Source organism: Trachinotus anak, unplaced genomic scaffold (assembly GCF_046630095.1).
Source record: "Trachinotus anak isolate AG129_WGS33_773 ecotype Australia unplaced genomic scaffold, CSIRO_AGI_Tana_v1 ptg000005l, whole genome shotgun sequence".
NCBI lineage: Eukaryota > Metazoa > Chordata > Actinopteri > Carangiformes > Carangidae > Trachinotus > Trachinotus anak.
The window spans coordinates 22264573-22408267 of NW_027273856.1; the positions used below are offsets into that span (position 1 = coordinate 22264573).

Here is a 143695-nt window from a genome sequence, read left to right on the forward strand (position 1 = left end):
AACAGGCATACAGATTATCCAGGAAAATCCCGATACACAGTGTTGGAAAAAAGTTTCCAAATGCCATAAAGGTAACTAGAATACCAGTGAAAAATAATTCTTATCAGATTTTAAACAGAAATATGTCACATGTCAATAGTCTGAAGAAAATTTTTGTTGGCGCAAAGGAGGATTTTTCGGCTGTTTCGGCAGCCAAAAGCTCAAGCTCATATCGATAAGATGTCTGGTTTGAGTTTCAGAAGCAAAGCGGTCTGGCAAAAAAAAAAAAGCTTGAATCTGGGAAATTTTGGCCTAATGCACCTTCATTCAGCAACATAATGCAATGGCTTACTGAATATGTGTGAACTCAAATTCCATATAGATTATTTTGTAACAGTGTAATTCTAATGTTTGCCTAGCAATTGTTGAGACTGGGACCAAAATGACTGTTTGCTTGATACGTTTCCAGAGTGGCATGCTTTCAAAAACTGTTGTGCAATTTTGTTTTTGCATCTGATAAGCATTCAGACTGATGAAAGTATTACTCAAACCAAACGTTCAGGCATCTTCTCACCAATACCTGTGACAAACATTCCCACACCAACGCCGGCCTCTGCACTGTTGTAAGAAAAATGGTTAAACTCTCAAAATCATGATCACTTTGCCACATCTGGCCATTTACTCATGCTTCTTTGATTGAAAGCCAACACTTAAATAGCTAACATTTTTTTTCTGTTGAAGCAAACAGAGCTCACATCACATTCAGCGAGGATTCCCCTAATGGAAGTAAACATTGACTTAACAGTCAGAAAGTGAGTCCTGTGAATTTGGGAGCAGCGCAGCTTTCTTGGTTCACCATAACCAGGGGGACTGACCTTGTTGTACACAGATGCAAACCAGAGTCAGAATAGCCTGCAAGTAAAACATGCAAGCACAGTCCAAATCTACTTGGGTACAGTAACAAATTATTCGCCCTTTGGTGGCTACTTCACACTCCTTCCTGCACCTCTTAGTCAGACATCCCCTCTGTTGGAAACATCACGTTCACATGCACGTTTGTTGATACTTTAGAATACACACAGATACATCTGCACATTCCTCTCCCACACAGACTAGACTGCACCTGTTCAGTGTTGTCGTAGAATATCTGAGGGTGATGCTACTGTACAGTAGCCCAGGGATCTAGACTGGTCACCTATGAGCCTTGTTTATTATCAAAATAATAATAAACTTAATGTAATTTTTACATTACATAATCAAACTGTCAGCTGCAGTATCATCTGAATAACTATATTTGGTTACACAAGCTTAGAAAATGTTCATAGCTTAACACTTACTGAGATCGTTTTTTATTATTTGTGCTCCACATTTCTATATGAGGCCTTATAGTTTTTGTTTGAGTGATAACTGGTACACAAAGAGCTAAATGAACACAGTGTAATCAACTGGCCACACTGTATGTTCTGTTTGAGACATTCAGTTTTGGCTCATACTGTATCTCTCAGGCCACACAGGTTACTGTGTGAAGTCTTTTTGTCCCTGACAGAAGTCTCCCTCTGCTTCTCAGTGATGTTTTGGAGTTTTTAATTTTTGTTTTTTTCCCCGGAATTCAACATGGCTTTAATCAGCACTGGTACTTTTATGGAAATCCAACAAATGAACTTCAGATTGATTCCAGTAAGAGAAATCTGATTGGCAGTTTGGCAAAATTTTGTAGCCATATTCACATTTACAAATATATTTTTTTGGTTCTACATGTGTTTACTGTAAAAAGACATCAGGATTTGTTTGTTTAACCTGTTTGACATTAAACTAGGGGGCAAACCACTGACTAAGCCAGAGAAATACCAAGATGTAAAACCTAAAAAATGTACGTTTATGTCTTTATCAAAGATATGAATGAATTATTTTGGTAACTTAGCTTAATGTAACAGTATATGCACATCGAGCATTTCCTTTTCATGACTGAACTACTGCAGAGCTACAATAAAAGGAAATCTGCATTTTAATTTGCCTTTTTAAAGCTGAAGGGAACTGTTTCCCATGCTTCTTGCAATACATGTATGATACTGTTGAATTTTAACCTGCTTCATTTGGTAACAATAACCAGTCTTTCTTGCTCCTTTTCAGAGTTCCCATTTGGGCTTCCCTCTTTCAACAAATGTCCTGCTAGTGCCCAGGTCCAGTCAGCGCTCCAATATCCATTCCTCTTTCTTGCATAAAAGTACCAAAACCTTTTAAACAAAGCCTCAGAGGGAGAGACAAGAAATATTTCACTGGCTTTAAAGACTTTGTGGAAGGAAGGAAGAGACCACTGACGTTGTAGGGGAGACTGAATTAGTTGGTGCTCCAGGACAGAAAGCAAAAAGCAGGGAGATGCAGACATGTGGTGAAACACAAGTTTTCAGACCATTATATACTGGACTGTAAAATCTACACCATCATTCACTTGCCTCGTGTCCCTGAGCGTTTAATAGCTACAACAGGTGGCCAGTCATCAATATTGTTCTCTTGTTTGTCAGAGGTGTTGGAAGCATGCCGACATTGTGCATGGACTGTATGCCACATATGCATAACCACTGCTGGATAGCATTACAGGAAGCACTCAGCTGTCTCCTAGAATAAAACTTAGAGATTTATTTTCTGCTCATTGAGGTTAATTTGCTTTTTTTAAAGGAAAATTGAAGGAAAAGACGGTGGAATTTACACAAGGCCACTTCCCCTTTTGGCCTGTTGTATCAAGAGCTAGAATTGCAAGTCTCTTCCAATTCATTTTACTGTATACTGCTATTACCTTACCATGACATTATACATACATACAGCTATTTTTGGAAATGTTTCACACTTGCAAGTTGGCCTCCTTTCAGCCAACTTCCACTCCCTCCTCTCCTGTTCACCCAGAGTGAGCAGGAGAGGAGGGAGTCCAAGACAACCTCACGGTTTCACGACTGTTCCTACAAACACAGCAAACAGAGCGAGGAGACATATGGGGCCACACCAGCACTCTGTGCTTTTACCAGGCCGTCGCCTCCCCCTCCAACTGTTTTTGTAGCTGATTTTGTCACTGCTGTATTATTTGTTTTTTATTCTTTAAACTTATACAAACAGGGAGCATAATTTTTTTCTTTTTTTCTTTTTTTTTTTTTTTTATGCGGTCAGTATAACCAAACATTGCTAAATATGAAGGGTGATGTGGGTGTTCCTGGAGAGCAAAAATATAACTTTGTCTTTTAAGAATTGCCCACTAAGCAAAGTGTGGACAGTTGGGAGTAATTGGCCTCTGCACCAAAGAGGAAACATATGCCTAATTCATTTTTTTTAAATCATTGGAAATATTAAATTGACAGTGTGGGAGGTCTCATTGTCAGTCTAGCCAACCACATCTGTAATCTGTCATTAGTAATCATTCTTAAGCCAATCTGAGCCTCTGCACTAAGAGCTCCAACCTTCTCCATTTACCTCAGGTATACCTCCTCTACAGCTGTGAAAAGAAAGACAGAATTTTTAAGGACAACATTAAGAAGAGAGGAAGACAAAACGCAGAGGGAGAGAAAAGGTATGTCAGGTATAAACACATGTGAATAAGAGAAACAGAGGCAGAAAGAGAGAGAGAGAGAGAGAGAGAGAGAGAGAGAGCGCTTCATCCACTTTACCCAGCTTTGATCTCCTTAATGGGGTGCTGGCCTCACTCCAGGTGGGATGTGTCGCCAGGGGCAACAGGACAAGAGGAGGCTGATAAGACAGGCCAGCTCCGGGCTTTTGGGGCCGCTCAGACAAAACATACTGCACACACTGGCCTCCTTTACTGTACAGTGCTTTAGAAATGACTAAGTGAAATAGAGAGAAAGGTTGTGAGCCAAGTTCAGAATAATTCCAGGTGTTTCTCTGGCATATTAGCAAGATTAATTTACAACTGCCACTGTGGATACTCCCCTATTCCAGAAACATGCATCATTTGGAAAACAGCAAAGTCTGACAATAAAATGACCTTTAAAACTATGAAAAGCCCAGTGTAAATCTGAATAGGCTTACAGAGCATTAGCTGATTTAAGAGATCCAGCGAGCAATAGCTAACCTGTGGTTGGTCACTGCGCAAGTAGCACATTACAAAGGGTTTTATTCTCTTAATTTTACACATGAACTCTCTTAACTCTCTCCCAGACCCTCCTTTTCTCTTTCCCCATCTCCTCTTTGAACTCCCCTGCCTATTTCCTGACCTCTCTCCCTCTTCTGTCTATCTCTCTTCCGTGGTCACTCCCTCCATCTCTCTCAGGAGTCTGGACTTTCTTTTGATATCCTGCAGGATTAGCTCAGAGCTGTCTGTCTACGTGTTCGGATGTGTCTGGCATAAGGGCTTTTCCATTCAGTCTCACCACTGCCTATCACCAGCGCACACACACACATTCACACGTAGACACACTCATGAACACAGAGTGCATTCTTAGTGGATTCAGCCCACCTGGTAAACCTGTTATTCCCCTCTTTCTTTTTGAATAGTTAACCCCAAAGGTTTCTAGATCTACATGTGGCCAAAAAAAAGCTTATAAATATGAGGCTTTATAAATTTTCATTATAGAAGACAGGTCCAGTATCACAGTTAGGTTTCACCCCTATTTAACCCTTGTTGATAACTGACAGCTTTTCAACAAGTAGCCAGATTAAGCATCTACAGCCATGGTTGCAGCTCTGTGAAGCTGTAATGCTCCTATTAAAGAAAACAAAATTGTAAAATGGATCAAAGTTGTGGTTCAAAGGTTATTTTTTAGCCATGGTTCTACAGGTGGCAATGTTAGTCTGTTGGTTGGTCCACAACTTTGGTTCTGACAGAAAGATCTAAACTACCAGTGTCATGAAATGTGTTGTCATGAAATGTGATACAAATATTCATGTTTCCCAGATGACGAATCCTATTGATCCCCTGACTTTTCCTCTATCACCACCATGAGGTTCACATTTGTGGTTTTGAGTTAAGTACATGAACAACTGTTGGATGGATTGCCGTGAGATTTGGTCCAGACATTCATGTCACCCTCAGGATGAATTGTTGAAACTTTGGTGACCACTAAGAGTAACTTTTCATTTCCATCATCAGGTCAAATTTCTTGTTTTGTCCAAAACTTTGGTTTATGACCAAACACTTCTCTGACATTCTAATCAGCCTTGGCTGAATTTGGTGTTTAGCGCTAATTCGGGAATGCTAACACACTAAACTAAATACTTGATGGCAGATATTCTTGCTACTAAATATTACCACATTGGCATAGACATTATGTGTATGTTAGCATGCTGACTTTAGCATCCAGTTCAAACCATCGCTGCACCGATCTACAATTTAACCTTACAAGTCGTACTGGAGTAAAAAGTCACTGGATGATGTTGTCATGCAAAAATGCTCACAATGACAATGTTAATATTCTTGTGTTTAGCAAGTAACCTGATGTTTTGCCTGCTAGCATGCTAACATTTCTTAACATGTTAATTAGCAGCAAACACAAATTAAGCCTGAGGCTAATGAATATATCATTTTTACAGGTTTTCTGACATATAATTACAATAGACTTTCTTCACAGTAGATAGTAATAACTAACTGAAAATAACTTGCCTAAATGGTATGCCTTGTTATCAATTACACCTGTGTTTTTCCTCCTGTGACAAGGAAAAATGTCTGTTTTCATCCTGTGAGGAACATTAATGTCTTTACCAAATTTAACGGCAATCCATCCAGCGCTTAAGATATTTCCCCGAAGCAGTGGACCTGCCAGCTAACGCTGCAACCCTTAAAAATCGTACTCACTGTCATCATAATGAGGCTGACTTTCATCATTCTCCCCACAGCTGCCATCGCCTCTTCTATCATTTTGTCTCGAGCACCCTTGCAGTTGCTAAAATGTTATTCTGTTCTCTGCAAAATATTATTGTATTTTCTAAAAAGATTCCACAGTACACAGAATAATAACAGCGCAGGATGTTACAGAGAAGGCTAAATGGGCCGCATGTTAAAGCTCATGGGAAACGTATCGCCAGAACGCCAGGAGGCTTTCCTCACGTTGATGGAGAGGGGGGTGAGAAGAAGGGAAGGGGGGGACAGAGCAAGGTTCACTGGTTCCCAAACTCCTGTGGAGCTTCAGTAGCCTTCACTGCCACCCTGAAACCCCTCTCACCCCTCCTGTCGCCCCTCTTTCTTCCCCTTCACTGCCCTCCAGCGCTGCTCTCAAACTTTTCGCCTTTCTTTTGTCCCCCCCCCCCCCCAAATCGCTCTCACCTACTGGACTTTAACACCTCCTTCTCTATGTTGTGTTATCATCCTCTCCTAGCCTCTTCGTTCCTGTCATCTCTCTGGAAACGTCTCTGCCTCCTCCCTTCATATCTTGTCCATGTTGCAGCTTTTTTCCGTAACATAACATAAATAAGATTCAATGTAAACTTTCTATACACCCCCATATAGCCTCCATGTGTGCCTCTGTTTGTTCGTGGGGGTGGGGGGGGCAAGGAGGGGCTCTCTCACTTACATCTCTGGGTTTTACTGAGTGCAGTAAATTACATTAGATCTGAGACCCTGCTTTATGACTTAAGGTCAATATTGACTTTCTACAAAACCGGCAAGGTGGGAGAGCCAAAGAGAGAGAGGGAGAGAGAGGGAGAGAGGGGGAGAGAGAGAGATGTGAGTGTGTTCTCTGAGGCTTTTTGTTTGGGTGCCCCTCACCTTAACATTAGTGAAACTGGCATGCGCTCAAAGTCAACACAGTTAGAGATTTTCCTTCCTTCAGAAGAGGCTTTTTACTGCTATTTGTTTATGTACAGAACAAAGAAAAACTTCCTACGAGTGGATAACTGCCCCAGCTGCGGTATATATCATCCACTACAGAAAATATGAAGCCTAAATAGCATTACGGCTCCATATCAGAGCACAAATTCAAGTTAGCGCGGAGAATATTTGAGGATGGATAAGTAAACTGTACACCCCTCATCAATCAGCTTGCTATCTTGTCAACTTTACTGTGAGACAAAATGTCTTTTTATCTGGAGTGTTTCAGAAAAGTTTTATACTTTATACAACCAGAAAAAATGATTAAATGTTAGAATATAAATAAATAGCACAGATTGGAAACTGACTGATGGAAAATGTAAACTAGAAACTAGACAGTAACAAATGGACTGTACTTCTAAACGTAATCTCCTCCAAACTGCTGGAGGAGGGGAGCTAACGACTGAGAAAGAAAACTAATCAAACGGAGAAATCTGTCTCTCGAGGCCTGCTGCGCCTTGTACATGCACAAGTATTCACACAAACACACACACACACTTGGGCCATACGCTGTCAGGCCTGTCGTCTGTCTACATCACATACGAGTTTTGGCATGCAGCCTTCCTCCGGGTGACAAAAAGTGCAGTCTTTTGTGTGTCGACAACTATTCCTCACATCCCTACCTGGCCCCAGTAGGCCTGTTTAGAGGTGCAGGCAAGCAAAACCACACACACATACACACAAAAAAAAAAACACATGCACACTCACACCCCTGCAAGTTTTCCCAGACTCTTTTTTTTCTTTCTTTCTTCCACTTCCTTTGGCTCGTTCTCGCCTCCTCATGTTAATTTCAGTCTTCTGTTTTGTTTAAAGAGACACTTCTGTGTAAAAATTGTTCAAATCTCAGCATTACCAAAGAGACTAAAGTAACCAAATGTTCAAAAAAAAAAACAAAAAAACAAGCCAATAGGTTCTCTTTGCAAGCAGCTTGTTATATTTCTGTTTTATTGTTAGACGATCTGGAACATCTGTACCAATTCTGATGGGAGCAAACGAGGAAGTCAGGTGATGAAGAATAAAGAGCAACAAAGTCCAGGTTAGGAGGAGGAGACCAGGGTGGATGGATGGGTCAACAAAATACAGCACATCCACACAGGAGGCTGCTGTCAAGCTGATTTTGGGGTTTCTATAACAACAGTTATATGCAGCGGCATCGATGATAATCTTGCCATGGTTGGTGAGAGTAAGAGCTCCCTGTGGTTGTCAAGGTTTACTTAGTATTTTACAGGCGACCGAGGCCTAAAAAACCCAGCCCGGCATTTCACACACACTTGCGTGCTTACACTTAAAGAGGTCAAGAGGAGAGGAACTTCTGTGGCTTACCTCAGACGTTTACCATGATGGTAAAAAATCATGTGTTTTTCTTCAGTGTGAGTGTGTCTGCTGTAGGTGGTAGAGTTAACATCCTCGTGCGCTGAACTACCTCGGGAGAGAAAAACAGGCATCCATCAAGCTGACCAGGCTGCCTGTTGGTTTGGTTGTGTTTGGGTACTTCCTAAACCACTGGTGGTTGGCTGAAATATTTGAGGTTCTGGGGGGAAGGTGACCGCAGTTTCCGCCTGCATTGTTTACCTGCTCAAAATGTGTTTTCTTTTTCCAAACAGGAAGATCTAATCACAGCAATGAGTGGAAGATTTTTTTTTTAACTAAAGCTGGTGGAAATAACTGAGCCTAAGGATGTTTTGGTTGCACACATAAAAAAAAAAAAAAAAAAAAAAAAGAGACAGTGGCATCAGTAAGAACCACCAAATCAAGATCACATGATGTTGTTTGACCCTGGATCTTAATTAGAAAACATTTCAAAACATATGCTGCCCACCTTTGTTCCACACTGCCTTTGTTTGTGGACCACCTTCTCGACTGGTGAGCACTGACTGACATGTTAATGCTCAGTGTTTTGGTTGACGGTGTTCACTGAAGGGATCCCTGCCTTACTTCAGCAGAGGTCATCCACAGGTCACAGTAGTGCAGGGTCAGAAAGTAGTCCTTTCTCCTGCTGTGTCCTCAGCCATGTGTAGAATGTGGGTCATCTTCAAAGAAGCTAAAGTATTAGCCTTCGACACGAAGCATCTGCAACTTCCACGGTAGGGTGAACTCCAACTGCAGTTGAAAAAGTAACGTGGGAAGCTGAGGCTGAAAAGGGTCAGTGGTTTACAACTACAACACTAAACTCCAAACTTACTCTCTTAAAACAGGTCAGAACCAATCAGGTTTGTGTGTTTGTAGTACACTCTTGTGTTTTAACTACACTGAAGCCTGGGATTCAGCTAAAACACACTGATTCTCACCTGTAGGTATTTTACTACATATTTTCCCATCATCCAACTGTATGAATGAATTTAATAGGGCAGTAAATAACAATTTCATTGCCCTGTAGCGCATGATGACTATAAGTGTGGGAAGTTGCAGGTGTTTACACTCATGTTCCAGTCCAAACCTGCATACATGCATTTGAACATATCAGTGGAATATGGTTCTGCAAGCACAGCAATATGTTTAGGTTAGAGTAAGGGTTTATTACTTGTGGGGATTTCCTCCAACAGTTACTTTACCGTCTGCAATAATAAGCTGCTGTAACTTTCAGTATTTATGTCTATTGTGACTGTGTGACACCATTGCTCATTGGAGGGGTCCAGCCAATAAACTGTCAGTGTCGTTGCAGCTCTTGTTGTTCGCTAGTGGGTGTTGATACAGGTCATAGTTGATACAGATAAGCAGTGTAATCATATCAGGCTTTCAGGCAAGTGATTTGAAAATGTAAATAACTACTCATCACTCATCAGTCACTGAAAATTACTTTACTACTTATCAGCACAAGTACTAATTTACATACTTTTACTCAAAGGCGCCTTAAGAACGCAATAGTGTCCACAACCAAATATGAGACAGCAGTTTGTAGGTATTCAATGATCATCTGCAGCTAAATTAAGATTAGCTCACAGCAGTGGCGTGCCGTCAGGGCAAGCAAGACCCTTTTTAGCTAAAGCTAAAAATAGGCATCAACTAGAACTATATCAAAGTGGAAGTGATATCTCTCCTTACAACTGATCTCACAACACTGCTCTGTACCACAAAAGATCTTCTGCCGATGTTTATTCATAATGTAATTTACTGTCCCCTTGTGGTGGCAGCAGGCTACTGTCTCTGAAAGCTAGCTTGACTTCCAGCTGTTGTATTTATAATTTCAGGCATTTTCGTGGGCGTGACCGTGTCCCATTGACAAAGGGTGAAGCTTATCAAGAAGAGAGGACAGCAGCCTTTCTCGGAGGTTTGCACATACACATTGGGGATAATCTTGGGATCTTTGGCAGGTGACTAGCAAAGGCCAAAGTGTGTTTGTCAAGCCGTCCTTGACTCATCTTCTACCATTCTGAGATCAGTTATGATATTGCAGCATTATAGACCTGTGTGCGTAAAAAATAAATTACGAAGCAGCAGTAGCAAGAAATTACCAAATTATACTGATTTGTCATCTCTGTGCGAGACTTGCAGTACGTTTGTGGCAGAATATTGTTACAGGAGTAGCACAGCTCCTTTCAGGAATAGCTCAGTATGTAGGTTGGTGAGAGAGAGAGAGAGAGAGAGAGAGAGAGAGAGAGAGAGAGAGTGCAGTGAGTCTGATGACCGGAGCAGAGAGTTAGCAAAACTGCAAACTGAACCTCAAGTTGTCAAAGTAATGAAGTGTTAGTGGTATTAGTAACTGTAATGTAACTGTAAGTTGTAATCCCTTCATGAAAAACATGATCACACTTTGTAACATGTAACTAAGTAATGTGTTAATGCTCAGCACTGGATATGTGATGCTGCATTAGTCCTGGTAGTTTTTGGCCACTTCCTCTCAACAGATGGTTACTGAAAATGGACAAACAAGTTTCCCACTTTCTTGGTTTCTTCAGCCAGTGATGTCATTCGTAATTATACCCTTTAATAAAAACCACAGTTTGGGTCATACATTTCTCACTGTCTGTGCATGAAAGCATTTGGAGCCCACGCTTCTTACCCTCCGTCTCCAAGAAATGTCTTCAGCCAGTTGCTATTGGCCTTTAATCAGCTGTAGTGAGAAATGGTGTTTACATCAGCCAATGGCCCCAATTCACCAACGTCATCATCATTGCAACATACAATGTTTTGACAGGGACCATACATGTAAGAAAAGGGGGTGGGGTGGGGGTGGGGGGATTTGTTCCAGGGAAATTACTTTTCCCTCTTTCCAGCTTTATAATAAGTCTGTGTTAACTTGCTGATTTATGTGACTCAGACTTATGCGTCACTGTGTTAGCACAAGCCAGTTAGCATCCACTCCTAACTGTCTCCCAGGTGCTGCAGCTCGCTGATCATATGGCCTCTCAAGGTTTATAGAGTGCGGTATTATATCATTAAGTCTGCGAGCAGACCACACAGAGCCAGCAAGGGTGTCTCTGTCCTCATTAAAACTCCGCCTGGGCAAACCAGAGACGGCCAATATACACAGCAGATAAGACAGTTAGGAGCTTGCTCAGATTTACAGCTGCTGCCCCTGGGGGAAAGGACGAAGAGCGAGGGAGAACATGAGTTCATATGTCATTTAATGTCTGGCAGCCAGATGAATAAACTGAGAACAATCAGTGATTTAAAGAGGATATAGAGAGATAGAATGGGTGTGTAGATGGGGTGTTTGACAAACAGACAGCAGTAATATTGGTTGTAAAGATGTGAGTGAGAGTTAAAGGCCAGAGGTGATACAGGGAGGCTGGTAAATGAGATAGATGGAGTGGGAGAGATGAAGAAAATGGGACAGGTAGAAATGTGAAAAGGAGATGTTAAATTTAATGTTTTGAAGGAGATGTTACATCCAAATTATGTCACATTAATGTGTTGCTACTGTTTCATCAATGAAACATACACATTCCACACCATCAATCAGTTGAACACATCACCAAAGCAGCTGAACAAACGCACTCAGGAAACCACAACTTTATGAAATACTACAACTCTCAGTCATTAGCAAACTCCAGTTTTACACCAAATGTCAAAGTTTCTTGTCAACACCAGAAATCAGCCTCCCCATAACCCCAACTTGATCTCTCGCCTTGTTCACATAAATAACCCTCCCTCAAGAGCAGAGGTCAACTTTGTGTGATCCGCTCCACTTTACGTCTCTTTTCTCTGTCTTTGATTTACATCTGCCACATGAAAAACCTGGGCATCCTGCTCTAAAAAAACACAGCGTCTTAATTTCTTTGAGTAAATTTTAAGTGGCATGGGCTGGTTTGGCGTGTTCAGTGTCAGGTTTTGCAGACTCCCCAGTGTGCAGGCCCACCTAGTGTGACACTGCACCTCGTAAAGAAATCAAGCCAGAGTTTTGGGGAAAGGCTTTCCTCCCCAAGTGAGGGTTAGGTTTCACTACTAGTCTGTGGATTCAGTCACAGCGCAACAAGCAGTGCTAACAAAGACAAGGCAATTTAGCCACCTGAAAGAGGATACACACACACACACACAAGTTCCTCTGCTTTCTATCACAGATCATTTTCTTTAGATTAACATCTGCCTCATCAAACATGTTTGAGAGCATGCTCTGATAGTTCAATGTGGCCATTTCTGAGGTTGACTAAGTGTCACTGTGGTCTTGTGCGGAGTTTAAACATAACTTTCTGGGAATTTTGTCTGTTATAATGCAAACATTGTCCGAAAAATTAAAAATAAGTACACAAAGATATCCACACGTTCCTTTACCCTAACACACTTCCCAGCAAGTTGTCCCAGAGAGCTTTTTTTATGCCAAGTTCCTGGCACTGGTGAGAAAACCACAAACATCGCAGACATGAACCCAGACCACATCAGTTCTTTAGAATATTATTGTGTTTGGACTTTGTTAACCTCTTAGTAGAAACATCAAATCCTGGGTTTTCTCTAATGTCAGGTTGAATGGATGCACTTGCAACACACAATCATCTTTTCTCTCTAGTATAGCACTGATCCCAAAAGGACTGAGTAAAATTGTACCTTTACTCTGACCTTGTTATTCTTCTCTGGGAAACCAAAAACATGACAATATTTCACCCTATGTGTCCTGTCCTCAGGGCATCTGAAGAGGTGCTAGTGGTGATCATGTTTCTTTAGCTTCTTCTCTCAGCAGGCATCTGCTCCACTGAAGTGGCCTTGAGCAACCCCATCTAGCTCCAGAGGCACTTTTCTGTAGGCGATGATGACCTCTGACCTGATGAAGGCCAAAACATGTTGGCCTCCTCAACAACTGTTACTCAAATGTTTTAACTTCAAAATTGCATAAGCACTTTCCAAGTAGGTCAGTATATTTCCAGAAAAAATCATAATGTGTTATAGTAGAATTGCTATTAATTAGCAATTATCTTACCAGATATTCATGAGGCAAGACTTAACCTACAATCTGTAGCTGACATAGGACAGATTGCAGATTATACCAAGGGAACAAAAACTGGCACCATGTGGAATACAGAAAATTGAGAATTACCGCCTTGTGGTTGTACGCCTCCATCAGCCAGCCAAGTTTTAGAAAATGTGATCACAATCTCCCCATCCTGGGTTCCAGCATTGAATAATAGCCAGAGGCGTTTTTGCAGAACATTATCACATCACATTGAAGTTCCCCTGTGACCATTTAAATATAAAATGTCACTATTTCATTTCATCATTTTATCCTATTAGATATTTCTGTTAAATTGGCTAATAATTAGCGCACAAACATGAGTTATGGACAAAACTGGGCTTTCTGAGGTCACAGTGAGCTTGAGTTACTGAGATATTGCTTTCACATGTTTTGTGAGGTCACCATGACCTTGACCTTTGACCACCAAAATCTATTCAGTTCATCCTTGAGTCTAAGTGGAAATTTGTGTCAAAGTGGAAAACCAAAGGGAAGGTGTTAGTGAAATATTTTGTTCAGAAGAATGGGACGGATGGACAGACGGACAATCCGAAAAACATAATTCCTCCAGCCCTGGCTGTCACAGGCGCGGAGGCATTTAAAAAAAAAAAAGAAAGAAAGAAAGAAAGAAAGAAAGACAGAAATTACCTACCTGATAAAATTATCTTTGCATGATTAATATTGATACCATAGGAATATTGTGATGTTTATATGTTGTTAAAAAAACTGAGGGCAAATTGGTAAAAGCAAGTTTGTTTAGATACAATGATCACATACAATATAGTGTTCACTGGTGGGAAGCAAGTGAGGGATTATGATGCTCTAGTAACGCCTATCAGGGGTGTGATCAGACAGACGTTAGCTTTTCTCTTACATCTATATTAGCTACAGTTATAGTCCACAGCACTACATTACAGATGGTACATTTTCTTAATAAAAAAAAAAGCTGCTACTGTGAACTTAGTGAAAACAACTTGCAACCTGATGTGGCACAATTTGTATCTGAGGTGATCCTCTCATGACATGATGTATGGTATAGACCTGCAAAGGAGCAGCTGGTAGCAGAAGTGTTTTCCCCCATTCTACATTTCCTTTTCTAATTTTCTTTCAATGATACACTGCAGAAACTCTATTTCTAAGTGAGTAAACATAATCTTCTATTTAGATTCCAGCTAGTTTTGAGTATGGATTGGTTTATTGTGACAATGTTCTTTAATACAAGGAAATGTCCCTTGTCTTGCCCTAATGAGCAGGTTTATCACATTTGGAGTAATGTTTGCTAGATACAGATAAAATATCCGTTACAGGATCTCCAGACACTTATTTTACACACTGAATTTAATTACAACTGACGATAATATCTTTAGTGTTGATGATTCACCTGGCAGCATTTGATGACAAGGCAAGATGTAATTGTGCTCCAACTAGGACTTATGTAACACTGAGTATGGGAAAAATAAATGGGAAATGAGACACCTAAAATAGCTCCTCCCACTTCGTAACTCTGTTTCTCAAGTGACTCAAGTATAAATATGTAATGCAGTAAATGTGGTCCAGTTTTTCTGTTAATCCAAAAGTTACACTGTATTTACCAGTAAAGGGTGACTACATTGTCTTTCAGTTTCAGTTTTAGGTACAAACACATGTTTTAGCCTGAAATATCTTCTGTGTTTTGTTTTTAAAGACACTGTGTCTTTTTCTTGCATGAACTTGGCCTCGTAGCTTACTGTTTCCAGCAAAGAGTCAGGAAATTATCTTTGTTACTGACTGGGCTCTAGGGAAATCAACAGATTTTAGTAAATGAAATCAGTTTTTGATTAAATTACCGAACACAGTGTTGCTAACTTGTCTTCTGGGATTTTTTTTTTTTTCTATTCTCAAGTATTATGATTACACAGTGAAAGGCAGAGATTTCCTGGAATCAACCCAGTTACAGTCTTGAAAAAAAAAAGATTTTTAAATGTTCAAAGTTGTTGTTGCTGCAAAACGAATGTTGAACAAGAAACAGGTCCAGTTTCCCAGCTTCATCATTTTCTCATCACTGACCCACCCACTGGGTGGTTCCATTATTCCTGCCAGGGTCACAGGGTCATAGAAAAGCCGTATTAGAGGGTAGATAAGTGTAGAAATAAAAGCTTCCCCTTTACAGTGAATATTGACTCTTGACCAGAGGAGGTTTATTATGTTCACAGGGCGGAAAAAAACATTGTCTGATGGCACATTTCCAATTTACATGTGGCAGGAAGCAGTTTCATTGTTGTGAAAAAAAAAAAAATCTTTTCTTCCACTGCCTGCTTTATTAGGACATGTAGCAACAGGGAATTCTTTGGTAGTGTTTTGGTTGTTGGAAGATTCCCACTCACATATTTAGACAACCACTCACGCAGCTGATATCACGCAGATATCACCAATAAATCATTTCCTTTGAAAACCTTTCCTTTAGGATCCTTTTACCATCATATGGCTGTAGGCTTGTGAGAACTTTTATATGTTTCATAAAGTTGGGATTAATTCTTTTATAGTTTCTTGAAATAACATCCTGAGGTTCCTATTGAGTGAAACCTATTGGCTCACTATTGTAGGGATGACTGGAAATCCTGCTCTGCTTAAGTAACCTTAACAAATTAATTCCTTCAATGTGTGTGTTTGTGTGTGTGTTTGTCTACATGCAATGTGTGAATCCTCCCATGACCAGAAAGCCATAACACCAGCCAGTGAATGTTAGTACCTTGCCCCATCAATCAGGTTGAATATAACACCAACAAACTCACACAGAATGACTCATTACCTGAACTTCCAGCCTTTAAAATACACACGATAGAGGTAATATGATAACTGGATCTCACTTTCTAAACAAACACAGAGGACACATGGCATTGAACATGTGACCGGCTAACAAATTGTGTGATCATTGTTAATTGCAGGGTACTTTCTGGCCAAACGGCGTACCTTGTCCTATTGGCAGGATGTCTCATACTGTGATTATGGTTTAGGGCTGAACCTCTTGCTGGGAGGGAGAGGTGGTATATGATTATAATGCAACATTGTGTGCAGAGGAAAGTGGTGTGTGAGTAGGGGAAATCTACTGTATGTGTAAAGGTGTTATAGTCTTCCACTCTGTCACTCTGTAGACTATATTGTCTTCAGCTTTGCTCTTTGGACTGTGGGTTTGATTCAGTGCCCATCTGTATGTGTCTGTATTTGTATATGGGCGTGCACGTGAGTGTGTGTGTCCCTACACTGAATTTGTGTGTATTTTAATCTCACACTCTTGTGCTCAGGAATGCGGTGAATAACCTTCTTCAGGGGGAGGAGCAGGGTGGTGGTGCATTCTACCTGCCTCTCTTACCTTGCGGGTTAATTTCCATGCTTTTGATGACCTGAAAATCCACATGACACGGTGAAGCAAAAACACACACCTAGTGAATGTAGTGTAAACATGTTTCAACAAAATACACAGCTATACACCTTCCATTCATGCCACATTAAACCGCAATTGGTTAACAAAGTGTTTTAAAGTGATCTAGGTGGGGCATCATAACACTGTGAAGTTTACAGAGTCAGTTTATGAATCCAGAGGTTTATGATGCAATTGTGAACCGTTTTACATTTTATGGGTAAGGCCCTTTTGATGTCAAGGGAGTAAATACTTGTGCAGTGAGTTCATTCAGGGCATGCCTTACAGTATTCTGCATGTGGTCTCAGCACTATGCAAATGTCATAGTTACAGATTCAGACTGAGGGTATCATTACAAACTGGGAGGAATCTGCACTCGTAATAAAATGAGTATAGTCTGAACATATTTTCAGTCAAAGATTACAGCAAACCATGCTGCTGAACTGCATGCTTGGAAAAAGCCAAAGTCACTTGCACATGTCAGCTTGTCCTGTACATTAACCATTAGATGTGGGACAAAATGAAAGGCAACAATCGTAATTTGTCTCAGTGGAAGGAGTTGTAAGTTTGTTTTTTCTACAAACAAAAAGGGTCGGTAGAAACCAAAATACAAGTGAGTATAATTCAGTTTAAACAAAACTGAGGGTCTACAGCCCTGCTAGCAGCACTGTGAGGCTGTACTCGCTTTGCTATGCTAACATGCTCACAATGACAATGCTAACAAGGTGATGCTTAGCATGTACAATGTTTATAATGTTCACCATCATAGTTTAGTTTGCTAGCATGCTAACATGTTAACACAAAGTAAAAAGTCAGAGGAAAAGTCAGGGTACTTCCAAAGTCATCCAGATTCATCATCTGGGGACGATGGATATCTGTTATCAGATTTCGAGGCGATCCATTTGGGAAATTTAAGTCTGGAATAAAGTGCAGGACTGACAGATCAGACTACCAGACTCCCTAGATCCCTAAATAATCAAAAGCAACAACTCTTACAAGAAACACTGTCCTCTTTACTCTGGATAATCCATAACACACTGTCAAGAGTTTCCATAGCAACTATATCTTTGGTGGAAAGTATCCACTGCCTGTGATCTACTGAATCTAGAGTTTTAAAGTGGTTAGGTTGTTAAATCTGCTGGCATTTATCCCAGCTTTACAATAAACAAATTAACGTGAGGTCAAAACCTGAGGTCAGAGGTCAGCATTTGTGAGGAGTAACACAATCTGATAAGTAAGTGGATGTGTGTTTGTGTTTGTGCTTGTGCTTATGAGGATGCCTGTGTGGCCATCAACAGGCTGGGATGGGAGCGTTGTGACAGGCCCACAATGGAAGGTACACACAGATAAGACAGCATGTGCGTAAGGAAAGTGACTAACTGAGACTTCCCAAACACAACAGAGAGATGTTCTCACAAGAGATAAAAGCTCTAACAAAATCTACAGCAAATACCATTCATTAAATGGCTTGGCACTTAGGATTGGATAAGATTTTACTTTGTATTTTCAATGAGGAATTGTGCTTCCCTGGGTAGTATTTAGACAGTGAGACAAACTCATGAATGCAGTTTGAAGTTATGTTAAACAATGAGATTAGTCTTGCTTAGCTCAACAAATGGAGGGCAAGGTTTTTTCCTGTCTCCTATCAACCGTCAACATTTGTTTTAACATAGTTTTCTAAGGAATCAGTGGAGAGAAAAACAGGGCTAAAAGGTGAGCGAAATACTGGACTTAGATTGATCAGGTGGCCAGAAACACCCCTCCAAATAAATGCTAATGTCGCTAAGTGTCGGCTGGATGAGTAAATAGAAACTATTTGCCACAGCAACTTTCAGAATAGATTATAATAAGTCAGTTTTGCTTTTGGAGCTTATTGTGCTGCTCCCAAGCAGCCATAAAATCAATTAATGCAGTTTTAACCAAATATTTTAAACTGATTTACACATCAAAGCCTGTTTTCAGGTGTCGGGAAGTATGACTGCAAATGTGAAAAAAAAAAGTATAAAGCCCTTCATTGCCCCTGAGGGAGCTGCTCAAAATGAAAATGAAAAAAATGTGGTGGCATGGAGTTAGAAAGAAGTGGGCTTACCAGACCTCTTTAGCCCACTCCTCAGCTCTGCTTGAGGCAAAACGACTCAGAGCTGCAGTAGCTGCTACTTGTGTAACACATCCAAATCTCCAAGTGAACTGTTGCTTTGTGGGTAATGCAGGCACCAAGTTTTAAAAAAGAACCAGGATGGTATCTCTGATTCTGCTGCACTGACTCTGATCTTTTTAAAAAAATATATATATATTTTAACTGTCCACTGTGACTCTCACAATGTTATAGGCGTTCAGCCATACTTTATCAATTATGGTGGCAGCAGATCAGAAACTAAGGGCATGTGGGAGGACAGTGATAATGACATGTTCTTCAGGAATGAAGATTTGTTCAGTTAGGAAAATTCCATTTAATTACACCAAGCATCCAAGTTGGGAGAAATTTAAAAGTGTATATCATTGCCAAGTAACACATCCGACAGACATCTGGTGACTGAGCTAAGCTAGGCTAAAGTTCCCAGACAGCATGAACAACATTTAATGGATCACTCTGTGTATGAAGGAAAAACACAGGAAAAATACTGGTAACACCTTCTTTGGATAGTCCGCCTACAGAGAGGTTACAGAGAAGTTGTGGCATTTCAACTGCTTATTAGTTGAGATTCAGCAGTTCAAGTGTTTTGCTAACCCTCTCTCTAACCATTAAATGGTTTGATAATTGTTTGTTGAATATTTGTATGTACATTGTTAAACATTAGATGAGCATTAGCTCAACAAAGATAAATGTAATGTTATAAAACCTCTCTGTAGATGGACTATCAGAGCACAGTGTAACCAAAATACTTCAATATAGCATTTGAAGTAAGAAGCTGCAGATTATTTTTTATACAAAAGATTGACCTGAACCCCTACTGTGCTGGTCCACAGACTTCTTCTCTTTAGTCCCCCCTAAGCCTACTCATCAAAGTCCAGTTTGGGAATGAGAAAATGCCCTTCAGGAGGTTCCCAGATATTCCTGTGTCTGTTGTGTGACTTCCTGAGCATGCGTTCCTTCAGTGCTATTCCCAACATATTGGAACATGATCAATGTTGACTAGCCTTTGGTCGGGTTAAAGTAGTGTATATCCTCTACTCTCTTGCTCTGTCCTTCCATTTTTCTTCTTCGCTGACCAAACAGGCTTATGAACCCTTTGAACTGCTTGACTGAGAGTACACAAAAACCAACTCACTTACTGGAACTGACCAAATGAGATAAACTGAAGAAAAGAGAGAGAGAAAAGTGAGGAGGGAGTGAAATATACCGCTCTCTTCAGAAAAAGAAGAATATGCAAGCGAGGAAGAAGGGGGAAGCCATTTTTCTTGCTTGTTAAAGCACTTGAACTTTAGCTTTCACTTCATGTAAAAGCTTCTGCTTATCTACTCATCCTAATAAGAGAGCAGGATGGAGGAGGAGGCGGGAAGGGTAATGGAGGTCGGGTGGACGAGCGCCGCCGCTCTCCGGCACGTTCCTCGCAGCTGGGCAGGGTCAATGGTCGCAACACTGATTGGCGGATGATTTATACAGCCACTATCAGGCGTGAGTGAAGTCATCTGTACCAGATCGAGTCCAAATGGCTGTCAGACGTTTTCTGTGAAGAATGGAAGGACATTTGGTGAATGGTAACTAAAATTTAAAGAGTTGCTTTGTCCCTGGGGTTTGATGAAACACAAAAAGATTCCCTTAAGAGTCATCTTCTTCTATGAAGTGAAAGAAGGAAGGTGACTAGGGTTGAATTTTGACACATCATTTCATGTTTGCAAATCTCCTGAGAATCATTTCCTGGTGAATTACGCACATCTCCGTTCCTCAGTGTTGTAACAATACGTGATTCATTTTACAAAACCCTAATCTGAGAGACACGCAAATTTGCACGTACATGATGGGCCCTCTGCTATGGCCCCAAAATAACTTGACACACCTGAGTTCACACACACACGTCTCATTAATGATTCAGACATCGGTCACATGTGTAAATGTGCACACACGTATGCAGCTCGGTCACATGGTGTTTGACAGTCACTGTTATCACAGCACATTATCGGGACAAGCAGTGAAGGTTAATTCTTAGGTAATTTATATAAGATTGGTGAAGAGGTTGGCACTGATAACTCAGTCCGGAGCACCTTGCTGTGCAAATCACTCCCTGTCACAGACTTACCAGCTCGCAAACACACACCGAGAGGCAAAGACTCGGTTCTTACAGAAGGGAATGTACAAGGTGGACAGGAGGAGAGAGAACAGAGAGGAAGAATGTGTAATTTGGTGCCAGGTGATAAAAGAGTGTGGCAGTCAGCCATCAGGCTTTTGGTAATGGAATGCCCCTGTTACATTATACATTTAAACAATGTGACTTTCATTCTCACATGCTTTCACACACATGCACACACACACGCACACACACACACGCACACATTCACACACATATGCACACACACTCACACTGTCCTTTCTGTAGCGGAAAATCATTCATTAATAGTTTGAGCACTTTCAGGCGTGACAATTTAATTTCTGTGCGTGTGTGTGAGTACAAAAATGTAACCGCAAAGACCTGAGAACATTTTCATCATGCAAAAACTGGAGAAGCAAGTTTTCTTCTTTTTTTGCACAAAAGCTAAAACTTCTGGTTATCAAGTAAAAACGCTGCAGAGATGCTAACAAGTCCAAGTCGAGTCTGTAAGGTTTGTAATGAGCATTATATTATCTGCTGCACTGCATTACCATATCTAAGGATTTCAAAGAATGTACTGCATTATCATCCCCACATGCCATAAGGTTATGCATGATAATAATGGCGGGTATTATATTTCCTTACTGTTAATATGCCAAAAAATTATAAAATGCACTCAGTAGAGTGCAGAGCTCTGCCAAACCAAACCCAGTGTCAAACAACATACAACAGGGATGGAGTGGGCGTAAAAATGGGCCCTGAACTTAACTTAACTTGGACTGGCCCACCAAAAACCCCTCTGGAGACACCATCACTTAGGTGACGGCCTGTGTCTAAACTAAACAGAGGATAAATTTCCCATGATGATTCGTAGAGCTATATATGAAATAGAACAACCAGCACATTCAACTATAGTTCTTTTTTTAACCATCCTCTCCACAAGTTCAGATTCCTCTGTACATCTGAGCTCATCACCCAGACTTCTGTCCGTATTCGTACTTTATTTGGTGTATTAGAATTTCAGCTGCTAACCTCTTCAGCAGAGGTAATAAAATAAAGACTGTTCATAAGTCCCAAATCAAGTTTCAAGTCTTTTCAAGACGAGTCTTAAGTCAAGTCTCAAGTCACTGTGTGTGCAACATAAGTGTGACTTATTACTTACCAGAGGCCATATGAGCCACCTGAGCATATTATAAACTTAAGTAAATGAAGTTGTAATACTTAAGATTAATAAAAGTTAGAATACTTAAGGTTTTCATGAAAGCATAACCTATTTTTAATGCTTTCTATGGTCAACATTTTTAACAACTGCAACTCAATGTATTTTCATTCTGCAATTGTAGTTAAGTTTTCAGCAATTCAAAGCAAACAATGCATGCATGTAATCCAGCATTACTGTGTGTAAGTAGCGTCACTGTTTACTGTTCACTCTCCCACAGTCATATCGGAGCAGTACTCGGTTACTGCTAATGCTAACCAAACATTTCTCGCTGCACCAGGTCAGTGCTTCAAATATTCAGAGTTGCTTTTATTGGGGACTAGTGACAGGAAACACATTTTTTTTAATAATCAAGTCTAGCGCTTTGTGTCTTCAAAACAAGACTGAAGTCATTTTTGGCATTTTTTGGATCAGTTTGAACTACAAACTACAGTAAACTGTTCAATGAAGAGCTGCAGGACGCACACTCCAACTCCTCAACAAGGTAAACCGTGTCTTGTTACTGTGTCCTGCCATTGAGTGGAAAACTTCTTGTGCCATCCCAACATGAAATCAGACTGTGGTTGCTCATGGCATTATGGAAGAAGGCCAAATATTCACTCACTGAAAGCAGGACTTTGGCTGTGCTGGTATCTTCTCGTTATGTCAGACAAAGTAGCTACTTGAGGATGTGGTGTAGTGTTAAAGGGTTAAACTCCACTTGCTGTGCCCACAGCAGAAACAGGAATCACCCTGATTTCTTGTTACCACGATGACGTTCACAAATGTGCGTCAATGTGCACGTCGATGCAGGGGAGGCTGTTTATTGTACTTTTAGGAAAGAACCATTTCATTAAAGTGTGTGTGTTTACATATGTCTGTGTGTGTGCTGTCAGCACAAACTGGGATGCACACACACACACACACACACACACACGTACTGTATCCACTGTAACCTTGCCCACTTAGGTGCACACATACACACAAAAAAACGCACACGCTCTAAGTCAGCAGAAACAGGAGCTTGGTGACACCGCTAATGAACCCAAGTGTTATTCTTCAATTAAACTATGGACAGGTACCGAGCCAAGGCACTCCTCTCAGGACATGACAGCTGAACCCCTCTCTGCCTAAAAAGCGCTCTTTCTCCATATGTATCACTCCCCCTGCCTCTCTGCTTTCTTGCTCCATCATGCCTCACTTCTCTCTACTGTAAAGTCTCATTGTCTCACTGTTGTTTTTTTCTCCCTCATTCCAATTATATGCACAGTAAGAGTTATAGCAAGCAAGCCTAGCATGTCAGACACATAGCTGCCAACCTGTGTCATTACATACTTATCAGCTCTTTCCACTTCCTTGCTGTCTATCAATCTGTCAGTGAGCTGGAGTTACATTTGTCCTGCAGTGGCCTGTTGGTCCAGCAGAGGGCATCACTACTTTGTGGTGATACCACTAGCATAAATGATATTATCCAGAAATATTAGACACAGTAACTCAAGGAGCATTTGAATTGACAGGTTGTTAAATAAAGACAGTTAATATTAGATTGTTTAGAGATGTTAAAGGCGACTTATTTGAAACAAGGACCCTGCAGATTTGACACTCCCTTGAAGTGTCTTCTATTTTTGTCTACATATTTAGACATTTCTTTGATTCTTTCTGGGCTCTAATTTAAATCAGATGAAGAATGTACGCCTTTATACTTATTTCACCAAATGTCATTTTTCTTTTGCCTCAAGCAGAGCGCTGAATTTAACAACAAGCCAAGGAAAAAACAATAAAACACTAATTTCCCCTCATTAAACCAAATAAATGAAACACATACCAGCGGTGGAAAGGACTACATTTCTTCAAGCGGTCCACTTACGTCCACGTTTGAGGGACGTGTACTTTACTTGAGTATTTCTACTTTATGTTTAACTCTGGAACTTTTATTTATCTGGTGTTGTTTCTGGTTACTTTTCAGATTGTTTGATCAGGTCATAAAATATGATGCAAAGTTATGCATTCAACAGTAGCCTACATAAGGCAGTTCCATGTCAACCACCTTAAACACTGTTTATATATTAATGCCCCAATAATGATAATCCAGTAACATATCACATGAAATGCTATGTTTAATGCCTTCTTCTGAGGCATTTTTAAAACTCCTCCAAACTTCTTTAATGGAGGACTTTTATTTGTGACTGTATATATGTTTAGCCTTGTATCAGCCTCCTATGAAAGCCTCCTCCACCACTGGCTGTGTGAGTATATGTTTATTGTCCTTCATAACATCCTTGCAGCCACTTCCTGTATCAATCAGCATCTTTGCATCCCTGACAGGCTCTCACTCCCTTTTTCCTCTGTGTTCCCTCCTCTCCTCCCCTTGCCTCGCCGTGATATCTCAGCTGTTGCTCGGAGGGAGAGAGAGAGAGAGAGAGAGGAAAAAAAAAAAGGGGGGAGCCTGTCCGGTGATCGCTCTCCACCGGGCTCCAGTGGAGGGACGGGGAGGAAGTCACGATGCGAGAGTCTCTCCTACTTTTTTTCAGAAAGAAAGAAAGGCAGAAAGAAGTGCGTGCGTTCCGGCGCGCGCTGAGCGGCCAGATGCGGTGACAGCTGTTGGCTCGCGCGGCGCGGCGCGGCGGGTCACGCACTGCGACGTTGGCCGGCGCACGCACACACACACACACACACACACACACACACGCACACACACACGCAGACATATAGGCTACGTGTACGGACGCACACACGGGTTTCCTCTTTCATGGAAACGGGGGGTATCTGGATCACAAGCCCCGTGTCGGCCCAAGACTGGAACATATTTGCCCTGATATCACCGGGGGGGGCGACTGGAAATGAGAATGTATGAGTGAAAAACATATTCGACTCATTTTATATCTTACAGCGACCAACGGATTGCTTTTAAAGCCAGAAACCTCACATGAGGAACACCCAAGGTCATTTGTCTGCTGTATTTGCGCGCTGCAATTCGCCGACAAAAGAATTAGTCCCTAAGTAAGCCTGTTCAAAAAAACTTCATTCAGACGTCTGTATATAACTGTAACCCATCTCTATATTCATATCCTTGATAGGAAAGATGTCATCTGTACCTGACATGTGGGGATGGTGAGCGGATTAAAAGCATGTACACAGTGGATGATGTTTCATCCGATGAAATTTGTGTTCAAATATCACAATATCTGGACGCCCTCGTTATATTTTCTCCCCCCCGCTTCAAATGAAGAAATAAAAATAGAGCAGCACTTCTGAACTCAGCTCTGCGTTTTTAATAGCTCGCCGGTGATGATGTGATCACATGAGTCGACGTCTAATAGGTGAAACTTTTGGAAAAAAAAAAAAAAAAAAAGACTTGAGAGCAGCGCGCAGTCCTATCAGCCCATAGAAGACACACCTACCCACCAATCCACGTCTCCAGACCGCGGGCGCTCGTTAATCGCCACCACAGAGCCACAGTATGGCGAGAGCGAGACAGAGGTGGGCGCATTTTGTCTTAACAGAGCGGGCTGAACTGCTAAGTGCGCAGTGACAGAGGAATAAACCCAGCCAGCGCAGATAGACAAAGTTTCGCGCAGACAGTGAGTGTTTCACCAACGCGGTTTTCTTTTTCACTGAACGTCATCCTGGTCCATGGGTTCAAGTTGCACATAGGAGTAGGCTACAGGTTTCCAATGGACAGACACTTGGAGACGGCTGGCGCAACAAGCATGGGATTATTTTTGTAATGTGGATTGCTACTCCCTTGCAAGAAAATAAAGGTCTGCTGCGGAACAATGTGAGACGTTATGCGTCTTGGATTCTCGTGTTTCTGGATATCTTGAAAATCATTGGCAACAGTTGAGAAGTTATGCGCAAAGGATTGTACCCTCCAACCCCGGGACCAACATGGATTTGCCGTTACAACCCTCTGCCCCTTATTTAGAGAAGTTTTAGCCGGTCCACTTGTGTTGCTGTTGTACTTGTTGTTTTAAACTTCATGTTTGAGAACAAATCGCCACATTGGCCTCTTGGATTTTAAAGCGTCGCCTGCCTTTGGATTGGATTTCCAACACGATGAACTTTATTGACAGTTTGACACTATTATTTTTGACGCTGTCAGCTGTCAAGGTGAGTTGCATGTCCCAGAAAGCAAACAGGACCAAAAAGAAAAAAAAAAAAAAAAAAACACCAATCGATCTCTATTTGCGACATGTAGTGACTGGTCATTAATGTGTAGCTCGTCCTTGCTCCTCTGGCTAGGTCATCGCTCATGTTTGAACAAGCTGAAATGTTTAGTGGCTTTGGGGAGATTTAAACAGCCATTACGCAGAGCCGACACTATATAAACCAAAACCACACACTCGTGGGTGGTGCGTTTTATGTGTTGCAAATGTGACATGAGAGATGATTTTTAAATAAATGTTGTGAAGTTTGACGCTAGGTGATTGCAGGCCTGCTCTAAAACCACCTTGGAGATATTATTACGCTTTAAAGGCGCAGCGGCTCCATTCTGAATTAGGACATGTGAGCAGGTTCACTCCTGGCACCGAGGCTTCCCTCATGGTTAGCCCGCCTCAGTGAAAAGAGGCACTGCTTTTCACGCTGAAATGTAACTCTCGGATCCAGACCGAGACAGGCGTTAGTCCATAGATTCATCAGGTCGACTGGGGAATTTTAATGGCTGCTTGAGAGCGCACTGTAAATCGTTTTCCATATAATCATTAATCAAGCGCAGCGTGTCCAAGGAGGCTTTGAGCAAAGGTTTCAAGGTGAAAAAATAAAGCACCACACCGCGTCAGAAGCAGGCTGCAGTGGCATTTTTTTCCAACATGAATGGATTAAAATAAGTTTGCCACTTCAGATGTTTCAAGTTGCAACATTCCCTGCTCTCCCGAGCATCCTATCCATAATTAATGAGACGTATCCCCCCTACAGTCTAACAAAGTGTTTATTTAACTAACTGGTTGATTTCATGACAGCTAATCCAACCAATCAACGCTGAACAGTATCAGGATGCTGTCTCGACTGCTCAATGCCAGTCAGTCTATCATCACGCAGTTTAAGGGCCGGTGTTCGCAGCTTGACACCCGTCCATTAATAATACAGTCTTTAGTGTTTTGGAGCGCCGGGGTCCCTCAGCCCTCAAGGCTGGACCCTCTCACGCCACCAGAAGGGGGTGGAGACTGCACACAACCAGAACTTTTTTTTTTTTTTTTTCTTTTGCAATTTAGGAATGGAAAAGAGTTTCCTCGCTTTCCTCAAAAAGGCCGACTCAGTGAAAACACGCCGGTGCCACAGGACCGAGTCTCACGCAATATTGGCAAGATGTTGCGCGAATTTGCGCGCGCTTGAACATGAAAAAAAAGGGAGGGAGAGAGAGAGAGAGTGCGGGTGTGTGTCTGTGTGTGTGTGTGTGTGTGTGTGTGTGTGTGTGTGTGTGTGTGAATGCGACAGAAAGTTGTGCGTAACGCGCGCACGGATTGGAAAGTTGCCAAAATCCTTTGTGGTCCGGTTTGGTGACAGCTACCCCCTGTGAGGGAAAGTAGCAGGCTGAAATTCTTACCGGTTTTAATGGCAACACTTATTAATCCGTGTTGCCTGGAGGCAGCTGGGGCGCACATTAAAGGTTTGGTAACTGAAACAAAACCAACACAGTAACTCAAACAGTTTTTGAAGTTTTGCCACGTAGCTGATGTGACTTTAGGTCGGCTTGTGCGGCTCCGTGTACCTCCGGTCAAATATTTGGCCATATAAGGCCTTAAACACAACACATGCAAGGCTATACACTATCATACAGGCAACATAATGAATCCTATTCTGAGATAAGTCATTTCAAAACGCTTGCTTATAGAAGACATAGTATCAACATTTGACTCTCATTGTCCCTCATTTTGAGTACAGGCCAGACTAAGATAAGATACATAATATTTCATATTCTGGCAGTGGTCAACACAAATTTCAAAATGCAAATATATTTTTTGCGCAACTGTGGATAAGTAAAGGGCATGGGCAACATTTTTTCTGAGCTCTTGCACAATTTACTGTAACTAACCGCTTGCCTTTTTTTCCCCCCCTTGCAGAGTGCCCACATACCGAGGGAAACAGAAAGAGGTCCACATGACGGTAGGTGTCCCACAGGGCACCGTGGGAATAGTGCACTGGGCTCCCTGGCTGGCACACAGCCAAACAGAGAAGGGCTGGTTCACCTTGACATTAAAAGTGAAAATTATCGCCTCCTGGTGGAGAAGTTTGTAATTTGACCCCGTCCAGATCTGTCCCCACTCCAACCTCTCACTTTTTGTTAAATGAGAGCAGATTCACCCCTAAACCTCAACACTCGTACGTTTTCATCTTGTACAGAAATCCTCCTTGTTTGAGGTTAAGGAGGGGAAATGTTATGGTGACCAGACTCCGTTATAGAATGGAATTTCACCCTCTTGGCTCACAATTTCATTTTGCACAATCCCAGCGTTGCTCAATCTAATTTGGACAATCAGAAGCTGAACTTCATGATATTGCTCAGGCCCACTATGTTTGGCTTGGCTTCCCAGAGGGCTGTCAGGCCGGGGTTGTGTTGGGTTCACTAATGTTCTGAGTGATATTTTGGAGGTGTTGTCCTTCTGTGTGCTAATATCTTTCTCAAGAACAGAACTCCTGCAAAGACTGAGACAGGGGGGAAGTAGACTGAAGGTGAAAGAGGCTGTTATTGTACAGCTGTAGATGAATCACTGAGCTGAATCACAATGGGGCAGAAGTACAACTATAAAAGTGGGGTGACCCTTAAGTCCAGCAGTGATTTGGTGCAGTGGATGGGGTCAAAGTAGATACTTAGACTGATAGAGTGCTTGTTAATTTCTATAGGAAATTGCATAAGACGGTAAGTCTCTATTTACTTGTATAAACCAGGGTTACCAAGTGCGTCTCAATGGAATAATAGAAATAAAACATGTTTGTGCATGTATGTGTGTGTTTCAACTCCTTCACTTTGACTCCCTTGAGAGCCTGCCAGCATTTTTTAATTCTAGTCTCTTTGTAGTTGTCTGTTATTGTTACAGCACAGTTGTATTCAGGACAGTGGTTTAGTCTAGAGCTGCTCTGCCATTTTATAACCACGCACACTGTGACTCTTGTCTCCCAGTGATCCCTTTAATGGAGGTGTACAACAAGAGTTTGTGCCAGCCTCGGGAGCTGCTGGTGGAGATTCTGCAGGAGTATCCGGAGGAGGTGGAACACATCTTCATCCCGTCCTGCGTGGTGCTGACGCGCTGCGCCGGCTGCTGCAATGATGAGATGCTGCAGTGCACGCCAACATCCAGCTATAACATTACAATGGAGGTCAGCAGCGTTATTTACAACAGCAATACTTGAGGTGTTTTGTGCAGAGGGGTTCACAGGGGTCCGGGTGATGATTGTGGGGGTGCCGTAACCAGGATGTGCCTGTGCCTGAAATGGACATTTTAATACTAGAGGCCCAGAGCCTCTTCGGTTAGCTTAAAGGCTGCTCTGGTGTGACATTTGGGCCCAAAAGAAGGTGGTGCCCCTTTTTAAATTCAAACATCTGCCCCTTCAAGAAACTGTTGACGCCTCTGGTTTAGTCTGGATGAGGAAAGAGTGAAAAGGGAAAACCTGCGTGCCTCTTAACTGTTTGCTCTTGATTCGAGTAAAGACTTATTGTGAGGGGAGGAGATCTGTTTTAACTTTGCAACTATTGTTCCTGGTTACTGTTCAGGCCTGTCAAACATTTCAATTTTAGCATCTGAAGTCTCATAGTCCTGCTTTTTTTTCCAATCTCCCCACTGATGACTAACTAAAGTAGGTGTTTCCAGCTGATCAAGAGTTGGTGCCTTCCAGCTCTTGACTGGCTGAAGGCCCCTGAACCATCCAATCATCTGAGGGGCAGGGCTGGAAACCACAGAGCTTTTCCGAAACAGCACAGTGACCTTACTGTTTGTCCTTTTGTTGATCCCTGAGTCCATTTGTATCTGTGTTTGCCTATGCTGGAAAATGTTAGGGTTACAACTACACTACACACTAAAAACCTGTCAAATCTGTTGCAACACTATGAATTCATATGTATTTTATTCAACTCTGTGACAGTTTTTCCTCTTTTTTTCTTACAGATTAAAAGAATAAAACCCCAAAGGCAACAAAATGATATTTTCATGAGTTTTACAGAACACAGCGCATGTGAGTGTAGGTAAGAAATCTTGAACACACACTCCGACACACACAACACCACTACCGAAACACAAAACCTGTTGTGCAGAGCAGAGGTTGACATGTAAATCATGTAAAGTTATTGTTTTCACTTTGCCTCTGACACATTTGGCAGATACACATCAGGTAGATTCATATCTTATCTCGGCTTCTTTCACTTCTCTGATCTTAAAAAGACCTGAGACTGTTTAAAACACGTCTCAGCAGACGTCCTGCATATTGCTTTAGTTTTATCATCATTCCATCTCCTTGCTCAGGAACAGGAAATACATTTGGGTGAGTGCAGCACTTTTGCTTGTGCTGCATGTAGAGGTCATTCCTGGAACTACATCAGCATGATAGCTTCAGTTATTGATCTCTGAGAATAGTACTGCGTGTCTTCTCTGCACCCTCCAGTCACAGTGAGGAGACTTCCTCTGTTGGACCTGGTGTACAGTGACCACACATTCAAACACTTTATGGCTCACTCTGTTACTCTTTCCTTTATCTTCCAAGGCAGATAAAGTGCCTTTAATCTAATCTATTAAAGACAGATTTGAGCTGTGTGACTTGAATGAGTAAACTGTGACACAGCAGCACAGAGGGAACACACATCATCCTCCCACATTTAAGGGAAATCTAACAAGCAAACACACATTGTAGGGAAGACTGTTGGCTGAGAGTCAAGATCTCTGGTCATTTTATGCATCTTTTCTGAGATACAAAATTGAAAGTATGTTGGTAAATTAGTCTCCCTGTACTCAGGCTGCCTTAGTCTATCTGTTAAGAAATGTCATTGAACTTTATGCTGTACTGCTGACTGCAATTTGTCATGACTCAATATTTTTTATGTAAAACTATTTAGATGTCACCATAAACTTTTAGGGCACCTTTAAAATACAGAGATTGGAACCAGTCTTTGTGGTATTGTTTTGAATTTGCAACTTCACTATGCTTTTAAGAAAATGGTAATCAGATGTAAATTTCTACTAACAGATCAGTCACTGTTGTTACAATGTTACAGTCTTCCAAATAATCAGAAAAACCAGTATTTGACCTGACATATACCAAATGGTATAAACTATATAAGGTATAAAAAAATATAAGTAAATTCAATGATCCGTTTTTAGGTGTTAGTATTATTTCCATTTAATGCTACTACTACTATTATTAGCCATAACTTAATACAGTTCTGCCACAGCTGTAAGAGAATTAACAATGAGATAAAAATTACAGACAGTAACTCTGAATCCCGTGCGCAAAGGTAAGCAATATGGAACCCAGCACGTGAATGGCGGACACTGCCGCTAACAATAAAAACTACTTTATAGTAGCATAAAAAACAAGGTTTGTTTTCATGAAAATCTTTAGGATTATACCTGCATCAGTAACAATAATCCAGTTGAACATTCTTTAAAGGGTTTGTTAATACTTTTATTTTCTAATTTTTTAAATTTTATTCTTGAGTATATTTTGTCGTTAGAACTACACTACTGTTCCTTTAGGTATAATTAATTGCAGTACTTTTGCTTGTACCAGAGTAGTTTTACATTGTGGTATTGCCAGTTTTTTCTTATACCTAAACAGATTCCACTGCAGGAAATCTACAGTAGTGCATACAGGTAGTTAATAGCCAGAAGGTCATCTTCAGATAATTTACATATACACCACACTTACACATCTACCTTCATGCTCGAGTTATTGTACCAGTCTCTCAAATAGAAACTTGGCAAGGTGTCCGTGACCTTCTTGAATGAAACACAGTTTCCCAACACTGTTGGGGAACCGTGGGCTCTGGAGTGTGCCACCAGATTTATTGCTCCACACTCTGTTATCAGCAAGAGTTGTCACATGGTCAAGTAATGAAACAAACCTGACAACCTGCTATTGTAGTTATGTCTGTATGTGTCTGTGTGTGTGTGTCTGTGTGTGTGTGTCTGTGTGAGTGTGTCTGTGTGAGTGTGTGTGTGTGGGTGTGTGCAAGCCCGTCAATGAACACACCCCTTTGTGTGCCTGTGTATGAGTGTGTGCGCTGCATTATTTCCCAACAAATCTGGTTCATTTACCAAGCCAGGCATTTGAAAGTGAAAGCCAATTTTATCACAGTTTCTGGTAAAGGACATTGACGTAACACAATTTGAAAAGATTGATGTGAGCCCACCCATGCTGATAATGAGCCTTCTGGTCCCTGATGATCTTGATATGTATCTGTTTACTGGGAAACAATGGCAGGCTGCGATCTAATGTCATTTTGTTTTGTTCCTGCGTTTCAGGTTAAAGAAAGAAGTGAGAGAACAGAAAGAAAAGTGAGTACAGCACTCTTTCTGCATGAAGATTGGGTTTTTGGGGGGAAACAATGGGGATTTGAGATTTGATCTTTTTTCTGTTTTGCTCTACAAACAAACTCTCAGCCGTCTGCAACACAGCCTTTCTGGCATTATCCCATACACTCTTTCACATTTAATTGATGTGTTATTTTCTCAACCCCTTTTCCTCTGTCTCTCCATTTTCTTTCACACACTCAAACACAGAAAAAAAAAAAAACACTCCACAACGATAATATTTCATTAAAACCCAAGCAGACAAGCCACTGCATGAGATCATGTTATGCTGAGATTAGCATGCAGCTCTCAGGGGATAAACAAAGGGAATACCAGCTAAATCCACTTAGGTGAATGAGTGACACTTGATGAGGTCATTGCCCTCTCTCGTCCTGTCCTTTATACCTTCCTCTCTTTTCTGTCTCATCTTTACATTCCTCTCCTGTCCTCTTTACTGTTTACATCCCACTTAACTTCTGTTACTTCTGTTCCCTGCTGCTGTGATATAGATAACAATGTTTTTGAGGACCTGTTAAACCTTTGTGTTTACGATCCATGCTCAAGTGATCTTCCCTCCTCATGCAACAGAAGTCAGTTTGCTAAGAGTCATAAAACTCTTTAATCCTCTTTCTGTGACCAGTTCCTAATATCTTTCTATTGCAGGATGGTCATTGCTTGTATTTTGGTTTTATGTCAGGTTCTCTGTCATATAGATAAGGGTTACTTCTGAGGCCTCCTCTTTAACCTTGTCATAACTGTTTACGAGTTCAACACTGATGGCGTGCTGCTACAAAGTGATGGTCTTAGGGTCGTTCAACTCCTGTTTCATACTTTCATGTTAGTTTTAATGTTGGCTGCTGAACTCTACCGTGGGGTCTGCAGTTCTGTTAGGGTCACTCATCCCGCTGATGTTGTGAAACCAGTTAACTGTCAACTTCCACAAACTGATTTTTGAACAATCAAAAGAGGAAATACTTACATTTACAACATGTCAGCTTCATCCTCTTCCTTAGTGATCGGGGACATATTAGCCCCCCCCCCCCCCCCCCCCCCCCCATCTGAACCCATTTCATTGTCATGAAATTTCTTTGGTTTATGACCCAATATTTGCATGTGTATTTTGTATTTAGTGCTAATTAGCATGCTAACAAAACCAAGATGGGGAACATGGTAAACATACCTGCAAAACATCATCCTATTAGTATTAATAGTCATTGTGACCATGCTAGCATTTAGCTCAAAACACTGCTGTGCCTACATACAACCTCAAAGATGTGGCTAGCATGGCTTTAGGTCAGTCTTGTTTTTACCTGTCATCCAGTTGTGTCCTCCCTGAGCAAAACCAACATTTAAATTCAATATTTCCATAGACCCAGCTGGCTACTGCCATGGCCCACACAGAAAACTACATGTATCTTAAAGTGATTTAGAAAAGCCTTACCATCTGTGGTATATATTAGTAGTAGTAATAGTTTTAAACACAAATTTTTCCTCACAAAAAAATTCACTTCATTTCAGTCATTTCAGGCAGAAAGAAGGTAACTTTGAGACCAGGGAAACACATTTAAAGATGTAACCGGCTGCTGGATAACAGGTAAAAAGAAAATTGAGAAGCTGTGTGACCAGCTAACGGAGTAACATATGAAGTGCTGAGGTAACAAATGAGGCTAGGTCTGACAATGTGATATACTTCGCACATATTTCTGGACCCTCCCTTTCTGCACCTCGGCTTGGGCCAGAAACTGGCCAGTCATTGTGTGGGCAAATTTTTATTTATCTATTCATTTTTACCATTTTACAGTTTTTTTTTTCTGCTTTTAAAAATCAGCATTGTTGTACTGTAAATACCATAGAAAAATATCACCAACAATGTTTTTTGTGATTTCATTTGAGTATAGTTTAGCACATACAGCAAAAAAATCTGTAACTCAGCTTGTATTCAGACACACAGACAGATATTTTAATCCAGCCTGCACCTGTGAAGATCCAGGTGTATATTATAAACATACACCAGTTTGTTCTCACTGTGCTGCAGTCTGAAACAAGTTGAATCAGCCATAAAGCGCTGACCCAGATAGCATGAAAGATGCAGTTTTGGTTAAGTTTATTGTCCCCAATCCAAGTGGGAAATTTCAGAATAACTGCCCGAGCCAAACCTCAGACTATGAGTCTCTTTCACAAGCTGCTGAGTCATTGTACTGTTTTACAAAAATGGAATTTGATATTCATCACATTCACAAGCTACAGGATGTGAGGATACCATGTACAGTAAGGTGCATTACTATGGGAGTGTCTTTACAAATAAGGACACAATGGTTGCTTCAGCTTTTTAAAAGTTTTTTTTCCAACACTTGGTTGCATTATATATATTTTTTTTATACTTTTTTCTATTTTTTTTTTTTTGGTGCTTCTCTCCTTAAACTCATATCCTCCGTCACTGAAATTATGGAGGCACAAACATTCATGTTTGCACTGCCCAATGCCACATAATGTGAAGTTATCATCCCCAACAAGTCAATCTCTTCTTTTTGCATTTACAGAAATCAAAACACAAAAGCTAACACATCAGTCCATCTCTCTCCTCAGTCTCTCAGCCATCATTCTGCGTTGTTGTCCTCTTTCTCTTGCAGAAAATCCCGGAAAGGCAAGGGTAAAGGCCAAAAGAGAAAACGAAAGAAAAACCGTGACAAAACAATTCACGATGCGTATGTCAGCTCCGCCTTCTCCACCTACTTGCACCTGAGTGTTGCGCTTCTTATAATTAAGCTCATTTGGGAGGAGCTCCTTTGCCCCTTTTAATTTGCCCATTAACTTTTTAATTTACCCGTTAGCCATTATCAATTAGCATGTTGCTTCCGCGCATTGTCCTAACTTTGTCTCATCAGTCATGTTCTACATACTCAGAATACCAGTTTCTAAGCTGCCCTTTTTGCTAACATGTTTTGCTAACGTAGCTTTAGCAAAACTTTACATAACAGCGATACAGCAGACTTGCTAGCCATATCCCACGAGAAATGAACCATAACCCATTTCCCCATCTAATCTCCTCCCAGCCTTACCAGCACACTGTTCAAAAGAAAGTCACTCCTTATGAAACTGGAACGATGGTTGGGATGAGATACAGCAGTGTATCATGAAAAACAGTAGAAACCCGAGGTACAAGTTGCTCCTAACATCTTGTCATGTAGCTAGTATCATGATTGATAATGGATATGTTTAAAGAAGCTGGAATAAACAGATCTTGGGGTCGGCTGTTAGCTGTAACTTGAACCTTCTGCTGAAACAGATCACAGCTCCACCATCATGGCTTTGCAGGCCGGCTCATACTGTTCTGGTATCTGTGCTGGGATCACCAGGATTGTAATCACGGTCCTGTGTTCAGTGTTGAGTCTGTGCTGCTTTGCTGTGTCTCGTACCCGTCTCCTTTCCACTCTTTACTCTTTTCATCTTTACAAACAGGTTTTGCTGTCCTGTGCATAATGCTGGTACTTTTTATGTAATGTGAAGATAAGTGATGGCTATCTATTGCCTTTTTCTGTTTTTTTTTTTTTTTTTTTTTGGTTTTTTTTGTTAGGGGGGATTTGTAAACCAGCAAATTGTAAAGCAAGCACTGTTTTGTGTCTTTCTTTGCCTGCTTTTGTCCCTGAACCCACACAAAAGCATCCATATTTTACTCAAAAATAATATAATGATGATCTCTTGTTTCTTCAATGCTCATACTGTGACAGAATACATGTGTGTTCTTTTGTAATTTGTATATTAAGATGTCAATGGATTATCTGAGCCTTCATTTGTCCATTTCAGCCTCTGTTCTAAATCTAATGTCTCTCTGTGGGAAACGCAATCTTCGGTTTTCACTCAATAAAATGAAATCTTTCTTAACGGTGAACCAAGCAGACCCTTGAGTCTTCTTTATTAAGAGTTGAACATTTTGCAAGAGTGAGAGCAAGAAGTTTCTTGTCACTGACCCGCAGTTCAAAGCCAATGTGTCATTTTGTGTTGCATGATCTGGTCCAGAGCTTTGCTCACTGCATGTCTAACACATACAAGGCATTAGTGAGCGGTCCAATCAAGGAGGGAGGGTTTGAGGGGTGTTGGAGTGGGAAATTTACTGCTTGAATATTTGCCTGCAATGCTACCCAACTGTCACATGCAGAACAACTTTTCAGGCATTGGCTTGGAAGAGCAAAGTGGAGCATATCAAAGGGTTGGCCTGAGGGTGACCCTTCTGATGGCTGGTTATAGTACACTGTGATAATCTGTCTCTCCCCATCTGTCTGTCTGTCTTTCTGTGTCCAGTGTATGTGAGCCATGTTGTGATCACTGCTCAGAGAGGAGAAAGCGTTTGTTCGTGCAGAACCGCGAAACCTGTCGGTGCTCCTGCAAACACACAGATGAATACTGTAAAGAACGCCAACTAGAGCTCAACGAGAGGACCTGCAAGTAAGTGTCACTAGTTAAAAAACTGACGTGAAACAGGAACTCCAGGTTCTGTCCAAGGAGTTCTAAACAAAAAAATATATATTTTGGGAGATGTGGTGATTTGTTTTTTTGTTTGTTTTTTGTTTTTTGTTGTGTTTTTGTTGTTGTTGTTGTTGTTGTTGTTGTTGTTTTACTGAGTTAGATGAGAAGATTGACACCACTCTTCTGTCTGTTCCAAAAATATTTAGCTGGAGCCAACAGCCAATTAGCTTAGCATAAAGTCGCTATAATCACTAACAATATGAACACAATGTGACAATGTGAAAGAAGTCGCTCATGGTCCTGAACCTGAATCTGCATCTCCCCTCAGCTTTACAGAGCTTTCCCAGCAGCCCTCTGTGCCTAAGCGCACCCACAGCCTCTTCTTCTTATTATTAGTGGGGTTGGTGCTCACACTTGCTTTTTAGCAAGGGAAAGATATAGCTTTGTTGCTGGCAAAGATAGACTCTTCTCGCTGAGTGTAGTCCCGCAGAGTGACGAGTCTCGCTCTAAGTTTGCTCTGACATCCACAACTCCTACAAACGTGCACAGGTGCAGCCCAAATTGTTTTCCGTCTGAAAGCCCCATCACTGTTCAAGCATCACTTTCAGCTGCAGCAGGCAGCTGTTTTCAGCATACAAGCTCTGAAAACTACAGATGGACAAAGTTAGCAAACAGCTTGCGAACATAGTGGATCAGTTAGCCACTCAAGAGCCTGATATTTCCCTCAAGAGTAGGTGGAGGCCAAACAATATTGGATTTACATTCATCAGAAAGCCAGACACACAACTTTAAATGAATGATTATGTTGCTCCAGAGCTGCTGGATGATCTTTGCCTGAGGCCCCGCAGAGTCTGGGATCATGGTGTGTGTATGTATTGTGTCTAAAAAAAAAAGGACCCAACAGCTCAAATCTTTTACTTTTTTTTTCATTTCTTCAGATGTGACAAGCCAAGGAGATGAGAGAGGTGGGAGCACCAGATGTACAAGATGAAGGAATATTCTAAAGATATTTCACAGCACAGCACTTTGACCTTTGAACCGTAAGCTCTTCTTTTCTGTGGAAAGCATTCCCCTTGGACTGGCTGAGAGAGAACAAAAAGAAAGACTGAACTGAAGTTTCCTCCCACTGTATATCTGTGTGTATATAGACCATGATAAAAGAAAAAGAGTACAGAATTGTTATGCTGCTACAGAAACAAATAACTAAACCTATCATTTGACAAAACGCAAATATCCTCCAAGTTGTTTTGCATTTCTAACAGGCTTGCAATGCAGGTGTAGTCTTGTTGTCAATTCATTGTATGCAATTACTTCACTGGATATGAGTCTACTGTGGTTGTGTGTCAATCAAACGTTGCAAAACCTCTCAATCTAAGATATATTTAACTGCTAAAACAGCGGGTGAGGCTGAAGAAGACATGGGCGCACCCTCGTTTCAAAAGTGATGGATGGATTTTTGTCGGCCGACGTCTGCTTTTGTTTTTGGACTAAAATAAGAGGACACTGGGACAGCTGATGGAAATCTTGAATCTGTGTCTTCATGATATCGCTTCCTTTCCTCTGAGGACGTTGCAGGACTGACATGGACATACACAATGTTTTCACTATTGTGTTCAGCTTGCAGGAGAAGAGACTCTGGAGTGCCATATACTTTTAAAGGGATACTGGTCATCAATAATAGCATTTAATGTTTTGCTATGTCCTACATGAAAACCACTGAAAACATCCTATACTGTAGTTTGATTCCATTTGAAAAACTGTGCCTCACAAAAATGTACTGAGAAATCTTTCGAGTGCTTTTTAAATTATTTTTGTTTCCTTTGTCAGGAGAGGGGATTGTCAAAGTAGTTTTATTAGTTGATGAACTCAATACAAAATCCATTGATTACATATCTTCTTCTCTGAACTTGTACATACTTAATATCCCTTTATGCCATAGTCCATTCTAGATAATTTATAATGTTATAGAGTATTTTTCAGTATTCAGTCTTCTACCCATATTTAATTTGGTCTATTTATATATGCAGTGTTATGTACCTGTGGCTGTCCTATCTCCCCCCATGTGTAAGGTCACTGATGGCTACTCGCAGCATGGAGACTCTCTGTGCTTTTCTATGAAACGGACAAAAGAAAAAAAAATCAAAAATGATTTGTTAACATTCCCTAAATGGATCACTTGTATTGATGTGCTGATGACATCTCTGGATTCTCAACCCCTCTTATCTAAGGGTGTGGGTGCTGTGTAGAATTTTAACGTACCTGTGTGTTTGTGTCCGTGTGTGTATGAATGTGTGTCAGTGTGCATCGGCCAATGTGCACATATGCGTGTAGGTGTTAGTAAGTTGTATTTAAGTATTTAAGTATGTAGCAGACCTGTGTTTCGTCCGTCCTGCAAGATGCTAATACAAATAAACTACTGCTAGCAGCTCAGCATACACTACCACGACACCACCACCATTTTAAATTTAAAAACAACCTGCCATCAGTCTTAGAGCCCTCGTTATTAGTTCTCTTTGTCTCTTCTTCTCTATTAACATGTTTTCTGTGTCTATGTAAAACAGTAAAGCATATTTATTTTCAAATTATATTGTTTTATATAAAATAAGGAAAAGGTTGCTGTGTTGTGAATGCTGTGTTTTCAAGAGATTGAATTAGGCGACATGAGTTTTCCATGTTTTTGTGCGGCAAGCTGGTACTCAAACATCTAATAAGAATCCCTGCAGAATGTAATCTGAACGGAAGTAGAACAGCGGAAAAAGAAATTCCTGCACTCTTTTCATGACAGACAGACAGATATTCATCCTTATGAATAAAATGGCACTTTGAAGCGGTGTGCAGTAACTCATCTGTTAAATCGTACTCTAGACAGACATGTAGGAGCAGTGGAGGAAACATCACATTTTCTGAGAAATCTGTGTCATCACTAATAAGGAAGAGACAATATTTTTCAATGGCCAAAGGATTATGTAATAGCAAATAGAAAAAGAAAAGGGGGAAGGGGAACAAGCAAAAGAGTTACACAACTGAAGTCATTTGGTTATCATGGTCTTTGTGGTTAAGTTTTGGTAATGCTTAACTAAGAACTAAGTAAAACTTCATGTGATCCAAATGTTTTCCTGCACGGTTATCGGCAGAAACACTCAGATCAAGTTTAAAACCTTAAGATAAAGTTTAAAACTAAATAGACTGCATATTAAAATGGACATAGACTCCAGATCTGAAAAGTGAAGCCAAAGCAGAAGTGTCTTAAACCTTTATTTTATCTAATGACCACCAGGGGGCAACTCTACTGGTTGCAAAAAGATGTCCAACTGTATTGAACTCTATGGGAAAATGGCCATACTTCTCACTTGATTTATTACCTCAGTAAACGTTTTCCTAATGAGTTTATGGTCTCAATCACTAGTTTCAAGTCTTCTTCAATACAACATGATGTTCATTTTTTAAAATTATGGTACCATTTAGAGGAAAATAGACGGCGACCTGCCCACCAATCAGGATAGAGTAGAGAGCGGCTCAGATCTGCCCGTCACTCCTCCTCATTCATGTCCAAATATGGTGTCTTCTGGTTTCAAAAAACCAAGATGGCGAAAGCAAAATTGCTAACTCAAGGCTTCAAAACAGCAGTTCACAAACCAGTGGGCGACATCACGGTGGGCTGCCACTTTGTTGAAAACTGTTATTTTACTGTTAGTAGGTCTCAAGTAATGGCTTGGGGTGGTTAAAGTTAGCGTAAGAATATGGGTAGGTCCATCACTGCCCATAATTGCATAAGAACATATAATTCTATCCACATTGAATGCTCATTAACCTGGCGCTGATGCAGAGTAAAAGAACCCAAACAAAAAAAAAAAAAAACATACTTACTGGAGCAAAAAGTTGAATTTGGCTCAAGTTTAACCGTAATACAATGTGATGTCATCTCTGCCGATCACTTTCTAATATGAATAGGCTGATTCTAAAGTTTTCATCAAGTTTTCATACAATTGAGGACATAATGATTGTCACAATAATGACTGTCAAGACAAAGTGTAAAACCCTTCCTAATAGAGTTATATAAAATTACGCAGTGTTTTGGCAGCCTTCAAAACTCATGAATCTATCACTTTAAACAGTCGTCCTGATTGATATTTAACTGGCTCACTGGTCCCTGAAACAACACAGCATCTCTCCAATTCTCTTCTTTGCATTTGTTCATGATACAAACAAATCCTGAATGATAAGAATCAAGAGGTCAGTATCACTATATGTCTTATATTGTTGAGTTGTTTTGCAGATGATCCTTCTTGCATCCAGACACAATGCAACTTGTTCCATGTCAACATGAATGGCATGAAAATTCTGGTTTGACTGCATGTTAGGCTACCACTTATCCACCACAAGAACTTTTCCAGGAATCCAATAACCTTGTAAAGAATTCGGGAACATTACCTGGAACAAAGGTCCCTGGAACATGTTTCCAATTATGGTTCATGGGCCGTTTCTTCCTGTACCTCACTAGACCTGTGTCAACACTCCTTTTCTTCGTCTTTTTGGGCATGTTGCTGAAATTTGGACGCTCTGTGTTTGTATTTTACAGCAAACTTGACATCTGTAGCCTCCCAATGAAAAATGTTCTGTTCCGCTTTACCAGATTATCATGTCACCTGTCTCCCTTATCCACCAGGAAGGACAAAGAGCAGTTTTAGCTACTAGAGAATGGGATTAGTGACTTGTTCAGTGACACTTTAGCAGTAGCTGATCTCTAGGCCCCTGGACCAAATCTAACCCCTATGAATGTAGATTAAGTGGAGGTTTTTGGATCTTTGGCCATGTTTGTTTTGAAACTCATTTCGTCTTAGCCCCATTGCTTGCTACTTCTCACTGGATTAGCTCCTGCTTGGCGCTAATGCTCTGCTCTGCTCTCCCTGACTCATGCTCTTTCTGTGCATACCTAAATATAAAGCACACCATATAATCCCTGAAAATTGTGGGGCCCCCTTTACTGGGTAAAACACCCCAAAGAATGTCATAAACCATCTAATCTGTGATTTACCAGGAACCCAGAACTCAGTGAGCTAGCTAGCTGCCTGTCTAGCCCAACTGTGTTGATTTAACATCAGTTTGGACTGTTTAGGTGGTTTTAATCAGATACTTGATGGGAGGTATATATATATATATAGGAAGGTGTATCATTTTAGTCATTTTAGATGCTGAATGAAAATCCAACATCAAACCACTTTGTTCAAATATCACCTAAATCAAGTTGTTTTTCACCATCTTTAAAAGGGGGGAGTTTTATTCTGTAGCTTTCCTGGCTGTTATTTCTCTACTGTATAAACACATAGTGTGATTCATCAAGTCCAGAGAATGGTTGACTGTTTTTATGGGAAACTAAAAAGAACATTAATCCTTATTTCATGTAACCTTTAAAACATATTCTGACCGTTTAAGAGTAAAGAGAGAAAATCTTGCATCAGACCATTTTAGAGACTGATCTAGCAGAGGTAGATCAGTCTCTAAAATTAAATGTGTGGTCCAGGTATTACTCATGTTGTCAGGACCTAAATCTGTATACACAGTCAGATAATGGGGACTTGTCCTCCTCGTGGGACAAAAATCAATTCCCCACAACCTAAGTCATTAATGGTCAATGTGAATAATTTAAGGTTAGGTTAAGGTTAGAGTAAGTGTTATGACTACTTTCCATTCACCCTCCTTTCAATTCCAGTTTAAAAGAGTCTTATCTCTCCTAGACTCCCATTTGGACATTGCACAATTTCTTGTCACATAAAGTTTGATAAATTATAAAGTGAATAAGAAGGAAAATACGTGATTCAGGATTCAGGATTTATCACAGCCTGCATTCTTTTCTTGCAAAAGTTTAAATGAAAAGAGTTGAATGTAATCTGAATCTGATCTCACGTTACTTGCTTTTTTGCTGATGATGCAACTCTGCTTTATTTAAATACAGCAAGTCATTGCAAAATAAGAGTGACTAACATGACTTCAAAAGCACAAGACTGCAGTATTTTTAATGTTGTCGCACGAATCCACATAGTGGTTTTTAAGATTCTCTTGAAATTTACATCCATATGAGTTCAGGCCATGATACACCCATGGGTTAGGATAACATGCTCACCAACCTCCCCTGAGAACAGCTATTATTGACAACACAATAGAAGCAGACACAATATTCACATATTGTCTCTTCTGTAAAGTTGAGATGGCAGGGAAGGTAGTGTAGAGTGGCTTTTTCACTGGAGGTAGCTGCCTAACTGGCAGTGATGAGAGCAGTTAGAGAACCAAAACAACAAAGTTTCAGTCTGTAAAACCAAAACAATGAGTTAAAAGGTGCTAAAATGCTCTGTGGCCAGAATTACCGCAAAGGAGTCGTATGCCTACAGCAATCAGTCAACTTGCAGTTTGACTTTAAATTGTAGCCCTGACTGTAGACAACGCTTCAATTATGGATGTTGCTGCAAAGAAGCTACAAATTCTATAACGTGGATACTTCACACACATCTTCACCCCAGCAGCACAAATGATCTACACATTCAAGACAGTGTCAAGGTGGGCACCAATTTATTGTGTTACCAAATGGGTCTTACAGCAACTTGTGGCACTGAATAATGGCCAGAACAAATATGTCACAGTGAAGTTGACCTATGACCTTTTGGATATAAAATGCCATCCCTTCATCATTTTATCCTTTAAGACATTTGTATTAATTTTCGTCATAGTTAGTATTTAAATTATTGAATTATTGGCCAAGGCGTGTTTAGTGAGGTCACAGCGACCTTGACCTTTAACCTTTGACCACTAAATTTCAAGCAGTTCATCCTTGAGTCTCTGTTAATGTTTGCACCAAATTTGAAGAAATTCCCTCAATGCGTTCCTGAGATATTGTGCCACACCTCGGATTTGTCTCGTTATAAGAGTCAGTAAAGGTTTTGGTTTTTTTTTTCCTTGAAGAAACAAAAGCAATTCCAGTCACAATGCACTATTCAAGGCTGTTTTTTCTGATGTGTCAAGAAATACAAAGACTTAACACAATGTAATAAAGATTTGCAGTCCAAACAGACAGGGGATGATGTCAGATTTAGGAGTGAGGAAGGATGGTGAGAAAATGTAGAGAAGGTGCGACTAAAGCTTCTACCATAGCTTTAAGACCTGAGGCAGGCGACGTGCTCACAGGCAGGTAAATCACCCCACGCTGCTGATGTAAACCGAGAGAAATCACGACTCGGCAAAAACCCCTCCCTGAGGCGTGTCTGCATGATATGTGCACACTCACACGTACTACGTCTTTAAGGCTTCTGATCTATATTTACCCACGTTTCCGACTGATTGTGACACTGAAAAATCTCCTCCATGAGTCATGAGGCAGGGAACCAGAGAGGTGAAGGAGGGAGCGGAATGGGAATAAGACTAAAATCAGTTTAAAGAGGGATCAGTGGAGCAGGGTGGAAAAGAGACTAATTGAGCTGAAGGGGGAGAAGAAAAGAGGATAAGCATGGGACGGAAGAGAGGGAGGAAGAGAGAGAGGTGGAGAGCTGAGGGAGAACTGACCTGATGTGTCTCTTCATTCATGTGGGTGCACTTGTGTGTTAATGAAAGGAAAAGGAAAGGAGTGAAGTGATATGAGGACGTGTGAGGTTTTATTGTCTCTCTTTCCAACGGGGAAGACAGTAAAACCCAATGCACAAGGAAACTATTAGCAGATTTGTATAAATGTAAATATATCTTCAAAATGCTACAAGTGTAAAACGTTTCTGTCGCACGTAGACGGTTGGTCATTACTGGTTTTGCCAGACTGGCTGCACCCACTCACCCCTCACATGGGTGTAGTCCAGCTTACTCTCATTACCACAGCATTACCATTCACCAGACATATCTGAGAACGTGTGTGTGCATTTATGTGTGTATTCACATGTACTTGCCAATGGCAGAGTTTAATGATTGTTTGGACAACAACAAAAAAAAAAAACCCTTTAGCCCCTTTTTCTCTCTCATTACAAATCTGTGCACCTCTAAGCTCACTAATTAACACATTATATCTTGTTTGTTGAAAAACCCAAGTGTTAAAACAACTATTTAGAGACAAACAGCAATATTTCACCGACCGACACAAGAGTGGTATCAGTCTTCTCCTCTAACTCTAGACCAGGAACCCTATATGTGTATTTCCCAAAATGTCAAACAATTTTTTTTTAAAGTATATCTTGGAACAGAGAACAGACTCAAACCGTTGTGATATTTGAGCAATCTCCTTATGGAAAGGCTCTTTTCACTTTGCCCCTGCTCACAGAGGATTGAGCACAGGATCAGGAACAATAGTAAGGGATTCAGTGTCTTGCTCAAAACTATTTCAGCTGGGCACTGACCAAGTATGTGGAATCCAAACCATCCATTTGTGAGACCTTTGCAATGACACTTTTCAGCGGCTTTCGAAGTAATTTGAGGGCATTGTAGTTTAAAATACTTCTGCTGGTTATCTGCGAGATCTGTAAGTGAGGAAGTGATGTGAGCTGGGGGAATTACTGCAGATCAGGCAGAAAGGAGCTGGATTTGTGTTCTTGTATTAGACAGGCCCGGCCTTGTTAGCGAATCCACAAGGGCTCAGTGTTAAAATTTGGCAGAACTATCCAACTCCTGATCAGTTCCAAATCACTCAGAAAACGGGCGAGGAAACTGACTTTACAAAGCATGAAATTTTAGGATTAAGATAAAGAACAACGCTGATTTACTTTTTCATTTGTGCAAAATAAAATCAGTCATTAAAGGGTCGCGGATGCTGGCAAATGTTTTTGTCGATTCTAGTTAAGCAAATGCTTTCATAGGGAAACTTGACTCTTATAATCCCAAAGTCCAAAAGGGAGCTCCGACTGCCTGTTATTGTTTGACTTCTTATCAAACTCAGTATTTGTTTGTTATGTTGCCAAAATTCTTTAAAGACTATTTATTATAATCTTATTATACGAAAACGGACACCTGTCCTATAACAGAATTCCAACCATTTAATATTTGTCATTTTATACATTAAAACGAACAGCATATACATCATGTATGAATATGATTCTATTATAAACAGCAGTTTGCTTGACTTTGTTTTAAATAATAAAATGTACATAACAGGCCTGTATAAATACACCCTCAGTTCTATACCACAGATTCCTCCTTAATGTAAACATTTTGCTCTTTCTCCCACATACACTGTAAATCTCACATCTCCACCCTCCATAACATTTGACCTTTATGTCGACTCCTTCACAAGGTGCTTTATAGAAACATAGAAATGAAAAATTATGCGATGTGTATCTCTTATCTTTCATTTAGAGTACCTTCTCCCTAAAAACTGTGTCATATATTTTAAAGGTAACTCTTAAAAGAGGTTACATTTTCCAGGTTTTCTCTTGTGTTTGACAGAGCTGTCTCCTGATACCAGAGGCCTGTATTATGAAGCAAGTTCAACATACACAGAATAACTTTTCGTTATCTGGCTTAACTGAACCTCACACTGGCTGTCCTGGCCGTCCATAACCTGTACTACGAAGCGGGATATCAACTGTCTCAGCTGACCGTGGGTTTTCCTACCCGACCACGAGCGAGAGAGTTACTTATAAGCAACATTGTCAGACCCATGAATAAAGCACTTAATATGATATGAGAAGAAATGTTGATACCTGCCTTTAAATTTGGTTATAGCAACATCCAAAAGTGACAATGTACGCATGAATTATGATTAAGTTTCTTATTTAGTGAGTATTTTTACTCCTTTGTCTGATGATGAATAAAGTATTATGAGTATTATGTGCTGCAGATTAAAAAAAAAAAAAAAAAAGAGAGTTAAAGTGATGTCAGGCTGTTGCTGCTGCCAAAGCAGAGCAAAGAGAAGATAAGTAGTTGATGACTGGATATCTGACTGGCATGTTCATTTATAATCATGGTAAATATTTAAGTGTGTGGATAATTTTTCTAAAAAAAGAAATCAGAGCATTTAGTTTTTGTTTATTTAGTATGATATACTCTCCCTCTGTCTGTTAGAAGCTCTGTTTAAAAACCAGAGTGGACACATGGAAAATCTGGAACAGCAAAATGAGTCAACCGATTTATATAAATATCTGCTGCTTGTTATTATTTTTCACTTAATTATGAACTCTTTTGTTCCTATAGGAATGATATGACTCAGTTTTTCCAGTGATCTGACTGGTCAGTAGTTGGGCTGTGACAGGCGTTGATCTGATCCCCTGAAGTTAACCTGCCCCAGAGCAGGAGTTACAATGGTGATTTACCCCTGTTAGAAGTGAACCCTGAAAACCCTGGTGGTTAAACCTGTACTTACCTCAATAACAGCAAATCCTGCTTGGTCATACAGGCCTCAGATTGTGATATTGCCATGTCCCAGGAGTTTTTGCTGTAGTCATTCGGTCAAAGTTGATCCATTCTCTTTGTCAACCTCGCCCTCCTTTCATATATTTTTCATCCTACATCTGGCTCTTTCTCTCCTTCCTCCATGACTCATTTCACTCCCTCAGGGCGGACACTGAATCATTTTTTTTTTTTCTGAATGACCACAACAAACTCTGACCAGAACAGCTCACTGGCATCGGCTGCCCAAGACAATAAACACGCTCTGCAGCGTCTCCTTGACTTTTCCCACAATAAACCCAACTCCTGTCCCTCTCACATACTCCTCTCACTACTGGATAACATTTCACCGACAGTTGACTCACTGTGCTGTGATGTAGTTGATATTGACATTTGAAATAGTTACCTTAAAGTAATGGACAGTTCAAACCTTTAGCTAAAAGTAGCCTAGTGGATAAACAGTTGAAATAAGTAATGGGTAAATGATGTAAAAAGGTTGAAATAATTTTGTTAGCTAACAACTGAATTAGTGAAAACTCTGGATGAACAGGTGTAATATTTAATTAGATGTCTAAATGTCTGCAGACAAACCATTTATAAATTGTAAACGAAATGTAACGAATAAACATTTGAAATGTCCAGTTTCTGCCACTGAAAGGGACAGTAAAGTTTGCACAAATGCAGTTGACCAAACAAACCTAATCAATTATATTAAAAAAAATACTGTGACAATATCCAATTTTGTGTAAGCAATTTAGTTGAATTTAGTTAAAAAAGAGTGCACTTTTAACATGACAAATGGGGACCATCACACAAAAAGGTTGGGAACCACTCAGTTACCAAAATAGAAAGTTTTTAAAACTTTTGGAAAACGGGAAAATCGTTATACACTGTCCTGTAACGGATTCACTGACAGATTATCATTGATTTTGATGAATCACATAGCATGAAATGGAATTTCTTGTGTAAAAAAACAACAAACAACAATTGTAACAAGCAAAAAAAGGTCTGTCTGGGTATTTCCTACACATATCTATGCACACAAAGGCATCTGCAACATAATATGAGCAATAAAATTCAGACAAGCGAGCTGCTCGTACAGCTACACTACTTATCCATGATTAATGGCCACATATAAAAATGTGAGACACCATAATGTGTATAACCGCTAGAAGTCATGTCGCTGACCTGGCCATGCCTCGTTGTTTTAATGTACACCCTGACTGGTGGTGCTGCTAATTAGCCATGGCTAATTGTCAGTAACATGTAGCACAAAGACACGGTGTCCAGGAGCAGCAGATATTTCTGAGAGATTAGCAGTTTGAGGGGCCAGTAAAAGGTGAGATTAAGACATTCCCTGCATGTTCGCTGTGAAATCGGCCTATCTGTGACCACTTAAATCATTTACATGTGATTACTTTGGCTGAGGTTTGCAAGTCTATAAAACTGCATGAAATAGCGAGCTCAAGTTATGTGGTCAAACGTCTGATAGAATTGATTACACCATCTAAAAAACAAAAACAAACTGCATTCTCATTAATGTTCAAATGTAAGATCTGCTCCAGGTCTCTATTTCTAGTGTGACCTCAATAGTCGGTAATTTGAACCCTGCTTGTGCGAGTGTGTATACTGAAGTTTGTTGGGGGCTGTTTATAGTCAACTTGTTTATCATGTACTTATGTGCTGAAATCTGTCCTTGCCCACCTCTTACTTTTGCCTCCAGTTAGTCGCTTTTTTCCTATGTCCCCAAAAAATCCACAACCCATCCACCATGTGATGCCTCACATCTTTGCTAACATTTGTGTTAATGTGCATTAAACGGTAGATGAAGTGTTGAAGTTTCATGTTCTGTGCACAGTTTCACACAGGATCTGCTGTTTTTTAATTTGAATCACATAATGTGTGACCTTGTCGCATTACGCCTCTTGTTGTGATCATACAGTATATTGCCTATACATTAGTGTAATAATCTAAAACCCTAAGTGGATTAGGTGTAATCTGCTTACTGTGCCATATTCAAGGATTTTCACATACGTGGATTGATGGCTACTGCCAAATCCATTCAGGAAATCTGTGCTAACTTGTAAAGCTCACAGCTACGTCAGGAGGCCTTCTGCTGCATCACAGTATGAACTGCTGCTTCACAAAACACACACCTGTATCATAGGAACCACCGCTGAGAGGACCCAAAGAGGAAACTGATGTATCCCAAAGCACACTGCTGCAGCACAGCACAAACAGCTGTATCACAAGTCCAACGGCTGTGCTGTATCATCAAGTGAACTTAGGCCGCGACCCAGCCAGCTGTTACATCATGGAGGGAGCCAGTTGCATTACAGAGTAAACTGTTGCATCACTGACAAGGACTCAGTTTTAACTCTTTTTTAATTCTGTGTCACCACTGAAAGTTAACTGGAAACATAGGCTGAGTCTGAAACCACTCCTTGTTCACTCATTCACTTTTCCCTGTGAGATGTACTGAGCAGCAGTAGAGCCACACAACAGTAATTTTCTCATCCAACATTATATTGCAGGATTGTTAGCAGAAAGTAGTACAGGCCATAGGCTCATTAATTTGTGAGATTAATTTCTGAGAGCACAATATAGTAGGTACATGTACACAGTCAGAATTTGGTTACTCAAATAAAGTGTTGAACAGTAAATATTGTGCACTACATAGTAAACAGGGAGGGATTTTGGACATAGTCCTAGCAAGCAGCTAAAGTAAACTGGGGCTGTTTGATACCTGCCAGCCAATGACAAACAAGTACCTTCTGTTGCCATGATATCACAGCTCTCTACAAATAAGATCTCTAATTACAGCTATGTTCAGAAACACTATCATTAGCTTTGAAAACAGGTATTCAACAGTCACCCTGAGGAGAATAAACTTCATTGTTACGTGATTTAGGCGAATCAAGTTTCCATCCAAATTTGCTCAAATCTTAAAGTAAATTCCAGAAAATCACCAAAGGAAAATACTAATGTACGTGCATTTCCATTCACCACTGTTATGTGAATATTAGAAGTTGGTTCATCAACATAAACAGCTGGAGGTGTTGATCCCCTGTCAGGGGCTTTTAAAGCGATGCAGAGGAAGAGGGCACGACGAAATGACGCAATTAAAAGAGTGCCAATCGAACATTAAGAAAATAAAAACAATATGGAAAACATGGTGGAAATGTGGCATTTATGTTTGTTTCATGTATTAATGTGAGGAAGGTTACAGTCCCCTCATCAACCTCATCTCTTCAGTGGTCGTTAAAGTCGCATGATATTGGTCCGTCACTATGACAAATTTCCATCAACTAGATTCCAGAGAGGCCATGTATGAGGTCAGTGTAGATCACACTACAAGGTGATTCAGGTTAGCTAGCATGGATGCATATTACTGAAGAAAGGTGTATAATTAATATACCATGCAAAAACACAAACCTGACTGTTTGATTTTTTTGGCATCACGAAAAAAATCTTTTATACGCCTTAAGGCACTAAATATGAAACAAATAAGCAACTACTATTGTGAGAAGCCTCTCAAGAAAAACTAGAGCAGTCGTTTCAGCAAGTTCTCTAACAATATACTGTATGTTTACATTCAAGTGACAAAAACTCTTCTAGCGCCTTTGTAATAATGACTATTGTCCATTTGGAGTGAAAGAGGAAGCAGTGTGATGTTGTTATAAAGCCACAAAGTGCAGGGGAGCATGCAGCTGCAGCTTCCCTGCACCTGCATGTTTTAAAATGCTTTTACTATAATACAATAGGTTATGCTGTAAATGAAGTTGGTGTATGGTGTGTTAAAATCTTGTTCCATGAGCCCCTTTTTAACTTTGAGCACCTGGCTCTCTAAAGGTCTCTGCATGGGCCTGGTTGGACGGATCAAACAATATTTGAGGTCACTGCTCATTTCCTTTTTCCTACTTACAGTGAGGTTTGTTTCTTGTAACCATGACCATGATCCTGTGGTCATTCCCTTAACCTTAACCAAGGGGTTATTATTGTTACCATGAAAACCAAAGACCCCTAACCTTACAAATTTTAACCCAAACCATGACCTTTCCCAAAATCCCCACTGTCGTGTTTTTGTGCCTAAATCTAACCAAACCTAAAAACATTGGTTGCAAGATCGGAAAAAGGTTTTATTTTTGAAAGTTTTAGAAGCCGCAGACAAACCGTTTCATTCTGTCAGCAGTTACTTTAGTTTAGTTTAGTTCTGGGGGGATTTATTGCTACTACTATGTAAAAGTGTCATAATAGCCCGCCAGTGCTACCACAAGACTCCTCACCGTGACAGCCTGCTAGATTCATCTGCCAAGCACAGTGGAAATAATCTGTTCAGCACTGTGATTTCACCTGGACATAGGTGGGAGACACATCCAAGAAACGCTGTATATTTCCAACTTCATAAGAGCATGACTGATCCCACCCTATCTATTTGCAGGCTAACCCAGGTTTGTCTGGCAGGCTCAAGCTCAAGGACAGACAGATAAGAGGACACGCACACACACACTGGGCATACATTCACACACACTCACACAAGTTTCCAAGACTAAATCAAATATTTATCAAATTCAGGCAAAAGTTAGAAAGGAGTGAAACATTGCCTGAAATATAAACTCCAGCTGAAGAGTGGATCAGTGTGGGTAATCCATGCAGTATTCATGAAGGGAGTATAAATGTATGCATATATGTATGTATATATGTATACATTGTCCTTGTACAGTTAGGTGTACCTGTGAACTTCACCAGGCATTTTCACGATAAGAAGATAACAAGTTCCCATTAAAAATGCATGTCAGGTACTTTGAAGGTAACCAACCTATCAATAATCAGGGTCAGCTTTAATAGGATTTCACTTCCTGCAGTGTGTACACAGACTGCATAAACAATATTAAATGAAATGGAGATGAAAGCCAGAAGCCAAACCTTAACCCTCTCTATACCCAGGAGACAGCAGAGGACACAAAATGTGCAGTGGATTTATAGAAGCTGGATCCCTCCGAACCTCACTCCTGGTTGAAGTTGAGGAAGGATAAACATGAACTCATTGACACGTGATCATTGCAGCCCTACATTACACTTTCTCTCCTCTGCCCACAATCTCTCCTTTTTCCCTCTGCCTCTCATACCTCCCATTCCTCCCACACTCCCCCCTCTCCACCACTTGCCTGCCACTAAGTGTATCTCATTTTAGCATCAACAATCTGTAAGCCAAGAGCTGCTGTCACCAGATCCCCCCACTCCTGCAGGGTTCTTAGGAATGGCATGTGTTCCCATTTGGCAGCTTAACGGACGCTGGCCACACAACTACAAACCGGGGGCTTTCTGGAGGCCAAGGTGGGCTGAGACCTAGGTCGAGGCTTGCAGCTTATCAGACCCACCATGCAGGAAAATTTAAGGCCAGGATGCACAGGGAGGCAGTTTCTTGAGGCTTCTGACTAAAAGAATTGGTACATCTACAAGGCTGCTTTATCAAACAGGTGCATGCAGGTTAATCTACAGTTATGATGGACAGGTGTTACTGCTTTGGTTTTTCAGCAACCCCCTGTTACTTCTTTCCAGCGCTCCTGAACATAGATAATGTCAATGTTACTTCTCAGGTTTCAGAAGAAAGCTGCACAGGGAGAGCCAGAGGTTTCTTGGAAATGACGACAGCCCCAACTCTCCCAACTACACCATATGGCCTTGTTGACTGTGCATGTGTGGGTGGGATTGTGTACATATCTATAATATATGTTTAAGTGTATTACAACCTTGTGTACCCGCTGCACGTTCATGTGTGACTAATTGAAAGCATGATTTCCATGCAAAACACACTCTTATGCATGTGCACACGTTATCATTTACATTTTTTCCCTGGTAGACAGAGCAAGATTTAAAAAAAGAAAAAAAAAACAGTTTATAGCTTTGGCCCCGTGAGTGTGTGCCCAGTGAATGTCACTGGGAGTGGCAGCATTAAGAGCAAATATACAGTAAAAGGTCAAGGTGAACGTGGAGACAAGAGCAGGAATATAAAGTTGAATTGGTACATTGTTTCTCTCTTTTTCCTTTTATCCTCCTGTTTCCTCTTAATGATAGACCTAAAACATTTTAGCTGAGTCACCCCAGATTTTAGTTTCCTTTAATTCAGTTCCTTCCAGCACGCTGTCTCTTTTATTGTTCTTTTCTCCTGCGATTGTCTTGTTTTTTTGCTCTTCCTTCTTGATTCATAAATCACAGTCTCCACCTTGCATGCACTCATTGAGCAATCATTGAATTCCTCCATCTTTCTTCTGCCCTCAGCGCTCACTCTCTTCCACGCACTCCCTACCCTTCTATTTTGAGTTCAACTCATGTCTGAAGATAATGAGGTTGTATGTTGAATTCGGTGTAAATCTGACCCCAAAAGTCTCAGAGTATCTCAACAAATACTGGCTGGTTTGCCATCAAATTTGGTAAAGACATTCACGTACCCCCCAGGATCAATTGCAGTAACATTGACAATCCCTTAACTTTTCATCTAGCGCCATCATCAGGTCAAAAATGTAATTTGTCCAACATTTATTTGTCACTAACTTGCAAAACTAATGAACTTCCCACCAGCTGTACCTGTTCTTTGTGATTAGTGCTAATTAGCAAACATTAGCACGCTAAAGCGCTTATCTAAAACAATGAACATGGTAAACATTTTACCGCTGAACATCACCATGTAAGTATTGCTGTTTGGAGTATGTTCGTTTGCTGACGTTAGCATTTAGCTCAAATCACCACTGTGTTTAAGTGCAGCCTAACAGTGCTGTAGACCTTTAGTCTTGTTTCTCTATCCATCCCTTGGCAAGGGAGAAGGAAAACGCCTTATGAAGCAACGCAGTGCAGAGTAACACAGGCCAAATATAAGTCTGAGTTGTGGGAGTGAGAGCAAGGAAGCTATTTCTTAGAGAGAGAGCTATAGGACACATTTAAACTTTCCTCCTCTCTCATGGGTCATTTCCTTGTGTTGATTTTTCAGTGCCACTCTAAGAATACGTCTTCACCTCATTTTATCGGTGTGCAGCAGCATACATATTCTTTTTGGGACGTTCTGGTTAAAATACATTTCATAGCATGAGGAGAACCGTACAGTTGAGGGATTCCACTAACCCCCACCCACATCCTTAAACCTCTTTCTCCTGCAGACACTGGCACAGCCAGGCAGAAATGTAGAAGATATGCGCACTCACATGTATACGCTGACACACATACATACACGGAGGTAGCCCAGTAATTAGGGGTACTGTAATTGTGACTTAGCATTGTAAACTGGCAGGGCTGTGTTGCCAGGGAAGGTTTGTTGACTGTAGGATTATGAGAGGGAACTTAAATGGTATGTGTTTATCTACATTCTGCAGTGGTGAGAGCTGCCGTCTAAAATATCCACCAGGTTCTCGGTAATGGTGTTGGCTCGGGCTGTAAAGTTTGAACAGTCATCGTCATCATCATCATCACTGTAACTGTAACAGCTTGTCGGCTTTATAACTGGCTCGGTAGCAGGATGTTGGACACAAATATTAAACTGTGACATACACGTGAGTTACTTGTGATTGAGTAATGTTTGTTTGAGTTTCCACTAGTTTTTGTCCACGGTAATGCCAAATTATCTGTGGTAATTAAGTCCACATTCTTACAACATTATGAGTATGATATTCTTTTCTTGGACAAATAGCTGGTTATCAGGTTTTGGGATTGAGATTGAGTGTTTTGGTTCATGTTTAAGGTAAGGAATGAAGTTAGGGTTGTATGGTTATGATTGGTTAATGGCAGAACTGGAAGCCATGAAGGCAATCTTATTGGACAGAGACAGTCTGAAACTACATCTTCATGTGGTAAAAAAAGGTCGGCTAGTCCATAGTCACAATGCCAGAGCCAGTGTAAGAAACTTAACATGTAAGATACTGTAGGTCAGGATAATCTACCTTTTACAATACATGCATCTTAAACTTGTTTCACAACTATTGGCTTGTATGATATATGATTTCTTTTTGGGGCGTCTGCTGGGTTTTTAGCCTGTCTGCTTCCTGAATAGATTTTATCGATTGTCCATATGATTCAGTTTCTTTGTCCTCAGCTGTCTCTATCACAATTTAGATCGATGGGCAATGTAAATCCAAGGAGCAACAAATGGAAAATGAGCCCAGCCTTTATTGTTAAAATGAAATAAAATTACAATATTGTCAATAAACTAAAACCACAAAACCAAAGCCTCCAGGGAATTAACGTAAGTCACTGCAGTGTCCTACTCTGTGACAAAAACAGGACTGTGTGTGTGTGTGTGTGTGTGTGTGTGTGTGTGTGTGTGTGTGTGTTTGTGTGAGGGACTATGAGAGACAGGTGGTTGTGATGACAAAGTCAAATATTTGACACTGGATAATTACAATGGTAGTCTTGTGACTTTGGCAGTCATATTTTCCATAGGTGTTGAAAATCAGGCTTTTGGTCTATCCAACGACATGTTGTTAAACTGCACACATGAATCTATACATACTGTACAGGCATGTGCTTGTGTGTGTGTGTCCCGGTTTTTAGTTTCAGTCAGCTCATTTATCATTTCATTCGTTCAGTCCAGTTGTTGGTGAATACATGTTCTTATTCTGCTGTAATTTCTGACCCTTCGCCTCCCACCTGCTCACCTCTTCCCCATTCTCTCATTAGCACCCTTGTAACAGTCCACGTCCACTTGAAAAACTTCAAGTGCTCTATTCTTTGCCTTTTTTGATCCCGGTGTTGTTTTTTTGGATTTCGCCTCAACCCAAACCTTTGTACTTTGTTTGTCTAGTTGGATTTTTGTATTCTTGTTTTTGTTTTTTAAAATAAGCTCTACTTTTATATCTGCCTCCTGACTCATGGCCTTGGGTTGTTTTCTAAAAACCACGACAATGTGTGTGTGTGTGTGTGCATACACAGCAAGCAGACCATAACAGCGGGAAACCCAGCATCAGATAAAAAATTTCGCTATGTTCCCTTTCTTTCTTAGCCCCCGTTTTTTTTTAAATTCCCACACACAACTACAATAAATCCTCCCACAACAATATTTCCATTCATGCCACTGCAAATCACATTCATCAAAGTCACACATTTCCAAGCTATTATTTCTTTTTATGGCATTCTCGAACTCAAATTCCCATGTCCCGAATTTCCATATCATTCACATGAGTGGCAGATCAGCAGATTTTTTTTTTTCACCCTGCTCTGGAATAAACAATAGCCGCTTTTCAGGACTTCAAAGTGTTGGAGGGGGTAAGAATGGGCTGCTTGGTCGCATAAAATATCAAGGTGAGAGATTAGGGCTTATCAGAGATTTCCTTTGAAGAAAAAATGTTTCCTGTGGCTACTGTTTGACTGAACAGCAACTAGTAGAAGTGCAAGAGGTGTCCAGGTGTCACGACACGGTCAGAGAATCAACCGCGGGTGGTTTATGGACTGTTAGGAAGAAGACTATGATCTGTACAAGTTGTCAACTGGTTCACTAAATCTCTACCTTTCATTTCTGTCCTCTGTCGCTCTTTTCCCAATGCGTGTTTGTGTGATTGACTGAATGTACCCTCTGACCAGAAAAACCAAATTACAGGAGAGCGATGACTTTTCAAGAAACAAACATTTCACACACAACCATATACTTTTGATCACCACAGATTTTGCAACAGTACGGCAAAGGGAAAAAGTGAACAAAGTGATCTCAAAACAGCCTGTTGAGATCTTTACTGTTGTAATGTTCTAGTGGAAAGGATTGAGTTTCCAGCGTGATTCATAAGAGCAGGGCATTGGAGACAAGGTCGGCTAAAACTGACGTGACTCCGAATGCCAGCCATTCATGAAGGTTTGGGTCATTCAGGCAGTAGACGTGCAGCTCTGTGAGTTCTGGGGTGAACATTATTTGGGATCAGATCCCCCAACATGGGTCAGGCAATACCCTACCGCCCCCCAGTGGTCATGGGGCAAATGCAAATGACCTTGGAGGCTGGGTCACATGAATGCATTTGCCCAGTTGAATGGGAATGACTAAGTAGGATAAAAATAAATAACACATAAAAAGGGTCAGTGTAATATTAAAACTTTTAGATACGTATATTCCTTACATGGTCTGTCGTTATATACAGATGAGTGACTAATTAAACCTGATGTAAATGAAAAACCTGAATAAGGGAGTGGGGGAACATAACGAATGCAGATGCTTCCACACAGGTGCAATGCATGGTACAATGAAACTGTTAACATCCCTTCATGCTCTGTGGCGGGTATAAACATGTTGAGCAAGCCCAGTTGATTCTGATTTTGTGTCCAGATGGCAAAAGGAAATGATCTAAGTGACTTTGAAAGAGTGTTCATTGTTGGGGCACTGAATGGCCCTTAATGGTTTGATGAGTATGAAAATGATGTGAATCGTATGCTAGGGCCTCCACAGTCACCAGATCTTAAGCCTATTGAGCACCTATGGGAGATTTTGGACCGATGTGTTAGACAGCGCTCTCCACCAACATCACCAAAACACCAAATGAGGGGAATATTTTTTGCAAGAACGGTGTTTATCCCTCCAGTGGAGTTCACAGACTTGGAGAATCAATGTCAAGGAGCATTGAAGCTGTTCTGGCGGCACACGGTGTCCTAACAACATACTGAGACATCTTATGTTGGTTTCCTGTTTAATTTGTCACCTGTCTGTAGTAGTGTTGATCTAGGATTGCAGGCAAGGTAAGGAAATAAAAGGTTTACCAATATACAACTGTCTTGATAACATGTTATGATCTTGCTAAATATTTTTCGGTGTGCTTTCACTTCTACAGGGAAGCAGCAGTCAATGAACAAGAATGACAGGCAGCAAGATAAAGTAAATCTGATTGTCTACCTTTCTGACACAGTCGTGCAATAAGTCATTTACAGTGCCGTACGTGACCACGGTCACACATAATATGATTTGACCTAAAATCTCCCCTGACACTGTGACACAGGGGGACTTTTACGTCACAGTATTGACAAGTAGCTCTTTTCTTCACCACACACAAAGCCTCGACTGTGCTCATAATGGACTGAGAGAACAGCTGCTCACATGTCAGCTCCAGGACTGTGAAGCACACTGACTGGTGAAAAATAAAAGCCCTGTGCTGCAGGTGCTGTGGCATCGAGGCCTCGGTGTGGCTGTGGGCTCCACAGCGCAGGTGGTATCCCGGGTGCAGGTGCACACCGGCCCCAGTGGTGTCAGAAGGACTCTGGTCAGGCTGTGCCAGTACAGCAGTACACCACTTTCTGCACCCTGAACTCTGTTTCTCACCAACACTGCAAGTAAGTGATTATGACAGATTATGGATTTCAAGCAGCAGCATCTTGTTCTTTCTACATCTGTCTCTGCCATTTGGGTTGTTAATTAATAACATGTGGTCACATTTCACTGTCCTACTATATACTGCAAAACTTTAAAGACATCTCTCGTTTTAGATCTCTTTATATAGACTTACACAACAGGTAACTGAGACCACCGGTTCATATGAGTACACACTCTACACACACATAGTCAGACCAGCTCCATTAGACTAAACTGTGCCCAGTCCACAGAGTTAATGTTTAGACGCACTATGCCTACTAAGATATACGCAGCACGTGGTGGGGGCGCAGTGCTGAAGGTCAGTCTCACATGTGCTGTTTGATCTTTTCCAGCCAAATGCCAAATGACATGGATTTAAAGACTGGGGAGTGGGGAGTGGGGGGCAGCAGCAAGTCTTCACAAGCTGTGACTGACCTACCTGACACAAGGTTTTTACATAAAGGAGACACAATCACCTCAACAGAAGTAGGTCGATGAGAGAGACAAAGGTAGAGAAAGAGAGAGGGAGGGAGGGAGAGAGAGAGCAGCGTGTAAGAACTGTTGCAAGCAGAATAATAAAGTCACCGTTACTGTTATAAAGACCAGGTATCAGCTAGATAAACAACAGCACTTCACTGTTTCGAATCCAGTTCATATTAACATGGTGTTCCAGCTTTCCAGACTATTTTGCCGTCTCATCTAAAACATACGGTCAAACTGTTGAAATTTCACAGATTTCCCAAAAGATCATTAAACAGTGACTTGACTGTGGCACATTATGTATTTTAGTCTATTACTTTTTCAGTGCAGCCACTGACTCCAGTTATCATAATAAATAAAAAAATCAAAATGAAAGAAGAAACAAAAAACAAGACCCTGCTAGCAGCACGAGAGCCTGTACTTTGGCTCTGAGATAAATGTCAACATTGGGATTCTAACAAGTTCACCATAAAATGCTGAAGGAGATGAGACACTAGAAGCAAACAAAGTGCGCATCACCTCCGCCTCGTGGAGCTCATCGTAGTGGCCATGTGAGTGCTCGCAAGCTAGTACTAAGCAGTACTTTGTTTTTGTTTGTATGTAGGGTTGCAAACCATCCCATTTCCATAATGGGAAACTAAAAGACATGTTTGTCCCGTATTTCTGAGACTCAATTCAGTGAAAATCTATGGGAGATAAATATTACAGGTTAGACGATTAAAACTGATTGATTTGTATGAGATAAAAGGGAACCCTCCTGGTCTCCATGTTGTGTTCTACTACCCAAACAGAGAATGAGCTACTCGGCCAATAATGTTGGTGTTTTTCCTATTTTTCTGCATGAAGTTCAAACAGAGGGAGCAAAAACACAACACAACTGTGGGGTCGAAGCCCTCTGAAAACCCACCTGGTCGATGCAGACCACTTTACAATTCTGCAAAGCAGCATAGCAACACGGATAAAGATAGAAATGCTTAGATTTTTGTCAGTAATGACATACTACACATCGTAGATTCTCCACAATTCATTTTACAGAAACCTATAACAATTCAGATTTTTTGACATCATAAGCTCGCAAGACAGCGAAACGTGCCTACTCCCTACCTTTGATGTGGTCTGATTATCTGTCCATTCCTCCATTATTTATATTCCTTTAGTCCGTGAGGGTCTGAAGATCAAAAAGGGTTTTTCATAAAAGTATTCTAAACTGTGAATACTTACATGTCCATCCATGCATCCATGCATCCATCAGTCCATCGCAGACAGTCAGGGTTTCTTCTTCTTTTCGGTGGTTGACAAATGGTTTTTATTAGCGACAGTCCTTACTGCCACCTTCTGAAATGGAGTGTGGATCTCTATGTCAGGTCTTTCTCCAAAACTGTAAATATAGCCCTGCTCCACACATGCTAATTGTGTTCAATTGTTCATAGCAATTCTTTTAGTTCAAGTTCATTTGGATTTTTTTCCAGTCTGTATTTGAAAATCTGTCTTTCCTGCTGTGAGCAATAGCTAAATAATTATGTTCTACTGTTATCTGTACCTTACAATACTCACATATACCAGTAGGCAACTCGAAGAAAAGAAAGAAAATTTCAAGTGGCTTTGGGTATGCTTGTTGTCATTAGTTTGCTGCCTACAAATTGGAAGTGTCCCCACAATGGTCTGTTGAGTTTTCACCCTGGGAGGGTTGAGCAAGCGCTCCTAATCAAAAAGCTGACGATTTCCCATCACATTGCTAATGTGATGGGAAATCTAATGCAAATATAATGTTCACCATCTTAGAGTGCTAACATATGCTAACATTGCTAATTAGCATTAAACACAGCTGAGGCTGATAGGGATAATTAGTTGTCATTTTGAACATGTTTAATTTTAGCATATCAGCATGGCTAATAATGTGGTGAAACAGCCGTCATGGTGTAGCAGGACTGTGCAGGAGCAACTTGCTCCGCTGAATGTAGCTGAAATCAATTCATGGTCATTTCATTGGCCTTGATTATTTCATCACTGACAAGCTACGACCTGTTCAGGACACCTTTACTGAGACAGCCAACAGTTAATCACAGTGCTACTGTACAAACAAGTGACAGACTGACAGGTAGACAGGCGAAAGTGGTCTTGGTGACAGACAGTCTCACAAGCCGAGAGGGATGAGATGACAATTATGGAGGCCAGTGAGCACAAGAATCCAGGCATAGAAAAAAGAAAAACGTCTAAACGCGGATAGACACAAACAAAAATAGCACAGAAAACCATGCACATGGATATTCATGGACCAGAGTGAAGGTTATGAGAAGCATTGTTGACCGATCACGCCTCTGTTTTTATTGGCCGCCCCCACACATGACTCCTTTTTGAAGACCAATCTTGTCAGTCAAAGTTTCTACAGCATCATGTTGTATTTCATTATGGGCCTTTACCCAAAAATAGATGCATTATCAGCAGCAGCTCAAATGGCATCATGTTACCTAACAAATTGTTGCTGTGTGAATGCATATCAAATATCTGCTGGAAATCTGGCTCTAATGGTGTGACCCTCACCACATGCATACACACACACATGCATACCCGCAAACACACTTGCCAAAGAACTCCACCTGCTCTCTCCAGTCCTTTCCAACCATTCTCCTTGAAGCCAACTCGGACCAAATCCTGCTCCTGAGTTGGCTGTGCCCTGCTGCAGACAGTGAAAAGGAAGATGGGGCTTTTGTTCTGCTGCCCAGAAAGGCTTCAGGATCTGAAGCGGAAACCTGAGATGGCGAACAGGGTGGAATAGAGGAATATAGTCATGGAATAGGGTGACCGCACACTCTCTCTCTCTCTCTCTCTCTCTCTCACAGATGTATAGTATAATCTGCAGTAAGGTAAATATGGTCACAGTAACCCGTGGGATCCAGGATATAGAGGGTTTGCCTTCTACAGGGGAGGAGAGGGTGAAATGCAAAGAGAAGAGAGAAAATGAGAGGTTCTGTGTTTGTGAATAAGAATGAGATCATGACAGAGTCTATGTGTGTGTGGTCGAAGTGTCTGTGTGCCTGTCTGAGTGTGTATAAGAGAGAGAGCGAGAGAGAGAGAGAGAGAGCAGTATTGGCTGCAGTCTGACTTTGACCCACGCAGGCTGCCAGTAAGCAGGCAGCTGACAGCCTGGCCAGTTGCCATGCGAACCCAACGCCTCGGCAACGTGCAGCCTGCCTCGTACACAGCAGCGTCGTGGAAACAGTTACCAGGCACTTCTTTTACTGAGTCAACAGCAGCCACTGGTGGACAAATCCAGACATTCATTCATAAAAATCACAACCACAGAAGTATTTCTCATAAAGTTTAATGGTTTAAAATGAAGGGTATAAAATGCTAGATCATTAAAATATTTTGCACTGATGTCATGTGAGGTTTAATCGTTCATGAGACATAGATGAATCCTTAACCATATACTTTACAGTTGCGGACATGACACATTTTTGCCATCATGCACATGTCTTTCCACAATTGCCTGCTCATACATGTCTTGCTAATACACCAGCAGATATATCTACACATGCTCACTCCAGCTGAAATAACAACATCTCCATACAGCCAGCAGGACAGCCTCTGCTGTAATAGCCTATAGGGCAGAAGAGGACAGCACAACCTCTACCAGGCATCCAGAGTCAAATCCCAAATCAATTTAACACCCCAGTACATTTAGATTGAAGGAGAGAGTCGATCAGACAATGAATCTGCAGCAAGCACACTGTCCTTTGCTTCATGGGTCACAGAGTCCAGCAGAGGAAATGTAAGCTATTGCGACCAGAGGAGGAGGTGTCTGGTCTCTGCCTAATGCATGAGCAAGTAGAAGTAGGAGGGAATAGACGTCAAAGTTTCCGGAGCGTCCAGTCTGGACCGCTGCTGGAAATCTCCACAGACAGAAAATGACAAGTCAGTGCTTAGTGCAAGTACAAAGTGACTTCTAAACAGTAATGTCTTAATAAGCAGGATGGTCCACGTTGTCTGTCTCATCTGCTCGTATGTCATAATGGGACAGCCGGTTAAATACAGCACAGTGCTATATCATTCAAACATAATCACTTCTGCCGTACAAAGCTGAAGCAGAATGTATGACCTTTTGACATTTGTTTTACCATATAAAAGTGATTAAGCCATATAAATGTCTAATTTGGGAGGGAAAACTGCATAAACATTTTGCTTGCTAACAAAGTTAGGGTTAGTTTTGTTTAGTTTTGTTTTTTTATTGTAACTGAAAAATCTATTTTGATGCTCCACCATCACAATAATTGCAAGTTTGTTATACCACATATATAAGGGAATAGCTAAATCCAATCATTTAAAAAAAGCAATGCCAGATAAATTAGTCCTGCTACAGGTGACTAGCCTGGCTCAGCAGAGTTACAGAGACTGGGCATCCAGAGAAATTCTTACACTTCAAGCCAGTTAAGGTACAGATGTTTAAACATATTTAATAAAGATTATTTTATGAAACTAGCTCAAATGTAAGAAAGATGAAGAAAACACAAGAATGTTTAGTTTGTTAGTTTTTTCCCCACATTAAAATATCTAAATGTGTTTTTAGGTTTTATTTACTGTCTGTGACAGTGATTAATAATCACCCTAAAAAGGTATGAAATAAATATATTACACCTTATACCTGTGTATCTGTCACACAGTTTGGCTAAAGGCCTTCAAACTTGAAACCTTTATGTCCTAAATCTATCATCTTTGTAGTTAAATTGTCCAGTGTTTCCTTTCTGGTAATAGATGAGAGCATATATGAGCATATTTTATTGTATTTTAATAAAGATTTGAACAGTTACAGGGGTCAAACTGGGTGTAGACAATACAGTGAATATAGGTGGATGAGATAACAATGTTTAACACCTTGACTGCATTGGATCAGACCTTGAGACGGTGATGTCACGAGTTAGCAGCCAGCTATGCAGACAGGGGGGAGTGATGAGATCACCAGGATGAGCTAAAGAGCACAGCAGCAGTGTTTCTGTGTGTAGTTCTCTGCATGTAAGAAATTGTGCTCACAGACTTTGTCTACAAAACTGCAGTTTCTGTGGCAATACACAAACAGGAATGGAAATGTTACAGCTCAATTAGTTTTCTTTTTCTGTAGCAGCACCTTTGGGTTTTTTTGGCCCCCTTTGAGACCATGCATATAGTCTGACCTATATGCAAAGCCCTGTGTGCATCCTGTCCACCCCAGTGCAGCTGTGAGTGTTCGGTCCCCCCTTCATCTGGGTCGGATTTTAGAGGCGCGAGGCAGACAGTGTGACAGCCAGCGTGACAACGTGTGTGTGGGTCAAAGGAGGGGGGACCAACAAAACTGAATCAGCAGTGTCGGTTTTGGGGGGGCACAAAGACAAGAGTGGCAACTGCGCCTCTCTGCAGCTGTGGGCCTACGTGAGCATCGGCAGGAACACACTTGCTCCTCGTCTCACCCCCTCCCTTACTCATTCGCTCACTCTCTCCCATCTCTCCCATTCCCCCCTCCTTTGCTATTTGCACCTTCTAATAGACTTTTGAAAGCGTGCCTTCCTCCTTTGCCGAAATCCTTCTTGCACTGCTCTTCTTGTTCTCATCATAACTCCCTCACTTCTCTCCCACATCATGTTCCCAAATGGCAGGGGACCTTGACAGTGAGGGATGTGTCGCATTCACAGAGCCAACGGATATCTGAGACGACTGAAAGGGAAAGAAAGGAAGGCAATGATCCTTTTCCCACACACACTCACACACACATTCACAGACATACGCACACAGCCAATCTGGCCTGAAACGACCTAGAAGGGATTTGTGTGCATGTGTCTCACTCAAAGCAAGTTTACCATATCATATGTACGCACATGCAGTTGCATGCATGCCAATGCACACTCATGTGACCACTTCAGTGTCTTGAGACTATGTGCAAACACAAGGCTTTGAGGCCAAGGTCAGAGGTGATACCATGCACAATATTTAGCAGAATGAGACCATGGAGGAGGAGAAAGAATGAAGGGAGGAATGATGATGAGGCGGTAGAATGAATACAATGGTGAATTAACAGATGATGGATAAAGGAGCTGGGAGAAATGAGGAACCGTATCAAAGAGTTTATACATTGTTGTACATGTGTAAAAAAAGAAAAAAAAGGTGATGTCAGAGGAGACTAAATCAAAACAGAGAGATAAAGGACCAGGGCGAATGGGCTGACTGTCCTTGTGTTGGTCAGCAGGTGCATTTTTTGGCAGCAGATGGGACTGGCAGGCCTGTGTTGCCACGTCTATACACAGTATAGAGCAGTGCTGACCTCTACTGGCTCAATAAGCCTGTGAGCCTGTGCTCATGTTGGCTAAATTATAAGGTTTTCTTGTCTATCTTTATTTTCTGTACCTTATTTGAACTAATCTTTTAGTTAAGGTCATAAGCCACTGTTTGAATAAATCAAAGCTGTTTTCATTTTTATTTCTACTGATCCAATAAAGTGAAGTGAATGACGAAAATTCCAGATTATTCTAGACAGATGTGCAGATCATCTTAGTAAACAAGCTAAGAAATTCTCTCACACAGCAAAGTTGGAACATAAAACCACCATGAACTGAGATTTAACAACTGGGAAGTGAAAGCTCTAAGTAAATAACAGCCTATTCCCATTTTAGCTGAAGTGAAACCATGTAGTTCACATCCTAATAAAGTGACAGCACTCCACTGCTGAAAGTGCAGTATGTTCGCATGTTTATAGAAACTGCACAAAGTAGACTCAACAGGACCCTTCAGTGTTAGTGGGACTTTATTGTCAGGTTTTTGGGTTAAGGTCACTCCAATAAAACATGTAATTGTCCATAGTAGGAGTGTCAATGTAGCATATAATTATGGACGGGAGAAGATCTGCAAGTCCTTGCAAGAGCAGCACAGTGTTGCTCTTTGTATACTATTCTTTTAAAATGCTTGAAGAATAAAATGTCCCCAAGTCTAATGAGGTAATGCTGGATCGTGATGCCCCAATGACTAATCCCAACTGCACCTAAATGCTACAAAACATATTGAAGCAAACAGTTCTTTTGATTGAAAGGTATTTATTTCAATGAATACATTCACAGAATTTCTTATAAAAACCTTTTTCATTTCTTAAACATACAGTCATAACAACTTTCCTGAGCAGTGCAGAATCTGGATTTTGACATAATAAAACCGTTATCCTTGAAACAAAGCAAAATTAAAATGATAACATTGCTCTGAAAAACTTGCATGGCAGTGGCCTTTGTCATCCTTCATTTTTTTGGAACAGCTTAAGACACAGACTTGCTCTTATGCTGTATGAAGTACAGAAACAGTACGTGTGCCCCATATCACCACATTGGTGACTATGTTTTGAACCCTTTTACTTGATCAGTGCTGATGCTGCAAGTGCAAATTTTAAGTGAAGATTCACAGTGAATTTCAGATTACTGACATATCTGGACGCTCACAGTGATTTCATTATTTAGAATAGATAGTGCTGTGCTCTCATGATAGCCTATTTTTGTCATTGGCACTTTATGGATAATAGTCTAAGCCCTTTGAGCACTAGATGAGGTACATGTAAGGTCTTGTCAGTAAACACTTTATTGGGAGGCCACTGTGCTTAGGGTGGAAACTGTGATGTGATTATTTGATGATGAAGTTCAGACAGTGAGTGGTCAGAAGAAGACACGAGGAATGGCATTTACATCATCATCATCGTGGGCAGATCCCCGGAGTTTGCCACCTTTGTAGAACTGGCGGAGGTTCAGTTTGGCAGGTGCAGAGACATACCACATGACCACACCTGTGGGGTTCACTGACACCACAAAGTCAGTGGAGTCCTTCAGCATTGTGGCCTTGTCAGTGAAGACATCAAAGATCTGAGGAAGAGTAGAAAGAAAACAGAAGGATGAAGGGAGTGACTCTCCTGCTATAGTCATGTATTTGGTTGAAACTTCAAAATACAGACAGATATTATCAGCCATGTTTGTTGAGTGGAGCAATGCTGTTGTAAATGTGCCACAACTTTATTTAATAACTGTATTTATTATATATTGTTATATAATGCTCATCAGATAATAAAGCTAATAAAAAGGAATAAACAAATCTATCTTGAGGAGAGTTTACAATTCATTCTAATTAAACCTGAAACCCGTTCTGCCAAGAAGACAGGCAGCCTGTAAGTCTGTACCCACAGACTAGTTCAAGTCAGACTAAGTATGACTTGGGAAGAGTGATACTGTATGTGTACCATTTAATGGCAGTTTAAGTTTTAATGGCAGTGACTCTGGTGGAAGTGAAGAGCACCATATAATTAGTCTTATCTGCATTTTAGTGTGAGTTTATGATTAAGAAGTGATAAATGAAAATCATCAGAGGACGACTGAAGATAAGCATTGGTTGTGGTTTGGCCAGGGTGTATAAAACTGTATTGCCTGCATAAAAATGTATGTTGAATTGCTGATCGGGAAAAATACTGTTACTTATGTGTATAGTAAATAGTAATAGATCAAGGACAGACCCCTGTTGCACCCCAATACTGATGTAAGAGGGCTTGATTCAACACCATCAGCAACAATTATCTAAGGGTCTCCTGTAGGAAGGTAATAATTGAACCACAAAATCCATGTCCAGACTGACTGACTGTCTAAATGACTTTTAAAAAACATACCTTGTAGCTGCCGGTGGTGTAGTTGAGTTTGCTGAGGGAAGTCTGGTAGCGGTATGGCATGTCATTACGACGACTGAAGAACACCAAGGCACTGGCATTGTTTGACAGGGGGCGCCAGAACACCTCAATGCCACTCTTCTCCTGTCAGAAAGAAATGGATGAAAAAATGTCAATAAAAAGGAGGATAGAAAGGAGTCAAAAGTTATTTTCAATTTTTTATTTCGTTTTTTTTTTCCATCTTGAGTGCTTGCAAGAAGCTGCAAAATCCACGCAAACTGTGTCACCTTTACAATTCGTCTTCCCTGAACGCCCATGGGGTCCTGGTTGATGCTGATGGCCATTTTGTTCTGCAGGATGCTGCGAGCCCCACTGCTGATGGTGCGCAGGTCATTGGACATGAAAAGAGGAGCGGCCATGATCGCCCAAAGAGCCATCTGAGTACGAGACTGGTCCATGCTGAGGCCAAAGTCGCCAATAATCAGCTGCGGGGGTCAAAAACAGACAACTAAGGGAGATGATCGGAAATTGAATTTTATACCTGTAGCATTTCGGCTTTTTTCTTTAACTTGTGCAACTGGTGCTTCCAAACCTTAACAACAGTTAGTAAATGCGGGAATGTGATGTCAGTTATCATGTCAATTAAACAGACCATATCTGGGTCGTTCCATCTTCCAGGTCCAGCTGCAGGTATCAGGACATCCTGATTTTCAAAGAACCAGTCAATAATGTTCAGGACACTGTCCCAAGAGTCCTCGATGTCGCCATAGTTTCGCCACAGATTGCAGATGTCACCCAACTGAGTGTAGTTTACCTGAAAACATAAATCATTTTAACATTGTGAAAAAATAAAATATGTTAAACTGTTAGACCTAAAGCCTCATGGTCAAAATATAAATTGAAAACATCCTGACGATACCTTCGGTGGCAGGCCACCCTGGTAGGCGGGCCAGCTGCAGGAGTAGCCAATAGGACGGCCTGTAGCATTTAAAGCCTTTGACATGAGAGGGTAACCTGTCCAAGAGAGGAATGAGTATCAGACATGATCAAAACAGAAACATCTTAATAGCCACCAAGTAAGTCCTGTTCTTACCCTGCTCCTGCTCAGTAGCATTAGAATAGCAGCCGTCAAATTTAAACATATCCACCTCCCAGTCAGCAAAGGTCTGAGCATCTATCTTGATCTTGTCCAGTGGGGTGCCGGGGTAGCCCCCGCAGGTGTGCGTGCCCATGTCACCGTAGATCCCCAGCTTGAGACCCCTGTCGTGCATGTAGCGTGCCAACTTGTGGATACCTCCTGGGAATCTGAGTTAAGTGTGATAAAATAAAGTGATACAATGTTAAACCAAAGTGGACATAAAAACTGACTGATTAATAGGTCCACTGGCATTAAGGTGCCTCTTTTAAAGTTGAATGTTCTTAACGACTGAAAAGACGTACATTTAATGAAATCACAGCACAGTCTCAGGCACTCCCTATTTTGCTGAAAAATACATCAAATTAGCATGAAGTGATGCTACTACAACCTAGAAAATCTTACCTTGCGAATAGTTACACCTCTACTAATACATGTAGGTATCTACTCAAATAGTGAAGCTCCAAATAATAAAAGCCTACAGGTATATTTCTATGATAACAATCATAGCTTGATTTCTGTGTGACTTGATACATGCATGACCTGTTTTCACTTCCACCTTTCAAGGACCTCAAACAATATGTTTTATCTTACTTATGCTGATGCTGCATATAATACAGGTTCACGCAATACCACTGTATGCTATTGAAGTTACTGACTAATGTTTTTTGTCAGTCATATGATTGCATGACTGTCACATTGTCACACCTGATTTAACAGTTTTATTGACTTACAGGGTTAGAAGTGACAGATAAGTGTTGGCACTGATTTAAAAAATGGCTTCTGTGGGTGTGTGTGTGTGTGTGTGTGTGTGTGTGTTTGGTTGTGTGCATCAGTCGCTGTGAGCATACAGTATGTATATCCCATACCTCTTTGGGTCGGGCTGCAGTCGACCCTGCTTGTCTCTCTCCATGGAGGACCAGCAGTCATCTATGTTCACATAGACGTAGCCAAGTTCCCTCCAGCCATCCTCTGAGAGTCTGTCTGCCATGTCGATGAACAGATTCTCACTGGAAAAAAAACAGAAATGTCTCATTAGAAGGTGGAATAAATATTTCCATTAGCAAATACTTAAGGAACACATTTCAGTAATGTCACTGTCAATTGTTAACACAGTGTTTTACCTTAAACTACTGAAAACTGTCATGGTAAAAAGGGGAGGTTCTTGAGTTGATAAGCAAAGAAAGATGGTATCATTTAAAGTTATAAAGAACTTTGATGTGTTCATCACTTATAAATGCTCATTGTTTAATGAACATTCTGTAAAGTCTGTTCAGCAACTATTGTTTTGGTTTCCACAAAAACTGGTTTGGCCTCCCGAGCTCCACACCCACCAACTGAAACAGGATTTTTATTATGAACTGTGGTCTAATAACAGCCCATGCGGTTCATTTACATATCTAAAGATCAGATCTCACAGTGCATAACGTGATCTGGACCCTGAATTAGAAAAGCTAGATGTTGACTATGATTACCAGTTGTGCTATCACATAACGAGCCAGTGCAGAGTGAGAATTTCATCATGTGAAAAAGTTAGTGACACTGAAGTGTAGCAGCTTATGCTCAAACTCACTGTGTCTTATATCTTCTTCATTCACAACTCTGATTATTAATATTTCTAACAGCAAACTCCACCTCCAGACTCTTATTTTTAACAGAAGCTCCAATGAGATCACAGTGTGCAATATTCATATCATGTTGCCTTGCCTGATGCAGTTCTTGGGGTCATGTTCACAGTCGATATCACAGCGGAATCGTTCCCACGCCAACCAGCCCATGGGAGGGGTCCTCATTATTCCATTGTCGAGTGCTAAGGCGGTCACAGGGAGCACCGAGGCAAATACAAGCACAGCGAAATGCATCCCTGCAGAGGAAATAAACATTAAGTTGAATTAGATGCCATGGGCTGTATGCTGACAGGCATCCAGGTTAAACACAAGGTAACAGGTAACAGTGTCTGTGCATTTATGTCCTGCATCACCTGCGGCAAAAATCACCTGCCCATTTCCTTTGCTGAGTGACAAATAACAGGCATCTCTCACACAGGTAGACCTCCTGACTCTCACCTGACTGGGTGTGACTGTGAGTGGAAACAGCAACAACCAGCCAGGTGACTTCTCTCATCAGAGTCACGTAAAAATATCAGCTGACTTATTCAAAACCCAGCACTTATTATTATAACATATAAAGCTCTTGCAGCATGGCAGATAGAATACCTGTGGAAATAAACGCACATCGCCCAAGACATAAACTGTAAGATTTATGCATGTTAATACCAAACACTAAACGGTTGTTTTTTTCCATTACAATGCCCAGTAATCTCCTAAATAAGCTGTATTTAACCTTAAAAACAAACAAACAAACAAACAAATAAATAAAATGCGTTTTTCAAAAGATACTTTATAAAAAAAAGTTCGTATTTATTCAAAGAAGTGACTCTGCAAACAGATAAACTTACCGTGATTCATTCACTGCACAGAGAAGCTGAAAGAGGAAGGAAGACGAAGGAGGCTGCGTCCAAGCCTCCTCAACTCTGAACCTCTGCCGGTTTCTTCACTCCGCCCGGTGCTTTAAATGATGACCATAATAAACTCCTGCACACAGCGACTGTAAAGAAATAAAGTGAACAGAGCCTGAAAAGCCGGAAACGACAGTCACATGACGCAGTAGTCTGTCAGCTGACCGCAGAGCAGGAAGCTGTGGAGGAAACACCCGGGAGCGATGCATTTTGCTTTTTCTCACCTCGCTTCATTCCTTTCAGTGAGTCTTTTCTCTACTTGTGTCCTTGCAGTCATTCTCTGTTACTGACTGAACGCACTGTATTCGTCCTCGTCTTAAAAAAAAATTAACTTTAGTAACACTTTACAACAGTTGATCATTTATACAGGCTTTATAAACTGTATGACTTTAATGGTCAACGAATTATTCGCCAATGCTTTATAGATTCAGTTATAAGCCATTAATAACAACACTTCGGGTTGCCAGGTCATGGAAAATCCTCCAACATGATACTTGCTTGTCTTTGTTTCATTATAAATATTAGTAAGTCATTGATAAAGGCCAGGGCATATTTCAGTTTCTAATAAGCCATCAGCAAAAGTTGGTAATTTATAAATGGTTAATGATAAATTAAAGGCTTCTCAAATAATCCAAAAAAATGGCAGTGGTATTAAGCTGTCTATAAATGGACTTTATTTCTGATGTCTCACAGCCCCTCTCTAGAAGCTGCCAAACAGTCCATTGGAGGGGGTCCTTGTATAAAAATTTTAAATCTACCCGAAAGGTGTCATGTGGAAGAATTTTCCACAACCTGGTAACCTAAATGTCCTCAAAGTGGTATCATAGTTCCACTTTCATCTGTACTGATCTACAATAAAATCCATGAAAAAGGAGTGTTAGCCACCAGAGACAAGGGAGTAGTAGTAGTAGTGCTGCACTTCCCACTGCAAAACAAAAGCCATCACCATTTAAAATAAATAAATATTATATATAAATAAATCTCCACACCAACATGAACCACACACACGAAATACAAGTTATCCTAGAACAGCTTTCAGTGGGATGAGGTAATGCTACATCAGGATGGGCCTATCATAAAGGGAAAATAAAATAAAAATCATCCAACTGAAGCCAGAAAAATATTTATTCAAATTACACAGAACTATTTCTTTAAAAATATCCTTTTTTCCCCTGTTGTCTTCAGCCTTCCTCATTCTTCCTTCCTCAAAAACAAAGCATGTTTTAACAAGAGTAGTAGGAGACTTGAGTCGTAGCACTGATCTATGATCAGTTTCAGCTTTGGTAATATCCTGAAGTCAATATGCTCTCATTCTAATGTATGGAAACACTTAACGTGTCCAAACCACCACTTTAGTTTTGACTAATATGAAGTCCTTTATTTTTGACCCTTCAACTTGCTCAATATTGATACTACAAGTGCAGAATTTTGGAGAAGGGTCAAGTTCAGACTGCTTTTTCATCATCGTAGCCAGATCCCTGGAGTTGGCCACCTTTGTAGAACTGGCGGAGGTTCAGTTTGGCAGGTGCAGAGACATGCCACATGACCACACCTGTGGGGTTCACTGACACCACAAAGTGAGTGGAGTCCTCCAGTATAGTGGTCTTGTTAGTGAAGACATCAATGATCTGCAGAAGAGTGGACAGAAAACAGAAGGATGAAGTTAGTGACTCTCCTGCAATATTTATCTATTTGGTTAAAACGCCAAAGCAACCAGACATTTCATGTGTATTCTGTGAACCAATGCTGTAGTCCAAGTGCAGCAAGTAAGTTCGGCACTCAAATCACTAGGACATACCCTGTAGCTGCCAGTGGTGTAGCTGAGTTTGCTGAGGGAAGTCTGGTAGTGGCAGGGCATGTCATCATGACGACTGAAGAACACCAAGGCACTGGCATTACTCGACAGGGGGCGCCAGAACACCTCAATGCCACTTTCCTCCTACATGTTAACAGGATAGAAAAGTGTTCAACTGTCAAAATCCTCCTCAGTTCATTTCTCATTGTGAGCACCTTTAAGAGTCATGCGAAAGTGTCAACCTTTATAATTCGTCTTCCCTGAACACCCATGGGGTCCTGGTTGATGCTGATGGCCAGTCTGTTCTGCAGGATGCTGTGGGCCTCGCTGCTGATGGCGCGCAGGTCATTGGACATGAGGAGAGGAGCGGCCATGATCGCCCACAGAGCCATCTGAGCACGGGACTGGTCCGTGCTGAGGCCAAAGTCGCCAATAATCAGCTGCAGAGATCAAAATGTTTTAAGACTTGTCACTGCGTCCCCAAATGCATACGTTAGTGTACAGTTAAGCAGTTTGTATACAAACACTTAACATTTTATATCAACTGGAAATTAAACAACACATGTGATGTTGGATATCAACCATGGAATGTAAATTAATCTTTGTTCAGCCACTGACATTTTATCGTTTTTGGTTTTTTCTAAAGACATTTTTTTTATTATTATTATTATTATTATTATTATTATTATTATTATTATCATCATCATCATCATCCTTCTCCATCTCACCACCACCCATTATTTATTTTAGTTTCTTACTTTGTCATTTTTCCAGTGTCAATATGCAAAAACCAGCTTCCAAATCAGTCCAGTATGGATTTGGGGCACAGCTAAAGCACAGAGTTGGTCATAAAGTACAAGACCAACCAGATGATGCCATTGAAAAGTCAAGGAGTCAAAAACTATTACGTTCATCCAGGTATGGGGACATGTACCAAATTTTCATTGAAATCCATCCAATACATTTCAGTCTGGTCCAAAGTGGTGGATCTACTGACTAACAGTGACAGCCCTATCAGTAAGGTTTCTTGGGCAGATGTTGAAAGACATCTGGCCAATACTAGACTGAGAATATGGAGAAAAAAAAAAAAAAAAAAAAAAAAAAACGCTTTTTCATTGACTTGTACCATTATTGCCTCCTAACCTAACTGACAGCATACATGTAGTACAGAGCAAATGTGAACCAAGTAGGCAAAAGTCATTAACAGACCATATCTGGGTCATTCCATCTTCCAGGTCCAGCAGCAGGCATCAGGACATCCTGGTTGTCAAAGAACCAGTCAATAATGTTCAAGACACTGTCCCAAGAGTCCTCAATGTCGTAGTAGTTACGCCACAGATTGCAGATCTCACCCAACAGAGTGAAGTTCACCTGAAACGATCAGTTTCACATGGCAAATGTTTGGCATTTAGTGTGAATCACAAAAACTTAAGACATTAAAAGTTTCAGACACCCTGACTATACCTTTGGTGGCAGGCAATCCTGGTAGACAGGCCAGCTGCAGGAGTAGCCAATGGGACGGCCTGTAGCATTTAAAGCCTTTGACATGAGAGGGTAACCTGTCCAAGAGGGGAACAAGAGTCAAATAGGATCAAGTATACATGATCAAAAGAGTCACTGCTCCTGTTCATACCCAGCTCTTGCTCTGTAGCATTTGAATGACAGCCGTCAAATTTAAGCATATCCACCTCCCAGTCAGCAAAGGTCTGAGCATCTATCTTGATCTTGTCCAGTGGGGTGCCAGGGAAGCCTTCACAGGTCTTTGCACCCATGTCCCCATAGATTCCCAGCTTGAGACCCCTGTCGTGCATGTAGTGTGCTAGCTTACGGATGCCTCCCGGGAATCTGAGGTAGAGTGACAAAAATATGACAATTGCATCCAAGCGAATGTGAGCAAAGAAATATATTGATTAGATTTGTGATATTATATTTTAAGGGAAGGCTCAATTCATCACATATGGTGAATTATTCATCATTACCTTTACAAACAATACTTGTGTTACACGGAGTGGGCAGCAGATACAATGGTACGAAGCTGAATGTTGCACATTGAAAACTGCAGATTACCTCTTCGGGTCAGGCTGCAGTCGTCCCTGCTCATCTCTCTCCATGGAGGACCAGCAGTCATCTATGTTCACATAGATGTAGCCAAGTTCCTGCCAACCATCCTTTGAGAGTCTGTCTGCCATGTCAATGAACAGATTCTCACTGGAAGAAAAAGACAAAATGTCTCATTAGAGCATGGAAAAAAAATTTTTTTTAAAAATTAAATTGTCCACACTTTTGGTTATATTTTACATGAATGTAATTTATGAATTTATTGGGTAACTTAAACAAAGTAGACAAGTAAGACAACTAAAGCCTAGTTAATTAGACAACTGTTTGCCTTACCTGATGCAGTTGTTGGGGTCATGTTCACAGTCAATATTACAGCGGAACCGTTGCCATGCCAGCCAGCCCATGGGAGGGGTCCTCATCAGTCCATTGTTGAGAGCAAAGGTGGCCACAGAGAGAACCACAACAAAAATAAGCACCACCAACTGCATACCTGCAGAAGAGAGAAAATCATCATGCTGCTGTTCTGAAAACAAGTCTTAGTTATTGTAGTTTAGCCCACCAATCAGTGGAGGCAATACAAGTAAACTCAGAATTGACCACACATTTTTAGATGAATAAAATTCATAAATCCTCTTACAAATCATGGGGGAAAAACAGTTCTCACACTGTCAGAACTTGCCTGAAAATCTTTTCGTGTTTCAGTTTCCATCAGTATAAGAGTAATCTAGTGATCATTGTATGTACACACACGGGCACATTTCAACCAGCAACAGCTCATAGGTAATTCGGCTCATTTGCTGTGACAAATTTCCAAAATGTACACAAACACAGACAGTCTCAAACTAGAAAGTTTTGCGGCCTTCACCTGACCCCTGCCGAACTCGACCAGCCGCCGGCGGTCGCTTCTCTCGGCCCCCGCAGCGCTACTTGCTCGCACTCGCCGCGTGCTTCGCTCGGTCCAGGAGCACCGCAACAATTTTCTTTTCTTCTTCGTTTATTTTAACCGTTGGGCCTTTCCCCCCCAACAGTTTTTATTCAGGTAAGACCCGCCTCGTTGACGCTTGGAGGCCAATGAACGACAAATGACAACCTTTGACTAAAGGTGCCTCTCGTTTGTCTTGATTGGGAACATCCTAAAGCACCTTGGGTGAGATCTGGCAAGTAACCCACAACGCAACTTGTAGGTATAGGACTTGTGTATTAGCCATAAGTAGAGATTTTTATTTTTTTTTAATCAGATTCCATCATCTTTTATAACATGTTCAATGTCATAATTGAAAGCCCTGATGAAGCACTCGGTGCATTTAATTTAACTTTACTCATAGGTCCTAGTTACTCATTATAATTAACATACAATCAGTAGTTTTCATATGTACTATTTCTTTAGAGTCCAGTTCCAATTAACTATTCCTGGTGAGCTTTATATTAATGCATCTGTACTTTCCCTCCCTTGCATGGATTTCATTGGGTAGGTCATGTATTCTTACCATGTTTCCATTTTGAATTTGATACATTTGGGGAAGTAGTGAGGATGTATGTTTCAATTTGATTTTCATTGATTGATTGACAGTAAAGGTGGGACTAGTTTAAAAAAACTTTGTATATAGTTTCATATTTAGTCTCCTTGGGGCCCCTCTAAGAGTTCACAAGAAAAATCGGAGTGGTTGTGAGAACATTTATTGGTCCGTCTGTGTTTTCTACTGTTACAGAGGGAGACTAAAAAGGGATCAACAGAGTGCAGCAACAGAATAAACACATCCAGTAGGAGGTGCACTAGGACTAGAAAATGTCCTGTCATGTCAACTGTTGCAAAGAGTTCAATCCTGTTCACATTATAACATGAATTCAGTCTCGTTAACACACAGAACAGAAAAACTCAAAGTTTTAGGTGTAAACCTGCAAAGCTGATAACTGTCTGATATTGCTCTGTCCTCTAATATTTTGGTGGGAGACGAGCTGTGTATCAATAAATAAATACTAAATACTAACAGTGGAAACATTTAAGAATTTTTACCATTTATATATATATATATAAAACCTGACAGAATAGGTCAGTCTTACGCTGTCAAACCAATACCCTGATACACTCCAATGTTTTCATGCATTTCATTGTAGTTCTGCCTACTGAGGGTTAAATGTGACATCAAACAGGAAAAGGTGGAGCTTATGAGCTGATGCCACAGGGAGCCATGACAGAAACAGGCCAGGGTAAGATCACGTCAGAAATATACTGCAAAACATAAACAGAAGAAAGCTAAACTTTAGATTTTTCACACACGTCTGACTTAAATGCAGCTGCTTCCATATGATGGACAGAGGACTCAGAATTATTCTTTGATCAGGATCTGAAAGCTGGAGCCATGTGATAGAGCTGCTGTGGTGATATTTGAAATTAATGATTATAGACAGAGCATAAATAAGCAGTTTTATAGAGAATCTGCTGCACTGACACAGGTTTATGAAGTAGGAGATGTAACCGGGACAGTCTGTTGAAATGTTTGTTGTCCTTTCTGTAGACTTCCTGGTTTTAAGTTTCAGCATGGACCTATTCAAGTGGTTTCACGTTCCTCTTAAAGCGACAGCAGCAGTTCAAAGCACATGCAGAACAGTACATGTATACAAGTGATTGTGGAAGTATCAATATACTTTCTTAAGTGAAAGTGGCATTACCACAGTATAAAAGCACCCAATTACAAGTAAAAGTCCTGCATTCCCTGTTTAGTTAATAAAAGTACATACGTATTATGTAAATATACTTGAAGTGCCCAACAGGATGGGATCTCAGTTTAATACTGTATTATTATGTGCTGTATATGATAATGATTTAACATAAAAGCAGCAGTTTACTGGAGCTGGTGGCAATGCAGCTCATACTGTTGGGTAGTTTGATCTATAATGTGGCATTATACTTTATATGCTGATCGTGTTTTGTTTGATAAATCTTGATGTTCAAAGTGACTATAGCTGTCAGATAAATATAGTGGAGTAAAACTATGATATTTCTATCTGTAATGTAGTAGAAAGCACAAAATGGAAACATACTTTTAGCTCCTGTTATATTAATAGTAATAACATCTATTCATATAGTATCAAAATCAGTGATTACAAAGTCCTCTACAAAGGGCAGGCATGTGCAAATAAAATAATGAAAGTGAAAACTGACTATTTGAAAAAATTCAAATAGTAAGTTTCCCAAAATGCAACTAAGTAGCATCTTTTGGTAGACATTGTATGGGAAAGCCCACATTTTTCAAACACCACGCCATTGTATGTAATGCCGGCTTTTTTGTTAAAGATTTGTAGTCCTGGGGTGCTTCAGTGGCTTAGGCCTTGGGATTTAAGGTGACAATCATGAACAGCAACAGCTTTGACTTGGCCTCTCCGGTCTCTCTCCATTCTTTTCCTGTAATCAACTCACTAATAAAGAGAAAAATGCCAGAGAAATGAAAAAATACAGAAAGCCAAGATAACCCTGATGACATCATAGGGGCTATTCTCTCAGACTTTAGAAAGCTCTGTCCAGACATACACATTATACAGTTGTACATTATACAACAGGCTGAGTATCCTCCCCCTCCCAGGAGTGAACTGAACTGCATTTGTATAATAGGTGAATGCACTTTGTTACTTTCAACCAGTCGTAAACAGTAGAACATACTCAACTTAAATCCTCATGTCTTTACCTCACCCAGGTGTGCTCAGCGTGGCGTCGAAACTGCTAAAAAGTGCGGCAGCAGGCTTTGCTTTTGGAGAAGCTGCATTGTTTGCAGTTGAGCCCACGCTGACTGAAGATGGCGTCCTGCTGAATGCTGCGACGCGGGCTGCTGGTCGAGCCAGTTCCACAGGTGTCGGGGTAGTGATGGCGTGCCTCGTGTTCACCTCAGCACTCATTTCTCTGGGAAGTGGTTTTCTCCTCGCTGCCATGGTGATGAAGCTGTTGACCAAGGTCGGAGTGAGGTTGCCATGGTTAGCGGAGGCCATGACAGGGGCCTCTGTTGTGGTGGGTGCTGTCACTACTGGAGTGTTAGTGGGCATCCTTCCACCGTGGATCTACATCGCAGCCCAAGCTGTTCTAGTGCTTATTGTCTACTCATACTCTAATATTAATGACATGACCACAGCCCTGGTAATCATCTTCACCACTCTCTACGTCAGTGTTGTTTATGGAAGGATGGGTGTCCTAATTGGACTCTTCATCATGGGATTGACAATCAGTTTCCTTTGTGCCCTACGAAAGGCCCTGACAGAAAGGTTGACACAAAGACCAAAACCTAAAACTGGGTGCAGACTCTTGGAGAGGATATTCTTCTACTCTGTTTTCGTGGGGATACTGGGATTTTCAATAGGTTTAGTAACAGGTGAGACAGGAGAAGGATCAGAGGCAGAGGTGGTTTTGATGCTGCAGTCAGTCCTCTGGGTGGCGTTTCTGTCCGCAGGGCTGCTAGGAGCTGGCCTGGGAACAGTGGCCATGGTGGGGCTTGGGCCAGAGATGGCTGGAAAGGTCGCTGTGGGAGCTGCTATAATATCATCAATGTCCTTGAGAGCTATTTTGCAATCAAGCGCTTCCCTGGGGGCATGCAGCAGCTTGGGGGGAACTTTGGGAGCAGCTACAGCAGCAGGGGTGTCACTTGGAGCTGCAAGTGTTGCAGCAAAACAAGCGTTCGGGTCTAGAAATTCAACTTTAACAGTTTTAGGTTCAGTTGCTGTCGGTGCAGTTCTGGCCACACGAGGTGTAGCGCTGACTGCAACTCTGCTGACAACATCAGAACTTATAACCATCACTCTTGTTGCAGTAGGGGCATTTGTTCTGGGTGCACCAAAGAGCCCGTTCCACACTCAAGTGAATCTACAAAGGGGCCTCCTCACGGGGGCAGAGCTAATTAAAGGAATCGGCATGGAGACAGTCACCGCAGCAGCAGCACCTATTGGAGCCGGGGCACTTGGGGCTGCAGCATTAGCCACCGCAGCTCTGGGGAGACTGGGGACTGTGGGAGTTGTGGTGGCTATATTGTTGGCTTTGGGAAGTACTCTAAGTGGCATGATAGGAAAATCACCACCAACAACAAGTTCACACAGAGACTGACTGACACTGAGTTTATTCCTTTCTCTCCTGCTGGTCACTACAAAGGCCCAAGGCCAAACACATATACTCAAAAACCAAAATCAACAAAAACCAGCAACCAACACCACCAACCACACCAAGTACAAAAAAATAAAGGTACAAATGATACAAATGAAAACTGAAAAAAATTTAAATAATGTCTACACTTAAGCACTCTCGTTGCCATTTTTGTCTCAAAAGGTGATGTTTATGTATATCACTTTTTAAGAAGCTTAAAAGAATTGCTGCCTTATGTTTGCTTAAGCTTGCATGTCTCAGGAATATAATAGTGATAGTGTTGTGCTTCACTTGTAAGTCACTTTGGATCAAAGTTTTCTGCCAAATAAGTAATTGGAAATGTAAATGTAATAAAGGGTTTCCAGATTTTCTCAAAGACATTTTGTCTGTGTCTCACTGTGGAAGTCATCTTATTTAATAATGTGCACAATGTCATTTCATTCATCCATTCTTTAATACTTGGACTATTTGTTTTCCTCCAATAAAGAGCAATAAGCCATTTGGTCTGAAAGATACATACATTAAAAAGTGTGTATTCTTTTCCCCTTAGTTTTAAGTTGGAAGGACACGAGAGGTTGAGAAGTAACTGAAAGAAGAAATCAAGCCTTCACCTGTAGGGCCAAACATGTGAGCGAAGGGAGACAATTTGTGTGCATATGCATGTGTGCAGAGAGACTTTAATTAGTTTAAATTTATTCTATTGTGTGATGCACTTTTTAGATTTACTGATTTCTTTTACATAAAATCAAACCTGACAGCTATTTCTTAAACATGCATTGTAGTGGCTACCAGTGTTGAATAAAACAGATGAGAAATGTTAATATGGTGTATTTATTCACTGATATATTAGTCCCTTATCAGTGTAGAGAAAGTATGGGACTGATTGCCATTTAGCGCTACAGAATAAAATAAATTGTTAATTAGCTGACTTTTTGTGGAGTAGCTTTAATGATCCCTTTACCTGACTTGCCACATTTCCCAAGACATGATTACAGGCTGGCAGTTACTTTGGTTTCATCTTAGCAACAGTAACAGAGGGCTTGATGTTTAGAAAAGGGAGGGGGTGGTGGGTGGGAGGAGAAAGAAGCAAAGACTGGTGGCACAAGACAGAGCAGCATCTTAGAATAGATGAAGTTGTGGAGAGCTCACTATCATTAAATGAAATATGGATTTACACACCAAAATGTGGTGTCAGTCTGCCTGTGTGCGGTCATATAACCCTGTCTGAAGAGATGATATGTTGCATGCAAATGGATTTCCAACAGAAGCTCGAAGTTTTGCTGGTCCTCCATGTCAGCAAACAGGACTTCAGCTGCAAGAAGAGGCTGCAAGATTTTTTTCAGCTGAAACAGCCTGAGGACAAGAGGTTCTAATAATCTTGTGTATTTTAAGGAGTTAAATACAATTACAAGAAGAAACATGGTGATAAACTCTAGAGGTAAGAGACTTTTCATGGTGGATATATAACAAGATCAGTTGTTGGAACTGTACTCTTCATCCTGGAGTGGAATTACTGTCTGCACGGAAATGTTTTTGATAAATCTTTGCATCATTAAACGCTTGACAATGTAATTTCCACTCAAAGATGGGACACGTGTCGAGTTTTCCTTGTGTTTTGGCGTTCTGTGCACTTCAGGAATACTAACACAGTATTACATGAATCAAGAGGAATACCTTCACTAAACCAACATGTCTCTGAACCGGGTCCATACAACAGACACGGAGCCGTCTGCGGAGTACTCCGGGCAGGCTCCCAGTGACCCGGGTGGGACGCGGGAGGTGACCGTGCTCCAGTCGAGACGCGGCCGGTGGCTGCCGGGCGCTGTGCGCCTCACCTTCACGCCCGAGTCCCTGGAGAGGCTCTACCAGAGCTACTTCCGGCGCCAGAGACAGGAGAACCTGCTGATGCTGGCTATGTTTGGCGCGCTTTTCAACAGCTTCATCATCATCATGTGCGCTGTGGTGTACACCGAGGACAAACTGGCGATGGTGGTGGTCGCAGCTGTGGGACTGGCCGCGGACATCGTGCTGTACCTGCTGTGCTGGTTTCAGAGGCTCCCTGCTTCACCGGTGTTACGCGGAGCAGTGCCCTACATCCTGTGGCTGACGATCACCATCCACGTTTTATGTTACCTGGGGCTGAACAACGAGCGTTTCCCTCACGCCAGCGACTCAGTGGGCTGGCAGGCCTTTTTCAGTTTCTCCAGCTTTCTGACACTGCCCCTGGGCCTGGTGCCTCTCCTGCTGCTCACGGCCCTCTCCTCCGGGATACACACCCTGGTTTTGGGGGTGACTGTTGCTCAAAGGTTTGATGCCAACCTGCAGGGGCCCATGCTGGTGAGACAGGTAAATGTGGCATCTCAGTAAAGTGACAAAAAGCACAATGAGTCACACTTGTCTTCATTGTTTCTTTGACACAATGTTTCTTTGACACAATTATTCATTAAACAAATAATGTAATGATTTTGTAACTACAGTATATTCTTGTGATTTCAAATTTCTCCTAATTTTTTGGTAGTTTTTTGGTATAACCCTTAATGCCTCGAGGTAAAATGTACAAAAAAGAAAGAAAGAAAAATTGATATTAATTGTTTTTACTTACAATGTAGTTGGAAGCCAAGGTTGGAATTGCTGATGTGTTACCTTTTCTTACTTTGTTTCTTTAACATCATATCTCTCACTCAACTGCATATGAATTCAGTCTTTAAATATTAATACCTTTATTTTGAAAAGCCAATCCAATCAGTCCTGAGCCTGTTTTGGGTTCTCTCTGAAAAAAATGTGGCACCTTGGTCAGACACAAAGTCCAGTTTCAGCTAAAGAGTTAAATACAGTTTCTGCATTCAGCTACAAACCTCAAATGACCCCATGCACGCGCAAACACACATGCTCTCTTCCTCCTCAGCTTTTAGCCAACATCATGCTGTACCTGTGTGCAGCCCTAGTGGGTGTGATGTCCTACTACATGGCGGACAGGAAATACAGAACGGCTTTTCTGGAAGCACGCCAGTCACTGGAGGTGAAACTCACCCTGGAGGAGCAGAGTACCCAGCAGGTAAGTGGGGCACACACACACACACAAACACACAAACTAACATACACAATGACACAGAAATCCTTTGCTTAATGAGATGATACATTTCCTTATTTTGGGCAGACCCGCATACAGCATGCACAAACACACAGGTACACCTCTGAGGTAGAGCACCCTGTGCTGCCTCATTATGGTGTGTTTTGCTCAGCGCGGGACTAATAGGTTGATTAGAGAGATGGTTGTTTTCACCAGCGGAGACACCGTTAGGGACCTGGCACAATGCGGTCATCTTAAGTTCTGTGACAACCAATACAAACTTTACCAACCTTTACCAAAACTGTGGGAAGATAGAATTAGGTCTTATTTTTGATGTATTTTAAAAGTTTAAGTTTTTACTTTTTTTTTGGTATTTACTCCTCATTTTACTGCTTTTAACTTCCTTTTGTGTTAGCTTATTCTCATTCTACTCACAGGTTACATTTCACATCTTTTTGTATTGCTTTATCAGTGTTGCCTTTTCTATTCACTCCATCCTTTTGCAGCTGCTCTTTTTCTCTATGTTATCTATGGTCCATCCACTTATAAGCTAATTATCTTAGCTATCATTTGTGTCTCTCAAATCAGGGGTTGAAGGAGTGAAGATATAGTTTGGGCTTCATTAATCAATCCCATTATGAATAAACAGGCAATGATACAGTTTTCCTTTCACAAACAGTTTACAATATTATGTATTCCTTCTCATGCCACAGGAGTGCCAGTATCTGACAATTTATTTATTTGTTGAAGTCACAGATATTGTGTCCTGTACCGTTGCCAACCTTGCCTTTGTTAATTTCATTCCTCCACACTTGCTTAATTCTTTCCAAGATCCCGACTGTGACAATTAAAAGGCAGCAGACCTGTGAGAGTTGTTCAGGCGGGGGTGGAAAAGATGGTGAAGTGGTGAAAGAAAGTGGAGGAAGAATTCCCAAATTGCCTTATCAAGTAGGGGGTTGTGGACAGATAGATGACAGATAGAACTGGCCAACCAGAACACGTCTGACCAGTTGACAGGATCTCTTGAGGATCCCTTTACTGCCTCAGTGATGCTGTGTACGCACATGGGACAATTTATTCCAATTTATTCTTTCTGTCATTACTAAACATGAACCTCTCTTGACTGCCTGTCCACGTAGGAGGAATTATTACTGTCTATCCTGCCCAAACACATCGCTGATGAGATGCTGCAGGGCATGAAGAAGGAGGCCAATCAGAAAGAAGTCCAGCAGCAGCAGTTCAACACTATGTACATGTACCGCCATGAAAGCGTCAGGTCAGCTTCAAAATAAATTTTTTGATGAAAGGGTGAAGGTTTATGTAACTTGTTGAGTGTTTCATTTCACCATGTACACTTTCGCTGCAGTATCCTGTTTGCTGACATCGTGGGCTTCACCCAGCTGTCCTCAGCCTGTAGTGCCCAGGAGCTCGTGAAGCTGCTCAACCAACTGTTTGCACGTTTCGATAAACTGGCAGCAGTGAGTATCTGTTTGTATGTTGCTGTATTTTCCCCTGTGCTTCTCTGTCCTCCTCCCCTAAAACAGCTTAGATTGTGAGTCAAATTTGATGAAAACAATAGGAGCCATATTACACAAACTTCCGATCTTCAGTCTTGAGTATAAGATGGGATTTTTCCCAATATAGAATTGCAGAGGCAAATCCTAACCAACCTTTCTTACCTCATCGTATCTTATCTCAGGTCGGGAAATCCTAAATATTCAATCCAAAATCACCTTTTATGTCTGTTACTTTGCAACCAACGCTACTTTTCACATTTCACCTCACTGAGGTATTGTTTAGATTTTTCAAAATGAAAAGTGGAACAACGACCTAAAGACAGACGAGTTAGAAGTGTTGGTAACATGTGTATAAACAACAACAACAACGCTAACTCAGGAGATAAAAGAGAGAGAGTGGGCTAAGACAGCCTGTATCTACTAATGAATGTCTTCAAACCACAGCACATCATAAGGCTCTGTCATAAGCCTCTCAATGACTAAGATCTGCCTGTTGACATTTCGTTGGTTGTGTAAGGATTAAAAAAGTTTGCCTAGCTTAGTGGTGGAAAAGTTAAACTTAGGATAGCAGTATAATAACGGCTATACTAAAGTTAGGAGAGTTTATTCAAGATTTTGGGAAGTTAGGAAGCTTGTGTAATACACTTTTCCTATCTTAAGTTCGCATAGGAATATTGACCTATCTGTAATGTATCTGTAATGTAACCTTAATAACCATGGTAACCAAACAGTTAAGATATAATCTGCAAGTTAGGATGTTTTTGCAATACGGCCCCGGGACTATATCGGTGGAAGGAGCACTGACTGATGAGTCTTTTTTTTGTTTTGTTGTTGTGTTGTTGTAATGAGCTCTGCCAAATGAACTTGTGAAACTTGAAGTATTGGGAATGTGTAATTTAAATCTGGATGTCTGGCCTCATTCTACAGCAACATCACCAACTGAGGATTAAGATTCTTGGTGACTGCTACTATTGTATCTGTGGTCTTCCTGACTTCAGAGACGACCACGCTGCCTGCTCCATAAAGATGGGCCTTGCCATGGTAGAAGCCATCTCGTGAGTCGTGATTTTACTTTCACAGTTAATAAAGAAAACACACATTTTTATTCGTATCACAAGAGGAATTCACAATTACTCTAAGAGGAAGATGTGGTCACACAGGACAAGTATGGCAAAATAAAAGACAGGAAGACAACAATGCCCATCTCTAATCATTTTTGGGATTAGAGACGGGAATGCAAAAAAATAGATAACAAAGTTATAAAAGTTGTACATTTGGAATAAGAAGAGGGTAGAGGGATTCTATAGGAAATTTAGAAAGCAAAGAAAAGTTTTTTGTCTCATAATGACTTAAAGAGGCCACATTGATCTTCTGCTCTCCCTCTTGTTCCAGGTATGTGCGAGACAAAACAAAAACTGATGTGGACATGCGTGTGGGCGTCCACACTGGCACGGTGCTGGGAGGAGTGCTCGGTCAGAAGAGGTGGCAGTTTGATGTTTGGTCCACAGACGTCACTGTAGCCAATAAGATGGAGTCTGGAGGGATTCCTGGGTAAGCGAGTAATACTCTCATGGCGAGCAGTCAAATTACTGTCTGTATTTTATTTTAAATGGTGTGTGCGCTACACAGGAGAGTGCATATTTCCCAGACCACCAAGGACAGTCTGCACGGAGAATTTGAACTGGAGCCGGGCAATGGCGGAGAGAGGTGCGAGTACCTGCTGGAGAAAGGCATCGACACTTACTTGGTTCTGGTGCCTGAACAGGTGGCAAATGGGCTCAGTGGAAAAGTGAGTGGTTTTAGTGCTATTCTGATTTTATATTTCTGGTTTCTTTCAGGCCAATAACTCACAGACCTAAGGTTTGCTTGAATCCAAAACAAAGAAAATCCATCCAATTATTTATGTATCATTAACAGCTGTTCTTCCTGCTTCTCCTCCCTTAGAAACCCAGCACATTGTACAACAGAAATTCAAGCAATTTGATCAACACTACAGCAGCCAATGGGAACGCAGCCTCACCCCAGTCCACGCCCACTGAGTCTAAACAGGAGGTGAACTATGATAAATGTCTTTAGAGTTTCATTTCAGCACCCATGGGTAAAGAGTGTATTAATACCAATGCATAGAAATGCTCAGGCAATCTTTGTAAGTTCACATGAGAATTGTACCCTGGTCTGATCTCTGTTTTTCTTATTCTCAGAGGAATAAGATGGTGGAGGAGCAAGTGATCAACAGACGACTGCAGCAGGAGCTGCTGGAGAGGGAAACTCAACAAATGTAAGAAGATAGGAGAAATAAAAAGGAATGAGGGGAGCAGCATTAGAAGGATGTTAAAGTTAGCAAAGATGACAAAAAAACTGGACACACATTTACGCCACTGTACGTCCTGTGTTTCTCACAGAATGAAGGATCATCAGATCAACCCTGTATCTTTGCGTTTTGTGGATGGAAACCTGGAGGAGCATTACTCCTCAGAGAAGGAGAAGCGAAGTGGAGCGGCCTTCTGCTGCTGCATGATAGTGCTCTTTTTCATTACAGTAATGCAGGTGTTCATAGATCCACTGTGAGTTTGTATGCATGACTTTTAATCAATGAAATGCACGCACACCTAATGTGGAAGCTCAATACATGCAGACTGAATGAAATTCTCCTGAAATTCTCTTGGACCATCATCACTGAACATTTGCTCTGTTATATGTGCCTGACAGAAAATGTGTGTTCTTGTTCTAGGCTGGCTGTGAACTATGTGACTCTTGCAATAGGAGAGGTTTTGTTGCTAATCCTCACAGTGTGCTCTCTGGCTGCCATCTTCCCCAGGGTGAGAAAGCAAAAAAAGTGTCCTCGGTTCTGGAGATGGGAAGCACAATTTACTGTGTAATCTCTCACATTGGCTAATTGTACAAACCCTTTCAATGCCGGTGTATATGCACCGGAAAAGGGAAGATTTGTGTGAGAATGAACACTCACATGGACATTTGTGACCTGTTGAGTGCGCTACACTTGATGTTGATCATAATGACATTGATTTTTGTCACAGATGTTCTCCAAGAGGTTGGTGTCTTTCTCAATGTGGATTGATCGCACCCGCTGGGCAAGAAACACATGGGCCATGGCAGCAATATTTGTTCTTACCATGGCTGTGATCGCTGACATGGTACGATTCCAACACAGTTCTGATCCACTGTGTGTGTGTGTGTGTGCATGTGTATGTGCCAGTGTTTAAATAATGGATGATATGGTGGTTTTTTGCTCGTGGTGTATGAATTTTTATAACTCATAAGAAAAAAATATATTGTGAAAAATCAAAGTACGTTGATGCAAAAATCTTCTAAATCAAATGTAGCCATCTTTGTACACTGTACATTGTCAAATTACCCAAACCGAGTGTGTATGTGTGTGCGTGTGTGTGTTGCCATTTGTGTGTTTCCACTTTGTCCTCATCAAACTATCACTGGCTTTTATGTGTCTGCCTACATGCTCCCAGTGGGGTCCATTAGTTGTCTGTTTCGCTGCCTGCTGCCTCATTTGTCACGGCCCCACAGGAGCAGCCTGTTACACACACTGCTGCCTTCAAGGTCTGACAGGAATACAGGACGCCAAAGTCAACATTCATTTTTTTCTGTCTTAGTTGTCATGTTTAAGTGACAGTCACACTTTGAAAAAAAAAAGAATTGACACTGGTTTACTATTTCTATTGTTGCCATCGTTGCAGTTTTCTCAACATATATTTCGAGTAATTAAATAATTATTAACATCACACAGCTTCCTACACTAAATCTACAGCTTATATTTGAAATGTGACTTTAACAGGTTCATGTTTACACACGCTGAAATTAAGAAATGAATTAACTGGATGCATGAATAAATTGTAAATTTTATTTTTGATGTTGCAGCTCAGTTGTGCACCACCATCCCTCCGACTCTTCAACAGCACCTCTGGCCCCGTCTTGGAGTCACTTGGTGACCAAGGCTGTGCCGAAAACCCAAAGCACTACAGCTTCATGGCTGTGATGTCACTCATCGCAACCGCCATGTTGGTACAGGTCAGCCATCTGATTAAACTGGGCCTCATGGTGCTGGTTGTGACAGCAACTGGAGCAGTTAATATCTACAGCTGGCGGGACATTTATGACCTGTATGACTATATACAGTTTGCCTCCTACAGGTGAGAAAGGGATAAAACAGATCAATGAATAGTGTTTTTTCCTCTACTTCAACTGAAAATATATTTGGTGTTTATAAAATACAATATAAGAGCAGTGTAACTATAAGCACAAAGACCTTTATGTGTTATCACTGTCTTTGTGTTTCCAGAACATCTACAGTGCCATCTAAGTACCTCATGACCATCATGATTATCATCATGATGATTGGCTTCTATTTCTTCGCCCGCCACGTGAGTCACTTCCCCCTGTACACCCACACAGTATCACACTTAGCTGACCCACAGCCTGTCTGCTACAGCCTTGAAAGTCAGCATTTACACAAGACAGATTCCTCCAACTCTCAAAATTTGTAATTGCAGATATTTCTCTTCAAATGTCTCACTAACTTACTTGAATTTTTTTCAAACGGTGTGTCTGTGTGTACAGCTGGAGCGTCAGTCTAGGAAGCTGTTCCTGTGGAAGATTGGTGTCCATGACCAGAAGGAGAGAGTGTTTGAGATGAGACGCTGGAACGAAGCACTGGTCACCAACATGCTGCCCGAACACGTGGCCAAACACTTCCTTGGTTCTAAGAAGAGAGATGAGGTACATATGAATGTGTGCTAAGTTACGGTATCACTTACATATGTGGGTGTTTTGGGGGCATTAATAAAATAAAAATAAAATGATGCTATTTCAAAGCCATTCCAACTCTCATTTTAATCAGGGGCAACAGAAATAACTCATCAGAAGCATCTTAAGCAACCGCATATACTTAATTTCACCATATTACAGTGCCATCTTGTGGTTTATTTCATAATTGCATATTAGTGATCTGGTGTATTCTAATAATCAGTCATAATGAGCTTTATCAAAGACAAAAATAGCAATGTAAAATCAAAGCAAACTAACATCTTCATTCATTATTCATAGGAGCTGTATAGCCAGTCCTACGAGGAAATAGGTGTGATGTTTGCTTCCATCCCCAACTTTTCTGACTTCTACACTGAAGAGAGCATCAACAACGGAGGGCTTGAGTGTCTCAGGATTCTCAATGAGATCATCTCCGACTTTGACAGTGTGAGTTCTGGCAGTATTTCTGCAGCTGGTTGCATATGTGGAGATTTAATAGTGCTACTCTCATGTGGCATCACGGTGCAAACAAATTGCAGAGGTTTTGATGCCTACAACTCCCGGAGACTAAGTGATGTCCACTTTCTCCGCCAGTTACTCGACAGGGATGAGTTCCGCTGCATTACTAAGATCAAGACGATAGGAAGCACCTACATGGCTGCATCAGGACTCACCCCAGAAAGCAACACCAATGGATACAGCACCCGCAAGGTGTGACACTTCTGTTGCTTCTATCTGACAAATAAACCTTGTTGCATGTGTAACAGTCTGCTGCTACACAGTTCCATCTCCACTAGTGCTGTTAATGGTGATGATGGTCATCATGGGAGATATGTACTGTCGTTCCACAGCCAGAGGAGCAGTCACTGATTGAGCGCTGGCAGCACCTCGCTGACCTGGCAGACTTTGCCTTGGCCATGCAAGTCACCCTCAACAACCTTAACAAACAGTCCTTCAACAACTTCATGCTCCGAATCGGTCAGTGTGTGAGTGTGTGTTTGTATTTGTCTGTCTGTGTGCACAGTTACAAGCGTGTATGTTCACCTTTTCTGATCCCCTTCAGGTCTGAATAAGGGAGGAGTTCTGGCTGGAGTGATTGGAGCTCGTAAACCTCACTATGACATCTGGGGCAACACAGTCAATGTGGCCAGCAGGATGGAGTCCACTGGAGTGATGGGAAATATCCAGGTAGCACACACACACACAAAAGCACACATACCACACAATTGAACATCTCCTTCCAGTGCTCCCTGTTTCTTATTTTAAGCTTATTTTTAACTTTCCTTTTTCTGCCCTCAGGTGGTGGAGGACTGCCACAACATCCTAAAGCAGTATGGCTTCCGCTTCATCCGAAGGGGACCCATATTTGTCAAAGGAAAAGGAGAGCTGCTGACCTTTTTCATGAAAGGCAAAGACAAACAAAGTAGCAATGGTGGTCCAGTGACCACTGCCCTTCCACACCAAGTTGGGGACCTTTCATGACTATTTCCACCTGAGGACATGTCATTAACACAAGGATAACACTGGGCAGAACAGCCATTCTGCTTCACTTCTCTCATATACACAGTTTATTTACCTAGATCTTTTTCATACACACTGTAGCAACATAAAGCATAGGCCAAAAGAACAAAATGATACTATTATGAGCATTACAACTGTGAAATACCATTTCGGCCACAAGGAAATTTAAGACCGGAATTCTGAACAGTTGTACGTAAATCAGGAATACAGTTAAATATCTCACAGAGCTCCTGCATTAAAGGTTTTATTACTTTGCACTTGATTCATAGAGTGCAATGAGAATTACAAGCTGGGAACAGTCATATAAATTACTTTCTTTTGTTGTTTTACCTCCAGCTCAGGTTTTGTAAAACAATGTAGGTTGACCACACTATTTATACTGTTTTAATAAAAAAAAATGTTTGCACCAAATTTTTGAGATTTCTTTTTTTTTTTGCCATGTGGTGTGGATGGTAATGTTAGCTGGTGGCTCTGCTGGTCCAAGGACAATGCCCAAATGGAGCAAGCCACTGCATAGGCCTACACATGCAGCTTTTATGTGGATGGGTCTGGCTGGATCAGATAAATTACCAAATAGTGGGATTAGATTAAAGGCCCACAGAGATGTTATAAATTATTCTGACTGATGACTAATCTCAAATAAAGAGAAAATTCCAATTTATGCTTTAAATTATGACACCACTGTGTAAGATTTGTAAGTTTTGTAATTGCATTTTGTTTTGTTGGAAAAATAAAATTAATTACCTATGCCAGACAATATTGGAAGTGTTCATTACTTTTATTCAGGATGATTGGTAATTAAAACCGATTAGCGTGATAACTAGTCTAATTATAAATACAATGGAAGTTTATCTGGCCACTTGTTGCTTGTTCATTCATGCGTTTGTTCATTCATCAATTAATTAATTCATTTACAGATAGGCCCAACTATCAAAACTCAAAACTACTGAAACCCAACTCTTATTATGCAGGCTGACTCACTGTAATGCGTACTGGGACGTTTAATACAACCAAGCCAGCAGCAGTTTTATTAGTTACATCTGTGCTGTTCCTGCTATGACAAGTCAAACTTTCTGATGTAAAAAAAAGTTAGTGCTTCTTTCTATCATCATAATTAGCCTAATAAAAATAATCACATTCATTTAATAATATGAAAGTATATAATATATAATATATATTATTTATTTAATATATAAAAGTGTAATGATGATGGTTTATAAAAGTGACTGGAATTAATTGGTAGAGTAGTGGTAGATCTCTGAGTTTTACTTAGATACTATAAAGGCCTATTTCCTGAGATAAGTAATTTGGGGATACATGATTTATTGAGATGTGAATGGTTTCATGTTAAAATGTAAAGGGCGCCTGTGGAAAGACAATATGAAATTCATACATTATGCTAATGTAAAATTGCCGATATATTGGAGTCATGTCTCGGGGAACATTCAAATGAATTTTAATTAGATGTGTTTTTGTTGTCAGATAATTATTATGCTAACTAAGTTCGTATGCGCCACCCATGGATTATAATTCTACCCGGAAGCCTGCTAGTGTAGGAATTTCCGGTTACGTCAGGGCGTTAGGACTCCATTAGAGCTGCAGCTGTTTTGAGAGAAACAACAACAAAAACGGGCTAACTGTCAGGGCTGCTGTAGTGACAGTCTGCTCTCAGCCCGACAACGAGGCCTCAAATCTGGAAGCTTAACCTTCATTTCCCACCCGGAGCTCCGCCGGCTTCTAACCACGGCCGCTCTCGGTGAGGAAACTCTGGCCTCCGCTTCCTCCTCCTCCGACTCGGACACCGGCGGAGCGTCGCCGCCCCCGCGGAAGAAGCACCGAGCCTCGGCGGCGGAGGGAGCAGGAGAGCCCGGGGCTTCAGCAGTTGTAACAGGCCTCTCTGGAGTTGTCCTAGGACTTGCTACGCATTCTCCACACTCTCAAGCCACCTCTGCCATCCACTTTAACCGAAGTGTTGTAAACAACCTCAGCAGCAGCATGCAGGCAAACGGGGCAGGACAGGGACAAGAATCCTCAGAGCTTTCCTGCCTAAACAGCGCACAAAACGGGGAGTCATCCTCGGCCGGCGGAACCCACTCAAACGGGCTTCTCTCCAGCACAGACAACGGGAATAGTGTCGGTACCAGTAACGGATCTTCAACCGGGCCCGGTTCGGGGACTTCGGCTGCCTCCACGACTTCGGGCTCGGAGGTCGGTTCGTTGAAAAAGAAGAAACGACTATCGCAGGCGGAGGAAGATGTCATACGATTAATAGGGCAACATCTCCAAGGACTGGGGCTAAAGTAAGTTTATTCAATGTGTCAGTTGAGACAAAAACTACAAAAGCATGTAACGTTAGCGTTGAAAATGTGTTGTGTAGTCTATATTACTGGTGTTTGGTGTGAAGCTGCGAAATTGCAGCTCGTAAAAACGCTATTAGTGAGCCTGACAGACACAAACATGGGGGGATGGGGTAGCTAGCCTGTGAGCTCGGCAGTTGGTAGAAAGAAGGGGTCCATCTTGCACAATAACAGTTAGCTTGATAGCTAATAGCACTAGCCTGCGCTGAGGTGTTGTGTCCTGGCATTAAACCCTCACACAAACATAAAGCACAGTCCAACATTTGGTTGCTCCAGAAGTCCATCGTGGGCTGAAAGGTGTATTAAGTGCCAGTACCGCCATTATGCGTTAATACATGTTATAGATTTCGCATTGATTTAAAGGCATTACATCATCTAACGTTAGCAACGTTTATTCAGAAAAACAAGATCCGCCGACTGTTACCGCTGGAAAAGCATAAAATCAATGTCATGAGGGAGAAACTTGATTTAGCGTCTTAATTAAGTTCACAAGCAGGATTATCGAGTTTCAGTGTTTATTTTTTGCGTTTCAGTGGCTATTGCGCAAAAAATGCGGAGGAAATGTTAGTGTGCGGTTTGTCAACGTCGGTTTTCGCTCTGATGGTCGGTGGTTTTCTTCGTTTTCCAGCTTGGCTGTCTCGGGAAAATAACATGGTTTTTGCAAGACTGTGTGGGAGGAACATTAATGGCTCGGCCACACTGTAATAACGAGCATGGTTATGAAAACTGCCCTGGTTATTTTAGTATTCCGAGGGCACTCTCTGCGCGTCTTGAGCTGTCATTTCGAGCAACTCTTTTATTGATCCGATTAATCACCACCGTGTACAGCTTTCTCATGAGCAAGATAACTTTATTCCTAGATTAATGTCTTGATTTTTCTGTCACTGTGTCAGAGCAATGTGTCAACAGTCAATCACAAACAGTGACGTGCCTGTATTTATTTAAAGACAGTAGTCAATACCGTGGGCGACAGTTGAATTCAACAGAATCAGTTGGTTTCATGGTGGTTGAGGAATGCGCTTTCTACCAGCTGTTTTAGATGGAAACGCAGTGTTTGAATCTAATTATAGCACAGTGGGATTTCAAGAAATGTGTGTCTAGCTCTCTTCTTTAAAGTGGCTGTGGGAGCCACTGTTGGAAAGCTAGACATCCGCTGGTCCCTGCTATCCAGCTGAGAAAGTGTAGCTTCCATAATTAGGCATTATAAAGGACAACCTAACACTGCTATGTTTACAAAGAGGGTGGGTTAGGGGGATACATGACATTGCCTTGTATGAAACAGAGCCCCTACATTTCAGCCAGGGAAATGCAAGTGAAATCAGTGTAGCAGTAAGCTAGATGAGAGGCTCAACACAAAGCTGCTGCGCCACTCCATTGATACCTGAGAATGATGTCATCATGCTGAAGGTGTCAGCCACCCCCCATTCCCAACCCACTTACATTATCTCACTCTCTCACACACACATGCGTCGGAGCAGACCTGTTTGTGTGTTGGTGGAGTGTGTTTAGCAGAGAGGTGGTGTTTGGACAGATGGTTATGGTTCATGGTTGACAGGCTGAGAGGGTGATGTCAACTGCAGTGGAAGCTGGGTTCATGTAAGTGAACCAACCACAGTCCACAAATAATGCTCTGGTGACACAACTGCTCCGGCCTGGCTTTCTCCAAATACTGTTGGCCATGAAATTGCCTTCATCCCATTGTCAGCCAGTGATGGTGTGCTAAAATTATTGTTGTAGGTCTCCCACTCACTTATTTGCCATTCCTAGAAAACATGACACTATTTTACATGGTGAAGTGTCATAGAGGATTCATGAAACGAAATGCTTTTTCATATAATAATGTGCTAAACTTTCTACATCATTCTGATTTAGCTCACATTTCTGAGTAGTGGCTAAGCTGTGATAGCTGAATTATCATCCATGGGCTTGATTCTTACATTTTATTTGTCATTTTTAAAGTCATCCTTTCCTTACTCTTATACCAAATGTCTTATTTCTGTATGTCTGCCTAACTTTGTCTGCCCCTCTTCCTCTCTCTGTGTCTCTGCAGTCAGACAGTGGACCTGCTGATGCAGGAGTCAGGCTGCAGACTGGAACACCCCTCAGCTACCAAGTTCCGCAACCATGTCATGGAGGGGGAATGGGACAAGGTTGGTCTTGTGTTACCATGGTTACATAATAGCAAGCACTTTGATAAATCCATTGTCTATATAGTACTGTAACGTGAAGAGCTTGCTTGGTAAAGAAACCAGCAGACAAGTGCCAGTGGGTCACTGAATTTGACATGAAACTATTTTCTTGACCAACAGATTGGACAAAGTGCTATTTGACTTTGGAACTGGCAAATTTAGTGTGCAAAGCTCTGTGGAAAATATAACAGTCAAGTACAGAATGAATGTATTTCTTGTGTAATTTGTATTTGTCAGATTAATATTTTATCAATTTAACTGTTAATATTGAGAGCTGAGGGAAGAAAATCTGACTTCAGTTGGTTGAGAAGAATCCTTGCTTTGTTATCTGGTCTAAAATATTTCACAGTATATGGTAAAAGTACAAAGTATTATTATGCTTGATGAAAAGTCTGGCAAACCATTTTCTGTCATTTCTATCACAAAATAACAAGACATCATTATATGCCTGTTTTCATATTAAAAGATCAGAATGAGTGTTTATCAGAACACCCAAAGCATAGCACAGGATTGCAGGATGTTGTGAGGGCTTTATTAGGGCTAATATTCCAGTTTTTATGTACTTGCCTTTTAAATAACCAGCCTTAGTTGTATTAGCCTGCCCTTGCCACATAACGGGTAATTCCAGCATTTTAGAGCTGCCTTGTGAATCCTCTGGAGTAATGAACCTATGGCAGAGCCGCAGGCTGGAAAGTTAATGCCAGCCTTGAGCCAAATAGTGGTTAACTTTTTGGATGTGGCAGGCAGTTATAAACCAATACTAAACCAGCCATTCATTTGACATTTATTGTGGTTCCAAAGAAATATTTTACAGGTAAAACAGAAAAATTGGCCAGTATTTCTGAGGAAACATAAAGTTGCTATATTGTCTTTTATAATTATAATCATAGCAAATGGACATGAGCTCCAATGTGAAAGCCTCATCTTAAACATGAATGTGACCATAGATGTATGGTCTGTATTACTGTTCATGTGATTAGTTTTTTTTTTTTTTTTGTGCATGTATGGAAACTGCTGACCTAACCATTTCTCTCCCTGTCTCCCCCCTCCACCAAACCCCCTTTGTTTTGGTCCAGGCTGAGAATGATCTCAATGAGCTGAGAGCACTGATGCATTCTCCTAATGCTATTGTGGTAAGCTCCCTTTTCCCAAACCTGAACTGGGCTAAACAGTCAGTCAGTTTGCCGGCACAGCTGGCGGTTCTAGAAAGGTGCCGTTATAATGCAGGGCTGCAGCTTCTTGTTGTGGAACAGTGAAAAAGGTTCTGGATGACGCCTGGAAAAATGTAGCAACAGGAATGGATTTCACATTAGATTCAGGGAATGAGTGCATGAGTCTGTTTCCAGTGAAGTGATTGGTTGATTGATCAATTTGCAGATCATCTGAAAATTATTCTGAGACTATTTTGATTACTGATTAATTGTTTCAGGCAAAAATGCCAAATGTTTTTGATCATTCCAAGTTCTCAAATGTGAAGATTGGCTGCTTTTCTTTCACTATACAATGATGTTTTATAATCTAGACGATCAATCAAATAAAATAATGGCAGATTAATCAGTAATGAAATTAATTATGAGTTGCAGCCCTGTTTCAAAATAGGCCTGTTGTCTTTGATTTTTCCTAATGAGTGGGCGACTACTTATTTATAGTGGGTTTACAGTATACTGACACAAATAAATATTTTATGTTTGTTATTCATGTGGATCAGTTTGCCACTTTGACTTTACAGGGTCATTTTCTGTTGATGAGTGTAAGAAAAGTCACATTAAATCCCCTTCAATTCATTTTTGTAAGACTACAAAACTGAAAACTTCCAGGGGTTTAAATACCTTTTATAGGAGTTGTAGTTTTGAGGCTGTGATTGAAAGCAGATGCTTTATCTGTATTTGAAATATTGTTATGTCAGATGTTTATGCAAGAGTCTAACCACAGCTGTTTCCCCATTCCATACCATGTAGGATTTCTAAGCAGTTTTTGAGTATGGACTGTGTCTGCATTAAAAGTGATTACATATGTCTCCAGGAACATCTTAGAAAATGGGAAAATACATTTTAAAAAAACATTTTGCTTTCTAAAGTTTGCAACGTTTAAATCAGCAGTTTGTTTGGCCTATTGAGGTTGTCTTGACTTTTTGTTTTTTATTTTTATTATTTATAGTGTATAAATTAATCGTATACTGCCTGCCTAAAGAGTATACTGTGATGATCAGTATGACACCACATACATTATACAGTATGAGTTTGGAACTGGGACTCAGCTCAGGTTCATTAGGCTTAGTTAGCATGCTAATTAGCCTTCAATATGAGTTCCAAAAATGCTCCTCTTTCCTTTAAATCTGCATAGCTGTCACTGCCAGTTTGAAGAGAATAAATGCAGCTGTTGATTTTAATCTGTATCTATAATGTGGGTAGCCATTATAGTTCCTCGGCTGTGGCAGGTTAGTGTTAACATTGTCAACATGACTTTGACTTCACTTGCTTTAGGCAGTTTGCTTATATCACAGGCCTAGCTGGAAAGTTAGGAGATGTCTGTGTGTGTTTTTGCGTCCCTTCTTTGTAGATATTTGTGAGTGGATGTCTTCTTGAATTTATGTGTAATTGGTGTAATTGCTCATACCAGTTGTCATGGCCGTGGCCCCCACTGCATACATGAGATAAGACAGAGACTTATTACCACAAATGTCAATATTGACAAGCAGCAACTTATAAACCTTTGCCAGTGGTCTTCAGTATCAAGGAAACAGGCTGTTGATGTTGATATTACCTTATGTCTTGGGCATATCTATAAATATGTTCTGAGTGAGCTGATGTAGCATGTAATTGGCTAACACCAGTTTGAGTTTCATATGGAGATCATTTTTTCATATGGTGATTTGTGTTGCTGTGTACAGCGGTACCCCAGGAAATGTGGGTTAGCAAAAAAATCTCATGTTGGATCTTTTCTGTCTTCTTTCTTTACCCTTGTCATTCACTTGTCATTTTTTAAATAAAATCTAATTTCTAAATTCATGTTTCTCTTCCTCTGGTCAGCGTATGAAGTTCCTGCTGCTGCAGCAGAAGTACCTAGAATATCTGGAGGATGGCAAAGTCCTGGAGGCTCTGCAGGTGCTCCGGGGAGAACTGACGCCTCTCAAGTACAACACAGATCGCATCCACATACTCAGCGGGTAATGTTACAAGATTATATTGCATCTGTCTCATAGCTCTCAGACAGTTCACCCTGGTTACACAAATACACACCTACAAACAGCTACTGTATATACCCATGTAGCTCTTGGGCAGCTCTGTAATCAATATTGGTACAGCTTCCACTATTGGTGGTGAGCCAACTAAAATAGCTGATATTTCACTGAAATTAAGTTCTACCATGGTGGTTAGTCATTGGTATGGAATATGTAACCTCAACAAATAAAACAGCAATGAAAATGATACAGTAAATGATTTAAGTTTTAAGGTTCAATGTTGTCACACAGCTACTGTTTATCAAATTGTGGGATAGGTTGCCTTTTTTCATAGACTTGTATTTATCTTGAACAGAGAGAGCTCCCAGCATCGCACAGATAGGAGGGGTGACTACTGACAGTAATCATGAGCCCTTTAAAAACTAGTTACAGTCTTAACCCTTGACTTTTGTTTGTAGTCTGAACCTGCACTAATGTAGATTGCTTTCACAACGTGTTAATGAAATTAATGGTTTAAATCAATATTATTCCAAGCTTGTTATTTACTTGGTTCTCCAATATACATATACCATCAATTTGTTCTTTTGACATACAGTCTAATATTATACTTTCAATATCATAATAACTGTTGTCACAAGCTGTATGATCATCTAATCTATAGTCTGATCGACGCACAGTCGCCATGCTCTCACCAAAGAAACTCTTCTCAAACATTACCTAATCAATTAGTTGGAACTGAGCGCTTGACGCCACCCACACGTCTGTTTTTCTTAACCGTCTGTCACTTGGTTAACAGAATAATTTATTGATCTGTCACTTGTCTCAGGTCAGTAACTCAGCTGTATCCAAATGTGTCCGTAACACTGTCAACGTATTTCTGTAGACCTGTTCCTCAATGTCTGCATTTAATGTGCTGATTTTCCTCATGTTCTACATCATACTGTATTTCAGTCCACTAGAGGTTTCATTCAGTGTTTGCTGTTCATCTGCATTAAATCTAATCTGTACTGCACAGGGTCTTGTACAATAAGGAAATGTAGTACTACAGTAGTGGTTAGTTAGTTTTTTTTATTGTGAAAATCTTATACATGCTCAGTATTTGTTGCTTGATATATGCTGTTGTATCTTTGTGCAGGTACCTGATGTGTAGCCATGCTGAGGATCTGAGGGCCAAGGCAGAGTGGGAGGGCAAAGGCACCGCCTCACGCTGCAGACTGCTGGACAAATTACAGAGTGAGGAGGCATGTTCATACACTGACCCCATAGAACTACATACAAAACCCATATGTGTGGTCAGTATGTCTCTTTTCTGTCCTTGTAGCTTATCTGCCACCTTCTGTGATGCTGCCCCCGCGGCGGCTGCAGACTCTGCTGCGGCAAGCAGTGGAGCTGCAGAGGGACCGCTGCCTCTATCATAACACCAAGCTGGACAGTAACCTGGACTCAGTCTCTCTCCTCCTCGACCATGTCTGCAGCAGGTTGGTACTGCAGAGCTAGCATGCTCTTCTGGCCCCCTAAGATCCTGCTTGTTGTCAGACTGCATATTATCTGATATTTATGTATCAGTTGACAGCCTGTTCTTACAAAACTAAAATGTCACAACACAAAACTAAAATGTCACAACACATGCAATGAAAGTCTGAATTTGTTTTCAAATGTTATCTTCTGCACTGGAAGTCTTAACTCATCTACCTTCTGCTTTATGACTTCCCCCTATTATTTCACGCTTACTTTATGGCTGAACTACCCTTGCTCATTGATAAATGTTAACCATTATAATTTTAAAATTTCCTCCCTTCTATCCTTGCCTTGTATTGTTTGACTTTATTGTGGTTGCAAGATTTTATAATGTTTAAGGAAACAATATATAATGTAACAAAAACCAATTGTTGATGTTTTAAACAATGAAGGTTTTCACTTTTGGTCTCTTTATTTCCCTGTCACAGGAAGCAGTTCCCCTGTTACACCCAGCAGATTCTGACAGAGCACTGTAATGAGGTGTGGTTCTGCAAATTCTCAAACGATGGCACCAAACTAGCCACTGGCTCTAAAGACACTACTGTCATAATTTGGCAAGTGGACCCGGTGAGTGCGAAAATATAATACACACTACCTCTTTATGATTTAGTCCACAGCTAAAATTACCCCTCTGGAATGCCGTGGTTAGGTCTACTTTTACATTTTACAGGCAGGTTTGTCTTTTCATATGTATCTGACAGTAAAATATTGTCTTTGCATCTACACATGATAATCTCTCGATATAAACACTAGTTGTAGCTGTAGCTGTGTGAAGGTAGTCATGTAAATGTAAAAATAGAATTTGTGTATTAAAACAAATTCATTTTATAGAGGCTCTGCAGAGGTCCTACTTTAAATAAACATCTGTTATCACTCTATTATCACAAAATATGGTTTGTGCTGTTACATCCTTTCTATTACCAATACTGCTGTCTGTTTTTAGTTAAAGTCTGTTTGACATTTCACCAATTTGCATATTTGACTTTGGTTTAAATACTTGTAATCCTGGTTCCACTGCAAACGAGAGCCTAACCCTCAATGTGTCCCAGTTCATTTTATCCTAATCATCCTAATCCTGTCTTTATGTAGGAGAGCCACCAGTTGAAGCTGCTGCGAACCCTGGAGGGTCACGCTTACGGAGTCTCCTACTTAGCCTGGAGTCCCGATGATACCTACCTAATCGCCTGTGGACCTGACGACTGCTCTGAGCTCTGGCTTTGGAACATTCAGGTAACATCCCTCTGTTTTTTTATCTTTTTATATGATTTATATATACTTATAATATTATAAGTATTTCCTTGTAGCAGTCCCTTTTTTTCTGCATACTTGATTGTGAAATTAGGAAGTAAAGCATATATTGGTCACGTCAAAGACCTGAGCTGTCTAATTCAAATTCACTAAACAAGTGGAAAAGCAAAACATGCATTGAGCCTCACATAGATATTCTGTACACTGTGTGTACTCAATGACCTCTCCTCTTCTCCCATCCCCTCCGCTCCCCTCCCCTTTCTTTTCCTTTTATTTACCCCTCCCCCACTCTTACTTAATGTTTCTTCTTGCTGTCTCCCTTCCCCCTATTTTTCTCTCCTCCTCTGCTTTTCCACTGTCTCTGTCAATCTCTTTGTTGACCAGACGGGGGAGCTGCGGACCAAGATGTCCCAGTCCCATGAAGACAGTCTGACCAGTGTGGCCTGGAATCCCGATGGCAAACGTTTCGTCACTGGAGGACAGAGGGGGCAGTTTTATCAGTGTGTAAGTGGATGGGTGATATCCCCTTTTATTTTTAACGGACAGCATTGTTTTTAGTCCAATGTGTTTATTAGTAAGTGCTTTTCCTCTCAAGAATTATGTATCACTTCTGTATCCAATCAGTGCTGAATGCTTAGTATTTTTGAAGTTTTACTGGGGAGGGGGTTAAAAAAAAAGGGAAGACACTATGTGAGTTATGGTGTTTGTAGAGAAGCTGATCAAGTGTTGTGCTGACTTTAAACAGGCAACTTCAAGATAATTGTATCTTTCCAAGTATTGATTGTCCATTGATGAACCCTATGAACCCATAAGGATGTGTTTTTTTATGATATTTTGTCAGGAAGATGGATAATCTGTGTATCTATGTGTATTTTTGGTCTCTATGTAGTTGATAATGTGTGTACATGTCAGTACACTGGAAATGAAAATATTTCACACGCATTTTAGTATAGAAAAAATGCTAAAATGCACAGCTGTTTCATTAGTGATGTGTGACGAATCATATTATTCAAAAAGAAATTGAACTGCAATGGTGACTAAGCAGAGAGAGTGATCATCTAGGGCAACCTCTTGTTAAATAAGGTCATCATTCTATGCCTTTTCCATGTTTTCATTCTCCTGTCAAGACTAAGAGATGAGAGATCTGCTGTCTGTGTTGTCAGGACCTGGATGGTAACTTGTTGGACTCGTGGGAGGGTGTGAGAGTGCAGTGCCTGTGGTGCCTGAGTGATGGCAGGACAGTGCTGGCTTCGGACACCCACCAACGTATCCGGGGGTACAACTTCGAGGACCTTACCGACAGAAACATGTGCGTGTCAACCTTCCTGCCGCCTACAGTGTTGTATATATAGATACACACTTAAATGCTTAGTTGACAATACATAAGAGATTTATGCGTTTTAATACTATAAAGTTGCATAATTTACTGTGCTTGGAAATAATACCAGCATGGAACAAATGGCATTGATTCTTTAATAGCAGTGAGTTACAGGATGTGAGCTGGATTCAGAAGCCAAGCATAATGTACAGTCCACACGTAAGCATCGTTTTTGAAGTCCAGGTCCTCATGTTTCAAAGAAAAATTGAATTTTCATCCTCCCCTCTCTTGATCTGAAAATATACCGTATCAGTGTATTTTCAGCAGAGTTCTGTCTGTCTGTGATTGGACAAGGCAAACGTCAGCCGCAGCTACAGTTTCGTTTCAAGATCATGGTGTGAAAAGCTGTCTGAATAAATGTTGGAATACTGTATAATTATGCTATGTATTCAAGATACAAAATTTCCATTTCCACTATATTATATTGGATGTGGCTGACTGTCTGTGTGTTGTTTATATGTCCTTTACAGAGTTCAGGAGGACCACCCTATCATGTCTTTTACTGTTTCAAAGAACGGAAGATTAGCTTTGTTAAATGTAGCAACTCAGGTAAAGCCTTTTGACCAACATCACTGCTAATATTGGTTTATATATGTCTAAAATACACCTCCAGTGCCACTGCTCTGTTTGACAGTTCCATAGTAATAGTCTTCTTCTACAATCATTTGTAGGGAGTACACCTCTGGGACCTTCAGGACCGGGTGCTGGTAAGGAAGTACCAAGGTGTGACCCAGGGCTTCTACACCATCCACTCCTGCTTTGGAGGACACAATGAAGACTTCATTGCAAGTGGCAGCGAAGGTACAGTCAAAATATTGGAAATTATAATACCATGATGGCTATTGTTCAGTATAAAACACTGTCGTACAACATTTTTTCCTTCGAGTCTCATTCCCAGGACCTTCTTGTTGCTCATTGACTGGCTTGTGGAAAAAAATTAATGTCTTTCCCTTCACTTTGTTGCTTTAATCTGTTGCACTTATTTCTGTTCACACATATTCACTCTCATGCATGTCTTTACTTTCACCTTGTCATTCCCTCACTCCAGACCACAAAGTGTACATCTGGCACCGGCGTGGTGAGCTTCCCATTGCCGAGCTAACAGGCCACACACGCACCGTGAACTGCGTGAGCTGGAACCCGGCCATCCCAGGACTCATGGCTTCTGCCTCAGACGACGGCACAGTGCGTGTCTGGGGTCCTGCACCCTTCCTCGACTCACAAGAGGCAGACGGACTCAACGGTAATTGCCAAATCAATTTTTACCATAGTGCAAGTGAACATTGCCAACTCAAAAACTGTCTTGATAGCATTTATTTGTGGTAACTGACAAACGGGTATTCTCGCTATTGTTACTGCAGCAGCTATATTTACCTGAGGTCTGTTTTTTTTCCACAGAGAACTGCAGTAATATGGACAGTTGATGGTCACTCATGGAGCAAATGACATCTCTCTTTGACAACAATCCAAGAATCCCACAATAAAACAAAATATAAATGGGCAAATAAAATCTTAACAACCTAAAGAAAGTCAAGAATAACAAATAAAAGCCACCACGACAAAAGAGGAAAAACAAAAAGTGAGAAAAACTTGTCTCCTGACTGGCTGAGAAAAAATGGTGGAGGTGATGACGGACTCTCTGAAAATTCAAGTCCTCATCCAAAACCTAATCCTGACCCTGAGGCCTGGAAAACCAGTCAATGCCCAGCGGGATTCGACCGCCATCCACTGGTGAGCTGTAACAGGCTGTTCTCCTCCTCCAACTGACCCTTCTCACCCCATCTTGCTGCATGGGTCACCAGCCATGCCAGGTCCTCACAGAGTTTCCCAGGAAACCCACCTCCACCTTGAGCTTGGAGCACATCAAGTCCCCGTGATGCCTCCAGACAGACACGGCAGACCAGCCGTCTACTCATTGGACTACATCTGTCTGCCTGTTTTGTCTCTCACGTTACCTGTATAATGTCTCCATGGACATGGGTGGGGTGTTGTTGGGGGAGGATGGTGCGTAGGGGGATATAGCAAATCTTCTGTATGTATGTTTTCCTCTTCCCCTCTTTCTTGCTATATTCTTCGCATTTGATAAGTTGGACAAAGGCTGAAAATTCACCATAAAAACACTGACCGACCAGCTGACAAAGAACACAGAAACAAGGCTATGCTAAATGTTGGAGTTTTTTTATGATAGTCATAGCGTTTATTCTCATTTAAGAGGTGAATCTTAGCTCGAGTAGTGCCCGTGGAAAGCTTTAGCGTGGAGATTCCACTTTCTGTTTCTCGACATTAGGAAAACAAACTTTTTATTCCTTAATTTAACTTCTAACAAGGACAGACGCTGTAATGTTTCCAACTGACAGCCCCCTCCCCCTCTGTCGAGCTAGCTACCGCACAAGTCCATTACATCTGCCTAAGAGGAGAAGGACAGAGGGATTCACAGGTCACATATCAGCGGTGAGGGGGGGTCAGATGTTATCGGTGAGTTGGGGTTTCCACTGTCAGGACATGTACTATGACCCTTCTCAAAAGACATGCTTTCAGATGTAAAAGGGTTCAAGTGCGATTTAGATTGCACGCTGGTGACTCTGTCCCTCCTCTCTGTGTGTGTGTGTGTGTGTGTGTGTGTGTGAGTGTGAGTGTGAGAGAGAGAGAGAGAGAGAGAGAGCGATTATGCATACACACATTAATGTGAGAGTTGGAATTTGTGGGTGCAGGTTTAATTGGCGCGTGTTTTTGTATGTGTGTTCAATTCACACCAGCAGAAGTTTCTCGCCCCTTCCCTCCCCTCTCCCCTATGCTCCTAATCCCATAGTAAAATTGTAAAGAGGATTTTAAACCAATTCTAAGTTATCCAAAGCCCCATAGGGACCTCAATCTGTGGAACAAAGAATACTTGAGAGCCATTTTGTAAAAGAAAAACTTTTTTTTAATCTGGGGCTTTGATTTTTACATTTGACCTTTTTTTTTTTTTTTTTTGGTCCTTACCACGTGGCATTGAAACGGCACTGAGTTATTGGCATCGAATCATCTTTGGGGGGGGGGGGGGGGGGGTAAAGAAAGGAAATTTAAGTAAGAACAATTTGATCGAGGCACGTTTCAAAAAGCTGTGAAGTGTTGTGTTATTAGCAAAGGCTCATTTCACATGAGAAGTTAATGATTGCAATTACCAGACAAGTAGTTAGCACAGCCCTAGAGAGAAGAGGCACCAATATCCAGAACCACGCTCTGAGCCCACAGTGTTAGGGAGTGTTGTCGGAATCCTAAAACACACACAAACTGCCTTCCTGTTCATACAGTTGCACACAAACCTTCAGTATGTATGACATCCCCCAACCCCACTGCACTTTGAGTGGGCTTTTTGCTCTCTTGCACCCACTGCAATGGCATAAACCAATAAGGTTCTTGTAGCCCTCTGGTTGCCACACTTGCCGTTCTTTTGGCTTAAAAGGTTGCATTGGCAAAGACTTAAAACAGGAGATTGCTAAAGAAACAAGCCCTCTCTATGCCTCTATGCACCCAAGAGCAGTGACTGATTATCTTGTAGACAATATAAAACTCCGCAACCTCTCGCATATAAGGCATAGCAGCCTCATCTCGAGGGCACCACTCTTGGAGTTTAGAGAGAATTCAGCATTAACTCCCCCTTTGCTCTCCAGCCAAGTTATTCAGTGCTCAGTGCACCATTCAAAGCTTTCTTCCTCCCTTTTTCAGGGTATGTAATGACTATTTGCTACAGACTGATATACAGTAAAAATGTTTAAAAACAGTGCTTTTCTGTCTGTTTTTATTGAACTTTTTTGTTACTTAAATTTTTTGTTCACATTATATCATTTTTGGTTGACCTCTATCCCTGTATGATCATATTAAAATATAACCAGACATTTGGAGTCCTCACTTTTTTTTGTAATCTTTATAATCCCTCTTAACTTTCTTTTATACATTTTTTTGTTTCTTTGTATTCAGTTGCATTTTATCTACCACTACTATTAAAAATGAATATGCACAGTAACACCCATGCCAATAGGAGCGGGAAGAGTCTAGGAAGTGTGTTACCTACAATCAAATCAGGTTTGAACTATCCACCCCTCGCCTTTAAAGAGTTTCCTTCATGTGAAAATCTCCTTTATCGCATGTTTGTGTAATTGACCGAAATCTCTCTCTTGGTGTGCCATTGTTGATTGACAGTTGCCACTTCTCTGACTTGTATCAAAGCCAAATCACTTGAGGCAAACAGTGGTGTTTTCTGTAGGTTATGTGTGTCATGGCCTGATATTCACACTCTGGAAACCTCTTTCTCAAATCCTAGACCGCAGAATGGACTCCTCTTCCACACCTGACATTATTTCAGAAGGCTTGAGGCAAATCATACACTCAAGAACCCAAACAAGAGTTTCAGTATCGTCCATCATTCACCTGCTGATGGCAAATGCTATTCCTGTATGCAACCTGGTGTCTACTCTGTTCTTTTGTCTGAGTTTACCAAGGGAGTTGTTTCTGATTTAACTGTCTTATTTCTCTCTGAGGTGAAGGTGGTGGTTGTGGGTAGGGGCTGGGTGGGGAATACTAAGGGCTTACTGTAGCATCTCTAAGTTCCTTGGGTAAGGGTGGGGAGGGGTGATGTGTGGGTTTGCGTTCAGTGTGTTATTTACAAAAGTGATTGTACTGTTTTGTATTGTTGTGTAGGAAAAGTGTTATGTATGCATATTTTCAATAAAGCATTCAGGGTTTTGAAAAAAAAAAAAACATGGCCCATGGAAGTTTGATGGGGCAGGAGATTATGAAGGCCACCCATCAGATGCCAAGAAATCTCATTTCTCCAACCCCCTGTCAGCAGTCAGTGTGCAGACCCCGGTTGGCCCTGAATCATTGTTTTTGGCAAAGCATGTGTCAAGGGGTCTCTGGTGGAAAACACTGAGTTGAATTTCTTTTAAAATTCCACTTTGTATTCAGTCATGATTTCTAAATGTCTTGAAAGCAATGTCTGGGCCCAGACCATCGGGTGAGAAGCAATCTTCAATGCCAACATTAAGAATAATAAAAACAATTGCCAATAAAGTGACATTATTTTGAGTAAGCCTTGTTGTTGGCCATACATTTCTGGACAACTTGCCATTTACTACAGGAAGTAGTTGAACAAGGCATGGGTGCTGGTAAAATGTGAGAATATTTTCTTTGCAGGCCCAAAGAGTTCAATATTAAAAGTATAAATAAGAAGCCATGAAATAAATATTCATATGAATTGATGAAGAAAATGATATAATAAAAACATGAAACTACATACATAAATACATTTTTAAACTTGGTTGTTTTGCAAAAGCACATCTGACTCTGCTCTCGGAACTCAAGAATGTTTAGAAATGAAAACTGGGAACATGTAAAAAGAAGCAGGATGAAATATGATTTCATAATAGTATGAAAGGCGCCACCTGGTGGTCTATTTCAAAGTCCAGTCATCTTCTGACATCATGATACACTGTGGCTGTCCTTTTGGCATCCATCAGAATAACCTCCACCCTATGGTATTTATTCTTCCATTTATTCAAATGATGAAAAATTGTTAAAATCAGCAATAAATAATATTTAGACACAGGTATACACGATAAAGGCCTGGTCCCATGCTTCACTCAGATCACTTTACTCCAATGGAGTAGAGCCTTCTTTTCTTTTATCAGGCTCTAGGCTGTTTTGAAAAGAACCTCCAGAATGAGACACTGCTGAGATGTGAAGAAGAGATGCTTTCATTAAAATAACTCAATAAATATGTGTAGTCTCTTCTGACTGACAGTGATGGGGCAAACACAAACAGCACAACAGTCATACGCAGCAAACTGGTAACCTGATGGGAACGTTCCCTGATGCTTCTCTAAAGGTTACACCTATACAGCTACACCTTTACAGCTACACCTTTACAGCTACACCTTCAGCGAACGTTCCAGGAACATTCCTTAAACAACTCTTAGGAGTTCCGGGAACGTTCGCTAAACGTTGTTTAAGGAACGCTCCCGGAACGTTCGCTAAAAGATGCAAAATCACATTTACGGTTTCTACTGTAAAAGCTGTTTAAGGAACGTTCGCTAAACGTTGTATAGGGAACGTTCGCTAAAAGTTGTATTAGGAACGTTCGCTAAACGTTGTGTCAGGAACGTTCCAGGAACGTTCGCTAAACGTTGTTTAAGGAACGCTCCCGGAACGTTCGCTAAACGTTGTATAGGGAACGTTCGCTAAAAGTTGTATTAGGAACGTTCGCTAAACGTTGTGTCAGGAACGCTCCCGGAACGTTCGCTAAAAGATGCAAAATCACATTTACAGTTTCAACTGTATCAACTGTTTCAATCTTCCTTAAAAAAGGAAGATTGTAGCTGACTCCTCCCACCCTGGACACAAACTCTTTGTGACACTCCCCTCTGGTAGGAGGCTGCGGTCCTTCAGGACCAAAACCTCTCGCCACAAAAATAGCTTCTTCCCATCTGCTATTAGCCTCATCAACAAGGCTAGAGAGCCCCACTGTTGCTGATCCCCCTGACCCTCAATTGCACCAATCACCAGAAAAAATTCCTTGTATGTGAAAACATACTTGGCAATAAAACTGATTCCGATTCTGATTCTGATTCTGAACTTAAGGAACGTTCGCTAAACGTTTTGTCTGGAACGTTCCAGGAACGTTCGCTAAACGTTGTATAGGGAACGTTCGCTAAACGTTTTGTCTGGAACGTTCCAGGAACGTTCGCTAAACGTTGTATAGGGAACGTTCGCTAAACGTTTTGTCTGGAACGTTCCAGGAACGTTCGCTAAACGTTGTATAGGGAACGCTCCTGGAACGTTCGCTAAAAGATGCATAAATCTAAACTCCAGAGAACCTGAAAGTAACGTTCCTAAAAGGTTCTTAGAGGGTTACATTTTTAGCAACCTTAAGAAATTTTATGGTAGAGAAAGTCTATCGTAGAGTTTCTTGGTTGAAAAAGCAAATAATTTTGCTGCAATACATAATATGCACTTGATACACACTTCCCCGTCTTGTGGGTTTACCTGGACGGTCACCTGGTTTACTGCTGATGACTGTGGCAGCATCAGCACTAATACCAGTTCTCCTCCACTCAGTAGCGGTCATTGACGGTGAAATCGGTCTCCTGCGTGTCTCGCTAGCCACACTGAATATTAATATTGGCCCGTGTATCTCTGTATCTCCTTTCCAACAGCTGGCGTCCTTTCTGCATCATTTTTTTAGTTTGCACATTCAACACCTCCACTCCTCACAACAAACATCCATGCGTTGCTCTAATGGCAAACACTGTTGATTATTTTCACACCCCGTTGTTCATTTGTGTAACTGTCAGTTTTAATAGACGGTATATATATGCTTCTCTTGCGTGGACTCCCTCCTGTTCACAGTCAGAGTCAGGTCTCAGACCTGTTTGTTTTGCTCCACCAAAAAGGGGAGTGGCGTCGAGCCTGACGTCACACTGCCCCGCCCACCCCCTCTCTCTCAGCCAGCGTCCCTCTGCCTCACCGTCTAGTCCAGTGTCTCGCAGCCGAAAACAGAGCACCATCGAGGGGTCTAACTGACTGTCAACCGAGCTCCCACGGCAGTCATGGCGGCGCCGTTAGCCCACTTCGATGAGGACTGGCAGGACTTCAACGAATTCAAGCCTTCCTTGGAGTCGGCCGACCAGCTGGACCAGCTAAACTCAAATGTGGCTGATTCGTCGTCGGGCCTAGACGATTTCTCAGACCTGGACAACAGTTTCTCGGGGGAGATCTGCAGCTTCAAATCGATGGAGGACCTCGTCCACGACTTCGACGAGAAGCTGACAGTGTGTTTCCGAAACTACAACACCACGACGGAAAGCATAGCTCCCATAAAACCTATCTCAGAGGACAATTACTTGAAAGACGACGAGTGAGTGTGAATTATATGCGGGTTTTATTTACGCTAACTTTTAATCTCTTAGCTAGCTAGCCACGTTAGCCTCAGCGGGCTAACCTCTAACGTTTCTGTTACGGGTGAGGTTGAGGGTTTTAGCTTAGCTTTAATCAGCGTCGAACAAAGTTTAGTTGGCCGGTACATGTTTGCTGAACGAGAATACTTTGCGCTGTATTATAACAAAGTGTGTTTCACCTGTTTCAGTATTTGGCTCACTGAGACTCTTAAAATTTAGGTTGACATTCAGAAATTGAGTGACAGTAACACGTTGCGATTTACAAACGTAATTTATTAAGATATTTTAGCAGTCTGGTCTATTAACGGTTAAATCTTAAGTTTACATGTTGTTGTTGAAATGGTTGTGTGTGGGGGGTGGCGGGTACTGCAGGGAGGGATCATGCCACGTTACCAGTACTTGATTTCACGCTGGACTGGTTGATGTTGGCTATTAAACCATTGATCCATAAAGTGTATATTGTGTGTAAGTGACTGGTTGTTGATCCATGCTTATGTTGAATATGTGAAGCACAACATTGTTTTTCTTTGACTTGACTTTTAGGAGCCCCGCTGTTCTCTCTCACTGCTAACAGACACAGTATGTCATGTTTCATACATGTAATCATTAGTCACTGAAATATTATACTGTCAGCATTTCTTCTTGCCACCTTAACAGCCCTTGTTATCTCAGTTGGACGTTCTCCACAGTTTGTTGTATCTCGTAGACACACAAATGTCACAGTCACACTACAAGATGCTATTTCTTCACAGTTGCTTGTCCCATCAATCCCACACTGAGCATAGACGTCACTGTAACTACAGAGCTGCATGAATCACCCTCCTCTTGCCTTCTGCATCTAACATTGCAACACAGTGAAACTGTGCCATCTGATCAGCATCATGTATGTAAGCCTCCCCTGCACTACCAAAGAGAGAAATTGCATTTCCACACAAAAGTGTTGCTTTACTTGAATCATGGACTTGACTGAACTAGAATATTGAATGTGGAACTTGTATCACCCTAGACATTGTTAATGCACAGTGGAGTGCAAAAGTCTGAGACCGCTGGATGGGAGAGGGGTCTCGGATATTGTATCCCTTGTTATAGTTTTAGTGTTGCTCTGAATTGTGCATAATTAACATACACTTAAATATAGGACTAGACAATGAAAATGCATTACTGACTGATGAAGACTACTACGCTGCATTCAGAGTTTTGCTTTCGTAGTCTGCATTAAGGGAGGTGAAAACCAGTGCCAAGTGTCAAATTGTTAATAATGATTGACAAGACAACCAAAACTGTCAGTCCATTTAAGATGTACTTTGAAAAACAATGGTTTAGGGCTGCAACTAATGGTCATTTTCACCATCAGCTAAAGAGCAGGAATAGTTAATTGATAGTCTGTTAGCACAAAATTAAACAACAACTTTTGTGATAATTGTTTCAGTGATTTATCTAGTATAACCATTTTCTAATTTCAGTATCTTAAATGAGAGAATTTGCTGCTTTCCTATATTTATATCCATTTGTCTTGCTTTATCTCATTGTAAACTGACCATATTCAAGTTTTGGACTGTTGGTTAGACACAACAGAACAATTGCATCATTTTTGACTCTGGGTAGTTGTGACATCCATTTTTTTCATTATTCATAGACCAAAGGATTGAATAATCATTGCAGTTCTCGGTTCATGGATTGATTGATAAATGGTCTCTAAAATGTCCAAAACGTATTAAGAATGCCCATCACATTTTTCTGAAGTCTGAGGTGACAGTTTGCTTATTTCGCTCATCCAGCAGTCTAAAACCAGAACTTATTCAGTTTACTATCACATTTGATAAAGAAAGCAGCAAATTACCACAATTAAGAACCTGAAGCTAAAAAATGTTAGTAAATAGTATTAAAATCATACTGGATAATTAACATTCAGGCTATATAATATAGATATATTATATAAATATCTAGTTACCTCAGATATAAGCTGGTCAATTGGAGATGGGAGATTGGAGATTGGAGGACTTGTGACTGGACTCAGTAGCATCACCATTTTTACTTGGATATTTTGTAATGTAACTGCAGCTTTTCCCTTAGACATACAAACAAACATGCATGCATCACAGAGGGCTTGTAGTAACGGTTATGCACAGTTAATGGTGCTCTAAATGTCAAGAGGAATTTTTAGGAGGGCTTGTCAGATGGGAAGGAAACTTCTATGGTGGTTATAGGTAAAGAAACAGAGGAAGAAGGGAATGGAATAATTGGACAGCAGCCCGGTGAAGCACAAAGAGCAGTGCCAGGCTCAGTGAGAGTCTTTTCTGGATGACTGCACTTTTGCAGGACGTGCCTAGGCACTTAACAAGTTCTCCAGTAAGACCATAGCTGAGATGAACAACAGGGATGACAAGGAGGAAGTGTTGCTCACTTAGTGTGTACAGAGAAAGCAAATTTTGTTTGTGTGAAAGCCAAGTTGTGCATGTGAATTATATGTTTGCCCATGTGTGCAAGATAAAACAACATGTGCATAAATATATTTGAGCAAGAAATCCAGAAAAAATTGGCACAGAGTTGAAGTAGAAACAAATGAATTGGTTCCTTGAAATCTGGACCAGCCTTGTTTTTGAAATGCAAATGATCTCAGTGAAACTGAAGCGAATGGCGCCTTTTGGCATGGACTCACGTGCCCGAGACAGTGTCATTGCTTGCAGCACAAAAGATATTTCCTGCCAGCCTTTGCCCTATTTAGAACAAGCCAGCAGCCCCCTACTCACCAAGCTGTGCATGAGCACTTCAGGGAGAAACATGCAAGTTACATAAACACTGTGTGTGTGTGTGTGTGTGTGCGCGTGTGCGAAAGGGTATGACGATGCAGAGCCACTCTGACACATGGGTTCACAGCATCCATCCTCTCTGTGCTCGCAGCAGTCAGGGCCAGGGATGAAAACACAGTGACTTGCATGTGCACGTGAATTTTATATCCTGCACTGATTCGATTTTCTGTCACAGTGTTTGAAAAACATGCAAAATACCTGCAGTTGTTAGTTTTTTTCTGGCACATGAAGGGACAGATTCACATAGTCTGTAAGACTGCACATAACATTTAATAACGTCTCCAACTCTGCTTGTGCTGAATAAAATGAAATTAATGAGGCTTTTATAAATTAGCTGGAGCCAGTTACTGCCCACTTAAGTAACTAACACAAGCTGAGTGTAGAGTAAACAACTAAATGTACATGATTGTACATATTTAACCAGAGGCTTCAATATGTTTTACAAAGATGATGGTGGCAGCATATTTTACAGTTGAACAATACACTTGTTATGTTTAACAGGCTCCTCTCCACCATCTGCCCGGCTGTGACATATTCTCTGCCAGCTTGCCTTCTGCTTGCTATTGTAAACATTCAACTGTCTGTTGGTATAATGTAAACATTGTTTCTAAATAAGCCAGTATTATCAGCAAACACAAATAAGGCTCTAAAGATCTAAACACACAGTTCCTTAAATGTAAGTTTTGCAGAAATTAGCTTCCTAAACAAATCTTCATTTTAAGGTTGAACTACCATACATGCGTCAATGTGTCTCACCAGGGAAATGTGTGATTAGGGAGTTGTTGCATTCGTCAGTGGATTCAGGCAACTGCTGCGAGATGCAGCAGCAGGAACATAGTGAAGTGGTGAGGGGGATGGTGGAAAAAGAGGACACAACACTGCCAAGTAATGCTGTGTCACAGTTAAAAGAGAAGGAAACAGGGTTTGTCTTATCGATTGTGGCCTGAAAACCCTTCACATGTCTTCTGCTCTTTGCTCAAAACTTTATTTTGTCTATGAGTGTATTATTCTCCAGCACTAATGACATCATGAATGATTCTTACTATTTTCCCAGAGTGTGGAATGCTCTGACAGATAACTACGGCAACGTGATGCCTGTCGACTGGAAGACATCACACATTCGCTCCCTACACCTGCCCACCCTCAACCTCACGGAGCATGAGGTACCACAAACACACACACACACAAACACACACAGCATACAGGCTACGTTTACATTTATCTGCACACTTTTTGAAATGTTACCCTCCTGAAGAGTCAAAGACACAGAGCGTAAGCAGTTTGCTCTTCAATCTGCTTAGCCACCTGTTTGTTGTCTCATCCAAGTTCTCTCTCCTTCTGTCAGAAGTTGGATAACCAGTCTCTGGATCTCTCAGACGATGAGGAGCTGAGGGAGCAGATGGATATGCACTCAATCATTGTCTCCTGCATCAACGATGAGCCACTCTTCACAGCTGAACAGGTGATTTGTTCAGACACACCGTACGCACAAATTCAGCAGTGTTTTGTATATTTTACACCCACAAAGCTGTCATGTTATATACACTATTATTTACAAATTGGCTGTCATTTTGATTTAAATAAATCCATCACATGGTCTTAATACTCCACACACCTGCATCTACAGTTACAACTTTGGATATAGAAATGTGTACATCAGGGTTTCTTATGATGTTTCAGGCTTTTTATGGTAGTTTTCTTGGGAACTGACAGATTTTTGGGGTCAAAAAAAAAAACAAAAAACACAATTCTTGTGTCGTGACACATATAAAAATGAAGAACCACAAATTCCATTTTTTTAACTATGCTACTTAGTTTCTGTGGCAAAGGCCTTTCATAGCTGCAGCAAACGCTGTCAGAATATGCAAAATTCTTGGCTCTTGCTACAAAGAAATCCAGCTGTGACAAAGGGTCTGACAAATCAACGCTGTAAGATTCTGATTTGAAAATTATATTTGAATAGAATTAATGTAAGTAGCCTAAATAACTAAATAACTACTAAGATCCATCCAGTTTGTGTAGTAATGTTCTCTGTGTATAAATGTTTATCCTTTTGCATGTCAGAAAGTTGAGCATATGTTCAGCTTTGTGCACAGACAAACACAGATACAAACAAATGTCACATTCTGGCTGGCATCTTGTCTTCCTGGAAAGCTTTCAAACGTTTTCTTTTGATCACATAATGATGTTTAATTCTTTGGAGAAGCAAACTATAAACAGACTGACCTGAGTAAAATGAATTTGTTTAGCTACCTGAAGGTGTTGTGTCTCAGAAACTACTGTCCTGAAGTGCTGCACATACATTAGGTTTGACTGCAGCCACTGCTGATACTCTCCATGTGTCTTACGCAAACATCAGCTCAGACGAGACACACAGGTCACCAACCTTAATCTTGTGTCTGTCACAGCAGCCGGAGTGCTCTACTGTGCTACACTGTGACAGTGACTTAGATCAACACATCAACATGAAACCCTGAATCTGAACACATAATTTGTGTGTCTATGTTTTTGTGGTGTCTAGGTGATAGAGGAGATAGAAGAGATGATGCAGGAGTCTCCAGACCCAGAGGATGATGAGAGTCCCTCCCAGTCCGACCTGTCCATGCTCTCTCAGGACCTCCACGCCCTGAAACGCTCTGGCTCAAACACCAGCTACGAGGACCGTGAGTACCACCGTGGTTGTGAATGACAAACATGAAGCTCTGAAAGTTAGTGCTCACCTCCTTGGGAGCGCCAATGTGTTTGTGTGCCTTTTCACACTCCCACTGCCATTTGACAGCTTTCTAAATCACTTAATGAAGTGTAATAGGTCAGACAGTACAGTACACAAAGAAGCAGCTACACACGTGTAGTACCATACTTATGTAATGTGTAACAAACACAACCGGACAGCAGTTGCGTTATCATCATACAATGTTATATAATGGACAGCATATATTTGACTTGAACACACTTTCTAATACCAGAGTGGTGTCAACTGAGCATTTGCACCCAGTTTGCTTTAGGCTGTAGATTTTGTCTCAGATATCTGTGTAAATTAACTGCAGTATGTGGTGTGTTCTACATATTAAACAGTTCCTAATGAGTGTCACTAAGTGTATTCACAATATGTATGCCACGCCATTTAGTCTCAGTCGGGGAGATACTTTAATCCACATCACTTGACGGATGTAATATTTTGTACTTTGCATTTTAATTGCATGTAAAAGATTTACAAGCCTTTGTGTAGTTTGTAGCACAAGATTATGTCTGAACTGAACAAGAACATTTAGCCTCGAATGGATAATATACAGTGTTCACTTAAAGTGTTTGTGTCTTGCATGTAGTTAGTACAGAGCTTATTGGGTGACATTTAACTTAAGGTTGTATTGGAAGCCATTATATGAATTGAATTCCTAACATCGTTAATTATAGTATAGTCAAAGTATAACTTGAATAAAAAGTCAAAATACTATTCATTGTGAAATCCCATACACACAACCAATGCATGACTATACTACACATTTAATATATCTGTACACCACCCTCAGGGCTGCGTCAGCTCTCTGTGTCTGAACTGACTGAGACTCTGGAGGAAGTGGAAACAGCCATTCGTCGCTACAGTGAAGAGCTAATCCAGGCTCTGGCCCTGCGAGACGAACTGGACTATGAAAAGGAGGTACTTTGATTTTAATCTTCTTAACTGTGCTTGTGTTGAGTTTTTGAAAAGCTGAGCAACATGTGAAAAATGACCAGATTGTTGACAGCATTCAGCTAACTTTAATGGTACAATCAGTCATACAGTTATACAGTAATGCTTCACTATAAAGAAGGTTTACATGTTGAAAAATCAGATTTGAAAATAGGGCCATTTGAACATCTGTTGTGCAGTGAGAACAGACTGCAGTGCTCACAGCGTTCTGCAGGCCAGTGAGGGGTCAGTGAATCGCTGGCAACCTCATTTTTACAAAGTAACTTGTCATGACTGTGTCATAGTGGATCTAAAAAAAGATTTAGCAGTACATGTATAAGTATTAGTGTAGTAGTAGTAGTTTGATCTTAAAAAGCAACATAAATAAAATGGGTATTGTGTAAAAACAGGTGAAGAACAGCTTCATCTCACTGCTGATCGACGTGCAGAACAGACAGAAGGAGCACCGCGAGCTGCTGCGCAAGAAGAAGAAAATCAGAAGTACGACTACAACCGGACCCAACGGCCAGAGGACAGCGAGCACACACATACCAGGCACAGTGAGTCATGTGGCACAGTGGGAGGCAAAGATTAAGACACACACACATGCCCTGTATGCATGATGATAATGATGACTAGTGAAACAGACTCATGTATACACAGCCACACATTTGTTCAAATTCTAAGTAGATATGCACGATGCATAATGTGACAGGCTGCATGGGGGAAGCTAGCTGCTTTTATTTTAGCACTGAGGTTTGTGCCGAGCCTTTTCCTTCTGTCCCTTTAATATACTCTGTAGAAAGCTCCTCATCTCTCTTTACTCTCTTCTTTTCCTCCCTCCTCTTGCTCCTTGTAGCTCCTCACTTTGGAGGGACTCTCCAATGTCATTCAAAATGGTCTCCGTCAAACTTTTGGCAACACAGGAGGGGATAAACAGGTGCCCCTGCTCTTTCTTTCCACTGCAGATTTTCTGTGAGAGAATTTCTGTGCTGTTTTATTTTTTCCTTCTTTCTTTTTTCCTCTGTGGTGCATTTGTTTCCTTTTCTACAGCTACCACCGCTGGTGTTGCATTTTTTTCTGCCATTTCTTTCGTCTGTCTTTTCTTTTTTTTTTCTTGTTGTCTTTTTTTTTTTTTTTTAAATAACTTGATTTCAACAAAGCATTACTCAATCACCCGTCATTTTTATTTTGCAGCTTTAACTGTGGCACAGTCTCATTCTTCCTTTGTTTTAAGCCAACAAGATACTGTTGCATAATCACTGCTTTTTTAAAACTTCTCATCAGTAAACATTTGCGCTGAAAGGTTAAAACCCACATGCAGTTACATGTAAAGCTGCTCTCATTCACCATATGTTCACATGGTTTTCATGACACTGACAAACAACATATTTTTTAACTCTGTCACAGTCACAGTCTGTCTGAGTTTGGCCTATTTTTGTTACAAGATTAAATGAACAGACTACAATGAAAGTACTATGTGACTCTCTCTCTCTCTCTCTCTCTGTCTCTCTCTCTCTCTCTGTCTCTCTCTCTCTCTCTCTCTCTCTCTATATATATATATATATATATATATATATATATATATATATATATATATATATATATATATATATATATATATATATATATATATATATATATATATATATATATTATAACTGTTTAATTGTATCTTACATGGTCTTTTTTACTCAGTACCTGACCACAGTAATCCCTTATGAGAAGAAAGCAGGCTCCCCATCAGTAGAAGACCTCCAGATCCTCACAAAGAGTGAGTGCACCAACACACAAACACAGATACACATAATGACAAAATGAGATGTGGCTTCTCCTCGGTTTGTTTGTACTCAAGCCATGAGCTTTATTTTCTTTGTTTTCCCTCAGTGTATGTTTTGTTTTCAAAATGTACTTCTCTCTCTCTGCTAGTCCTCCATGCCATGAGGGATGACAGTGAGAAGGTACCTGCCCTGCTAACAGACTACATCCTCAAAGGTAAACATACTTTCCATACTTTGGCGTCAGGAAGCAAATAGCAACTGCAGTTGCTGGAAAAACCTCAGAGTGTGGAAATGATTTGTTTTAAACAGTGTGCCAAAGGGGACTTATATGTAGAGGTGTGTGTCACAGCCAGGTAACTTTTGATTGTGTTGGCTCCCCCTGACATTCACACACCCCGTCCCCCTTTGCTTGAAAGTGGAAGTATAAAGTTCATTTCTCCATTTTCAGGGTAGCTGATAGTAGAAAAACAGTATGGCATTGAGAAATGAAAACACTGAAACTCAATACAAATGTTAGTTTTATGGGAGGGACAAAGTGCTTTTCTTGCCACTCTCCACTGTTGACCGTGTGCCTTCCTTGTCTCTCGTCTGTGCTGCATTGTCCTTTGGGTAGCTCTGGTATGAGAGCAGTGGAAACTGAGGTTTGTGAGGCACTGACACATTAACACAGGTTCTTCACCTTCAGCCTTCTACTCTCACTCTGTGTAGTAGCACTTTCTCCCCTCAAAGCAGCAGCCTTCCCTCACTCGCTCTTTGCTGTAGCGCCTGTCGTGCTGTGCACATGATTCCCCTTTACTGCGAGCTTCTAGTAGCAGCTGTTCACGTGTTTGCTTCTCATCTGTAGCTACTGTTTCCTATTTTCTCACCCCACATTTCTCCCTGTGGTAGTTGCTCTTCCATTCTTTATAGCTCTCACAGCTCTCACAGAACTGCACTGATGATTAACTGATCTCTTTTTGTCTCCACAGTTCTTTGTCCCACGTAAAGCCAAAGGCGAAGCCTTGCATTTCAAGGACCTTCCACTGGACCACCAGATGGGGGTTCTGGTAATCTGGATGACACCAGATTATGGATTAAAATCCAAACCTTCCTCCCCATTTTTCACAACATAGACTTTCTTTCCTTGTGGCATTTTTTTACTCAGCCATTGTTGTTCCTAAGATTTTAACTCTAGATATAGCTCATTGGTCTGTATAGTTACAATCTTTTATTGTTTTGTTGCCTGAGTTCTACAGCCCTGTATATCCTGACTGCATGTTGATCAGTGTTAGTCTGAACACCTCACTTCCTGATTTGCCAGTGGCTCTTGAAAGGTAAAGGATCAGGGAAATAACAAGGTGTTTTTTTTTTTTTTTTTTTGTATTCTGTGGGCTTCATCAGCGGGCCTCTGTGAGGGAAATGCAGTCCAATCTGTTTTGTGAACTGAATGCATTTGCATCTGTGTAGTTCATGCCTGACGGGAAAACAAATCCTGGCAGAATTTCTAGATCTTAAAGTGCCAGGCGAGCCGTGGTATCAAGTATAAATCTCGATTTTCCTGTTTGGAAACCTTTGCTTTAAAAGCATTGGATGATCAGTTGCATATAATTTGCTGCGGTTGAAAAACCTGCTTGCTAAGGATTGAAATGATCAAACCCTTTAATTTGAATATCCAAAATTATAGGCTCACCTGTCTTTGCATGTTGGTTTTGAGTTTGCGCGCAATATTAGCTTTTAGTCGAATGTTAAAATGAAATATTTTGTATACGATGAAATGAATTTGCACTGTTTTGGGAACTTTTCACTTTTTGAAAAAGGGAAAAAAAGTGAAATGATTTAAGAAAGTAATAGCTGAATGAACAAACATGTAAAGCATATTTTTGGATAATGAGTTGTTTTTAGTAAGATGAGGGACTTGCCATTTGCCACTTTTGTGACCATGTTGCAACATCATTTTGTAAATGCTGTCCAATGACCTCTGAGCCCTCAAGTAGTGACCCCATCCCCAACAACTTTATCGCTTCCCCAGGAGTCGTCATCACATGAGTCTGCAGATACCTCATGTATTCAATTTTTGCATTAGTAGAAAACGACCGTATGGCCGTATCGTTAGATAAATAGTGTAGTTAAGATTATGTCAGATTTGATAGTTGTGTAGTTAAGCTTCTAGTATAAGCAGTGGGTTTTCTTTATCTGTTGACCCTTTAACTGTTGTGTACATGTTAGGGATTTTGTGGTAGCACTTTAGTCTGTCAGTGATCTGGTCATGTAGTGGAGTATGTGATGGATGTACGTTAGAGTATGTCTCACTAGATTAGTGTTAGATGAAGCTTAGAAACTTAAGATAGCAGTGGTGAAAAATGTATCCTGTTCCATCTCTTCACCTTATCAGTCAGCATGAGGTTTTTAACAGCCTTAAAGGGGCACTCCGCTGATTTAACACATTGCCATCAGTTTGTGTGTCACAGAGAGCACTATTTAGCCTGTAAAACAGTTGTATAGCATCTTCTGTGGCTTTGGAGGAGCTTTGTCATAGTTGAGATAATAACCCTGATGATGTAATAGTGATGTCATCAGGGTTATATTGGCTTGGGTTTAAGACTACAAATTTATAACACAAAGTTTGTTAAAAACTCAGGGCACGGAGTTGAAAGAAGTCCGTGTTTACCAAACACAGAGGGTCTAACAAAAAGATGCCATCAAGTTACATTGTGGGAACTGGTTCCATACAATGGACTAAAAAGTCAGGATATCTCAGCCTCAGGCTCATCGGTTTTGACCATCCTGTTTTTTCATTTTGTGTCTTGCAACTCTCCCAGCTTTGCGGCAGTGCAGTCTTAAATCATTGGAGCCCCCTTTAAAACCATGCAACACCAATCTAACACTGCACTTCATGCTGTGTCATCAGCAAGTTGGTACACTAACGTCCAGATCACCAGCTACTACAGGTGCACCACACACTGTCAGATCAGGTCTAGTCTAGCTCTCAGGTACGAACATCAGTGTTAGGTTTAAAATCTTGTTCTGAAAGGTACTGACATTCCTGATTCTGTGTATTTTTCCGACGATATTTTAACAGCTAGGCTTCAACTTGCTGCACTTTTATCTTTTCGCACTCTAAATCTCACTCTAAATACCTGGATGAGCAGATGGAGGTAATCATGGTAGCCTCTTGACTAAATCAGGGTAGCATTACAGATGTTGATTATGGCATGATTTTTTGAAACACAATTCTAAAAGTCCTAGACTCTGCTTAGTAGTAATAGTAGTAGGTGTAGCTAGCAAATTAATGGCACATGCGAAGGCCTCTCAGTAGCATCCGCATGGTGTAGCAGTCTAGTGAAGGGAACGATGCAGTTGTAACATCCAGCAGCGAACTTCAGTTTATTAGAAACTCAGAGGTTGATTTGTAAGAAACTCTTGAGAAAGGAATTTACTTTTACTGAAGAAAAGGGCATGAGAGGAAGAAAATGGGGTGCAATAGAGATTGTGGATGTTGGGGATGATTGCACAAAGGGTTGCTTAAACATGAGGGGTCCATTTATTCTTTTGTAAAGGATGACAAAAACTCGTAGTGCTATATTTAACCATTTATATGTACTGTTGCCAGCATTGAAAACATTCACAACCTAGCATGTGCTGCATGCACTTTACTGCTGAAGAACGCATTTCTAATTATGAATAATTTATTTGTTTACATATTAATATCACACTAAAGGGACAAGTGCATGTTGCAATTAAATGCAGAAAACCTTATAACAAATAAACATTAATCTTAAATAAAAACTCCAGAAGGCTTGTGGCAATAATACACAAGCGATTTTAAGAAAACGTCCCTCAGCTGATTATAATCTGATAAATCACAAGCTTCAGTGAAAACGGTTACAATAATTGTGTAAATTAATCTTTTGTTTTATAATGAAATGGCAGTCAGCACGGAGGTCACCAAAGGATCTCGTCTCAGGCCAGAGCCCCTCGTCTGGTCTCTTCTTAGCAGACATATCAGTGTAACTACAATTTAGAGATTTATATTTATATATGTACAACGAAACAAGCAACAAGAAAAGAGGCTGCCTTTGTAAATGCCTGGAAAATTTTGTACATTAAACCAATTTCTTTTTGTTTTTAACGCAATATAATTCCCCTGTTTGGGGTTTTATGTTTACTGTCTCATGTGGTACTGCAGTATATTAATTTATTATGTAAATGTTCATTTTGTAACCATATTATTGACTGTAATGGTACAAGTGTTTGTGCCCACATTGCATTGCAACTCATTTCAAATAAATTAATATGTGAAGACTTTAATGTGGTTTGCCATGTGTGTGTGTGTAGAGCCATTATGTGCCCACAAACTGTCCATACATATCAAAAAGACACATTGGTGCTGTTCTGTGAAAACCATGCTTCTCCAAAACAACTTATTAGCTACAAACATCAGGCCTGTGTCTAGCCTGTAACATTGCCTTTTTTTAATAATCCAGTGGGTTTCAATGAGGTTCATTCACGCATAAGAAGCTTAAATGTTCTCAGCTCGTAAAGGGCTGCTCAGTCTCTGTGTTAACCTAAAAGATTCAAAAGCACCAAATTTGGAGGTAAATACTTTTCAATAATCAGTGACATCTGCTGCAGTTTTTAACCCCAAATTTTAATTAAAATAAGTCAAATCTTATAACTCACCTCATCCAACAGATTATGTTGCAAAGACTCACATTACCTTCAGAGAAACAGTAAAGTGAACTTTGCTCTGAATTCATCCCTTGTTCATAATTTAAATACATTAATATGGACATGTGTCTTCATAACTTTCCGAATGAATGTTGAGGCAAAATCTGGTCCGCTCCCTTCAGTCTTTGCTAACCAAATATCTTGGATGCGCTATCTGACCAGACTTCACTTGGTCTTTGTAGTTTTTCGACCTCGTCGCTCAACTTAAGGCCTCATGTCTTACTCTAACATCACTGTGAACTGAGGGGAAAAGAAAGTTTTGTGTCTGTTGTGTGTGCATCTTCTCAGTTACCACAGGCTACGTGAATGGCACCTGCAAACTGCATCCACGAGATTGATTCCAGTTTGAGACAACAGGTTTTGTTCTTCCATCACCAAAAGCACCCAAAAGTGTGAAAATGACCAGAAAAGCTTATTGAAAATGTGCATGTCTGTAAAATAATAAAAAAACAAGTAGGCCTTCATCACCTGTGCTGCATCACCACACAGTATCTTTGGTGTCTCTTGTCTTTTTGAGAAGTTTGAATAACAGACATGCTGTATTATTTCAGACTGTTTTTTTTCCTTAAAGAGTTTTGCTCAAAAGCAGGTGCATCCTCTTTCCACTCAGTAGGAATGTTTCTTGTCTGGTTATGTTTAACTGGCAGCACCGTAACGTTTTGCGCGTCTTTTCTTCTCTTTTATTCCATCAGTCTTCCATCAGGAATCATGTTACGTTCCTCTTCCTTCATTTTTCACTGTAGGAGAGAAGAAGCTGTGGCTGACCTCTTGACACCTCTTAACCAGCTACAGTGACACTTTAAAACTGGTCAAGGTTGGAGACAAAACAAGGTGGATTTTATGTCCTGTCAGGTTCAAAGGTCGCCCTCAGGTCACAGGTTGGTGTCAGTGAACATGGTGTGCTCCTTCCTCACGGTGCTGAAACCTTTGATGGTGTCAACAAATTCCTCATCGTCCATAAACTACAAGAGAGAAACATGGAGCTTGTTAAATGGAGGATACAAGACTCTGCACCATATTTCTAGTCACTTTGAAATGTCTTGAATGAACCTTTGTAAATGTCCATGTGTGTTAATGTCTCCACTTTTATCTCCTGTGTACTGATGATTCAGTGCACAGATGTGAGATTAGAAAATGCTGTGCAGCACTGTAGCCTAACATACATTTAATCTCTGTGGTAACAGTTTTTCAGGGGTGGAAGTTTGTACAGGTTCAGCATACGTTTTTGGGGTCTCTCACCATCCCACTGTCATGGCCTGAGATGTTTGGGTCCCACGCTTCATCGTCTCCGGTGAGGGACTTCCCGTCCATCACCTGGCTGACACTGCGTCTCAGAGAGTTCACACTGAGGATCCCAAGCTCACCCTGCGGACGCTCCTCATCAGTGGGCTCACATTTAGCTTCCACCAATTCCTCATAAGACAAAACAAAAAAAAAGATTTAATATGTCACGTACAAAACTGTTGTTGGTGTGAGTTTATTTATTAGAGTTCATTGAGTTTTACCTCGATCTTCATGGTGAAACCCTTGAGTGTTACACTGTTGGAAAAGCCTGTTGTGTCAGGCACAGTGTCAAACTGAGGAAGAGAGAGGGAGAAATGCAGTTTACAATCATTTACACTGTGGCCTATAAGCAAATTCGGCTTCTAATGCCCTATGTAGTTAAGTTGAATCATCCCACAATACAAAATAAAAACTAGTGAACAAGATGACCCATAATCAGTCCCATCAATTATATTATGCATAACCAATGTTTTTTATTTTTTACATATTGAATGGTTATTAGTCAATAAGAAACTGGGGTAAATCTCCACCCACCAGAACAGAGTTGCTGGGTGGGTAAACAGCCATGGGGCTCCTCTTCTGCAGGGGCAGGGCCACCAGCGGGGGTCTCTCTCGGGTGAAGGGGGGTTTGTTCAGGGCCTAGTGCAGGATAAGGGGAGGAAAAGAGAGAAACTAACTGAGGTTTCTTTTTAAGAAGTGGACAGAGCAGCTATAAGCTTGAAGTCGTCTTCAAAAATTTCACCTTTCTGTATGAAACGCACTCACACCACAAGTGATGTCAGCACAGATTTAACCACACAAGCCATTTTGCATAGGCTACCTGCTTTCTCACACTTGCGTTTCTTACTCAGCAGATTTGTTGATACCCTTCACAGACGGTGACCCGTGATGTTGGGATGACGTCTGGACCTTCCCTGTTTGTCACCCTCAACATACTGTACACACTAACACAAAATCACTGAGGAATGTCTCTCACCTTGTGAAGCGTGACACCTAAGACAATGGCCAGCAGAAGCAGGGCGATGCCTGCCATCACTACGATGAACCACAGCTCCTGGATGACCGGCTGGTCTCCCTGACCTCCTTCTGCCCGCTCACCACCCCCCCCTCCTCCTCCTCCTCCTCCTACTCCTCCAGGAGGAGTGGGGCTCTGTGAATCTGCAGGGAGGCACATAAACAGCTCTCAGGGTTGCTAGTAATTATTCAGCTATAATACTATGGTATTATCTTAAAAGCTTCCAGTCATTAAGTTATGGTTTTTATGTTGCTTTTCCTGGATTTGTGTATCATGACTCATGTATCCGGAAACTGAAAATTTTATCAGATAATATGTCTAAATAAATGCATTGCTTCCCTATGAAAACACCTGAGTGAACCAGTAATCAGTCCCACTCCTCTCACTGGAGGTTTTGCATATGCAGTCATATGCACTAGGATGAGACATGACCTCACTGCACAACATCAAATTGAAATTAACTCCAGGCACCATTTGAGCCACTCATCTGTATCAGCAGGTAAATGAGTAAATGAGTGTTTCTTCTGAAAAGTGCCTTTTCCTGTATTAGGTTAGACGTTTGACAAATACATCTCAAGTCAACACTGTGAGAAAGAAAGATGATCACACGTGTACTGTGGAGGAGATAACAGTGTAACTGGAGACATACTGGCTCGCATGGCCTGGTTTCTAGCCCGCAAATAGCACCACACGCCACTTTTATCCACTGATATTTCATTGACTTTGACCTCTGCAGTCTTACATATGTCAACACATTCTGTATATACATTTTGTACATTGTATCGGTAGGTCCTTAAAGCCAGGTTAGGTGCCTGGTAGTGAGTATAATAATGCTCCTCCAGCATGTTCCAGTAAAGGATCTCCAGTACAAACCTGTTGTAAGTCTAGACATTCTTGTTGTAGACTTACAGAGATAGAAAAATGTGGATGAAGTCATAGGAAGAAAGAACTACACAGAGAGAAGTGTCCACCCAGAGACTTACCAGTTCTGAGGTCCGTGGTTCAGCCTGTGGCGGGGGTGCCTGCAGCCCCTCACTCTGTGATACATCGATCAGAAGGGGAAAGACCTGCCGGGCGTTTAGGATCACACCTGTCGCCCCATCAATATTTTACACCTGATACTTTTACTTGCTGACTTGCTCTCTTCTTCAACACCACACAGACTTAAGAAAAATATGCCCATGTCTCGTTCCCTGCCCCGAGGCTAATGTTTCCTAGAGCACGTAAGGAAAAAATATCGAAAACAATATCTAATATCAGAGCTAAAAGAGCCTCAGACAAACTGCATGTGTGCTCTCCTAATCCTCTAAAACTCCCATCAACCTTTGCTTTCCTTCAGCAGTGCCATGGTAACAGCCAGGTGTCAGGTTTCAGCTTACCTGAAGAGGCATGGCAGTGGCCATATAACCCCTCTGCTCCTCAGGTGCACTGTTTGAGTCTTTTCTTATAAGATTATGTGCCTCATATCATATGCAAATATATACTTTAATCTCAAATGTTAATGATGACAGTATGAAACACATACAGTATGTGACCTCCAGTGTTCAGGCGCCTATAGGCAGCTGCATATTCTGATAAAAAGAGGATTTTTCACATTAAATGATGAAGTGTCACATTTTGTTATTGCCACTTTATAGACAGCTGCATCATTTTAGTTTTTATGTCCTGCCATTATAAGAATTTGCTAGATTGGCATGGTATGCGTTGACACTTGTATGAACACAATAATAGTTTCAATAACAGGATTAGATGCTCTGTTAGTATTATATATGCTAGGTAATAATGATTGTACATTTTCATCTGCGCACAAAACAGCAAAAGAAGTGGCACCACCCACACTGATGGCTTCAAGTAGAAATAAAGTCTTATTTGTTCCTGCCGCTGTGACTAAATTCATCACAGCCTTTTCATTGTGTAAAGACAAAGCAACAAATGATCTAGGATTCATGTATCAATTGTCTTAATTACCTCATTAGCAAAATCAAGTCATCTCAGTCATCAGTCATCTCTCCCAAACAGCAAACATTGCAACTCATCGTGACTTTTATCTTGTGTTAATATGCTGCTGAATATTTATTATACCAACTAGGGGAGAAACAATATGGTATGGATGAGAACATGATATTCAAAAGAAGAAGTAATGATATTGTGTTAATGATGCACATGTGATAATATCATGATAAACTGTCCATTGTCCAGGTAGATTTTAGGCCTTGTGGATCTTTTGTTTATCAGTTCGTCTGGATGCTTCACTTCACTGGTGTAATCCTTCTTTTTGTACAGTTTTGTTCAGTTATGGTTACAGACTCTCCCTCCACCGACCTACGCTCTTATTTGAGTCCAGTTCATTTGCAAAAAGACACAAAACACACAATAAACAAAGTTAAAGATGAATTTGACTGATAGCACCTTTTTTTTCAGATTTTCTATAGATATTCTGATCGTTATCATGAATTATTTTGCCTAATAACAACTGTCTTAAGCCAAGGTTACACATCCTCCAATGCTATACTCATGTATGTCTGTGGCTGAAATTTAAAAGTGGAAATATGTTTCGTTACTTCCTGCCCTACTTTTGTTGTAAGACTATAATTTCAAGGCTTGAATTGGCAGCCGTGCACAGTTGTGTTAATGTGTTTATGAGTATGTATAAATGCCTGGTCTCTAACTTACAAAAACTTTTTCTTACCTAATATGGTCTCCAAATGTTTCTGAGCATGACCTTGGTGTCCCACGTAATATGCTGTAAGACCACATGATGGCGCCAAGCAGCAGCTGCTGGATTTGTTGTTGCGAGGCAGTGTCCAGTGCAATGAGTCGACAGCAGCAGGGAAGGAACTCAGTGTGCAAGTACAGCTGCAGTGCCCCGTGTCTAAGACTAAAAGCAAAGTACGTACACCTCTTGTCTCTCATTTCAGCACAGTTCCAAAGAGCTGAAGGCCCTGATGTGAAAAAGTCACTCCTCTCTGTCGTTGTCATGTGACCTCCAGCTGTACATGTACAGTTGTCCATCCGCTGTGAGGGAATGATTGAGAATGACAGGCCAGAGGTACAGCAGCAGCAGATATAGCAACATTTTGTCAGGGTGTTCATGGCAGTGCCGCAGGGAGGCATGAAACTTTTAAACGTGAACAGCTCGGGTGCAGGTCTGGGAGGATTTGAGGCAGTTGGATCAGGACCAGTCTGAAATATCTTCCTGCTCTGCGGTCATGTTTTCGTCTTCTACCTGAAAACTGCTGAATTAAACATGTGTCTCCAAGCTGCGCTGGACGACAGGGCCTCCCAGATAATATTTTAATAAGATGTGTTTTCCCACTTACTGTTAAAGTCTCTCTTCTCTTAAAAATGAGGTTTATTTGTTGTGTCTTAATTTGGATGTTTGACCTTCACTGTGCAGGGTGAGGCACGTGCAGAGTCCGACTGTTTTCATGTTCGCCTGCTGAAAAGAGAAATTTTCACCTTAAATGGGAGTTTAAGACGACTTTGTGCAAGCATGACTTGTGTCTGGAAACAATCGTGCTTCAATGAGCACAGAAGTAGAAAACATGATGGAAACCTTCTTGTTTCAACCAGTTAAACTTGAGTGAATATTTGCATATTCACAGATTCTGGGTAGTTTTTAATGAGGAAATAGGAGCAGATTTAATTTAAAGAATTTTTACATGAACTTCTTTTGAGGATAAACCATACATAAAGCTAAGGATTTTTTTATATATGTGGAAAAACATGTCTGGAGGGGATCTCTAAGACCATACTGTTCTTACCATGTAGCAGACATGAGATGTTAATGCTGTTAATCACATGAGTATGTCAAAGGTCATGATAATTATAATAAATGCGTATTTATATTTTTAAGGACAACATCACCTCCTAAAACTCAGTGTGGTATATTTCAGGAACATTTTTAAGATGAAACCTTGCAGGGTTATTTGAGTATTAAGGGACATTGCCTCCAATAAAAGAAGGACAAATTCTGACACCAGATGTAGCAAATATATATAATAGCAGCATAATCCAACAAAACAAAGTGATTATTTATCCCTTTCTTTAAATATTTAGTCCTTAGTCCCAAATTCCAGACATCACTGTTGTGCATCAGAGGGGCCCCCACATTAACTAACAGCTCATTTGATTTATTTTTACAGACAAGCTCTCCTCTGTCTAATACCCTAATCAGCATTCATACCTTGCTGTGATGATTCGGGACAATGCTTTTTTATTGAGGAAGTGATCTCACCCTTGAGTGCCAGAATCAGCCTTTTTTACAGCCCATCTCCTCAGGGCCTCATCCATCACCAAGGTGTCCGGGCGACACAGCCGCTAGACACATACTAACTCATTTAAGGAGAGGGACATACGGGGATATATCACTCCAGATCACTAATTCACTGACTGGCGGCTGATGTGGTAAAAAATTTCCAGCTTGTTCCAAATCCCTTGGTGCGCTCCATGAGTTTTAACCACAGGTAAATAAGGGGATTATTTAGCTTCTGCTGACAGATAAGGAGGGATAAAGGACAAATGGGTTCACTTGGATTTTGTTTTGTCTTCATCCATCTTTATTCTTAAGGTCTTTCTGGCTCTACTCTCTTCTCCTCCCATCTCCCCTTTAAATGTAAGCTACATAAATATATTATAGTTTTTTTGTTATTGTCTGTATAAATAAAATCACATGCTTCATGTCACAGAACCAGTCGTGACTGACTGCCACTGAACGCAGCGTGTCCCTCCGGTTAATACTTCCTTTATTGACTGTAAACTCAATCAAAAACCATGTAATCCAAACCAAATATCTGTGTCTTCAATCAGCAGTCTAATATAAGCAGGGCATTGTTCCTTGCTTTAGCAATTTCCAATTCCATTTTCAAGATGAACAGTGTAAAACATGATGATCAAACTGTAAGAAATATCGGTAACACTTTATTTTCCTGTTTAGCATTTACAAGGAGGAAATTAACCATTTCTAAATTGTTTTACACATGTTATAATGTAGTTGTATGCATAGATATAGCAACATTTTAAGTTTTTATTGTATTAATGTATTTGTCAACAGCTATAACTCCGCCTATGAAGCATTCATAACTAGTGTATAAACAGATGACTGATAATATCACACAGTTGGAATTGTATAAAATACACATTTTTTTATGTATCACATTTATTAATGAGGTACGTATTATAATTATATTTATAATGACTTATTTATTCATTATACATCTTCATGCTCTATGACAACTGAGAAAACTCATTTCATCAATGAAGAAATCTAGCAAGTTGACATTTAATTTCTAAATTTTATCTTATTTTTTTATTTTCTATTCCTTGGTGAAATTACTGTTTCTAAGGAATGAACTTCAAAGTGAAATGTCTCCACAAGTTTTAACACATTTACAAACACTTTTAAATGTCCCTGTGAATGATTTGTACATATGTAATAGATGTGTTATAACCCATTGTATGAATTTGTTCTTCTGAGATTGTTTGATGAATTAGCAGTGAACAATGCTTGCACAGTTATACAAGTTAGAATTGTTAAATATATTAATGAGCACTAAAATATGTATGTCACAAAATATGCCAAACAAAAATATCCTTGCATCTGCTTACAATTACTTTATAGTGTGTTATAACCATTGTATTAAGAATCCTAATCCCTCTTATAAATGATAAATACTGTATGAGGAAGCGATGGCTTGGATGCATCTCCCTCCATCAGCATCAACAGGCATTTGATGACCAGCACTCCCTGGAGCCACTGTTAGACTTCATTACATTACAGCTGTTAATTATAAATCTCCATCCAACTGGGCTTTGATGGCCTAAATGTGCCATAATGGGCCTTACTTGGAAATGACAGTCCATTGTGAGACAGTGCAGAATACACTGCGCCTACTTACCAGCTCTTAATGAATTTGTTTCAAAGCCTTTTCCCCTGCTTCTCTTTATTGAGAAAGATGACACTCAAAGATATTATGAGCTTTGCATTATGGGGATCATCTTTATTGCCCAAGAATCCACCTGAGAATGAAATAGCACGGCACGGCTCATCCAAACAAAGCTTATTTGCATCTTGAAACACCTCTCAGCTGTTGGCATACTGTATATACAGCAAAATGTACAGAACATACATTTAAACCATCATATTGCTGCCATCATCTTGTCACAAAAATATGCACATTATAGTCTCACAGTACCTTGCATTAAGGAGTAAAATAATGAGCAGGGCTTTTTGTTTATTGTACTGAGATTCCTTCTGAGTTTAATCCCTTCATTTAACATGTGCGGAAAAAGACAAATTTCAGATAGAGCTACTCTTCACACAAAACACACTAGATTAACAGAGCGCCATCACCAGTTTCCCCAAACGTTATGGCTAAAAGCAAAAGTAGTGCACAAATTTCACCCTACACATAGATTTCTACCATAGAAAGGACATCAAGCACCTCCCTAATCCAGATTATACAGTATGGCAGCCATTTTACATAGTTAAAGTTATATCTATGGGTCTACACATCTCTACAACATTATAATCTTCAAGTACAGACTCCACTTATAATCATGTTGTCTTGAACTTCATGATATGGTATACACAGGTATCAGTGCTGTAGCAGAGAAGCTAGTAAAAAAATTATCTTACAATGATATCATTTAAAAATCTTTAAAAAATTATTTATCCACTGTAATTGCTTTAATCTACTCTTCATTAATGCCACGTTAGTAAATAAAAAACAGCAAAAGAACAGAGCCACTTTTAAATAAATATCACTTTGCTGTAATACAGTGGTATCATGACATGTTAAGTACTCTTTCCCTGAAATTTTCTACTAAAATCAGGAGGCCGATTATTGTGTTATGAGATGTTGATCACTTAATCGCTTCCCTTTAATCATCTATACATGAATGAAGTGACTAGATAGATATTTTTGCGATACACAACAGAGCAGGGATGCAGGTTACGTGAATGTCTTACAGGCCACATTATAATGTTGTGGACGTTTGCTGGTATTATTCAATAGTATGAGTCTTTACTCTTTGGCAAGACTTACTTAAATGTCTCTTAGGACACATTTACCTTTTCTATACAAAAAGGACAAATAAAATCAGATCATTAAAAGGCTCTCTAGATGCATTAGAATGCAGATAAACAGGCTTCAAGATGGGTGAAATAATCCACGAGGATCTTCAAGTATCAGGTGGTCTTTTGACAAAAGAAGCTCTACTTTTGGCATGTAACTGTAAATATCTCTAGAAGGCGATTTCTTCTGCTTTTACACTGTCTGGTCATCTGTCTTCAGCTTTCGAAGCAGGTCAACACACTTTAATTAGTGTCACAAATAGCAAAGATGACAACGTCCATGGCGTCAAGACACTAAACGCAAATTTGACTGCTTTTTCCGAACGTTCATTGGAAGTAGGAGGGTGCGTCTAAAAATATTCCAGCGGCCTCTTGGCCATTGCAAATTCAAAACCTTACTGTCAAATGCAAGCTGAAATGGACAAATATGTGGTGTCATACCCCACCATTACCCATTATCCTCCACTTCCTCTCATCCTGACCTCTGTACCGGAGGTCTAATCATGGTCCGTGTCCAGGTCAGGCTTTGGCCTCCAGCAGTTCCAGGAACAGTTTGTGCATAGGCACACGGCCGTCCTGTTTGATGCTGCAGAAGTGCTGCACAGCACGAGAAGCCGTCTGACGCAGCAGAGGGAGGGTCATGATCAGTTTGCCAGCCCGTCGAGGGTCCTCTGGGTGGTGGGTGGCCTCATAGTCCTGGAGGGCCCCGTGAAGGACATCCTGGAGTCTCTGAACTGCCTCTGAGTCCTCAATTTGCATGGAGTCTAATAGAAGAGATGGAATTGAGAAGTTAAGGTGTGTCAATAAATGTAATGCTTTAATTACACAAAACATAAAAATACAGAATAATCGTCATAAATAAAAATGCAAAAGTGTTTAGATACATATCCACAGAGCCTAAGCTCTGTAATAAGTAACTCTGTACCTGAGTTAGCGAGTGCAATAGCCTTTAGGACCACAAACTCCTCCTTCTCCAGCCCCATGGTTTTGTACTTCTTCACCAGCTGGAGGATGGCGTTGTTGAGGTCGAGCAGCCCTGCTAGCTTTGACTGCTCCTCGTCCATGATGTAGTCGTCGGCATACACCAGCTTGTCCTCCAAGGCCAGCGAGCGGAACACCACTCGCAGGATCAAAATCTCCATCCAGCCGCTCTGCAGTAGACTCATCTGGTCTGCCAGCGAGAGGGAGGGAAAGCCTAAAAGAGAAGGAGGATAAAACGGACCTGTTAGAGATACTGTAGAGGGTTAGAACAGATTCAAAATGAGTTTAAAGATTGTATAGCCTGAGAGTTTTTAATTTTCAGGAAACAGTGCAGTAATCTAAGATGCAGAGAAGAAGGATTTTAAAGGGTCACTCAGCCCACTTTACAAAGGTCAGTTTACTTGTCACGGTTAGTCCTGCTAGGCCTGTTAAAACAGCCGTATACTTGCTTCTGTGGCTGTGGAAGGGGGCTTTCCAAAGCCCGATAAAATAATGATGTCATCAGGGTCGTTTTGGACTAGACATGAGACTACCAGTGCTTCACAGAGAGCCTGCTGTGGGCATGGAGTTTGAAAGAAGTGGGCATTTACCAGGCAGAGAAGGCCTACTAAGAGACAGCATACTAGGAACTTAAAGTTAGGACATCTCAGCCTCTGCAGCCTTGATTTTGACCTTCCTTTTTCTTAATTAGTCCACTAGATTTATGGAAGGTCAATACTAAATCACTGGAGTACCCCTTTAAATTATTTAGTGTAATTATCTCTTGTATTGTATCCACAGCCTGCTATTACTATTTCACTTAGATTTGATTTACCACATTTCCCCCCATAATTTAGAAGATGCCCATTCATACAGGGAGCATTATTAGTATTGACATAGAAACTGAAAAAATACTTGTGAAGTGTCTGTAGCTGAGTTACATTCACTCTTATTCCCTTTCATGCCGATATATAGATGATATGACTGATACCACTTTCGTGTGTGTGTGCCAACTGTGAAGCTACAGCCAGCAGCCGGTTAGCCTAGCTTAGCATTGGCTTTATGCTAAGCTAACCAACAATGTTATATTTAACAGACATGTACTGAATGAGTGAGGTGTCAATCTTCTCATCTAATTCTCAGCAAGCAAGCAAATGATTGTATTTCCCTGAAAATCTTTGTCCCGTTAAAAAAGGTGAATGCAGTTGCACTGTAAATGTCTCAAAGATGCTGCTACACAACATGAGGCAATAAATGAAAGGTCCATCACAATCTGTTGCTATTCTTTATGTTTTTTTAAGGTTTAAGAGTGGGTCTGTCTGTCTTTGTCTCTGTTTATTTTAATCTCTGCAGTTGTACCTTGATGAAATATGCTGATCACGACAAATCTAAAATGTGGATGACGGTGTACATGAGTCTTTAATATCATTGATAATACAGAATCTGTTTGTGTTATTTAAAAGCAGGCCGCGCAGCAAAGGACATAACAAAGGACAAGAATGAAGAGGTGCTGAATTTAACTACACTCTGTGGGACACTCCTACTTTGATTGACAATTACACCCCACAGGAGTATGATTAAACTTGATCTTCCCCCCCACATAAACCTGCATACACACACTCACACGCACGTTTACTGTAATTAAACAGATGATTTTACAGAGCGAGCGGGGGGAGGGGGAGGCGTTTGTGTTTTTGACACCATCAGTGATTGTTATCAGGATCCACTGCTCTTTACAATCACCACGGGGACGTCAGTGGCGCCCATTTCCCCACTATCGCTCCCTGATTGATTGGAAACGCTGTCTGTGCACAATTTCATTGGTCGATAGGGATCAGTATTCTGGCACTGGACCATCGATCAGGGACAGAGACCTGTGTGAATGTGTGTGTGTGTGTGTGTGTGTGTGTGTGTGTGTGTGTGTTTAGGTCTGTGTGATGAAATCTCAGGCAATGTATTGATAGATTTGAAGGTCAAATACAAGTTAAATCTTCAATAAAGAGAAAAGAGCATGTGTTCAAGGGACAAAGCAAAGGACACTGAGGGCAACAAAGAGTGTTGACATTTGGGGAGCATTATGTTGCCAGTGTTAGTTGTATCTTATCAACAATAACACACAGCCAGTCACACCACAGTTGCTCTCACACGCGCATTCGACAGCCAACTTGCAGCACAGACTCAAAAAGGCCAAAAGCAAAGAGGGCAGTTGGTCTTTAGCCAGCTCATCTGCCAGTCTGGCCCTCAGACTTCAGACCACATCACTGTCAATCTGCCTGATAAGAGCAGACACAGAGGAGGGGGAGCAGCCAGGACAGTAGCCCCATCACACTCACCTCCCCCTGGGCAAAGAACTCAGATGGCCCAGGCCACTTCGCCCAGGACCCCGGTTCTAGCAGCGATGGGGGCCGTGTGGCCTGCCACTCATCCAGAGCTGATGTGACATGGCCATTACGCTGCTAGGAGGGGGCAGTCTTTTTTTTTTAAAATACCAATTCTCTCTGTGTATTTGTCTCGACTCTCTGTGTGTATTGTCTCTACTATCTACCTTTCTTTGTCTTCTCAACCTATTCCTTGAATGATGCTATTGTCCCTTTTTGTCGAGGGTCACTCTCATTTTTTTCCATTTCTCTCTTTTTGTTCATCCTTTTTCTCGTCATCTGCCCTTTTCTTTCTCCATCTTTCTGCCTCTGTCATTCTGTTTTTTGTCTCTGCCTTTTTCGATTTAACTGAAATAGGTGATGCGAACACTAGAAGGACAATGTTTTGGACAACACTGTGATATCGGTTCACAGTTTGATATCAGTAATAACAGTTTATTTTCCAGTATTGATAAATGCTTTTATATCTATGAACCACAAGCTAGTAGGTAAGAAGCAAGAGCACACAAGACTCAACAAAGAGATTGTTGTTTTATTGTATGACATTTTTTTCACCTCAAAATGAAAAAGTAAAGAAAATGCTCATCAGATGTTATTTGAAGAAACTATAATGTCTTTAATTTAGTTTGAGAAACAACCAAAAATACCAAAGCACGATGCTTTATTTAACAAATCAAGAGTAGCTGATTCCAACATTACACTGCAATAAATGCTGTAACGAGTGGATGTTTGTTATTTGTTAAGAACTTAATTATTAATTGATTGCCACAAATCTGTTCAATTCATTTTCTAATGAAGGAACACTTTAACATTTCAGGAAATACAATTATTTGCTTGCTTGTTGAGGGTTAGACTAGAAGATTGATACCACCCTCATATCTGTTGGTTGAATATGAAGCTACAAGCAGCAGGTGGTTAGCTTAGCTTAGCATAGAGACTGGAGACAGGGGGAAACAGCTAGCCTGGCTCTGTCCGAAGGTAAAAAAAAAGTCCATCTGCCAGCATCTCTAAAGCTGTAACTTCAAATCTGGTTGCCTGGCAAATAAACAGTCGACCCGTACAATAGCAAATCCTCCTCCAGTCTTTATGCTAAGCTCAGCCAACCAGTTGCTGGTTCCAGCTTCGTATTTTTTGTACAGACATGAGAGTGTCATCAAACTTTGAATCTAACTCTCAGCAAGAAAGAAACTAAGCGTTTTTCACAAAAGGGGTGAGTTTAATGAGTAAAAATAAGTCCTAAAGCAAGAAACATGTTGCAAACAACAGGTTTTGAAAGTTTAGCCTCATGAATTATTCCATTTGTCAAATACTGGTTTAAAAGTAGTTTAGAAATGCTGAAATATCTACAACCTTTTAAAAATGTCATGGTCTTCTTGATCAAGTGTATCATGGCCCTATGTGGTATTTGAGCAACTATTTGTTTTTAGCTTCAAATGAAAGCCTTACATAGTGACTGCTGATCAGATCTGTAAAATATCCTGTCTTTCTTTTTTTTTTTTAATCAATGTACAATTCACATTTATTTGCCTCAACTCCTGCGATGGAAGTTCACCTTTTGTTGCATTCTATTTTATTTAGGTGACATTTCAAAAGTTTGACCAAGATGTGCTTGACAGTTGAATAAAAACATGGCTTCCTGTCCCTATCCAATCGCTCCCTCTCTCTCCCCCTCTCTCTCTCCCCCTCAGGTGGGTGTCTGCCTCTCGCCGCTGCTCCACTTTCTCAGCCAAACCCTCCACTGGCAAAGGGCTACAAATACACGCATCAGTCGGACTCCGTCTGTCTCGTGCGCTGACAGTAAAGAGCCGACAACGAGAGAAAAAAGACAGACAGCAGCAGCCTGGGGGGTGATGAGGAGAAGAAGGATGGGAGGCAGGCTTGGGGGGGGGGGGGGGGGGGGGGGGGGTCTGTTCTCTTCTTCCTTTTTTTTAACAGAACAATGGAAATGCTGATGAGGGACACCAAACACCAACACACACTCAAATGGTTGCTTCATGTCCACTTTGTAGGAACAAACATGGGGACAAATATAGTACCGAGGGATACTAGCTAGCACACACACACACACACACACACCTGCTATGTTTGTTTTGTAAGCATTTCAGAGACAAGACATCAACAAAAAAACCCAGGTGTTTCCCTGGTGATGTTTTGGGTGTGGATAACCACGGCTGATAAAGCAGTCAGGGCAGAAAAAAAAAAACAGAGAGAAGAGAAATCGGCAGAGACGATGATATCTATACTAGGGTCGATTCATTGTTTAAACCCCTTAACGTCATCTTTTCCCCTTTTATTTGGCCAAACTTTTGCTTGATAAATTTGCCTTTGGAAACTTTGGGATTGACACTAATGTAATAGTTTAATAAAGTTCTGTAGATCTGAACAAAGTTTGTCTGCTCAGGATGACTTTGTAATGACTCAGAGTAATGATAGGCCACTGCTTTTAATTTTCAGAAAAAATTATGAAGAATATCCTGACAAGGAATCAGTTAACCCAGAAACTAATTGATTAATCGATCATGAAGCAATTGTTAGTTGCAGCCCTAACTTGCTGTCAATTCATTTTTTTTTGTCACTAAAATAACTGATAAAAGGACCAATCATTACAGAAGTGATACCAGCATACATATAGAGACAGTACTGGTGTACTGGTTCTGAATAGTGCTGTCTCCAAACAGACCTGCAAACCTCTGTTGCCACCGCATATGATTACAACTGTCAACACTGCTGCATACCAGCATTTTAAATCCCACTAAGCTGTCAGAATACACTTCCCCTCTCCTTTCCACCCTCTCATCCGAAGAAAAAAAAAAAAGCTCTGGACATCCCTTCTGCTGTTCCTGTGTCAGAGGAGAAGCTAAGTGTGTTCCAAGTGTCAGGAGGATTTCCGCAATTCAGACAGCACAGGGAGACGGCTGCAGCTCAGGAAATGAATTAAAACGTCCAGGTGGCCACTGGTCATCTGGCTGATATATTAGGCACACACACATCGGTCAACAAGGGCATGGCGCACACACACACACACACACACACACACACACACACACGGAGAGAGGATGACTGACAGATAACACACAGCCATGCCAACATGCCCTCCTCTCCTCCAGGCATCCAGCAAGTGTCTTGGCAACCACAAGTCACAACAATCTCCTCTTCTGATCTGATTATAGACTTAATGTGAACTAATGTGTGTGGTGGATTGTGTGAACAAACAACTGACTGACTGAGTGACTGAGTGACTGAGTGACTGACACTGAACTGTACCTGGGATGTGTTTGGCCCAGCCGATGTTGACCACCAGCTCTCTGTCGGCCAGGTCGCACAGTGTGGTCAGCGCCTTGATGTCGCTCTCAGGTACAGTGGGGTCCGGCATGGCGAAGATGCCCTCGGGCTCAGCCACCAGTAGCAGAGACACTACTTTGTTCTCCACCACACCACCAACAGAGACTGAGAGAGAGTGAGAGAGGGAGAGTTTTATTATTATAACCACCTTTATTTAAACAAGCAATCTCATTTAGGTCAAGATCTAAAAAGTCCAAAATTAAAAGTTTAAAAGTTCAAAGGAGTCTCAGTGGGATAAGAAATTTCTAAAATCCTTGGTGAGAAATGGAGAACGTTTTTTGTCGCTCTCCAGTGAAAACTCCAAATTAGGTGATTTTGAATTTTAAGTCTCTCTTTTTGGGTCGAGAAAAATCGCCCTACTTCTAAGGCTAAATAAGCCATTTGAAACCCCACAGGATTTTCTGAAAAATGCATTGCATCACTTGGGAGATATGTGGTTTCCACAGGACAGCAATGTGTTGCTTTACAAGTGCAAAGTAGACAAGGAGTTCATCACAGCCATTCAACATTCAGCCTCCCACTTCTCACTTCAAATATTACAGCTGGCAGTGATTAATGCCAACTCATTAGCAAATACCAGCTATAAAAATGATTCAGTGTTCTGACAGACAACATCACAGAAAACATGATTGGACTGTTTTGCACTCACAGACCACAACACAAGATAAAATAAGAGCCTGTCATATTTACAATAAAGTAATCCATTAACGCAGGCCGACTGCCTAACAGTTATGTATTGCAGTCGTGTTCATATGCACCACAGTTGATGTAAAGTTTTGCTTGAACACCTACATGTTTTTTTCTGGGGCAAGCCGTTCTGTGGGTGCAGATACGGGCTGTTCTCAGCATCTATTCTCCTCTTGTACTTCTGTCTGCCGCCCCTGACCCGGTCCAGACGCACACCTACAGAGACACAAACACGGGACATTAATGATGCACAGCCGTCACACCTGGGTGTCATTATATCACAGGGTAAAGTGAAAGAAGGGAAAACTCACTCACATTTACTCCATACCACACGCATAATTAAAAATCAGTAATTTCAATTTGTCTGACTGTAATTGGTATTTGAAATATAGACAAAAATATTTGTTTGATGTCTTGGTTAAAAATGACATTAGATTGTAAAACGTGTTGATAACTAAATAGTTACATAGTCCCCAGAAGAATTTGGAGACAAAGTTAATCCAAAATTAATAGCAGCCAATAATATGATGTGAGAATAAGAGTATTTCTAATAATAACACAAGGACATAATTCAGTGTATGACATCGGCATCAGTGAGTAATATCTGCAAAGTCACTCCAAGCAACAAACTTATTTAAATAGAACATTTCAATCCCACTTGGATGTTCATCGGGTAAGTGGAGTGGTTTGGAGTCAGTGTGCACGCCATCTCACTTTTTTCATCAACATAGACACTGACGGCATTTTCAAATAGGTAATCAGTTATCAGAAAGAGGCAGGAAGTTGGCCAGTCATCTGCTCACTCGTCTTGACGATTCCTAGGAGACCGAACAGGACGTATCTAATGTTGGCACAGCAGTATGCATCCTGTAACCTGACACCCAACTGATGACAACTGCTCATCTTGACAAGTATTGTGGCAACCTCGTCACTATGGTGATGGGGATTTAAGAGTATGTGTGAGTGTGTGTGCGTGTGTGTGCGTGTGTGTGCAAAAGGAGCAGTTGGATGTGGAGAAGCTGAAAGTCACAGTCACCAAGTGCATCTCTCAAGAAAATGCACGAGTCCAGCGAGTGTGAACGTGACTCAGAAAGCCTTTAGTAGTGGTGTTGGGTTACCTGATCTGCACAGTGTAAACGGCCAGAGGGGCCCTGAATAGATCTATAACGGCACTCGCGCCTGCAAGAGACACTCTGAGGTTATTATTTGCCCACTTGACACCTCATAGTGATACTCCATATTGGAGGCTCCTGTACATATTTTTACCTATGCAGATATTTATGGAGATCATGCATCAACCTTCATAGCGCTAAATAACATAATGTCGTCTTTATCAGGCATGTAAAATGTGTTGTTTTTTGTTGTTTTGTTTTTTTTTGTGTCATTGGTTTGTAAAGCTATTTTTGTCATTTTATACTTGTGCTACTATCATGACAATAATTTTATAGAATTTCTGCGTTGTTGATCAATGGTTTGTGAACAGAGATAGGAGAAAGGCAGGGTGGAAAGAGGGGTAATGGTGTGAGAATATGGCGTGCGACCTTTGCTGTAAGCCATTATGCTCTTCCATAAGATTATTATAAAATGTCATGCTCAGGCGTTGTAGGACGCTACACTTCTATATTTTAATGTGGAAATATTTTGACAGATAGACACTTATAAAATCCCCACCTACCCACTTCCTTAAAGGTCCTCTTACAGTTCTCTATGTACCTGCCTTATAGGCCTATCAGCTTCTTCACTTTGAGTGATGGAGTCAGAGTTTGGCTGTTTTACATTAGAGATGTCTATATTTGAGTTTTCTCGGGGGTTCCCATTTGGTTTGAAGTGGGTTCGGCTCAGCTGGAAAAAGGTGTTGTCATGTCTTATCCTGCACTGTTTACTCATGTTGCCAGCACTGTTAGTCAAATACAGTCAAACCACACCCACACAGTCCCAATGAGTACTTGGTCGAAGGTTTGAAACCAAGTTTTTAGGGGCTTTAAATCTACACTCTGACCTAAGGCTGGACGAATAAACCATTTACCGACATTGCGAATGTCTTACTGACCCAAATTAACTCTTTTAGTAAAAATCTTTTGATTGTTGAAAGCTCCAGCTAGTAAAAGCTAGTAAGTTGACCTTGACTTGGGATTGTTTTGTCAAAATAACATCAGACCCACATTAAACCAGCCTTAAGGCCAACCTAGTGTCTTTCAGTGGTCATACTGTAGTTAATCCAGACAAACATATAACTTGTAAACCAGCCACAGAAAGGAAATGCCATGTATTGATATGTTTTAAATTTCTTACATGCATAAATAAATGTGACAAATGATCATGATATAGATTTTAGAGCATATTGTCGAGCAAGATTTAATCATTTTGGCATCAGATTTGGTCCAATGATGGTTAGTTGGGTAAAAGTGTGTTGGCAGTTTGGAGTGGCACTAGAGAAGATTAATGTGGTATTAAAGGAGAGATTGTTCAGGTAAACTTAATGCTCCCTAACCCTCTGCTCATGTCACGTGAGGCAGATAGTAAGCGTTGATTAGCCCTGGTACTTGGCAGGTGCCACTCTGAGGTGTGAAATGAGGGATGAGGGACGTGCTTGCTTGTGTGTTGTCATCAGATTTAACTCAAACTGTTGGCAAACACTGGATTAAGTCAGACTCTGGTAGTAGATGTACAGAAAGAGTCTGTTTTATACGGGTATATTTGTGTGTCTGGATCTGACAGTTATTCAAACACACACATCAGAGCTAAGTGTAACTCTTCACAGTGAAATGCGCTGACAACCAAAAGGCCAAGAATAGCTTTGGTGGATAACAAAACAGACACACACACCTCCTCCCTGTTCGTCTGTACAGCCCATCAGAGTTCGATTAACACTGACTACTCAGATTCATCTATTTTTTGCTGCTTTCA

At 40.9% G+C, this 143695-nt stretch overlaps 8 protein-coding genes across 13 annotated transcripts in view; 4 read left to right on the forward strand and 4 right to left on the reverse strand.

Moving 5' to 3' along the window:
• The first annotated feature begins 25429 nt into the window (after window positions 1-25429).
• vegfab (vascular endothelial growth factor Ab) lies at window positions 25430-39802 on the forward strand. Of its 2 annotated transcripts, XM_071478993.1 has the most exons (8): window positions 25430-26118; window positions 28071-28113; window positions 29129-29325; window positions 30111-30187; window positions 32460-32492; window positions 35138-35212; window positions 36807-36950; window positions 37910-39802. In XM_071478993.1, the coding sequence occupies exons 1-8, from the start codon at window positions 26065-26067 to the stop codon at window positions 37929-37931; spliced, it is 645 nt and encodes a 214-aa protein (XP_071335094.1). In that variant the 5' UTR covers window positions 25430-26064; the 3' UTR covers window positions 37932-39802. The 2 variants fall into 2 exon arrangements, with proteins under 2 accessions (XP_071335094.1, XP_071335096.1); XM_071478995.1 differs by lacking the exon at window positions 35138-35212.
• A 26345-nt stretch (window positions 39803-66147) lies between these two features.
• On the reverse strand, window positions 66148-71548 carry LOC139621984 (alpha-N-acetylgalactosaminidase-like). The gene is made up of 9 exons (XM_071478997.1): window positions 71356-71548; window positions 70605-70761; window positions 69767-69907; window positions 68856-69067; window positions 68682-68776; window positions 68415-68576; window positions 68050-68247; window positions 67766-67906; window positions 66148-66974 (listed from the first exon to the last, which is right to left on the reverse strand). The coding sequence occupies exons 1-9, from the start codon at window positions 71363-71365 to the stop codon at window positions 66771-66773; spliced, it is 1320 nt and encodes a 439-aa protein (XP_071335098.1). The 5' UTR covers window positions 71366-71548; the 3' UTR covers window positions 66148-66770.
• Window positions 71549-72522: 974 nt separating this feature from the next.
• On the reverse strand, window positions 72523-76286 carry LOC139621985 (alpha-N-acetylgalactosaminidase-like). Its single transcript, XM_071478998.1, has 9 exons — window positions 76134-76286; window positions 75602-75758; window positions 75278-75418; window positions 74844-75055; window positions 74675-74769; window positions 74420-74581; window positions 73453-73650; window positions 73214-73354; window positions 72523-73043 (listed from the first exon to the last, which is right to left on the reverse strand). Exons 2-9 carry the CDS (start codon window positions 75754-75756, stop codon window positions 72861-72863), a joined length of 1287 nt encoding a protein of 428 aa, XP_071335099.1. The 5' UTR covers window positions 75757-75758; window positions 76134-76286; the 3' UTR covers window positions 72523-72860.
• A 472-nt stretch (window positions 76287-76758) lies between these two features.
• adcy3b (adenylate cyclase 3b) lies at window positions 76759-92370 on the forward strand. Its single transcript, XM_071478996.1, has 21 exons — window positions 76759-77476; window positions 78961-82733; window positions 83293-83442; window positions 84597-84733; window positions 84824-84935; window positions 85902-86029; window positions 86367-86525; window positions 86604-86763; window positions 86919-87026; window positions 87176-87252; window positions 87377-87538; window positions 87706-87793; window positions 88013-88129; window positions 88869-89140; window positions 89290-89371; window positions 89568-89726; window positions 90054-90200; window positions 90348-90464; window positions 90605-90731; window positions 90817-90941; window positions 91053-92370. The coding sequence occupies exons 2-21, from the start codon at window positions 82077-82079 to the stop codon at window positions 91233-91235; spliced, it is 3267 nt and encodes a 1088-aa protein (XP_071335097.1). The 5' UTR covers window positions 76759-77476; window positions 78961-82076; the 3' UTR covers window positions 91236-92370.
• Window positions 92371-92823: 453 nt separating this feature from the next.
• wdr26b (WD repeat domain 26b) lies at window positions 92824-107023 on the forward strand. The gene is made up of 14 exons (XM_071478999.1): window positions 92824-93574; window positions 95682-95781; window positions 96897-96953; window positions 98850-98986; window positions 100137-100234; window positions 100323-100479; window positions 100948-101086; window positions 101609-101749; window positions 102152-102271; window positions 102931-103076; window positions 103616-103694; window positions 103817-103946; window positions 104194-104388; window positions 104544-107023. Exons 1-14 carry the CDS (start codon window positions 93270-93272, stop codon window positions 104567-104569), a joined length of 1830 nt encoding a protein of 609 aa, XP_071335100.1. The 5' UTR covers window positions 92824-93269; the 3' UTR covers window positions 104570-107023.
• Window positions 107024-110615: 3592 nt separating this feature from the next.
• On the forward strand, window positions 110616-123627 carry fez2b (fasciculation and elongation protein zeta 2b). 4 transcript variants are annotated; one of them, XM_071479001.1, is made up of 11 exons: window positions 110616-111039; window positions 114944-115052; window positions 115235-115351; window positions 116411-116552; window positions 117420-117547; window positions 117970-118119; window positions 118419-118499; window positions 119258-119333; window positions 119489-119554; window positions 119954-119981; window positions 120309-123627. In XM_071479001.1, the coding sequence occupies exons 1-10, from the start codon at window positions 110732-110734 to the stop codon at window positions 119962-119964; spliced, it is 1188 nt and encodes a 395-aa protein (XP_071335102.1). In that variant the 5' UTR covers window positions 110616-110731; the 3' UTR covers window positions 119965-119981; window positions 120309-123627. The 4 variants fall into 4 exon arrangements, with proteins under 4 accessions (XP_071335102.1, XP_071335101.1, XP_071335104.1 ...); XM_071479000.1 differs by lacking the exon at window positions 119954-119981 and having other exon boundaries at window positions 110617-111039; XM_071479003.1 differs by lacking the exon at window positions 118419-118499 and having other exon boundaries at window positions 110620-111039.
• A 14-nt stretch (window positions 123628-123641) lies between these two features.
• On the reverse strand, window positions 123642-127529 carry LOC139622229 (usherin). The gene is made up of 6 exons (XM_071479459.1): window positions 127475-127529; window positions 126308-126489; window positions 125866-125970; window positions 125553-125624; window positions 125287-125460; window positions 123642-125009 (listed from the first exon to the last, which is right to left on the reverse strand). Exons 1-6 carry the CDS (start codon window positions 127527-127529, stop codon window positions 124920-124922), a joined length of 678 nt encoding a protein of 225 aa, XP_071335560.1. The 3' UTR covers window positions 123642-124919.
• Window positions 127530-132319: 4790 nt separating this feature from the next.
• The window catches only part of LOC139621989 (estrogen-related receptor gamma-like), a 29514-nt gene continuing 18138 nt past the window's right edge, over window positions 132320-143695 (reverse strand). For both annotated transcript variants that reach the window (XM_071479005.1, XM_071479004.1), the window contains exons 5-8: window positions 140894-141004; window positions 140024-140206; window positions 134347-134616; window positions 132320-134185 (exon numbers count right to left, since the gene is read on the reverse strand). In XM_071479005.1, coding sequence (XP_071335106.1) covers window positions 133941-134185; window positions 134347-134616; window positions 140024-140206; window positions 140894-141004 — 809 coding nt within the window. In that variant the 3' untranslated portion in view covers window positions 132320-133940. The remainder of the gene's footprint in view (window positions 134186-134346; window positions 134617-140023; window positions 140207-140893; window positions 141005-143695) is intronic.

Coding starts and splice junctions, on each gene's coding strand:
- adcy3b (XM_071478996.1), top strand. CDS start 82,077: ATGTCTCTGAACCGGGTCCATACAACAGACACGGAGCCGTCTGCGGAG. Junction 90,465..90,604: donor ATGGATACAGCACCCGCAAG/GTGTGACACTTC, acceptor GTCGTTCCACAG/CCAGAGGAGCAGTCACTGAT. Junction 90,732..90,816: donor CAACTTCATGCTCCGAATCG/GTCAGTGTGTGA, acceptor GATCCCCTTCAG/GTCTGAATAAGGGAGGAGTT.
- LOC139621984 (XM_071478997.1), bottom strand. Junction 69,908..70,604: donor GACCCCAAGAACTGCATCAG/GCAAGGCAACAT, acceptor TTTTTTTTCCAG/TGAGAATCTGTTCATCGACA. Junction 68,248..68,414: donor GATGGAACGACCCAGATATG/GTCTGTTTAATT, acceptor TGACCCCCGCAG/CTGATTATTGGCGACTTTGG.
- vegfab (XM_071478993.1), top strand. CDS start 26,065: ATGAACTTTATTGACAGTTTGACACTATTATTTTTGACGCTGTCAGCT. Junction 26,119..28,070: donor TGACGCTGTCAGCTGTCAAG/GTGAGTTGCATG, acceptor CCCCCCTTGCAG/AGTGCCCACATACCGAGGGA. Junction 29,326..30,110: donor GCTATAACATTACAATGGAG/GTCAGCAGCGTT, acceptor TTTTTCTTACAG/ATTAAAAGAATAAAACCCCA.
- LOC139622229 (XM_071479459.1), bottom strand. CDS start 127,529: ATGGGCATATTTTTCTTAAGTCTGTGTGGTGTTGAAGAAGAGAGCAAG. Junction 125,625..125,865: donor CACCCAGCAACTCTGTTCTG/GTGGGTGGAGAT, acceptor TCTCTTCCTCAG/TTTGACACTGTGCCTGACAC. Junction 125,010..125,286: donor CAGGCCATGACAGTGGGATG/GTGAGAGACCCC, acceptor TCTCTCTTGTAG/TTTATGGACGATGAGGAATT.
- wdr26b (XM_071478999.1), top strand. CDS start 93,270: ATGCAGGCAAACGGGGCAGGACAGGGACAAGAATCCTCAGAGCTTTCC. Junction 96,954..98,849: donor ATTCTCCTAATGCTATTGTG/GTAAGCTCCCTT, acceptor TCCTCTGGTCAG/CGTATGAAGTTCCTGCTGCT. Junction 101,750..102,151: donor TCTGGCTTTGGAACATTCAG/GTAACATCCCTC, acceptor TTTGTTGACCAG/ACGGGGGAGCTGCGGACCAA.
- fez2b (XM_071479000.1), top strand. CDS start 110,732: ATGGCGGCGCCGTTAGCCCACTTCGATGAGGACTGGCAGGACTTCAAC. Junction 115,352..116,410: donor CACTCTTCACAGCTGAACAG/GTGATTTGTTCA, acceptor TGTGGTGTCTAG/GTGATAGAGGAGATAGAAGA. Junction 118,120..118,418: donor GCACACACATACCAGGCACA/GTGAGTCATGTG, acceptor TGCTCCTTGTAG/CTCCTCACTTTGGAGGGACT.
- LOC139621985 (XM_071478998.1), bottom strand. CDS start 75,756: ATGCAGTTGGTGGTGCTTATTTTTGTTGTGGTTCTCTCTGTGGCCACC. Junction 75,056..75,277: donor CTGCAGCCTGACCCGAAGAG/GTAATCTGCAGT, acceptor ACTCTACCTCAG/ATTCCCGGGAGGCATCCGTA. Junction 73,355..73,452: donor AGGGAAGACGAATTATAAAG/GTTGACACTTTC, acceptor GTTAACATGTAG/GAGGAAAGTGGCATTGAGGT.